General features: G+C 34.3%; 3 protein-coding genes and 1 long non-coding RNA gene across 4 annotated transcripts; 3 read left to right on the forward strand and 1 right to left on the reverse strand.

Moving 5' to 3' along the window:
* Positions 1-14,139: 14,139 nt before the first annotated feature.
* On the reverse strand, positions 14,140-15,708 carry LOC149770899 (uncharacterized). The gene has a single exon (XM_089948997.1). It carries the CDS (start codon positions 15,645-15,647, stop codon positions 14,814-14,816), a length of 834 nt encoding a protein of 277 aa, XP_089805123.1. The 5' UTR covers positions 15,648-15,708; the 3' UTR covers positions 14,140-14,813.
* A 15,484-nt stretch (positions 15,709-31,192) lies between these two features.
* Positions 31,193-39,159, forward strand: LOC149770900 (thioredoxin domain-containing protein 5-like). The gene is made up of 2 exons (XM_089949000.1): positions 31,193-31,289; positions 37,484-39,159. Exons 1-2 carry the CDS (start codon positions 31,224-31,226, stop codon positions 37,637-37,639), a joined length of 222 nt encoding a protein of 73 aa, XP_089805126.1. The 5' UTR covers positions 31,193-31,223; the 3' UTR covers positions 37,640-39,159.
* A 17,298-nt stretch (positions 39,160-56,457) lies between these two features.
* On the forward strand, positions 56,458-96,675 carry LOC149770901 (uncharacterized). The gene is made up of 7 exons (XM_089948998.1): positions 56,458-57,018; positions 59,569-59,727; positions 65,716-66,376; positions 70,463-70,498; positions 89,972-91,705; positions 91,841-93,420; positions 93,529-96,675. Exons 1-7 carry the CDS (start codon positions 56,497-56,499, stop codon positions 94,888-94,890), a joined length of 6,054 nt encoding a protein of 2,017 aa, XP_089805124.1. The 5' UTR covers positions 56,458-56,496; the 3' UTR covers positions 94,891-96,675.
* Positions 96,676-102,040: 5,365 nt separating this feature from the next.
* Positions 102,041-107,581, forward strand: LOC149770902 (uncharacterized). The gene is made up of 2 exons (XR_016418443.1): positions 102,041-103,105; positions 103,185-107,581. It is a non-coding gene; the product is annotated as an uncharacterized LOC149770902 (long non-coding RNA).
* The last annotated feature ends 36,598 nt before the right edge of the window (positions 107,582-144,179 follow it).

A 144,179-nucleotide genomic window follows, 5' to 3' on the forward strand; every position in this document is an offset into this window, starting at 1 on the left:
GCATGTGTTTGTGTGTATGTATGTGCAACAAGTTATAAAACGTATTGCAATAAATCGCTTTATTCAGGCTGAGATGAAATTTTGCCGGCACATACATACAAGAGAGAGAGAGAGAGAGAAGCCATGTTGTAAACAACTTAAGAAATTAGGTGTGACTAGTTTCTTTTCTCTTTTCATTTCACAATTAAATGCGAATGACGAACCTAGAATAGTATAAACTTAATTACTCATTATGATATATGTGTTATACTGGTTCATTGAAAAGTAACAAAAATAAAACAGCATGCGCAATCTCTGGCATGCGGCATTTTAATGCACATTCGATGAGAAATAGACATTCCCACATAACTGACAGCAACTTATTTTGATACCATTACCGTTGCTAAACTCAATAACATTGCAACTTTACAAGTCTTACATACTACTGACACACAAATCGTCCATCTACACGTCCTCCTCTAAAAATGTATGCAATTATTGAAATTAATATAACAGAAACTAAGCAAGAAGTTTTATGGAAGCTGATAGCTTTAATATGGTAAACGTAAAAGCGTGAGACATAAATTACTATATGCACAATTTGTTTTGTTTTAGTTAAACACGAAAAACACAAACAACCATTGTAGTGACATACAATTTTGGAAACATATTGACCAAGACTCGCGCCATACAAGCAGAGATAAGATGACATTGGTCGAGCGCTATCGACACTTTCTTCAACCGTTGCACACCAGTTAACAGGTTTGATCGAGGTTACAGGTACATATTAATAAAATAAATTACACGAATTTAAAAAATGATTTTGTTGCAGATTGTCAGTGGCGCGTATTTTGTAGAAACAATAGGGTATCAGCGTGAAGGTTTAACGTGTTTCAAACCTATTACGAGTCTATGTCCTACAATTTAACGAATAATTTATTTCTCTAGAATACGAAGTGAAAGATGAGAAAAAAGAACTTACGGTATTACGAATTAAATCCAAAATTAATCCAAGAATTAAAGACACAAGTCCAAGTAATAAAAAGTCCTGAATAAAACTCATTTCAAGTCTCGACGAGATCCAAAATTGAAGACGATGACGTGTCAGTTATGGTCTGCGAAGTGCTGATGTGTCAACAGTCTCTTGTTGAATCACATAACTATTATTCCAGGTCTGAATTCAGTATAAATTCCAGTGAATGTCTTTATCCAATAATTTTTATTAGAGCACTTTTGTATTTCCAGAGAATATAATTACTTGAATTCAATAATTTATAGAAAATAAAACTGGTCACAACATAATGCAACTTAAAATGCTAGATGTTAAAGCACGCCTGATAAAAAATCCTCACAGTCACAAGATCATATAGTTCTATGTTTGCCCTCAGGTCCCAATTAGCATTTTCTAAAAAAAAAAACGAAATTACAAAAATTAAATTAAAAAAAATTAGAAATTAAATATATAAAAAAATACCTAATGGAAAAAACCATCTAGAATTATCAAATGAGCCGTGTTTATTTACAACACAATAAACTACAAAATTCATTTAGGAATATCGAAAACCATGACCCTGATCAACATACTTACCTAAATAATCCTGATAATACGCTGATACACATAGAGAATAACAAAGCTATTATTAGTTGTTTACATACATGAAATAAAAATATGAAAGTCAATCAGGTCAAACAGAAATTACGTCGATTTTGGACAAGGTCAAGTCGAGTAAACAATGTTACATTAAAATAGCATGCATTAAAATAACAAAAAAATTAAAACCAACAGACAAATAATTTAAATTAAAAATGCATAACTAAAGCCCATTCTTAAATGTTATATCCGTACAAAAACGCATTATTTTGTCTTCAAGTAGATGATTTTCTATGAATACCTTGGTTTGTATAATATATATATATATATATATATATATATATATATATATATATATATATATATATATATATATATATATATATATTGATTTAACTGAGACGGGCCACTTCTGTCTCTGTGTAGATTTAACAGAGACAGGCCATATCTGTCTCAGTTCAAAAAGAGTTTTGCTTTTAGTTTCAATATGATTCAATATGAAACAATATCATGCTTACAGAAACTAAATGTAAACAGTTTGACAAAGGATGATCATTGTACAACTAATATATACACATATGGCTGTCTCCCTGCTAATCGGGTCTTTGAATCGCCCGTTTATGGCGAGCATCTCCGCATTGGCAAGCAGATCAAAGAATATGTATACATGGTCAGATATTTGTTCCTTTGAAATAACGACATGCATGATGCTGTTCTCCAAATCAAACATGGTTAATGCGCTTTATATATATATATATATATATATATATATATATATATATATATATATATATATATATATATATATATATTGCCGGTGTTGTAGTCAAATTTACCCCCTCTGAAAGTTTTTCCAGGGAAAGAATTGGCTTGCTGATTTTTTCCCCTGGGACAGAATCAGCTAGCTAATTCTTTTGCCAAGGGAAACAACTAGCTATCCAATTATATTCCCCTCCAGCTGAAAGTTACTTCCCTTGGGAAATAATTAGCTAGGTGATTATTTCCCCACTCCTCCATTACACCTTGTATACATTAGAACAATTAATTATCAAAATTAAATTTAGAAAAACAGATAATAACTGATCTGGGAAAAGAGTTCACAAACAAACTCACGGAAAACTAACAGGTACGTTGGATATAGACCACATGACTTCCTCTGCATACCATCCACAAACCAATGTGCTGAGAGAACGTGACAATAGGACCCTGATAGAAATGTTATCCAAGGTAACCAATGACCAAACATCACATTGGGATGCCTGGTTGTCCAGTACACTGTTTTCATACACGAGAAGTGTTCAAGGATCTACCAAGATCACATCTTTTGAGAATATATATGATCAGAAAGTCGATTCAATTGAATAAGAATTCCCTGATGTATTCACAGATTATGCAGTTACCAGAGCTATGACAAAGAAAGCTCTTAAGAATGATGTTGATAATGAAAGTATTCCTTTAGGTGATACACGTATTGGTCAGGCTTTTGATGAGGTCAATTTCACCCGTTGTTTGGATCAATCAGAGGGTATTTATCACAGTGATCCTCTTTAACAACTCATTCTCTTTATTCTAATCAGGGTGATAAACGAAAATCACATGTCGTCAAACACGAAAAAGATCCTGAGATCTCCTGTTTGTTTCAGAAGGCCATTAGTGAAACTGAAGCTACTGAATTTCCTGTGTGTTATTTCATTAAAAATTGAATTCTTATAAGAAAATGGAGACCTCCCGAGCCACCTGCTGATGTTGAACGGTCAGTGAACTAGCACATTGTAGTTCCAAAACCTTACAGACAGAAAATACTTAGCCTGGCCCATGAAACTCCATTGGCTGGTCATTTAAGGATCAATAAAACTTATCACAAGATCTTAACTCACTTCTATTGGCCAAAAATTAAAAGTGATGTTGCCAAATATTGTAGATCTTGGCATACTTGTCAAATGGTAGAAAAACCAAATCAGAAAATTCACAAGGCTCATCTACAACCTATCCATGCCTTTGACGAACCAGTCAGTAGAATTATAGTAGATTGTGTTGGTCCCTTACCTACGGCCAAGTCAGGTAACCAATACCTGTTGACCATTATGTGTATGTCAACAAGGTTTCCAGAGGCAATTCCCTTGAGGAATATAAAATCTAAAACAATAGTAAAAGCTTTGATAAAGATTTTTACTCAATTTGGCCTTCCTAACTCCGTACAGTGATCAAGGCTCAAATTTCATGTCTGGAATTTTCCAGCAAGTATTGTATGAATTAGGCATTCAACAATTCAAATATTCTGCCTATCACCCTGAGAGCCAAGGGGCATTAGAAAGATTCAATCAGACTCTGAAAAATATGATTCGATCATATTGTTTTGATATGGGTAAAGATTGAGATGAAAGCATTCATTTACTATTGTTTGCTGTTAGGGAATTAGTTCAAGAATCTTTATGTTTCAGTCCCTTTGAACTGTTTTTTTTTTTTTTTTTTTTTGGCCACACTGTGCATGGACCGTTGAAGTTAATGAAAGAGAAACTTCTTTCTAATGAAGATTCTAAGATTAATCTTCTTGATTATGTTTCTAATTTTAAATATAAGTTGTCAAAGGTTTGTGAGGTCGCAAGAGCAAATCTGCACTCTACTCACCATGAATAATTGTTCCAAAACCAGATAAAACTTTCCATATGTGTACTGATTATAGGAAGGTGAATAGTGTGACAAAAACAGATTCATTCCTATTTCCATTAATCGATGTATGGATAAGATCGAGAATGCAAAGTATGTCACAAATTTTACCTTCTGAAAGGATTTTGCAGATTCCACTAATGGAAAGAGCAAAGGAAATTTCGGCATTTGTGACTTCAGATGGACTTTACCAATATAAAGTAATGCTGTTTGGGATGAAAGGGTCGCCGAGTACATTGCAACGCCTCATGAATATGATTACCTCTGGTCTAGACAATTGTGATTCTTACATTGATGATGTCATCATCTATAATGACACCTGGAAAGAATATTTAGCAACAATTCAGAAATTCTTTTTGACAGACTCACATATGCATGTTTGACAATTAATTTATCTAAAAGTGAGTTCTACCATGCTAGTGTAACTTTCCTAGGACACATTGTGGGACATGGACAAGTTAAACCTATAGATGCTATAGTCGAGGCTATCTCTGAATTTCCCGTGTGTGTTAATAAAAAGCAACTGATGCAATTTTTGGGTATGGCCAGAAACTACAGAAAATGTTGTTCAAATTTTTAAATAATTGCTGAACTCGTGACAAACTTATTGAGTAAGAAAAACAAGTTCCTTTGGACTGAACAATATCAGGAGGCTTTTGACAAGTTGAAAGCAATACTTAAAAGCACACCAGTTCTTACGGCTCCAAATTTCAGCCAATCTATTAAACTGTCTGTTGATGCAAGTGATGTTGTGGTTGGAGCAGTTTTGATTCAAGAAGATGAAAGTGGTATTGATCATCCAGTGTGCTATTTTTCCAAGAAGTTAAATATGCGCCAAAAGAATTATTCAACAATCGAGAAGGAATGTTTGGCTTTGATATTGGCATTACAACATTTTGAAGTTTACCTAAGATCAGCTCCTTCCTAATTACTGTATTTAGTGACCACAGCCCCCTTACTTTCATTGGCAAGATGAAAAATAAAAATCGAAGACTACTAAGGTGGAGTCTGTTGTTACAAGAATATAATCTTGTCATCAGGCACATCAAGGAAAAAGATAACTTAATAGCATACGATCTTTCTCATGTATAACAATGTATTATTTCATGTACACTGTTTATAATTCATAAGAGTACTTCCTATGATTTTCTTAAAACTCATGTATAATTAATCTATGGTAAAAAGAAAGCTTTATCATATAAATCTTTCTGTTTTATGGGGAAGGTGTTACGTATCTGATTTAATATATATATATATATATATATATATATATATATATATATATATATATATATATATATATAATATATATAATATATATATATTTAATTTGTTTGTTTGTCAATTTTAAAAATTTTTATCTTTTTATTTTTTCTTACATGCTGTTAAAATGTAAATTCATTCACCGGAGATGATACTTTTTCAGAAAATTGTTTGACCATGACTGTTAGTTTATAAACAACAGGTGTTGATCTAAATTCTGACCTGGATTCAGAATTAGTAAAATGATTGGTTGTTGTCAAGGTCATGATGGGACTACATGGGTTAAGAAGTAAGGGGGCAGGAGCCAGTTTTTATGTACAAATTTAATACCGCAATCAACAACCTAGTATAAAAAATCATAAAAAATCAAATACACAAGTGAGGTCAAAAAGGTCCATATTTTTGGATACCTATATTAAAACAAAGCATAAGAATAGTATTCACTTGACCAGAGAAGTCAATGGCAGTTCATAGCAGAAGAAGTTTATGCACCCCAACCCCTATTTTATACATGCATTTTTCACATCCAAAGGCCATTTTTGACAGCATGTGGTGCTCACAGTGCAAATGCAAGCTCTTTCCCTGGATGAAAATTTGGAAAACATTGTCTGCTAGATAGTTTGATGCAATTCAGAATAGTTGTCATCCAAGCCGTTTTTTGAGATACTCTAGTTGCCTTGAACCCACGTGTCTACTGCTATGGGAGGCTAGCTCTTCTTCCTAGCCGACTATTGGTATTTCACTATCAACATACTGCAGAGCAACTACGGAAAGTGTACATGCCTGACATCAATTTCAAGAACAACACAAGCCCGAAACACCTAGTTCACAAATATATTCATATCTATAAATAGTAAACAATAATAGCTGAAAAAAGTCACACCATAGCCTTAAGTTAAGAAATTTGCCAGGGGCCAATTTACAAAACTGGACCCTGCCACCTTAAGAATTTGGCTGAAAATGGTTTATGTCAAAAGCTGTGTACATATCACACATTTAGACATTATCTAGTACAATGGTATAAAGGAAAACTTTTTGTGCGCAAAAATGAAAAGGGTATTAAGCTTTTAAAAAAGTTACCTCTTTGGGGCAAAAAGCACTGCATTTTTTACATTGTGAATTATGACCGACTGCATTTCTTGAAAGATTTCAAATTGTTTGCAACCTACAATGCTTTTGGTCTTTGTTTACCACCATAGCAGCAGTACAAAACCAAAATTCCTTTACAATGTTTCATGAATGTCAAGAAGTGGTCTGGAAGTTATAAATTTTAGGAGGGAATGACAGAAATGCTATATTTGTTGCCAGTGACAAAAGCGAAAAGTTTCAATAAACGTTTCTAGCAAACTTAAAGAAATCACATATTTAAGTAAATCATGTAATTTAGAAGTACTTTTAGACTGATATAAAAGAAGAAGTTCCTAACTTATAGAATTTTCTAGGAAAATAAATTATTTGTTAAATTTTAAAAAGCTTGTTGTTTTCACTTTTCTGTTTTTCTGTTTATTCGAGCCTAAACATGTAACACATATCTCAACACCACTCCAGTGGCCTAAGGGGTTAGAGCAGATGCGGAAGTTCGTGGGTTCGAACTCCGGCTGAGTCATTCCAAAGATTTACAAAACTGGTATTAACAGCTGCCTCGCTTGGCACTCAGCAATGAGAGGTTAGTGTTAGGACTTGTTGTTCTGGTGTCAGGATAATGTAACTGGATGGAACATGATCCTACATGTCTGCAGCATGATGCACCAGTGCTAGACATCACAATAAACTGACACACTGCAGACAATGTAGTGATATGACTGAAACCTTTTTTAGAGCTACATTAGAAATCCAAATCACATACACACACACACACACACACAGAGCAAATTAAATATACATAACAGTGTATTTCTCTTTTCATATCCACAATGTATGTATGTATGTATGCATGCATGCATGCATGCATGCATGCATGTATGTATGCAGCTGTGTCACTAAGGTTGGTGTCACCCAGTGCAGTAACTCATGGTGACCCCGCCCCCCAGACCTCCTTCCTGCACAAAAATTCAAAAAATGTATAGACATTCATGTGCTTTAACTCATGGTGTCACCCCCAATGGACCCCCTTCCTGCACAAAAATTCAAATTATTTTATAGACAGTCATTTTTGTGTCAGCACCTCTGATGGTGTCACCCAGTGCAGTCCGCACCCCCACCCCCAGTGATACCACTGTATGCATGCATGTTCTGTCTCATGATGTTCAGACCTTTATTTGATCATTTAACAGTTTCCAAGCTGTGACCAAGGGGAAGCATAGCTACTGGGACCAGTCCTGAGCAAGACCAAATTGTAATCCAAAAGAATAGTTTATATGCCATAGCCCTGACTCTAAAGATGACACTAACCATCCTTTAGATTTCCATCTATAATACTTAAAAATAATTAGACATTTTCAAAACAGTAGCCATCCAAGATACTGGTCCCATCCCAAAAGTCATAATTTAACATTTTGAATTCACTTTGAGTACCATCAATCATATTCCTAAGTTACCTGTCTGCATCATGGCACAGGAGATACACTCCATTACTAACGAAGGGACAGACATACATGCAGAAGGACAACTACCACCTTTCTAAAAGAAGCATGGCAATATGTCACTTTAACCTTTCAACTTAAACATTATGACTCTCAATATTAAGTAATGCAAGATTTCAAACAATATCAGAACTTCAAGAAACATTATTTTTCATCTCTCTTATTAATGATTTTCCTATTTCTTTCATTTTCCATAAAAAATTAATTTCCCATTAAATATTCACAACTATAAGGAATGGTTGTGAGGTACATACAAGTAGTGTTGGTAAAAAAAATAAACGAAACATAGCAACTTATGCACATTGCAGTTAAAGATTATTATTATTATTATTATTATTATTTCCTCTCATTTAATAACAGGAAAGAAGTTTGTAAAGTTTGTTGTTTGGGGGTGAAACTGTTGATTTCATTGTATTTGTGACAGGAGTTTCACAGATTACAAGACATTTAAAGTTTAATAATGCTGGAAAACAAGACATTTTTATTTGTCCCTTTCAGATGTGAATTTTATAATACCTTAGTTAATATTATTATTATTATTGTTATTATAATTATTATTATAATATAAATATAGTCACATTTTAGACTGGATTCTTCATAAACCTGATGATAACATTCTACGGTCCTCCATGGTATACCATGAACTAGCATCAGATCACCTCTGCATTATATCATATATGTCATCTTGACGTATCAGTCCCTAACCCTCCACCTTTATCTGCTACATAGAGAAACCTCCGTATGATAAATAGAACCAAACTAATGCATGACATCCAAGCAAACCTAACAACTTGCTTACCTCCTACAGCAGAAAAACTCAAAAACTGCCTGTGTTCATTGCTTGACAAACATGCCCTAGCTACCAAGTGCTGAGTATCAATTCAAAAGGGTTCTCCATGGTATAGCAGTGTTAGGGACGAGCTTCTCACTGCTAAAAGAGACCGCCGTAAAGCTGAGAGGCTTTGGCTTTCTATCAGACTCACTATTCATAAGTAAATCTATGAAGCCGTTACAAAGAATGACAAAGATATAGTCCATGCAGCAAAATCAGCCCACTACTACTAAGATCATGGAAAGTTCCAGCTGCAAAGAGCTCTTTGAGATTACTAACAAGCTAATGTCAAGGAACAAATCTACACGACTTACAACTACATTCTATCAAGTTGATCTTTAGGACATGTTTGCAAATTTTTTCTGTGACAAAGTACAAACCATTTGAGATAAGCTTGACACCACAATTTCAATTGACTCATCGTCACCATACATTTGGGATACAGAATTTGAGCGGTAACCATTAGCAGCATTTGAACCTGTCTCATGGATTTTGTACATACAATCCTGATGAAGAGTGCACCAAAGTCATGTGAACTTGATCCAATTCCGACATCACTGCTACTTGAGTGTTTAGATCCAGTATTGCCTTCACTAACTGATGTTATTAATACCTCTCTCTCATCAGGGGAATTCCCATCATTTTTCAAAACTGCCATTATAAAGCCTCTGCTGAAGAAACCAACACTAGACCATAACGATTTAAAGAACTACCGCCCAGTTAATGACATTCTCTCTGCTTTTGGATAGTGGAAAGATTACAGTCCTCACCCTCCTTGATTTGTTTGCAGCATTTGACACAACAGACCATGATATATTACTTCACTGTCTATAACATGTATTTAGCATTAATGATACAGCCGTACTGTGGGTTCAAGTCCTACTTGGTCAACAGGACACAAATTGTGTCTGCAAATGGAATACACTCCATCCCAGTTGATCTATGTTGTGGTGTTCCACAGGTGTCGGTTCTTGGACCTGTTCTCTTCATTCTGTACACTCAGCCACTCTCAAGTGTCATATATCATAATTCAGTGTCTCACCAATTGTACGCTGATGACACCCAAATATACAAATCTAGCCACCCAGTTGAAGTTGATGCTACCATCCAAGATGTAGAGAGGTGCATTTCTGATGTGAAATCATGGATGACATGTGACAAGCTGAAGATGAATGATGATATAACTGAGTTAAAGCTGATCACAACACAAAGACTTTCCCATTCACATCCTTTACCTCAAACAATAAATATCAGCAATGCCAAGATTAAATTCCCACAATCAGTATGACACCTAGGTGTTACTCTGGACAGTACTCTCACATTGCACCAACATGTCATGAACATATATGCAAGGTTGCATATCTTGATCTGAGACACATCAGCTCCATTCGCAAATATCTTTCAGTTGATGCCACTAAAACACTTGTGCGTTCATTAGTATTTTCAAGACTGGACTATTGTAATTCAATTATGTCTGGTTCATCTCAATATCTAATCCAGAAACTTCAAAACACAGCTGCTCAGATTATTCTTAGAGTACCATGATCAGAGCACACCTCCCCACTACTCTGTACCCTACACTGGCAATCCATTCAATCCAAAATCAAACACAAAATTTGTTCTCTGTGCTAAGTTTCACTGACGGACTCTTGTCCAATATACCTATCCAACCTCACCATGTGTATGCACCAGCAAGATACTTACGCCCCTCTTCTGACAATCGTATACTCATTATTCCCACTATGAAAACAAAGTCATATGGACAGCATTCTTTTGCATACCAGGGCCCAGCAACGTGGAATGAATTGCCCACTGAACTTAGACACAAAGACACAGTGATCCCTTTCAAGAGTGCTCTCAAAACTCACTTATTGCGACTGCTAGAACAAACTTAAAGACCTAATAATGTTTCCTACTTTAAATATTCTCTGCATGGTTTTTTATGTTTTCTAATTTCATGGTGTTTTAATTTGTAATCATATCATTATATTAAGTTTTTTATGTTACAGATGTTGTCTAATGTTGTAAAGCACATAGAGCTTCTAAAGATTAGGCGCTATACAAAGACCTCATTATTATTATCATTGTATATATATATATATATATATATATATATATATATATATATATATAACAGTATTGTATAGCAACACCGTTTTACATGCAAATATTCACTTTCTCCTTTCCAAGAATATAATTTTAAATACATGATGTAAAAAGACACTAAAATGATTGATTCTTTGGAAGCACTGTACAGAGAGTATAGCTTCACTATCCAGACATAAACCATTCCGGTGACCTAAGTTGTTAGAGCATCCACGTCGGATGCTCAAGGTTGTAGGTTTGAAGCCTGGCCAAGTCATACCAAAGACTTTTAGAAATGGAACTTGCAGCTACCTTGCTAGGTGTTCAGCATTACGAGGTTAGTGTTCGGACTGGTTGAACTGTTGTCAGGATAAAGCAACTAGGTGTGTCATGATATCACAGGTCTGCGGCATGATTCTGCAGTCCTAGAAATCACTATAAACAGCCACTACAGACAATGTAGCAATAGGTCTCAAATTGTTTATGCTACTTTAAAAATCCCAATGAAATACACACTATAAATCTACTATAATGAATAATAGTACTTGATTGAAAAGTATGCATTATATTTGATTTTATTAAAAACACTAGGGTGATTGTGTGTTTTTGACTTGGATTTTTTAATGAAGCTTTAACAATTTCTCAGGTTGTATCACTATGATGTCTGTAGTGGTGGCAGTTTATAGTGATGTCTAGTACTGGGGTATCATGCTGCAGGCATGTAGCATGATGTCCCACCCAGTCACATTATCCTGACACCAAGCCAACCAGTCCTAACACCATCCTCTTAATGCCTAGCACCTTTGTTCTACATATCTGAAAATCTAAAGAGCCATTATCTCACGACTCAAAATGAAAATCTAATGAGACAAAACTGAGTCAATAATCATAAGTTTTGACAGTGAATTCAAAGCTGGGATTATTCACAGAGCAAAATGAAATTTAAGATTTTTTTGTCTCATATTAAATAATGATACACACTTGTAAAGTATTATCAAAGAAACAGACAAGCAGACAGTGAGACAGTCATGGCCATTTTCATACGATGTTTTCATGTTTTTAATTATCTATGACTGTGAACAGTGCTAAAACAATCCAACTGCCAATATGGGGCCCCTCTTATATTCTAAGTCAGGTGCCCACCATGTTTGTCAAGAATAAGATCTAGTTTGATAAGAAAATTTAAGACCCACTGATGAATGAGGGAATTCATTTTCGATATGTTCGAAGACAAGTAAATTATTAATATTTATCACAATCTAGGCCCCATAACATTATGAAGATCTCTACTTATCATACCTCTATCAAAAGATGTAAACTTCATGTATAAAAGCAATGCATGTGATCTATGAATGTGGAACTGCTAATTGCATGGGTTACTATAACTAGTACTCACATGGCTTCAACATACACATGATTCTAAATTACCGTTTTGAAGTTTTATGTCCATGTTATGTCCTAGAAACAAGCTGGAACCAGGCTAGTGGATACCAGAACTGTTCCATCAATTGTTGTAACTGGTGGAATGATGTGTGGCCACATTAGTGATTGAGGGAAGCATGTATACATGTCAAGCTGTTAACTGATAACTTTATTGTTGTAACCTGTTGCGTTTAGGCCAAATACAGGAATTGTTTGAGGTAGTACACATAATAAAGTATCAAATATGGTCACAGTGAATTTTAAATCTTTGATGATAAAAATCAGCTGACCTTTGGCAGAGCTGAGATAAAGATAAAAGACTGACTGTTCGTTAGGACTCTATGGTCACAAAGTAAGTAACAGAAAGAAGCAATTTCAAAACCAAAAATGTAATGGTGATCCAAGAACCATGATAAATTACACTTCCATAATAATTTTAGAGTTCAAATAATGTGCAATTTCTATTTCCACTGAATAGTCCTAACAAATTCTTTTCCTCAAATAATATCTAAATACAGCTAAAAATATGTCTGCAGACTTACAACAGAAAAACAAGAAGTACAATAGGTCCCACATGTTTCACATTACAACTCAGTTTACATTGAATTTTCCTATTCATGTGACTAGCCCGACGAATGGGAACTTATTGAATTCTTCCAGAAAAGTAGTTGTTGTTGTTGTTGTGGGATTTAATGCCACTTTTCAGCAAATGAAAGGCTATACATGGCGGCCAGTATTAATGGTGGAAGAAGAACCCGTGAAAACCCCGGAAAGAACCACCAACCCAAGAGAAGCTATTGGCATGCTTTCTCACATACCTACATTGGCTGAATCTAAGACTAGAACCCACGCAGAGAGTGGTGAGATGGCAGTGATCTTTAACAGAGAGTGCTTCAGACCACTCAGCCACTCAGGGCCCCCTAGAAAAGTAAAAACCTCATCAGTCAATATAAAATTAAGCCAAAAGCACCATAAGTGAATTTTAATTCATGGTTGTTGCACAGAATATTTTTTGTCAAATTTTGCCTATGTGACCTGACTGATCAAAAGACAAATTTCATGGGCTCTATAAATAGATGTTGATGTAAATGTGACAATTATTAATAATAATCTTAATAATAAGATCCAAATAAACAGAAAAATGAATTTAATATTGTTTTTTATTTTTCCTATCTGAAGTCTTGAAATTGCAACAATATGTTAAAAATAATATTATAAAAGGGGGCAAATTTGGGCATATAGAAAATGGAGTCCTGGCTTGTAAAGTCTGAGTCAGGACTTGCAATATTTTTTAAGTCACCAACCAAATGCCTGTGTCTACAACATTCTTTGAACACTGGTGAATATTTGGTGTTATGAACAGAAAAAGGAACCATAACTCCGTGTACTATAAAGTAATCTGTCAACAGATCATGGGATTACAAGATTCCCAAAATTGGTTGTCCTATGTCCCCTGAATGTTGGCCCTGTTCATCCCACTGGGCACACATTTATTGGTCAGGAAAAACTTCTGAAAAATGGTCCTACAACATTTCTTGACTGGATGTCCAATCTGAGTATAAACACTAAAATTAAAACAGTTACAGCATGTGTATTTGACTAAAACAGTCTATATAATGTTAAAACAACTCAGCATACAATTTGGGGTCAGTTATAAACAAATAAACACACTGATAGGTAACAGGGTCATGCAAAAAAAGACAACAGGATTCAAAAAATGTTGGTGATAAGTAATTATATTTAATTGAAAAGTACTGTTTATTTTTTACAGACAGCAGAAAACTGCTGAAAATTGGATAAAATGTTATTAAGTATGGTGTTTCCCATTCTCACAGTTCATGTAACATTGGATTTAAAATTGCCTTCAAAGCAATGAATGCTTCATCCTGACCAGTCAGTGTTCAAACTAACACATTTGGACCACTGTGCCAGTCAATGATGACTCTGAAACAGTGATCCTTTCTTCTATATCATAAAACATTCAAAGCTATGAACCTTCTGACTAGAATGTAACCATGAAAGTATTATCACCAGTGTGTATTTTCAAACCATGAAGGTATTATCACCAGTGTGTATATTCAAACCATGAAGGCATTATCACCAGTGTGTATATTCAAACCATGAAGGCATTATCACCAGTGTGTATATTCAAACCATGAAGGCATTATCACCAGTGTGTATATTCAAACCATGAAGGCATTATCACCAGTGTGTATATTCAAACCATGAAGGCATTATCACCAGTGTGTATATTCAAACCATGAAGGCATTATCACCAGTGTGTATATTCAAACCATGAAGGCATTATCACCAGTGTGTATATTCAACCATGAAGGTATAATCACCAGTGTGTATATTCAAACCATGAAGGTATTATCACCAGTGTGTATATTTAAACCATGAAGGTATTATCACCAGTGTGTATGTTCAAATGTGAAGACAAACTAGAGTTCTGGCTAAATAATTTCCCACAGGTTTCACATTTGAAAGGTTTCTCACCAGTGTGGATCTTCAAATGTTCCTTCAAATTGGAGCCCTGGCTAAACAATTTCCCACACACTTCACATTTAAAGGATTTTTCACCAGTGTGCATGTTAAGGTGTCTTGACAAATGGGACCTCTGGTTAAACAATTTTCCACACATTTCACAACTGAATGGTTTGTCTCCAGTATGTATCGTCAAGTGTGTTGACAAATGAGTACTCCGTCTAAACATTTTCCCACATATTTCACACGAGTAGGGTTTGTCGCCAGTATGTACCTTTAAGTGTCTTGACAAACTAGAGCTCTGACTAAACAATTTCCCACACATGGAACAAGTGAAGGGTTTATCCCCAGTGTGTATCTTCAAGTGTTTTGTCAAATCTGAACTTTGAGCAAAACAATTCCCACATACTTCACATCTGAATGATTTGTCACCAGTGTGTATCATCATGTGTCTTGTCAAATGAGGCCTCTGGCGAAACAATTTCCCACATATTCCACATTTGAAAGGTTTGTCACCAGTGTGTATTTTCAAATGTGCTGACAAGTTAGAACCCCGTTTAAACAGTGCTCCACATATTTCACATTTGAATGGCTTTTCAACAGAGTGTATCTTCAAGTGTGATAACAAATTAAATCTCCGGCTAAACAATTTCCCGCATATTTCGCATTTTATAAGTTTGACACCAGTATCCATCTTCAAGTGTGTTGACAAATCTGAGCTCTGTTTAATCAATTTCATGTACCCTTCACAACTGTACGGTATTTCACAAGGCTATCTCTTCAGATAGGGACAGACTAATTACCGGAACAAATTAAATTAACCGGAACAAACTAAAACACCAGAGCAAAAAAGAAAATAGATAATACCGGAACAAAGGTCAAAACACTAATTCTACTTATTTGTATAGCTTGTTACACTATTATTTCAATCAATTTCAATTAATTTTAAACTCATATTGGTTATTTTTTTAATTTTATTTTTCCCCTATACTATTGATAATTTGCTGTGGGAGGGGTGATTATCCAGGGGCAATAACTCTTATGTACCATAAATGTATTAGCACTAAAATTACGCTACACTATATTATGATATGTTAATCACAAACATTGAATTCTGTAAGTAGGATATCCTGGTGAATCGAGTTGCAACTACTAGTTGCACTGTGTAAGGTTGTGACTGGCGAGAGTTAGTTACCTTGTGTTATATGGTGAGTGTACACATCCCGAATCAAGTGCCTGTGGGTATTCGACAAGGGTATATCTAGTCCGAGTAGGGTGCAGGGTCGGCGAATTCCAACTTTTCGATATGGAATGCGCTCTGACCCTACACCCCAACATAAATGTCCAAATATCAAAAAATGAGGTAGCAAGGGTCAGAGGAAACTCGGACCAGGATATCTCTTCAGATGGAGTCAGACTAATTACCGGAACAAATTAAAATTAACCGGAATAATAATATAAGGTCAGACTAATTACCGGAACCAAGTAAAATTAACCAGAATAAACTAAAATGCCGGAGCGAAACATAGATAATACTAACCGGAATAAACTAAAATGCCGGAGCAAAACATAGATAATACCGGAACAAAGGTTGAAACACTAATTCTACTTACTTTTATAGCTCGTTATACTTTTATTTCCATCAATTTCAATTAATTTTATAATGATATTGGTTATTTGTAATTTTTTCCCTTCTGCTATTGATACTTTGCTGTGGGAGGGGTGATTATTCAGGGACAATAATTCGTATGTACTGCAAATGTATTAGTACTAAAATTACACTACAAAGTTAATCACAAACATTGAACTTTGTATGTAAGATATCCCGGTGAATCGAGTTGCAGCTAATAGTCGCATTGTGTAAATTGGTATATTGTGATTTTTTGTTGTTGGTTGTAATAGTACTCATAAGCTGTTCTTTTTTTTAACAACACTGATTGTGAGTGAATGAAAACACGTCTTATAAAATAATCAGATTTGTATTTTAGTGCTCAGTATTTCAGAGTTTAAGAAAAGAATGAATATATAAGAACAGTATATACAACAAATCAAATTATAAAATAGGAAGGTAACAAATCTAAGAAAACAAATTAAGAAGGTAAAGAAACCGTGTTGACCCTCTTAAGTAAGAGATTAACTGATAATGACTACATACTGTTAGGCAAAGGGCTAAAATGTGGTCCCAAACCAAAATATCACAATAGAATTAAATTAGCTGAAGAAAGTTTGAATTTTCTGGAGGCATAAAATCAAAAGAATAATTTTTTTTTTATAAAGCGTACAATAATTCAGATGGTAAATCGGATTCTTTTCATTCTAAAGAAAAATTGGTTATTTCACCACAGATAAATCATCTTTTACAGCACCAAGTGGACGTGATACCTAGTTAGAATATAATATTGACGAAATCATAAAAGAGATATTAAATGGGAATCATCAATTGGGATATTATGGTAATATTTATAAGGACGAAATTAAGTCTTTATATAATCTAATGAGTCAAGGCAGTATTGTGATTAAAAAGGCTGATAAATCAAATACCATTATTACTATGAATCAAGATGATTATGTTAAAGAAATTGAATGTCAATTAAATGATAAAAAATGCTACAAACATTTTAACCAAATAGAAATTAAATTGAAAATTTCTACATCCATTAATGTGATTGCTAAAAAAAAGTTAATTCGTACATAAGGAAATTCATACTTTAAGTCTTAAAATAAGCACATCTCAGTTCTACATATTACCCAAAACTCATAAAAATCCTGACCATAATTTACATTTAAGTTATTCAGGACGACCCATTATATCAGGTTATAATTCATATACTGAAAACCTATCCAAATTTATTGATAGTATTTGAAACCTTTAATAATAATAATAATAATAATAATAATAATAATGAGTACTTTGTATAGCGCCTAATCTTTAGAAGCTCTAAGCGCTTAACAACATTAGACAACACCTATAAGATAACAAAACAAAAAAAAAACCCTTAATTAAATCGATTCTTTTGTAGATTAAAGATACTACTGATTTCATTAAAAAGTTGAAGTCTATTCAACAGCTATCTGATAACTCAATCATGTTATCATTAGATGTAACATTACTGTATAACAACATTCAGCATGCAGATGGTATTGAAGCGTGCAAATATTTTCTAGTAAGTATATTTGTAAATTAATAAAAATTATATTGGAAAATAATTTTGTCCAGTTTAATAATACGAATTACATCCAAATAATTGGTACGGCAAAGGGGAGTAATATGGCTCCTTCATACGCTTCCCTTTTCTTGGGTAAATTAGAACAAGATTTTCTTTAAAACGAAAAGTTTAATCCATTTGTTTGGTTTAGATTTTTAGATGACATTTTTATGATTTGAAATCATTCATCAGAAGAACTGAACAAAATTCATTGATTGCCTAAATCATTTTCACCCAAAGATTAAATTTACTTACATTGCACCTAGTACGCAAGTTTCATTTTCAATTTTAGAAACAAATATTGATAACACTATCTCTACAAATATTCATGTCAAGAAACTGATATTCACCAACATGTGGAATATTCTTCATGTCATGTAAAAACGGTATACCATATAGCCTGGCCAAAAGATGCAGTCGCATTATGTCGGATAATTGTCAATTACAATATTCATGTGAAGAAACTGATATTCACCAATATGTGGGATATTCTTCATGTCATCCCATGTCATGTAAAAACGGTATACCATACAGCCGGGCCAAAAGATGCAGTCGCATTATGTCGGATAATTGTCAATTACAATATTCATGTCAAGAAACTGATATTCACCAATATGTGGAATATTCTTCATGTCATCCCATGTCATGTAAAAACGGTATACCATATAGCCAGGCCAAAAGATGCAGTCGCATTATGTCGGATAATTGTCAATTACAATATTCATTGAATGAATTAAAAACATATTTTCTGAATGGAAATTATCCTACACATATAACTGATTCTGCGCTGAACAAAGCCCGCAATCTTACTCAACATGAAGCTTCAAACACAACAAAATGTACAATAGAGAAAAATATAATTCCTTTCACAATACAATATAATCGTTCATTACCTAATATAGGCCTTATAATTAATAAATATTGGAATCTCCTAAATTTGTCAAATAAAAACAGCGTAAAAACACTTTACAAAAATAAATAAATCCTTGCTTATAGAAGACCCAAAAACTTTTAATTATAACTAAACAGACAGACAATAAAAAAGATATGTTTTATCATCTAAATATATCAGACATCGGTGGACTCAATGTGCAAATATAAGAAAGTACTTCTTTTTATAACCCCGAAAAAAAAGAAATATTTTCTCTACATTATAACACTAACTGCGTATCAACTGATATGATTTATTTGATAACTTGTAAAAAATGCAGCATGCAATATGTTGGACAAGCACTTCAACAAGTTTCTAAGATAACGAATAATAATCGCTTTCATAATTATTTTTTTCTATAGAGATCCTCCGTTTTCCTCTAATATTTCAATACAATTTAATGCCAATAATCACTCTCTATTCGATTTTTCTTTCATGCCAATAGATATTGTGTATGGAGACACGAATAGATTCATAAAAGAAACTTATTGGATTCATAAGATAGATGCTTTGTATCCTAATAGCCTTAATACCAAGGCACTATATCCTTTATAAAAATATAATTGTATAATACTGTTTGTCTGTATTTTATTATTTTACTGATTCAGGTTTCATCAGAGACTTATATATCTTTTCGATCCTGTCACATATATACAATTGTTATGATGATGCGTATAATTTATGACTTTACGTAAATGACGTGATTGTTATTTTACAATATAAAGACGTCATCCGTTTCTTTCAAAACATTTTGTGCCTGAAGAAGCATGTAATAAACGCAAAACTTGTTGCACAGAATTATCGGCGTTTGTGTTGTTGTTTTTTAGTATCCCAACTCTAAATTGTGAAGGAATACAGCTAAACGATACTAGGCTACTAATGTATTAACATAAAAACAATATTAATAGTTGAAATTTAATATCAAATTTAGACCTTAATTCTTCGTCGGTGTCAGTGCACCTGTCTGTGTCAGCGTCAGTCTTTTTTTTTTTTTTTTTTTTGTACGTTTTGCCGTTCGTGTTCGTTCGTTCACTGTCCTTTTCCAAGGGTTTCTTTCCCCTGCTCTTAGGTGCCACAATTGTAGTTGCCCCGTCAGATGAAATCGCCATTTTCGGATCTTTTTGGTTGAATTGTCGAAACTTTGCATAATATTTTTCACGTTCAGCATTTGTTTTGGCTGCCCACACTACTTTAAATAGGAAATGTATGTGATTGTCTGCTATTCTATATTGTCCGGTATTTACGACAGCCCTACGTAGTGCTTTAAACTGAGCGTATGTCCATTTCATTCATGTCATATATAAAGTCCAGTAAATCTCTATTTCCAGTTTCCTATCTGTTTCAACACATGATTGACAGATTCACAGTTATTTTTAGACCATACATCTTCAATACGTCCCTCTCGATAGGGTTCGTTGACCTTTAATTTAATTTGATCTTTGATCGAAATGATTTCGAAATTTATCAGAAACTTCTGTAATTTTGTTTTCTTCCGTCATAACGTTAAAATAGATGCCGTCTTCGGCATTTGCAAGTCCGTTATCTCCAGAGAGCTTAATCAAAATCATGTCTCTATCTGTCTTGTCAATTGCATCATCTGTTTTGCATTTGATCGTAAATGACAAGATCACAAAATTTGAGTGGCAGATGGAAGTGCGATTTTTATGGCCTTGGCCCATCGCTTTCTCGTCAGGACCGGTCCGGTCGCCAAGTAGTTAGAAGGTCCGCCCCGGATGCTTGGGTCGTGGGTTTGATCCCCAGCCGAGTCATACCGAAGACTTACAAAAATAGTACAGTTGCCTCGCTTGGCGCTCAGTATTAAGAAGTTAGTGTTAGGACTGGTCAGCCTGATGTCAGGATAATGCGACTGGGTGGGACATCATGCTATATAATAAACAAATGGTTAACAAACTAAATAATAGTTTGAAGTTTTGAAAATTATCTGACTTTGACGTTCTAATATGTGTTTGATGTTCGAATATGTGTCTGGTGTTCTAATATGTCTTTGGTGTTCTAATATGTGTTTGATGTTCTAATATGTGTTTGGTATTCTAATATGTGTTTGGTGTTAAAATATGTGTGTGGTGTTCTAATATATGTTTGATGTTGTAATATGTGCTTGGTGTTCTAATATATGTTGACGTTCTAATATGTGTTTGGTGTTCTAATATTGATGTTCCAATATGTGTTTGATGTTTAACTTGTGTTTGTGTTCTAATATATGTTTGGTGTTCTAATATGTGTTTGGTGTTCTAATATATGTTTGGTGTTCTAGTATTGATGTTAAAATATGTGTTTGATGTTGCAATATGTGTCTGACGTTGCAATATGTGTTTGATGTTCTAATATGTTTTTGGTGTTATAATATGTGTTTGATGTTCTAATATGTGCTTGGTGTTCAAATATATGTTTGACGTTCTAATATGTGTTTGGTGTTCTAATATGTGTTTGATAAATGTGTTTGGTGTGATAATGTGTTTGGTGTTATAATATGTGTTTGATGTTGTAGTATTGATGTTCTACTATGTCTTTGATGCTCTGATATATGTTTGGTGTTCTCATATTGATGATGTAATATGTGTTTGGTGTTCTAATGTTGATGTTGTAATATATGTTTCGTGTTCTAATATATGATTGATGTTCCAGCATGTGTTTGGTGTTCTAATATGTGTTCGATGTTGCAATATGTGTTTGGTGTTCTAATATGTGCTTGGTGTTAAAATATGTGTTTGGTATTCTAATATGTGTTTGGTGTTGCAATATGTGTTTGGTGTTCTAATATGTGTTTGGTGTTCTAATATGCGTTTGATATTGTAATATGTGTTTGGTGTTCTAATATGTGTTTGATGTTGTAATATGTGTTTGGTGTTCTACTATGTGTTGGATGTTGTAATATGTGTTTGGTGTTCTAATATGTGTTTGATGTTGTAATATATGTTTGGTGTTCTAATTTATGCTTGATGTTCCAATATGTGTTTGTTTTTCTAATATGTGCTTGGTGTTATACTGTGTTTGGTGTTCTAATATGTGTTTGGTGTTCTAATATGTTTTTGGTGTTCTAGTATTGATGTTCTAATATGTGTTTGATGTTCTAGTATTGGTGTTCTAATATGTGTTTGGTATTCTAGTATTGGTGTTCTAATATGTGTTTGGTATTCTAGTATTGATGTTCTAATATGTGTTTGATGTTCTAGTATTGGTGTTCTAATATGTGTTTGATGTTCTAGTATTGATGTTCTAATATGTGTTTGGTATTCTAGTATTGATGTTCTAATATGTGTTTGGTATTCTAGTATTGATGTTCTAATATGTGTTTGATGCTCTGATATATGTTTGTTGTCCTAATATGTGTTTGTTGTTCTAATAGTTATGTTCTAATATGTGTTTGATGTTGTAATATGTGTTTCATGTTGTAATATGTGTTTGGGGTTGTAATATGTGTTTGGTGTTCTAACTGTGTTCTAACGAATATGTTTGTCAACCGATGCAACTGCAATTATTGTTGATTGATAGATATATTAAACAGAAACATTGTCACTCTGTAACCTTGAAAATATACAAATGCCATGAGAATTCATTCATGTTTAATAGGAATTTAATTTAATTTTTAATTTTAATAATAGTGTCATAATGAATCAGTGTCAGAGCCAAATGTTGCTGCAATTAAGCTGATTAAAACACAAATATAACTGTGCAAAACTATATCGCAGCTTGTGGAAAATGTTATTGAAAAGCAATGATTTCAACATTTCTATGGATGTGTATGTTCCGGTGCAGACATCTGGACACAATCATTCCATTTAGGAAGAAGACACAGATAATGGACGTACGTAAACTCCACCTCGTAGAACAGACTTTTTATCAATAGTTTCGGGATTAAATGTCACTAGTATTTACACTGAAGGTTGTAAATTTGCATTGATGTAAAATTGATGAAGAGATGGAATGTTGACACAGAAATATATGGATGTTCAGCTGTTCCGGGTTGAATGGTGGCAATCTCTGCCATTTAGCAGTATTTTAGCAATTATATTCCTTGTAAAGGATGTTTTATTTTGCATTTATTTTCCTAAATATTTTTTAATTTTTTTTAATGTATTTACAGAAGGCATCACGGGTTGGCAATTAGATTTTTATGGAATTCAGAAATCAAGCTAACTTACGAGCAAAACTGTTCTTTCTGGTACTAATTAAATGTTTCTATAAATTTGTATAATGCAATGACATTAGATGTTGTACAAATTATAACTGAAAATTTGTTGTTTGTGGGGTTTAACGCCATATTTCAGCACACGATAGGCTATGCATGGCGGACAGTATTAATGGTGGAGGAAGAACCCGGGAAAAGCCCGGGAAGAACCACCGACCCACGAGAAGCTACTGGCAAGCTTTCTCACATACCCACGTTAGCTGAATCCTAGACTCGAACCCACGCAGACAGAGGTGAGATCGCAATGATCCGTAACGGAGAGCGCTTTAGACGACTCGGCCACTCGGAGCCACCTGAAAATTTGTTAGAGCCCACTCAAGCTAAGAAATCCAGGTGCTTGTTAAAATATTTTACGAGTTAAAGCTCCGTGACTTACAGATGTGATCAAGGCAAACAAAAATCTCGAACATTTTATTTGAAGTTTTAAAAAATAAATTACTAGATTTGTCTATTTCGTTTGATCATTAATCGCCATGGAAGGCTGGAAAAAAGAAAATGAAACTATTATATATTGTGCACTTACGGTTCTGATAAATATATCCTTACAATTGTATTGCTGCATCAAAGAGGGCCTAAGTTACCATTTCCACCATCTCAATGTTAATTATTATCGAAAGAGGCGCGATTGTATTTGAATGTATGAATGCATATGTGAATCGGATTTAGTACTATGTCAGACTGCATACCATAATCATTTGAGAGATCAAGGGTTTTATGAAAATGATGACTTTTTTCTTCTTCTTCTAGAACACGTTTAAGCATAACATATATTAAAACCTTTGTTTATATATATATATATATATATATATATATATATATATATATATATATATATATATATATATATATGTGTGTGTGTGTGTGTGTGTGTGTGTGTGTGTGTGTGGTTACCACATATTTATTGTCCTGACCTATCTTCATGAAAGTACACGTATTAATTCAGTCGCTTATATAATCATTTAAAGCTTTCTTTTAATTTTGTCATTATTGATTATAATCGTCAAGGGTTCAAACTCATCTACCAGAACATTCAGCCTTGGATACGTGGTATAAAATGGTTATGCACTGGGTTTTGAAAGCTGGTAGAAACAGCATGGAATCAATAACTATGATCATGTCTCCCACGTAATTGTAACAGTATTTGGTAATTAAAATTAAACGAAGCAGGTATGGTTTCGTACAAATAAGTATTATGAAATTTACAATAACTACAGTAACATAAGTATTCATACATGTGCCTCTGTCATGAAGCTTTGCGCTTCATTTTGAGGATTCGATGTTACCATCGAGTTATAAATCTTAGCATATTTGGTCTAAATATTAATTTATATAAAGCTTAAGTGATTTGGATAGGTTCAGAAGATTTTTTGGGAAAGATTATGCAAAATGTAAAAATTTGTAGGACAGAAGACAAATTTGAATTATAGGATCAGTCAGAAAATGAAAAATAACTTGAGTCAAGTACAATGACAGTAATCAAAAACATTAGTGATCCCAACATTAAATCAGTTACTGAACTATACTGAACCCTACATAGAAATACTTGTCTAACTTGCAGACTATTTTTAAAATTAACATGGGACTCGTATGAAGTTTTGAAAAGGGGGGTACTTGAGGATGGCGATTGTGTATTTTTATGCATGCTTTGAAAATCACATGGATGCATAGAATGTAAATGCGAAATGTTATTTGGAAATCTGTTTTCAGGATGCAAATTAGACGTTGTTTTATAGAAGGGCCATTCATAAGGTAGACATGTAGTTAAAAGTAATTTGAACAAAATGACCTATATGATGGTCTGCATTTAGGACAGGATAAGAGTGTACCGTATGATGAAGTGGCAGCCTGTAAGAATACTGTATGATGAAATGGCAGCCTGTAAGAATACTTTATAATGAAATGGAACCTTGTGAGAATACTGCATGATGAAATGGCAGCCAGTAAAAATGCTGTATGATAAAATGGTAACCTTGTGAGAATACTGTATGATGAAATGGCAACCTGTAAAAATACTGTATGATGAAATGCTAGCCAGTAAGAATACTGTATGATAAAATGGTAACCTTGTGAGAATACTGTATGATGAAATGGCAGCCAGTAAGAATACTGCATGATGAAATGCTAACCAGTAAGAATACTTTATGATGATGTGATTTAATTTGGATTTTTAACGTAGCTTTAACAATTTTTCAGTCATATCGCTACGATGTCTGCAGTGTGGCAGTTTATAGTGATGTCTAGCACTGGGGCATCATGCCACAGACACAGACATGTAGCATGATGTCCCACCCAGTCACATTATCCTGACACCGGGCCGACCAGTCCTAACACTAACCTCTTAATGCTTAGCGCCAAGCGAGGCAGCTGTTAGTACCATTTTTGTAAGTCTCTGGTATGACTCAGTCTGGGATCGAACCCATGACCTCCCGCATCTGAGGCAGACGCTCTAACCACTAGGCCACCGGAGCGGTCTCTATGATGAAATGGTAACCTTGTGAGAATACTGTATGAGGAAATGGCAGCCAGTAAGAATACTGTATGATGAAATGCTAGCCAGTAAGAATACTCTATGATGAAATGGCAACCTTGTGAGAATACTGTGTGATGAAAGGGCAGCCAGTAAGAATGCTGTATGATGAATTGCTAGCCAGTAAGAATATTATATGATGAAATGCTAGCCAGTAAGAATACTGTATGATGAAATGGCAGCCAGTGAGAATACTGTATGATGAAATGGCAGCCAGTAAGAATACTGTATGATGAAATGGTAACCTTGTGAGAATACTGTATGATGAAATGGCAGCTAGTAAGAATACTGTATGATGAAATGGCAGCCTGTAAGAATGCTGTATGATGAAATGGCAGCCGGTGAGAATACTGTATGATGAAATAGCAGCCAGTAAGAATACTGTATGATGAAATGGTAACCTTGTGAGAATACTGTATGATAAAATGGCAGCCAGTAAAAATACTGTATGATAAAATGGCAGCCAGTAAGAATACTGCATGATGAAATGGCAGCCAGTAAGAATACTGTATGATGAAATGGCAGCCAGTGAGAATACTGTATGATGAAATGGCAGCCTGTAAGAATACTGTATGATGAAATGGCAGCCAGTAAGAATGCAGTATGATGAAATGTAAGCCAGTAAGAATGCTGTATGATGAAATGTAAGCCAGTAAGAATGATATCAACCATATTGATAAGTTGATTCACATTTACTTATCTCCAGAACAGGATTATAGTGAAGGAATATTGTGTGATTAAATGGCAGTTAGTAAGAATGTAACTTACAGTATCCACCTAAAATGTGGTCCACTTTCATGGTTCTCATGAATGGGATTATATCGAGGGTGTACTGTATGATTGTTCTTGTTTTGGGTTTAACACCATTCCTACGTATTGTATAAACTATACATGGTGGCTTAGTATAATATGTGGAGGATGACCCCAGAAAAACTCTTGTGAGAACCACTGACCTATGGAAAGATACTAGCAAGTTTTCTCACTTAACCACATTGGTTGACCTGAGACATGAACCCACGCAGAAAGAGATGAGCTGGCAGTGATCAGTAAAGTCAAATACTGTAGACCAGTGGTTGGAAGCCTATAGCACACATGCCACAAGGTGGCATTTCAAGAGGTTTTGTGTAGCACATGAAGAGAAGCCAAAAATCTTGATTTTAACAGTGTTACTCTCTTACTGGTTGCATGTGCCATTCATTTTGTAATTAATCCAGAAAAAAATGTCACACTAAGTAAAATAGGTTGCCAACCCCTGCTGTAGACCATTCAGCCACCAAGTGCCCCACTGTAAGGAAGTGTTGTATGATTAAATAGCATTATAGTAGGGAAATAATGTATGATTAAATGGCATTATAGTGAGGGAGTACATGTGATTAAATGGCATTATAGCAAGGGAGTACTGTATGTACACTATTTGTATTTTTCAGACTGTGTTGTCCTTGAATAAAGATAATTTTGATGAAATCATATCTGAGGATCTTACATTTATCAAGTTTTTTGCTCCATGGTGAATTTTTTGACTTTATATCAAATTCCTGTTTTCTTTTATTATCTTTGTAACAATCATAAAGTTCAGCTGTATATTTATAAGTAACTATACTTTGTTTCTTGGATACCCAGGTTCATGCAGGGACATATCATTTTTACATGGCCACAAATATTCCCCACTGTTTCATGTAGGTTATTTAAGAAAATATAGTGATAGTGTAATTAAATAATCATACCTATTTCAGAGATGGAGACTCCACACAGTGCAATTAAATGATGGCATGTTTTTGAGAGAAAACCTCAATACAGTATAATTAAGTATTGGTACATATTACTGAGATGGAGACAAAATGTACTGTAATTAAATGATGGTACATATTACTGAAACAGAGACACTATCAGTGTAAGTAAGTGATGGTACATGTAACTGAGACAGAGACTCCATGCAGTGTAATTTAATAATACTACATATTATTGAAATAGTGTGTGTGTGTGTGTGTGTGTGTGTGTGTGTGTGTGTGATTTGGACTTTTAACGTAGCTTTAACAATTTTTCAGTCATAGAGTTACGATGTGTGCAGTATGGCAGTTTCGAGAAATGTCTAGCACTGGGACATCATGCTGCAAAAAATGTAGCATGATGTCCTATCTTAAACCAGGCTGAGTCTGAACACTAACCTTTATTTGCTGAGTGCCTAGCAAGGCAGCTGTTAGTACCATTCTTGTAAGTCTTTGATATGACTCAGTCGGAGTTTGAGCCCCTGAGGTCTCAGAAATGCTTAATCACATGTGTTTGATGCCAAAAAAATGTCTGGGACGTAGAAAATCACTTAATCAGGAGTTCTCTCTATGCATGCAATAGCTGAGGGCAAATTCAAAAGGTTACCAGTCCTGCTTCGACCACCTGCTGAGTGGGAAAATGTGTTGATCAATTGAAAACTTTAGTTGTACTGATATTTATGACAGAATTCAGTGGCTGAAAGGCCCTTAGATAGATATACATGTTGTCATTATAAGAGTACATCAAAAGAACATGACGCAATAGCTGGGTGGCAAGTTTAAAGCCTTCGACTAGTTGCTGAGAGGTGGGAAAATGTGCTGATATTTACAATGACTGAATTCAGAGGCAGAAAGAACCAGATATGTACATGTGATCATTATAAGAGTACATCAAATGAACAAACTTAGCTGTCATTATTATGTTCCTTTCCTAGTGTATCTAGATACATAGCTGCCAACCCTCACGATTTTTGGTGTGAATTTCATGATTTTTTCAGTGATTCACGGATTCACATCGCAAGGCAAAAATTCACCAATTTTTCAATTCTCAATTATTTTAAATCTTTAATAAAATAACCGATTTCCCGTTAAGCGCTAGTCTGATATTGGCAGTTGCCGAAACAGTCCGGTACTGCTGGTCGCTATTTTAGTAGAACTACAGCCGATTGGTACAGTTGGCCCAGTAGCAAGAATTTAGCCTATTTTAATCAATGTTTAACAGTAGTTTTACAAATGCTTTTGAGAGAAACTGGGGCCTAACCGGAATTTTGCTTCGCACGTGCGTCACCAACACTGCTTTGAATTACCATTTGATGCCACATGTAAGATATTGAAAAGGGCTTCACCACCAATGAAAAAGAAATGTATTGCTCAAAAAGTGAAGTTTAATTTGGAATGTGCCAAAAATTGGCTGTGCATTCTGCCATTAAACATTGATATACATCATGCTTTTTGCACACAGTGTGCCACAAATTTTAGTATTGGGCATGGTGGCAGAGACGATGCGAGGAAGCACATCGGTTGCAAAAAACACGTAGAAGTTGCAAAAATTAATAATTTGCAGATTTCAACTCTGGAATATTTTGAGCCATCGATGGGAGACCTGCAAACTACCAACGCTGAAGCATTATTTGTGAGTTTTCTTGTTGAACACAATCTACCTTTATCAGCTGGAGACCATCCTAAACATTTGTTCCGACAAATGTTCCCGGACTCTAAGATCGCTTTCAAATTTTCCTGTGGAAGAACCAAAAGTACTGCAGCTCCTGTGCATTCCTCACAGCAACAGTGACGGTGAAAGAGTATTTTCTCTTGTGAGGAAAAATAAGACACTTTAGGGCCTCCTTAGGTGCAGAAAGTTTGTCAGCAATTTTAGTCACAAAGATCAACCAACAGGCAAGAAGCCTGGCCTGTTTTGAGAACAAATTTACGATCAAGCAATTGAGGAAGTTCAAGTCTGCCACAATATCATGTCTTGATAAATAACCACAAGAACAAGTGAAGTTGGGGCCCCGAGTGGCCGAGTGGTCTAAAGTGCTGACCGTTCCGGATCACTGCCATCTCACCTCTGTCTGCGTGGGTTCGAGTCCAAGGCTCGGCTAGCGTGGGTACGTGGGAAAGCTGCCAGTAGCTTCTCGTGGGTCGGTGGTTCTTCGCTGGGTTTTCCAGGGTTCTTCCTCCACCAGTTATACTGGCCGCCATGTATGGCCTATCTTGTGCTGAAAAATGGCGTTAAACCCTACAACAACAACAACAAGTAAAGTTTATGAATACCATAATAAAAACAAATGCAGATATATATCTGCATATATGTAGTGTTTTCAGTTTTATATTGCGATCTTGATATAGTGTAGTATTGACTGTCAGAGTTGATGGAGTTATTGTCATGGTATTTTTCACTAATTTTTATCCCTATTTTCATAATTGCTAGTCTGGAAGGTTGGCAGCTATGCAGATATGTAACCTTGAAATATAGGTATGCCGAGACTTGGACAAAAATGAATGCCATTTGTAAATTTGGATAAATATTTTGGGGTTAAATGGCAAATTGACGAAGATTGTTATGAGTTTCAGAAGATTTCTGAAGTTACTAGAACTGATAGTTAGGATGGAACAGTAGCCAAGAGCAGGAAAGTGTTTGATGCTTGGAATAAGGTCTTTCCTTGAATTGACAAAATTCAGTCTCACTCTAATAGACAAAAAAGAGCTATATGTCATTGGTGTAAAGAATTTGGTAAATTAAGCTCAGTGACAACTACTGGTTCTTCTCATCTGGACAGTTAGCCACCATGCATGCCTAATATGCTTATGGGGACTGAAACTTTTGCTGATGGGACTCCTATTTTTACCAAAGTAGGAGTCATGGACTCCTAGTTTTAAAATCCTAGGAAGACCTCTTAACCCACGGATTCTCTAGCCACTAGGCCACCGGAGCATCTTATTACTGAGATAAAAGACACAACACCGTTAAAAATATGTATATATAGATAGTAAAATAGTTATAGAAATGTGATCAGGCACTGGTTTTGAAAATTAAGCTTCACTCACGTCTATGCTTATGTTGTTTGTCCAAATCTCTGTCTCGTGGATCAATTGCCTAGGGCTTAAACTAAATTTGGGGGCCAATATTAGTTGATATATGACTTTGTCTTTGTGTGCCCAGTTAAGGTGATAACCTTAATAGTTCAAAGTTAAGACCCAAGGACCATAGCGTTATACCCCTTGTGATAACCTTGTGAACACCACATCTGCAATAGGTTGATGTTAGTGGCAGTAATCACATACCACACTAATTTGCAGGCACATTAGTCTCATTCATTGGTAGTTATTTTATATTTATGCTAAACCACTTCCACCTGTGTAGCTCCAGCAACACTGCAAGGCAATGTATTAGAATTCTAAAACCATTCCTTACATTTATAGACTCCATCTCAGTTGTATCACAGGGTTTGAAATCTTGAATAATGCAAGAGTTGCATAAGACTATGGACTCAAGGACACACATGGGCAGTTTCTTATGTAGGAATGTATAAAAAATTTCTCATTACTTAAATGCATGATATCAAAGATGTCAGCTACTCAGAGATTGTTTTGTTGAATTATCAGGTGTGGTCACTGTAAAAGGCTTGCTCCAACTTGGGATGAGCTTGGTAAAACTTAAAAAAGTATGCTCATATGGAGGAAATCAAGATTGCCAAAGTGGACTGCACCCAAGAGCCTGATCTGTGTTCTAAGTATGAGGTAGGTATAACAGCCTGTATTACTGTTGGAGAGTGTTTCAGTACATTAGTAAGAGTCTGTATTAATGCAGTAGTGTGTTTCAGCATGTGTTTTAACAGCCTCTGTATTAGTGTAGACTTGTCTCACTATATATCAGTAAGAGTCTGTATTAATGCAAGAGAGTGTTTCAGCATGTGTTTTAACAGCCTCTTTATTAGTGTAGACGTGTCTCACTATATATCAGTAAGTCTGTATTAATGCAGTAGTGTGTTTCAGCATGTGTTTTAACAGCCTGTATTAGTGTAGATGTGTCTCACTATATATCAGTAAGTCTGTATTAATGCAGTAGTGTGTTTCAGCATGTGTTTTAACAGCCTGTATTAGTGTAGACTTGTCTCACTATATATCAGTAAGAGTCTGTATTAATGCAGTATTGTGTTTCAGCATGTGTTTTAACAGCCTGTATTAGTGTAGACGTGTCTCACTATATATCAGTAAGAGTCTGTATTAATGCAGTAGTGTGTTTCAGCATGTGTTTTAACAGCCTGTATTAGTGTAGACTTGTCTCACTATATATCAGTAAGAGTCTGTATTAATGCAGTAGTGTGTTTCAGCATGTGTTTTAACAGCCTGTATTAGTGTAGACGTGTCTCACTATATATCAGTAAGTCTGTATTAATGCAGTAGTGTGTTTCAGCATGTGTTTTAACAGCCTGTATTAGTGTAGACTTGTCTCACTATATATCAGTAAGAGTCTGTATTAATGCAGTAGTGTGTTTCAGCATGTGTTTTAACAGCCTGTATTAGTGTAGATGTGTCTCACTATATATCAGTAAGTCTGTATTAATGCAGAAGTGTGTTTCAGCATGTGTTTTAACAGCCTGTATTAGTGTAGACTTGTCTCACTATATATCAGTAAGAGTCTGTATTAATGCAGTAGTGTGTTTCAGCATGTGTTTTAACAGCCTGTATTAGTGTAGACGTGTCTCACTATATATCAGTAAGAGTCTGTATTAATGCAGTAGTGTGCTTCAGCATGTGTTTTAACAGCCTGTATTAGGGTAGACTTGTCTCACTATATATCAGTAAGAGTCTGTATTAATGCAAGAGTGCTTCAGCATGTGTTTTAACAGCCTGTATTAGTGTAGACGTGTCTCACTATATATCAGTAAGCCTGTATTAATGCAGTAGTGTGTTTCAGCATGTTTTTTAACAGACTGTATTAGTGTAGACTTGTCTCACTATATATCAGTAAGAGTCTGTATTAATGCAGTAGTGTGTTTCAGCATGTGTTTTAACAGCCTGTATTAGTGTAGACTTGTCTCACCATATATCAGTAAGAGTCTGTATTAATGCAGTAGTGTGTTTCAGCATGTGTTTTAACAGCCTGTATTAGTGTAGACGTGCCTCACTATATATCAGTAAGAGTCTGTATGAATGCAAGAGAGTTTCAGTATGTGTTTTAACAGCCTGTATTAGTGTAGACGTGTCTCACTATATATCAGTAAGAGTCTGTATTAATGCAGTAGTGTGTTTCAGCATGTGTTTTAACAGCCTGTATTAGTGTAGACATGCCTCACTATATATCAGTAAGAGTCTGTATGAATGCAGTAGTGTGTTTCAGCATGTGTTTTAACAGCCTGTATTAGTGTAGACATGCCTCACTATATATCAGTAAGAGTCTGTATGAATGCAAGAGAGTGTTTCAGTATGTTTTAACAGCCTGTATTACTGTAGGTGAGTGTTACAGTACATGTCAGTAAGAGTCTGTATTAATGCAGTAGTTTGTTTCAATTTTTTGTTTTAACAGCCTGTAGTAGTGTAGAAGACAAAGTGATCACATTCAAGAGGGCTCTCAAAACTCATTTCAACTCCAAGAACAAACTTAAAGACATAATAATGTTTCCTACCTTAAATATTCTCACCATGTTTTTTTAATGTTTGTTTTTGTAATCATATCATTGTTTTTTTATCTTATAGGTGTTGTCTAATATTGTAAAGTGCTTAGAGCTTCTAAAGATTAGGTGCTATGCCAAGTCCTCATTATTATTATTATTATGTTAGTAAGAGTTTGTATGAATGCAGGAGAGTGTTTCAGTATGTGTCTTAACAGCCTGTATTAGTGTAGGAGAGTGTTTCAGGGTATGTCACTATGAGTCAGAATAAATGCAAGAGATTGTTTCAGCATGTGCCTGGCATACTGCATGCAGTTTTAAATATTGCCTTAGATTTTAAGAGCTTACACAGTTGTAGAAGAGTGTTTCATGGTGTATTTCAATGCTTGTGGATGTAGTTTTAAATATTGCCAGAGTGGAACTCACAAGAACATATGTTGTAGCTTGCACTGTTGTAGATGAGTGTTTCAGGGTGTATTTCAGTGCTTGTGGTTGCAGTTTTAAATACTGCCAGAGTGGGACACTTATAAGTACATGGGCTGTGTACCAGATATGATAAAAGCTTGCATTGTTTGCAAATGAGTGGGACACTTATAAGTACATGGGCTGTGTACCAGATATGATAAAAGCTTGCATTGTTTGCAAATGAGTGGGACACTTATAAGTACATGGGCTGTGTACCAGATATGATAAAAGCTTGCATTGTTTGCAAATGAGTGGGACACTTATAAGTACACGGGCTGTGTACCAGATATGATAAAAGCTTGCATTGTTTGCAAATCAGAGTTTCAAAGCTTGAGGAGGTCATACTTGCCAGAGTGTATTTCATCCAAGACAAGTACTTTGTATTAAGTGTGAGTATGAGGAGAGGTGTGGAGTACATGGTTTGATTGCTTGGTTTCATGTTATGAGCACTGTTCTGTGTTCGTGTAACTGAATTAAACTTAAAGAATGTACTAGGTGAGTGGATGAGGCTGCATTACATTCTACATCTCAGCATAGGCAGACCTTCTTTTATATGGTGTTCATTGTGTTATACTCATGCTAATTGCAAGTGTTATTTAATGTTTGTTGTTGTTATAGGGTTTAATGCCATTTTTCAGCACACGATAGGCGACACATGGTGGCCAGTATTAATGGTGGAGGAAGAACCCGGGAAAACACCGGAAAGAACCACCGACCCACGAGAAGCTACTGGCAAGCTTTCTCACATACCCACATTAGCTAAATCCGAGACTCGAACCCACGCAGACAGAGGTGAGATGGCAGTGATCTGTAACGGACGGCGCTTTAGACCATTCGGCCTCTCGGGGCCCCTTTTATGTTTGTAGTTGATTCTGTTAATAATCCCATCATGTCAATCAGCTGTACTAGGGACTGTTCCATTTAAACATAATTGGGACCCAGGGAAGGCGCTTTCAGTATGGAACAGTCACTCATAGAAGCAGTTTAGATTTTTACACAATGGTCATTTAGTTAAGACTCTATGGTTTTAAATTAAGTAATGAAAGAGAGAGAAAACCAACAAACTTGGTAAAATTGAAAATAATTTTATTTTCCCTAAAATACAAAGTGAAAAATTAAAAATAACTTACACTATGGTGAATGAAATCCTAAATATACCTCATTGTTCTGTCAAGTCCAAAGTACTACATAATTTGAATGAGTTCCAGTGATATTTTGAGTAATATTCACTATTGTACTGATCTACCATTAGTACTAATGAATCACGATGATATTTTCCAAGTGTCTTTAAATGAATTCATAATTTCTGAAATAGCTGTATATTTCCAAGTAATCCAGATAGCCCAAGCACTTTATTATTCCCATGAATGTTTGAATTAAGTAAATTAATCATCACAATGAAAAACAACTAAATATCCTTCCAAGACTAATATTAATACTATTAATTCCTACATCTAAAGGGTGGCAGAGTGGTCTAAAGTGGTCACCATTCCAGGTCACTGCCATCTCACCTCTGTCTGCGTGGGTTCGAGTCTCAGACTCAGCTGACATCGGTATGTGAGAAAGACTGCCAGTAGCTTTTCATGGGTCAGTGGTTCTTCCTGGGGTTTTCCAGGATTCTTCCTCCACCAGTTATACTAGCTGCCATGTGTAGCCTATCTTGTGCTGAAAATTGGCATTAAACTCTACAACAAAAACAACCTAAGTCTTAAATAAACATTTCTTTAACAGATAACTAAGTCATAATACAACTGAAAGATTTATATTCATTCCAGAATGATTTGAACTCTTAAATGATGTCACATGCTTTACACTTATCAATCAGGAATTAAGTCATACTGTTCTTTCAGAAACTACTGTCCTGAAGTGAAATCATGTGATGTTTACCTGTATTAATAGTACAACTTGGCCCTGAAACTTGTGAATGAAGTTTACACACTTCATAAAAGAATGACTCATCTTTAAAGTGCCAACTACAATCATATAGTAAATTGGTGCTTAAAAATGTTATTAACTAAATTACCCTTTCAGATTAGAATTATGAAAATAAAACAGATATACATAAGAATATAAATTCTTTGAGTGATCAGAACACTTAAACATCATTTTTTTTAAAAAACTGAACATCCCTCTGATTATTTCTGATTATGTTCCATACTAGAAAAAGCTAAATATCTTGAACTGAATACTGACTGTTGTGTCTGTCCATCAACTTCTGCATTAAAAGTATTCGCATAAGGATTAAATGTCGATGGACAAATGTTAAATGTTATCAAACAAATTGGATATTTTGTGAAGCTTTGGTATATACCATTAGGACTGCCTGCCTGCATGCTGTGCTTTTATTTTACTGCATCCATCCATCAGTACACAAGTCCTTGAACTTTGCAGACTTCTTCATACTACTGTAACGATTTTTGGGGGATTTTTTTTTTTCATTATCTTTACTTTCACTAATTATAATGTCCCTGCCTAACAGTAATTAGCAATCTTTGAAAAGTGAGTTTATTTTTTTGCATTATAAACAGTAATTAGGAATAATTCACCATAATTCTTACACCCTACCTATTATAAAACATTATGTACTATAGTAATTATAGTACAGGTCATTATTACATAATATTTCATATTACATGAATTAATTTTCCATGGGACATTTTTGAAAATTACACATAGTATGGCCTTAATTTTCAGTATAGATATAACGTGCTTAGCTTATATTCAAACTTAAATTTTTTCTTATGTTTTAGAAAATGGAATTGCTGTCTAGAAATGTTATGTGCAATTGACATTGCAAGAATTTGAAAATATTATGTACCAAAAAGTATATGCCATGATTATTTCGAATAATGATGGTATTATTTTTATCAGATTAAAAAAATCAATGTTATTAAATAGAATTTGTTTTATCATTTTGCACCACAAGCATTTTTATTTTTGTTTGTTATTTAAGCATATTTTATCTCAATTAGCTGTTTTCTTTCAATCCAGGTGGAATCTAGACATAGGAAACACATTTGTGCCAATGTGCAGGTCAATCTGTATGTCTGTCAACACCTTAGATTAACATCAGTGTTAAAATTTAGATTAACCTTGATGTTACAGTTTAGATTAACCTCCATGTTAAAGTTAGATTAACCTCAGTGTTAAAGTCTATGTTAATCTCTGTTTAAGTTTAGATTAACCTCCATGTTAAAGTCTATGTTAATCTCAGTGTTAAAGTTTAGATTAACCTCATTGTTAAAGTTTAGATTAACCTCAATGTTAACGTTTAAATTAAACCCTATGTTAAAGCTTATGTTCACCTCCATGTTAAAGATTAGATTAACCTCAGTGTTAAAATCTACATTAATCTCAATGTTGAAGTTTAGATTAACCTCAGTGTTAAAGTTTAGATTAACCTCCATGTTAAAGTTTAGATTAACCTCCATGTTAAGGTTTAGATTAAATTCAATGTTAAACTTTAAATTAACCTCATTGTTAAAGTTTGGTTTAACCTCAGTGTTAAAGTTTGGTTTAACCTCAGTGTTAAAGTTTAGGTTAACCTCAATGTTAAACTTTAGATTGACCTCAGTGTTAAGGTTTCGATTAACCTCAATGTTAAAGTTTATATTAACAACAATGTTAAAATGTAGGTTAACCTCAACATTCATATTTGTTAACTAAGGTGATAAAAGCTGGGTTCAACAAAAAACATACTTAGCTTATGTATATATGTAAAGTACAGAATACATGTTCATATATCACACTGCCTTAACATCAGTGATGATCTCAGTGTTGGTGATAATGTATTGATGATGCTGGAATGATCATTTTGATAATGACTGATAGTAATAAAGAAATTTATTCAAACAGGTGACAGTCTATCATACTCTGCTACTGTTCCGTAATGGTGTTAAGATAGAGGACTATTTGGAGGGACGTGACTTAGATGCTTTAAGTCGATTTGTGGAGAGATACTTTGAGGTGATGGAAGAAGAAAAAATGGAGTCGGAGCATGATGAACTGTAAATTTGGGACCAGTGGCAGATTTAATCTTAAGTAATCATCAGCCAGTGTGATTGCTTGCTTTGATGTTTAGATGCAGTGTTAGTCAGGACCTTAAGTACTAAAAACTGTTGGAAAGGGCACCTTCTTATAAAAGATGATCATAAAACCCATACATAATTGGTAAATAGTAACATCTAACATAAAAAGACGGCACCTCTTTTTATCGCAAACATCTAATCTCAGTAAACATGATGGAAATGATAAATTATTACAAAATGATAATTACATCCTTTCCCAGTGAAACTGTTGAGTGCACTGTATACTTGTTTGTATTGTACATATATAGGAATTTAGTTCAGATTAGTACATAAGAGATTTTATAGTACACATATTTTGGGTTAATCCAAGACTCCTTTGGTTATTACTTACAAGAAATAATTTTGATCAGTGGCTTAACTTGAGATTTAGCAGTGGAGGATGTAGTTGTGTCCTGATATTGATGTATCTATGTCAAAGCATCTGGATGACATGGAAGTTACATTACACAACAAAGTGCCCAGTCCTGTGCTGTACTTTATGGCATTATTTCACTGAATAATGGGTGCACTTTTCATTCTAGATCTTAATGAAGTTATCTTGCCAATGCAAGCATTCAAAATGCATTTACTTCACTTTTAACTTTATTTAAACCTGATTATGCACCCACCTGCTTACAAGTGCCACATATCAATAAAAACCAAGCTACATAGCATCTGTATTTAAGTGCCATGTTTTTTTTAATAAAACCAAGGTATATGAGTGCCATGTCTATATAAAATCCAAGCCACATAGCTCCTTTATACAAGTGCCATGTATGTATAAAACCTGGTCACATAGCTTATGTATGTAAGTACCATGTGTGTATAAGAAACAGGCTACTTAGTTCCTGTATAAGTGTCATGTGTGTATAAAAACCAGGCTACATAGCTCCTGTACAAGTGCCATGTGTGTATAAAAACCAGGCTACATAGCTCCTGTACAAGTGCCATGTGTGTATAAAAACCAAGCTACATAGCTCCCGTAAAAGTGCCATGTGTGTATAAAAACCAAGCAAGATGGCTCTTATTTATACATTGATCAATACATGCCAATTTCAGTATCAGGACAATATGCTCATCAATATCTACTTGTACATAGCACCCTGAATGGTCATTATACACAAGTCTGTATTTGCAAAAATGGTAATAGGCTGTTAAGTTTTTAAAAGTTTAATATCAATCATCTGGTCACTTAATTTTTTTATACTGTAAACCTGTACTTCTGACAGATAAAGTTCATCATATCAGAATGTTTGTACTTCTGACTGCTATCAAGTTCATAACCTAAAATATACATGCTTCTTACTGTCAGATATAAAGTTGATCATTAAGAAAACCCATACTTTTGACAGGGATAAAATTCATCATTCAGAATACCTGTACTTCTGACAGGGATAAAATTCATCATTCAGAATACTTTTACTTTGGACTGAGATAAAGTTCATCATTCAGAATGCCTGTACTTCTGACAGGGATAAAGTTCATCATTCAGAATACCTGCGACAGGGATAAAATTCATCATTCAGAATACCTGTACTTCTGACAGGGATAAAATTCATCATTCAGAATACCTTTACTTTGGACTGAGATAAAGTTCATCATTCAGAATACCCGTACTTCTGACAGGGATAAAATTCATCATTCAGAATACTTTTACTTTGGACTGAGATAAAGTTCATCATTCAGAATACCTGTACTTTTGATTGATATAAAGTTCATCATTCAGAATACCTTTACTTTTGACTGAGATAAAGTTTATCATTCAGAATACCTTTACTTTTGACTGAGATAAAGTTCATCATTCAGAATACCTGTACTTTTGATTGATATAAAGTTCATCATTCAGAATACCTTTACTTTTGACTGAGATAAAGTTCATCATTCAGAATACCTGTACTTTTGATTGATATAAAGTTCATCATTCAGAATACCTTTACTTTTGACTGAGATAAAGTTCATCATTCAGAATACCTGTACTTTTGATTGATATAAAGTTCATCATTCAGAATTCCTTTACTTTTGACTGAGATAAAGTTCATCATTCAGAATACCTTTACTTTTGACTGAGATAAAGTTCATCATTCAGAATACCTGTACTTTTGATTGATATAAAGTTCATCATTCAGAATACCTTTACTTTTGACTGAGATAAAGTTCATCATTCAGAATACCTTTACTTTTGATTGATATAAAGTTCATCATTCAGAATACCTTTACTTTTGACTGAGATAAAGTTCATCATTCAGAATAACTGTACTTTTGATTGATATAAAGTTCATCATTCAGAATACCTTTACTTTTGACTGAGATAAAGTTCATCATTCAGAATACCTGTACTTTTGATTGATATAAAGTTCATCATTCAGAATACCTTTACTTTTGACTGAGATAAAGTTCATCATTCAGAATACCTGTACTTCTGACAGGGATAAAATTCATCATTCAGAATACCTTTACTTTTGATTGATATAAAGTTCATCATTCAGAATACCTTTACTTTTGACTGAGATAAAGTTCATCATTCAGAATACCTGTACTTTTGATTGATATAAAGTTCATCATTCAGAATACCTTTACTTTTGACTGAGATAAAGTTCATCATTCAGAATACCTGTACTTCTGACAGGGATAAAATTCATCATTCAGAATACTTTTACTTTTGACTGAGATAAAGTTCATACATTCAGAATACCTGTACTTTTAGCTGTGATAATGTTCATCATTCAGAATACCTGTACTTTTGATTGATATAAAATTCATCATTCAGAATACCTTTACTTTGGACTGAGATAAAGTTCATCATTCAGAATACCTTTACTTTTGACTGAGATAAAGTTCATCATTCAGAATACCTGTACTTCTGACAGGGATAAAATTCATCATTCAGAATACTTTTACTTTTGACTGAGATAAAGTTCATACATTCAGAATACCTGTACTTTTAGCTGTGATAATGTTCATCATTCAGAATACCTGTACTTTTGATTGATATAAAGTTCATCATTCAGAATACATTTACTTTTGATTGATATAAAGTTCATCATTCAGAATACCTTTACTTTTGACTGAGATAAAGTTCATCATTCAGAATAACTGTACTTTTGATTGATATAAAGTTCATCATTCAGAATACCTTTACTTTTGACTGAGATAAAGTTCATCATTCAGAATACCTGTACTTCTGACAGGGATAAAATTCACCATTCAGAATACTTTTACTTTTGACTGAGATAAAGTTCATCATTCAGAATATCTGTACTTTTAGCTGTGATAATGTTCATCATTCAGAATACCTGTACTTTTGATTGATATAAAATTCATCATTCAGAATACCTTTACTTTTAGCTGTGATAATGTTCATCATCATGAATATCGGTACTTCTAAAGGGGATAAAATTCATTATTCAAAATACCTTTTACTTTTGATTGATATAAAGTTCATCATTCAAAATACCTGTACTTTTGATTGATATAAAGTTCATCATTCAGAATACCTGTACTTTTGATTGATATAAAGTTCATCATTCAGAATACCTGTACTTTTGATTGATATAAAGTTCATCATTCAGGATACCTGTACTTTTAGCTGTGATAATGTTCATCATCATGAATATCAATACTTCTAAAGGGGATAAAATTCATTATTCAGAAAACCTTTACTTTTGATTGATATAAAGTTCATCATTCAGAATACCTTTACTTTTGACTGATATAAAGTTCATCATTCAGAATACCTGTACTTTTGGCTGTGATAATGTTCATCATCAAGACTATCTGTACTTCTGTCTGAGATAAAATTCATCATTCAAAATACCTGTACTTTTGACTGTGATGAAGTTCATCATTCAGCAGTGATCATGGTTAGGCGGTCATATAGAATCAGGAAGATATAAATTGGAATGATACTATTCTGGATTAATGTTTTGCAAATTGTTAAAAATGAGATCTTCCATTGCAAATGCATGTAATTTGGCTTACACATATGAAAAGTGAGAGATTACTTAATATCTTGTGTTGCTAAACAACAACTTAAAATACATTTTTTGTTGTAGTTCTTGTTGGTTGGACAAATAAACTTTGCAAACTTGCTTTCCTGAATAATATCTGACAAATTTATTACTTAAAGTTTATCTGCACTAAGAAATTTCATTAGTATTAAAAATTTCATTGCCTTTGTTTTATCTAAACATTGTATTGTTAATGTTTAATGTGCAAGTCATGATCACATGTTGTGAATTGTAAAACGTTCATGTATGGTTAATTTGTTTGTGTAGTGTGGTAGATTTAGAATGTATATTAGAATTAATATGTACAGAAATATTTTTGGAGTTTGAATAATGAAAGAAATCCACATCCAAATGAAATGCTTTGAAAAATTTAGTGGCTGTGTCTGTAACTGTAGAAAGGAGAAATTGTTTTTTTTTTTCTGTCATATTATGTAAAGTATACTTGGAACTATTCTATATACTTTAGTTGTATCTCCACATTTGTGTGGTGAGATATTGTGATATCCTTTGTCAATCCATCTTTCCTTTTGTAGGAGAGTGATGACACGTGAAATATATGTAACATGTTTGGGGTTAAAACTTCTAGGTTGCCATCCAGTATGTAAGAGTATTGGGACATGTAATACATAATGGGTTTGGGGCTAATAAATCCCAAAGTCACTGTCCAGTTGAGCAGAGTGATGGGACAAGTAATATATGTAATGGATTTGGGGTTACAACTTTTGAGTCACTGTCCAGTGTGGGAGTGTGTAAAACATGTAATATGCATAACAAATTTGGGGTTACAGTTTCTGGGTCACTATCTAGTGTGTGAAGTGGTGTGACATATAATAAAAAGTGGAGTGTGTGAAGTGGTGTGACATATAATAAAAAGTGGAGTGATCTGAGTTGAAATCCTATGATTAAAGCTAAGATCTTAACATATAATCATGTTATATATTTAATTTAGTACAAATATTTATGAAATCATCTTAACGGGGAAAGTGAGTAAGGTCACAAAATGATGTGATAGCTTTGTTGTACATTTCGTTTCCTACCTAAAATGTTTTTATGGTCTCGATATTATACAGAGCTTATTGTGTTAATGTAAAAATCACACTACTGTAATGCACTTAATATTTCACAAAACTAGTAAGACAATCAATCATGGTCAGCTTTTTTTTATTTTTTAGATGTCCTCAGTTAGAAGGCCATTTGGAACTTCTTGGTTCTTTATGTTGAAAGTTTAAATTTGAGGACAATCAGAAATTAGTGCCAAGTAATTTTGAAAACTTCATGTATTTTGTTGACATTTTACAAATGTTAAAAACTATATATATTCTACAAGAGGAATACCAGCTTTATAATTCTGGATTGGACTTTGGGAAATAATTAGATGTCAGATATTTGCCAGTGAATTACACAATCACAGATTGGTGAAATTCAAGAAACTAAGAAATTATTTCCTCAGAAATGACTAAATATTTAAATTTATTATTTTATAAAAATATTTTGTTATTTTATTTTATGCCTGCATATGAGATTTTTCTAGTCAATTTGAATTTAAGAGGGTGTTGTTTTTACGTTTCTAAAGCCATTGTTAAGGATATGATAAGGGAAGATAATCTCTACAATTGGCCATTCAGATTTGTTAATATATGTGTGCATGATTGTCAGGCACACAGAAGTTTCCCCCATTTGTCTTACTTTTATTTTCTCACCAGATTCAAAAGTGTCTTTATTTTCAAAGATACTGATCTTGAGGATGTTGTCAGAAATCAAGACTTTCCCCACTGACTACTTTTTGCCAAACTTTTTCCAAACTAAAATAGTTACCATCTGCACCTATGTAAATATGCACTTAACTTTAAACTGGATATACCCTGACATACAGCACATGCTGTGATGGCAAAAGTCTGTGCTGTTTGAAGTTGGATACACTTGATACATGCCTAAATATGGTAGTAACATGATTTCCAATTTCCCTATGAACAAACTTTAAATGTTTTTGTTAAATATCATGTATATACTTCATCTGTAAATATTAAACAATTCTACAATATTATGAATAGGTGATAAATAAAGTATGGCAGGAAACATAAGATAATTATGTAACTTTATAAATTAACTGTAACTTAAAATTGGGCACAAAATTTATGATTTATTGATTGGTCTAGTTTTTTTCCATCTTTTCATATTGCATGAATTTTCATTTCAATTTTGTGATATTGTTGCCAGATGATGAAATACACTTTGCATGTACTTGTATATTTAAAAATAAAGTAATTATAAGTTGATACTGAATTATAATGATAAAGTGTTATACTCTTTACATCAAATAAGTGCAAGATATATCTCATATTTTGATCTAGGAGTATTGTATTGTGACATTATTACACACCTGTCTTTATTGTTTACTTGCACCTGTTAGAAAGTTTACAATGCCATATGTATTTGCTTACATGTTGGAAGAAACTGTAAAGAACATAGACCTAGATCTACCATTGTGTTTTGTGCTGGCAGATTATGATCTATATATTTGTTCAGCTAGCAAATTATATAGACCTAGATCTGCCGATTCATTATGCCTTGGCAGATCTGGGTCTGTGCAGATTATACTTGGATCTTTCTTGCAAGTGATGTTATATGGTATGTAATTAAAATATTGCACATAATAGTTTAGTCATATTTGGAGATCAAGTTAATCAACACTGTTACTCGATCAGTGTCATTGTCCTGGTTGTTATCACAATTACGTATCTGTTGTATAAAGGATGTTCAGGAGTACAATGTGCTTTTCAGTATCGATGATAATATCTTGTTTGTAGTGTCTCATAAATGAATACATGTTGTCACAGACCTGCCAACCCTTTTGATTTAACTTTAAGTTTTACTACAGTCACTATAAATTATGGACTTTAGGGAATAATATCAAAATTTACACATTGTATCAAATCGGGATACTGGCTTGTCCATGTTTGATCTTTATCCGGATTTCATATTAGATTCAATGGAGTTCATCAGGGAACCAGTCTGATTTTAGAGGAGTACCTCAGATGCTTTAAACTGCCCATATTTTTCATGCCAGATGAATGTATCCTCAAGCTGTTGAATATATAGCATTTTCTAACATGGCATCCAACAAACAAAAACTTTTTACTTTTTTTTTTACCTCTGGCGACAATGAGATTAGATATTGTAAACGGAAGAATGATATTATAATGTTTTATAAATTTTTCATATCCTTGATTTTTTAAATCAAAGAGGGAATTATGAACAAACGGGACGGTATGCGAATATTATATAGTATCACTAAGGCATGTGAATACTATAGTATCCTTAAAGCACATAGTACACCTAAAGTTTCCTTCATTTTCATAACATTTTCAACAATAATGTGTTTAATATTTTGCCAGTACGAAGTGATGCAAATATGGTGCAGGTGCGAAGAAAACAGGTCTATTCCTGACGGATGAATGCTCTGAAAGCTTCATTGGCAACCAGTGAATCGTTATAGATACATTCAATAGATGCAAAACTTTTATTTTATAACCTTTTTGCTCAAATAGACAAACATATTGTCTGTTGTAATGCTTCTATGTTTCTTCAAAATTTGACCATCAACGCGGCTTAATTGGACGCTATTTATCTTCTTTCCTATTGGATTCACCGCTGTCCAAGGAATGTTTAAGTCTCGCAAAATACGAAACAAAACGAGAATTCAATTTGGACTGGTTTTCATTTTCATCTAATTTTTTATAAATTTTGAAAATAGAATGAATGACCAAGCTAGATTTGGCAAGTGTACTTAATACCTCAACCCGTGTATAAGCCCGATGTTCTTTTATATTATATGGAAATCATACTACTTAAAAATATTATGAAAATATTCATCTTTTCACAAGTGATGTTTATAAATTTGTTGTTAATATAAAATTATTTTATCACCAATGTTATGAATACATTGTAGACATGAAACCCATACGCATTATTTATGCTAACTTGTTTAATATACAACTGAGATAAAACAAGCCATAAGGTAGACCAGCAAGTTGTTCTCTGCCATTTTTTTTTTTTTTTGTTGTTGTTTTTTTGTTTGACTGTCGCCAGTCAAACAAAAAAAAAAAAGGTGGAGAACAACTTGCTGGTCTAGCCATAAGGCAGATCAATAATAATACGGAGATAAATTTTACAAAAATATATCTTTGCTGGTACATTCTTGATAAGAAAGACCGTCACACACACAAAACAATCCTCAAGTGTAACATTACAATTTACTCAAGCAAAATCGCATACTGTAAAATGTTGTCCTTTCCTATTAACTGTCTATTTTTAGTGTTTGAATATGGAATTATACAATAGAAAAGGGATGTTACAAAACTTTTGCATTACGTTTTGGAGTTTTTATAGACATGAGGACAGACTCCTTATGTATTATATAATTAATATATGAACAAACGGGGGATGTTTTTAAAATTTGTCATCATTCTGTATATAGCTTATCTTTTAGGAAAAAAATTTGTGTGCACTAGTGAAAACCGTGAATTCTAAAATGTTCAACCTCTCCTGCCTTAAGGGCAAATCTGCCAATATCCAACGTATAAGTTTATTCCCTATAAAACAAACAAAATGAAAGAATTAGAAATAACTAACAGGATAGTATGAATTCCAAGAATTTACAAGTATCAGTTTCACAGTAATCCGTAAACGCTCCAAAAGAATTATGAATGAAATTTCTAATATGCTCATGCGCAAAAGTAACACTGTTCTAATATCCCAAAATTTTTACATCAAGCTAAATCCAATGAACATTGAATGTCCTTAAATGCTTCTCGGTAATCCAATGACATTTATAAATATCCAAATCCTTGAATATTTTCTCACTAATCCCGTAAAATAGTGTATGTTTAGAATAAATGTTTCCGCTCTGCAAGTTCGGTGAACAATAAATAAATAAATCGAGGTCCCCTTTTAATTCTTACAAGACTGAAGTATAACTGTCGAATTAAATGCTGCTTATCTATGTACTTTCACGTAATACGCAATAAATAAACAAAATCTGAATCGTTAGAAAAGATTCCGAAACGTTTAAAGTATCATACATATTGAAATACCCTTTAAAATACCCTTAACAGTCAACGTGACTTTTTAAAAAAAATAATTTATCCAATCACCAACTAAGGCAGTCATGATATCTCTATAGTTCAAACGTGATTAGACCTAACGTCTATTAGACGATCATATGTTCGTGAATCGTTTCGTGTTAATAACAAATTTCTGCATTTTCTTTTGTAGGAAAATTATTGTTTTAGATGTGTAAAGTTCGCTGCCAAATAAAAGTTGACCAGTACCAATATTAATATTCATTCATGATAATCTGTAATAAATTCCTTTTCTTGTGTTATTATGCAGTCTCCGTTCGAAAAGACAATAATGGTCGTTTTCTATTGGGAATTCAAATGCACAGGAAGGATGGACGGTATACTTGTATGCAGTGATCTGACATTTAAGCGTACAATGAGCGAATTATGAGAATGGTTGTGAAAAAAGACTCCAAATATTCACTTAATTCATTAGTGAATTGACGTTTCAAGAGAATGACTGCATTAAAGGTTGCAAAACATTATCTACAAATTTTAATTGGTTCTTCGAATATAAATTACAACCGGATGTAATTTGTCGTCCTAGATAAATTCAATGTAGGGTGGTCAGGACGTTTAGGAGTTTTGTGCAGTGTGTGTACAAATGTTGACGGGAAAGTATAAAAATCTTAATGTAAGTAACTAGATTTCATCAGTGTACGTAACATTTTTTAAATTAACATCAAATTAAATTAATTTAATTTTATTGGCGTTCAACTTAATTTATATCTTCTTGATTCATAACACTAATATTGACAAAGTTTGACTTATCAGAGTATTAGAGTATGTAATATGTCCATTTCTACCTTAGAAATAACACTTTGATGTCACTTTTATATTATATTTTCTTCGTGATGGCTTCGATGCAAAAATTAATGTGTGAGTCAGGTCCATTTGGTGGGTTTAAAGAAGATTTATTTTCGTTGAAATATCCCAAATTCGTTGATTTAAATAAATTGATTCATATTCAGAATTTTTTGTTTTATTTAAAAAATAATAAATGCAGATCGTTTAATGAACTATTCTTTGGCTAGTTTAAGTTTATGATGAGATTTTAGTTTGGGACAAAAGTGTAGTCCTTTACCTTTTCAGTTCCCCTCTGTTTCAACGGATTTTAATAAAACAAATAGTCACTCTTTACATGATTTTTCTTTATGACACTCGATATTGTGCATGGAGAGATGAAGAACATTACTGAATTCATATGTTAGATAATTTGTGTTCCAATGTCCCTAATACTAAGAAATTCTATAAAATTGTATATAATTTTAATTTCAGAATTATTATGTTTTAAAGATACATATGAATTATAAATATATAATTGTATGTTTAACCGTTTGTCTCTAGATAGAAGGTGATTTCGCTGACTCCGTTTTCATTAGAGACACTATCTTTATGGTACTCTTTACACAATAGATTGCTATGAAAACGAGTATCATTTAGTGACGTTAATTCCGTGTTTCCCACGTGGTGCAAGATTGAGAGTAAAGATCCCCTTGGTGTCAGAACTGATGGTTAGGTTGAATTAAAAAAAAAAAAAAAAAAAAAAAAAAAAAAATTAATATAGGTGTCAGAATACAAAAGTGGAGATCTTTGACTAACAAAAGACGGTAAAGGGAAACAACCAATGTGTAAATGAGGTAAGTGTTCATATAAAGATGTCATACGTCTCTTTCATAATATTTTGTGCCAGAAGAATCATATGGTAAATGCGAAACTAGCTGCAAAAGTTGTATGCGTTTGTGTAGTTTTCTGTTTACATACCCCGTAACCTCGACGATTTAAAACCATAATGTTAAATGTCCATCATGTTTGCTGGGCATATAATTTGAAAATATTACTTATTCCTAACGAAAAAGAGTTTTTAAAAGAAATGGTTTCCAATGCCATATTAACAAAAATAAAGACAATATTATTAACAATAATACAGTTGATATTAAAAATAGAAATCATTGTAATTGCATTCTAGATTTCAGTAAAATAGCACATGTCATGATGGTTTATGGCTTTAGAAATATAGACTGAATAGGATGAAGGGAAGCATGCAAGACACTTTTATTTAAAGAGAAATCCAAGTCTGTATGTAATTGCTACGACAGTCGACCTAAATTTTAATATTTAATGGAATGAAACAAAACAACAGTCAACATCAAAAACAAGAACAAACATAATATCAAATACTACTAGAAAATAAATAATAATAATAAAAGTAGAACATGGTGGATCCAACTGTTAGCATAGTAACTAAGGTGTCTTGTACGGACAAATAACTCGTAATTTGTTGTGAATAATCTCGCGAGATGCGTGATTATGAGGTGGTGCTGATTATGTAAGTAACGTAGGAGCCTATGATCCAGGTAATTTCTATTGTTCTATTTTTAACTTTAGGTTCAAAAAATAATAATAACTGTATTATTGGGGGTTTGCCTATAAATTGTTGATGGGTTTACTAAATGGGTGGCAAATCTAACGCATGAAGATTTTATTTGAATTTTTTTAAATTTAAAATTTAAAAAAAACATTATCTTAACGAGTGACCCGTTAGCTGTAAGGCAACAGGAAGCAAAATGTTTGCTCGTCTATTCGTGTCTATTTTAGGCTCCGTCTTGGTTTTCCCCCACTGTCAATTTTTAGACCCTAGGTCTCGAAATGTTAGTATCTGCAATTTTCAACTGTGTATGCATTTATAATTATTCTAAATTTCCTAATTGCACAAACCAGCCAAATATCGTAATATTTCAGGTAATTATTGCATTTCTTTTCTTTTTATTGACATATATATCAACTGTATTCGCAAAATAGCAGCGTCTTCGCAAAATAGCAGCGTCAAGGTCTTACATGTATGATTAAGGATACGCTCACAGAATCCGTGTGGCTTAACTCAACAGACGACAACTCCAAAACATAAATATCAGGGTCGACATATGGCTTTACTGTTGGCGGAGAACTACTTGTTGTTCACCAGTAATGTCAGGCTTGGAATTTTTCATTTCCTGGGTATATCGGGTACCTTTACTAGCACATGTGAAAAAGTGAAAAGATCCCTGTACAATATTGGAATATATTCTAATAACTATGTCTTTATATTGATGTACAGAAAAAAAAACCTAGAGCTTTTGTAGCAAACAGTATTGTAACAACAAATTCTTGATTCGAACAGTTTAAGCTAGTCTCTTTTAAATATGCAAACTGACCTATTTGCATATTATATTTTTTGAAAATACATAACTGACATTTATATTACAGGGCCCCGGGAGGCTGAGTGGTCTAAAGTGCTTGATGTTTCCAATCACTGCCATCTCACCTCTGTCAGTGTGGGTTTGAGTCTCAGACTCGGCCAATGTGGATATTTAAGAGAGCTGTCATAAGCTTCCTGTGGGTCAGTGGTTCTTTCTGGGGTTTTCCCCAGCTCTTCCTCCACCACAGTTGCTGGTCACTATATATATATAGCATATCCTGCACTGAGAAATGGCATTAAACCCCAAAACAACAACCAAAATAACATTTTCTTGGTAGGATCCTGCACATGTATTTCATGGTTTAAATAGAGAAATAACTGGACAGTCAAACAACAATAGTCGATAATAAATTTTAATGATGAAAATAAAGTTGTTTTTAGAAAAGATGATATTTTATAGGAAATGATATATTGTATTTATAGCATATCCTGCACTGAGAAATGGCATCAAACCCCAAAAACAATAATCAAAACAACATTTTCATAACTGATTTTGAAGAAGAAAAAAAGAAATGGATAATACCAAATTGTCAGCATATTGGTCATTCAGAAACTGCTTAATGGTTTCAAAACTTTAAAGAAAGACAAAATGCTGAACTAACTTGCACTTAACTTTAAACAGTAAGAAGATCATGGTGGCAAATGGTTATGGTTAGTATAATGATTAGAAATGTCAATGTAGGAATTAAGCAATGTAACTATTCAGAATGCAGACATTATGATTACATTATTTCAAGTCATTTAGCTGCAGGTTCAAAGTTGTTTCCTTGGGAACAAATAAAAATAGACTCGAACCCACACAGACAGTGGTGAAATGGCAGTGATCCGTAATGGTGAGTGCTTTAGATCACTCGGCCACTTGGGGCCCCAGAGATGTACTGCAAGAAAGCAGACAATGGTATCTTAGTTGGATCCTGCACACCTATTTCATTGTTTAAATAGAGAAATAACTGGACTGTCAAACACCAATAGTCAATAATAAATTTAGTGATGAAAATAAAGTTGTTTTTAGAAAAGATTAAATGTTTATGTTTAGAGAAAGCCCAAAGAAAGAATGTCAGCCAGAGCATCAGGGATATCATGTCATATGCTAATGGCTTTTATGTCTGTCAGCAGTTGTCCATCCCTTTTATTGGTGTAATGGGTATTTTTCCTACAAAACAAGAAAGTTGGAATGAGATTTTTAATAAAGTTTTAAATCTGTAGTGACCTTTGCCCTTAAGGTCATTGAGTTTGATATACATGTACCTAGTTTAATCCCCTTTTGGTGTGGGGTGTGTGCATTTGTTGTCAATGTTTCATATTATTTGAGCTGTTGCTATTTTTTTCATGGAAAAAGAAGGAAAAGAAAAAGACTACCGGTAAGTGCAGTTTGTTATTGTTCCTGTGTCTGCAGTTTGTTTCTTCTTTTCTGTTGTCAGTAACAAAGCTTCAGGGCAACTGAAACATTGATCAGAATCTAACTAGAATCAACAAATTGACAATCCATCATACATTTCTCTTCTCCACCTTCAAATTTTATCCCAATTAGTCTGGCATTTCTGCAGTGACATGAACACTACTAAACTTGACAAAATATAAGAGCATGCTCTCAGATTTGTACTTTTGGCAAAAATGCTACCCATTTATCATATACAACTTGCTTCATTAGTGGAGTTTATCTTGACATGAACACTACTAAACTTGACACTGACAGAATATAAGAGCATGCTCTCAGATTTGTACTTATGGCAAAAATATGACCCACGAAGGTGTTTTGAAGGGTTACAGCTCTTGAGACTCAAAATTCTGAATTATATTTTCCCAAATGTTGGTATGTTGTTGTTGTTGTGGGGTTTAACGCCATTTTTCAGCACACGATAGGCTATGTATGGCGGCCAGTATTAATGGATGAGGAAGAACTCGGGAAAACCCTGGGAAGAACCACCAACCCACGAGAAGCTACTGGCAAGCTTTCTCACATACCCACATTGGTCGAATCCGAGACTTGAACCCACGTAGACAGAGGTGAGATGGCAGTGATCCGTAACAGAGAGCATTTTAGACCACTCAGCCACTCGGGGCCCCAATGTTGGTATGATTTAATGTTTTAAACACAATACATATAATTTTAGATATTCAAAGATTTTAGATGTCCCAAGAATTAAGACCTCAATATTTGGGCATAAAATCTTAAGATACATGTATGAATCTGCCATTATATGGAATTATGTACCAAATCACTTTAAAGAGCAGTATAATTTTAATTCATATAGATTCTATAATTCTGCCCTTGAATAGTAAGGACTGTAAATGTAATATCTGCTAAAAATACCCCCCAGCACCGCCATGTTGACCTCCGCTATGTTTATTTCTCCTTGTGCCATTTTTTTAAGTGCTTCTGCATTCAGTTTAAATTGCAATGTTTGCCCAAAAATATTTTGAGGTTGAAATTATCCAAATTTATGGTTTTGATTTATCCAGATAACTAAATTTTCTTTTAATCACTGCTTTTTATAATGTTTTGCCTGTTCATTTTTCAAGTTCTCCACTGGGTGTTTTGTCCAAATGCATATATGTATCATAATATATAACTTGCTTCAGTAGTGGAGTTTATCACGTTAGTTTCTTTAGTACTATGTTACACTCATTTATAACAAGTTCAAATTGTTTATTCATACATATATACAGAGAAGCCTTGTTAAACTGGACCCCTGTCTTAATTTCCCATGTCTACTGTATGAAAGCCTCATTGTGTAGGGGAGGTAACTGCTTCATACAACTCTTGAAGTCCTTGTATAAGAACAGAGTTGCAAATTTGGGCTTAATTTGCTAATTATGATGAAATAATCTGGGTTTTAATGCCTTTTATGTCAAACCTTATACACTATTGGTAATGAAAATGTGTCATTTGTCAGTTAAAAAAACATACAAACATTATCATCCTTTTATTTACTGCATCAGATACATTTTAGTCAAATTGTTTGTAAACACACTGTTATAAATAGTGAATGTCACCAATGGAACACTATTAAATTAGCAATGATATGTAAACACACTGTTTTAAATAGTGAATGTCACCAATGGAACACTATTAAATTGAATATGGCATCTTCCAGACCTTTTCTTCAGAGGGAAAGAATCATTTCTAACAAACAATCCTACTTTTTACTAGTGATGTAAGAATATATTGGTACACTGCCATATTGCAGTTCATATCAGTGTAATGGTATTTAAACCCTGTTCATTAGTTAGACTGGTTGTGGGACTATATTCATTTACTGATGGTATTAATTTGTATATGTATTATGAATGAAGACTTGCAACTTGAAAAGCATTGTCATGTTGTCAGTTATTATTGAAAGTGAATCAGTATCACTTGGCTTTCTTTTTGCAGGTCTCAATTTGCATGGCCCAGTGTGAATCAGTCATACTGGTAAAAGCACAAGCTTAAACCACTTTTTGATCTGAATGCACATGAGACTGACTTTAGTGGACTCACTTAACTTCATCAAGAGTTGTGATTTGTGGCATACTTCACCACATTCTTAATATTTCTGACACTGTGGTGAAGTGGAATAGGCAGGTTTAAAGGTCAGTATTGATAAAAATTGAAATTAATCCACAAGGCAGGACATGATATTTTATATGAAATGATATATTGTACAGTATATACTCATGTATAAGCGCATTCACTTATAAGCCGACCCACCAAACTGAATAAGAATAAACACTGAAAAGTACATGACCCACATATAAGCTGACCCACAAATCTGAGATGATATCAAAAGATGCATGCGGCAAGTTCCAAATGCATTTATTTAGACAAATTTATATTAGCAAAATATTATGCATATACCTCTCTTGGGCTTAGCATGTGTGATTATTACATAGAAATATAAGTTCATAAATTTGTTTAAAAGTCAATAAATTTATTTAATTTTCTAATTTCTTATTGTTTCTAATTCAGATTTGTGGTGGTTGTTCTAGGGTTTAATGCCATTTTTCAGCAAACGATAGGCTATACATGGCAGCCAGTATTAATGGTGGAGGAAAAACCTGGGCAAACCGCATAAAGACCCACTGACCCACGAGAAGCTACTGGCAAGCTTTCTCACATACCCACAATTGCCGAATGTGAGACTTGAACCCATGCAAACAGAGGCAAGAAGGCTGTGATCCAATACAGAGAGTGCTTTAGACCACTCGGCCACTCTGGGCCCCTCAGGTTTGTGTATAACTTGATTGGACAATGGCAAGAATTGAGCATTCATGGGTTGCCATAGCAATACCTCTCCCCTTTGACTTGAGTTAATGATTGTTTGTTTATGCATTGTTTCATTAGACTTTTTATGCAATGCACCAGTAATTATGTTTTTATTTTACCTTGAAATTGTAAATACCTAACTCATTAAAATGTGATTGTGGTATGATAGCAATGAACAACAATCAGGTTTTATTCAGGGCTGGCATTTAGGCTAGTGAGTGTATTTACATAATGGCACCACCACACGTACATTGTAGGTTTCTACATGTGCTGAATGAAGTACATTCTGCTGAATGAAGCAGATCCCTTGGATTAGAATCACAGGCACCACTGCACTAAACTTTTATGATATCTCCAAAATACAATAATGAAATTTCAGAAATAATGCTTCTACCTTAAAAACTGAGTTGTACTTTGCTTTTGATGTAAGTGACCTCACTCCCCATTTTACAAAACTACGGTAATCATTCTAATATTATATAGTGAAAGGCAATTATGCATCAAAGTACCAGTATAGTTGCCAGTCAAAATTCCCTCTTAACCCAAGCCATTTTCAGGGTTTTAAAGATTAACTGGCCTCTGTTACTGTGGGAAACAAAAGACAAATCTGCCAATCATAAACAAAGAGATGCTAAAACATCTAGCTTTCCATTGTGTGGAGAATTATAATTTTGTTTAGACAAAACTCGAAGTAAAATAGATTGCTGATGATCTCAGTTGATCTGTGTTCAGAATTTTAGCCTTTACTTTACCATTCTTTCATGAACATGTAACAGTTATGCTGGTTATGTGCCCTATACAAATAAACTCGTGTACCTTTTCTTGAAGATTGCCTCAAATTGTTAGATTGATTATATCATTGAAGAAGTAGTGTGTGGGTGTTTCAGGGTCATTGTAAATGAAACAGCTACGTACATATAATTAATATTATCTGGAAGAATTCAATTTTGTCAAACAATGAATTAAACAAAATCTGCATCTGATATGTTTGGGAATAAACAAGGATTTAAGTGACACTAATCATGATTTGCACTGTGTAAGTATTGTGCAGTAAAGTACATCCTGGTCAGCCAGGCTAACTTGAACTGGTCTGTGAATTATGAAGTCTTTACTTACCTTTATTTAATTTCATGTAGGAGAAATCAGAAAATAAGTACATGCAAACTAATAACACAATCAAACATAGTAGTTTATAACAGTTTAATTAAGTGTTGGGACACTCAAAATGTATTTTTTTGTTCACATACGTATAAGTCTTAGGACATGGAAAAAATTATTTTTTTGTGTCCCAAGATTGACAGTCATTTCAGTAGTCAACAAAAAGAACTTAAATAGTTTCAAGTTTAGACCTTGGCGTGGATAAGCCGACACCCGCCTTTTTCCAGGCCTTTATTTTTTCTAAATTCTTCAGCTTATACTCGAGTATATACGGTAGTTAATTTTAGAAACTTGAAAAAATACATCAGAATTTCACGAAATGTGTGAGATAGAAGTATTATTAAGTGAACTGCATGAAGAAACTGTATGATGATGTACCACCTGAGAAAATCTTGGTTTGCAGTTCATATAGCAAATTTTAACAAAATTTACATGTTTCATTTTGCAGAATTTTAACACTGTATGTTTTATATCTTAAGGTTTTGTTTTTCATCTATACTTTTTATGATCAATTTTGAATTTTTTCAATTTTATCTCACTGTTGTGCTGAGTTTGATCTAAAATGTTGCCCACTTACCTAAGCTAGCTACCTACCTATCCATCCATACAGCATTGTGAGAGACTGAAATTTAGTAGCTCTAAAATATGAAGTAAAACACAAAAGTTTTTATCAAAAAATAAATATGAATCCTGGGGAATGTTTCATTCTGAGAAAGTAACTCATCTGCACCTTTAGATAATGAGTTTTAAAGGTACACAGAGGTGGAGTTAGAGAAGGATGACCACTCATTAGGGACAGAATGATAAACTGTTCGGATTTTGTTATAGACCCGATGGTCTTGGGGTGGAGGGAAGTTTCATAGGGACATGTCCCACCAGATGTGCCACTGTGATATGACATGCACGGTATATTTTGACAACAGCAATTTCTACCATTCAGTATATGTGGGAGCATATTCTAATTTATTGATGTTTCATCTTCTTTAGGTAAAGGACCTGTTTATGTCTGTTAAGTAACATCCACTGGAGAAAATGGCAGCAAGTTCTCCTGGTCAGGATGTTAAAGATCCAGGCTACAGAAATTGGCTGAAGGTGGGAATGGCCCTCTGTTACATGAAGAGAGGTCTCCACTCCTTTGTCAGAAATGAGGTCAACCTGATGCACAAGTACCTGATAAATACAATATATAGTGGTACAACTGTTCAACACACTCAATGCACAAGCTGTAAGGCTAGTGATATTAAACAACATAAACGCACAAAAGCCTGGGGATTCTATATGGTCCCTTGCCCAGCACTTTGTCATGATTGGTTGACAGAGTTGCTTAATCTATTTGTTAATCCCCGTTCAGATAGAATCTTCTGGAGCAACTGTGATGTGACCTCCTGGGCCTACAATGCTTGGGAGTGTGCTAAAGCCTTTATGCCCAGGGGCCAGAAACCAACCAACACAGACCCCAGTGAGAGTGATGCCCAGGCACTGCTAACGCTGATGGCAAATTGTAAACACTTTCATAGATTTTTCTCAACTGCAGGAATTCCACAGACACACAAGGTAAGTTTTGAAATTTGAAAATTTGTGTCTAACTAGCTTAATAACACATTGTTATTTAAGCTGTCCAGTTAAATCCAGCAGCCATCTTGCTTATCAAATTAAAAAATCTGAGATCTGAATTAGATGTCAGTGATGTGTAAAGGCAAACAACTTAAACCACTTGGTCACATGAGGCCCAGTAGAAAATTTGCTAAATGTAAATTAAGGGTTGGCACTTATTTTGTGAGAAGTCAAATTACATTTGAAAGAATATGCATTGGTGATATCAGACTTGTATATATAAGAAAACTCTGGTACACATTGCATTTAACATTTTTGAAAGATTATTATCAAGTATTTTATGGTGTGTTGCATGATATTTGTCAAAATATCCACATAAAGTACATGGCAGAGATTTCACATATTTCATCCAAGATGAGGAATTTGTTACGTATGATAACTTTTGAAATGGAAATTACCATCCCTGGGTATTAGTGGAGATGTTTCATTCCATACAACTGTTGGGTAGCAAAGATGTCATGATGCTGCCAGAACCTGTTGAATGAATTCAGATTGCCAGTATCCGCCATTTTGACTTGGGCTTACAACCATACAAGTAGTACCTGACCTATTGATGCATTTCAGGTTTTAGGATACTTTCTCTCTTTTGTTGGATGCACAATTTTACACACAGTTTGTTTAGTGTTGCTGATATATACATGTTGAAATGTCTGTTCAGTGTGTAACTTGACTATTTTCAGTTTCTTTTTACAGTAAGCATCTTTTTCTTGAAGTAGATCTCATCATGTTTTTATTCATAGTCTGCCTGATATATAAGCATGTAGAAATTGTTGTGATAGAAACTAATAGTATATTGACCAGCATGATTTAAAAAAAAATGTTAGTCCAGTAAACAAAAATGAATGTCTCTTCCATGGGTCAACAGTAGCTTGACTATTTTCAATTTCTTTTTACAGTAAGCATCTTTTTTTTTCAAAGGAGATCTTATAATTTTCATTCGTTAGTATTATTATATGGTCACCATAATGACTAGTGTGTTGTATGATTTTGTCCATCCATCTTCTTGTCTGTTCCCAATTTTGTTTATACAGAATAGTTCTATTAGTCCAAGATGTACAGTTACCAATTTTTCTGGATGGTTTGTACTTATGGTGGGTGTGTGTGTGATTTGGATTTTTAAGGTAGCTTTAACAATTTTTCAGCCATATTTGCTATGATGACAGCAGTGTGGCAGTTTATGTCTAGCACTGGAGCATCATGCCGTAGACATGTTGCATGATGTCCCACCCAGTCACATCCTGACACCAGGCCGACCATTCCTAACACTAACCTTTTAATGCTGAGTGCCTTATGAGGTGTGAGGCAGCTGTTAGTACCATTCTTAGAAGTCTTTGGTCTGATCCAGGCAGAGTTTGAACCCGTGACCTCCTGCATCTGAGGTGGATGCTCTGACCAGTAGGCCACCAGAGTGGTCTTAATCATTGTAGAAAGAAACCAATTCATTTTGGGGTCCAAATATCAAAGGTCAAAGTTGCTGTGAGTGAAAGAAACATTAACTCTAGTTGTTCCATCATCTACAATGAATATATTGTCTGGGTGTCTTGCACCTGGGTAAGAATGAGACCTATAAATTTTGGATTCAGAGGCTTGAAGGCCAAGGTCACTGAAATTAAAAGAGAAAAAATGTCTTTGGCACAATAACTGAAGATTTCTACTTGGTATAGTTAAAATAATTTGTGTATAGCATGCAGTTGGGGTCTGGAAAAAGACTAACAGTTTGGGGTCAGAGATCAAGGTCATTGATTGAGATAAATTTGGTGAAAAAAAAATGGTTTCCACACAACATTAGTTCTTTTTCATATACCTTGTACCAAACATTGCTGATGGTCTGCACTTTGGTTAAGGAAGATTGAACTGACTTCCTGTATGAAAAAAAAAAATAGTTTCTTCATACAAAATTTAGTTATATATAATACCCTCACCAAAGTTTCTGGATGCCTTGCATATAATTGGTGAGAAAGAAGCATATTAATTTATAAAAGGTAAACATCACAGTGACTGAAGCAAGAAAAGTTCCTTTTGATAATAATTTAGTGCTACATCATGTACCTTTACATAAAATGTGGTGGGCTCATACCAAAGGGATGGGGGAGGTCTATCAATTTAGGTCAGATTATTGAATGTTGAGGTCATTGTGATACAAAGTAAAATATGTTTTGCATAATTATTTTTGTTCTAGAGTAAGTTCCTTGACCTTTTGGGCCTTTTCTGCTCTTATGGTAATAAATAAAACCTACATATTCAGAGGTAATGGTCATGCAAAGTCAATAAAAAAAATAATAGTTTCTGCACATTAAATTTAATTCAAAACCACATATCTTGTCCAAAGGTCAAGGCCATTGAGATCCATTGGTCAATAATCTGCATCTAGTACCTGCTTAGGGAGAATCAAATATGTAGTAAGGATGTACTATTTCCAATACACAAGTTTTTATTCATTTTTTATATCGATTACATTTATGATTGAAGGACAGTTATTTTTACAATTAGGTATCAGATGTGAGGAACACCATTATGCATGCTCCCCAGATGAAGCTGACTGATACAGAAATGAGGAAATGCATACAGGAAATCATAGATTTACTTGAAGATCCTGTCCATCTTCATTCTTTACCAGACTGTATAGCTGCTGTTTCTGACATCAAAAAGGTATGGTACCTTACTTATGGATGGAAAAAGCACTTTCATATTATTATCTCCCTTGATTACTCTTTGATTTGAAAGAGTTGGGTTTTTTCACTGTAGAGAAATTATGCATTGGTGGCACTCACCAGTTATTATGTACTTTTGAGAGAGTGATGTATGTAAGGTGAAGTTGTTTGCATTTTAAACATGTACAATGGAGAGAATAGTGGCATACCTCTATGCTACATTAATGTAATATGGACGATATTTCTTTGGATATTGTACTTTTGGAAATTGTACATGATTTAAACACTGCTAACTAAAATGAATGCTCCCTTGTGCTAAAAAAATCATCCTGAATTAAAGTACACTATCCATAGCAGCTAATAAAATAGGGAAAATGAATTTTGCCAGACTAAACAATGCCAGCTTCTGAAAGTGCAATGAATGAATTACCAAATATATAAAATGTAAAAAAAGTTATCAGCTCATTTTTATACAATTTACCTCTGAAGTTCAGGAAGTGAAAATGACCAAGTGGAGCTAGCACTTTTTTGAAAGGTGCACATCTGGAGTAAGGCCAAGCTGTATACTCTATAACCCATATTATACCCATCAATCATATACCAAAATAAAGGGAATTAAAGGTTCTTTGAATTATACCTAAGATATACAAGGTCTTTTTTAAATAGCCAGTATAACCAGTGAGGAAAGCCGGGGAAATTCTCTTTCTTTAAAATACTAACCCTATGCAAAATACGAAACTGTAGAGCGCCACCTTATGTCCCAGATTACACATTGTGAAAGAAGAAATGTATATTGCATTTAACCAGGGATTGTTCAGGTGAATCCATTGAGTAAGCAAGTGAAGTGTTTTGTACCAAAGAGTAACTTGTCTTGTACAGAAGAATTTTTATTTAGAAAATGTAAACAAACTTACAGTGAAATAAAGAAAATGTTAGTGGTGTAAGCAATGTTATATTATTTGCTGATTTCTTTGGATTACTTTTAAAAATGTATGGATTGTATGCTTTCACTTGCATTGATTTTTAGCTTATTGGATGACTTGCTGTCCATTGTCCATAGTCCTATCCATCAGAACAAGACTGTTGTCATACCTTGTCCTAAACTAGACTATTTGGATGATTGCGATGAAACTATACACAAACATTCACACTTCGGTGCTGCTTGGACTTCTAATATGGCCAACACAGTGACCATCTTGAAAGAAATGTTGTTATAACTACTCCTCATCAAATATTCATCATATAAAATGGGCATCCACTAATGACATCTTATGATGTCTATCTGGACCTAAATTATCTGATGTCCAGTATGGCCATCTCAGTGGCCATATGGAAAATCATGGTATGATGTATTATCTACTTAGCACTGAATTTTCAGTGTCTAAGCCCACATTTGTGCATGAATAGCTGCAGGTCATGAGTCTTGACAAATTTGTTGAAATCACTATCTTGTTTGACCACTGTCCTTTTCCCTCCTGTTTATATGACAAGCATCTTCTGGAGGATCTGCTGGATTTCCTGCTCTACAGGCACCTGTTTTACCTAGGCCACATTTGCCAGTGGCACAGTGACACCCTTGAGTTCAGACATTGTTATTGATATTTAATTTGTATTGTTTGTTGGCTTAAATGAGTATACGTCATGTTTATCTGTATTTTCTGACTGACCTTAGTCCAAAATCAAGTTAATAGTTTACCTAACCGGTTACATTTATTTTGTAAACAACATGATACATAGCTAATATTTCTGTATGATTATATAATAAATATTTAGATCACTATTAATTGTAAACATGTTTACTTCAGTTTGAGTTAAAGATAGTCATGATTCAGATATTAGAAAGTTCTAGATTTTTTTTCTTTCATTAAGTTGACAGATTATTTCCAGAAAAAGGTAATAGCATCCTAGGTCAAATGGACTGTTATATAAACTTGTTTACTTAAGGATTATTCATTTTTGCCTTACTATCTAAAGTGAAATCAGTCTTATTGTTCTGATCATTTTTTAAATATGGATCTATTTATTTATTGAAATTCTTATTCACTGGAATTACAAAGTGTTCAGTAATATTCTTGGACTAAAACATTTGGCTGCTTGTGGAGATTTGGCTCAGCAGCTTTCAATTAGATTGTGAGTTTTTTAATTTAATTTTTCTCTAGTTTATTACTTTTTTTATCATAAGTTTTGGAACTTCATGCATAATTTTAGACTGTAAACTGTTATTTAAAATGTATTCAGTACAAAAAAATGTTTCTTTAAAGAACATATTTCATGGTTTTTTCTCTTCCAAATTATATGAATTCTATATTCTGTTAAGATGTCTTTCAGTGACATGCAGAATCTCACAATAAATATCAGGCGTTTCACTCAGGGCTTGTATAGAATCTCATCGACTCCTGGTACAAAACCTAAGTCCTGTCATCACCATCCTCGTCACTTCTTGTAGCAGAAAATTGGGCACTTCCCAGCAATTACTAATTTCACAAATGCTATCTTCAATTTTTGGTATAGCACATGTGACAATGTCACAGTCAGAATTAGCATAATCCAAAAAATCAACATCCTTGTTACCACACCCAAGCAGGTGCAGTGTACCATGCACCATATCAAAGGAAACATCACCATCAGCTTGCTCACTAAACCCAGTCTTATCAAAACAGTTTGCACCAGATGCTGTTGAAACATCATGACATACACAAGCACTCATATTGATTACAGACATATATATATTTCATCCTCAATAATTTTGGTCAGCCTCACATATGTTTGGATGAATGTTTAAAACACAAGAGAGATGGGCTTCAAAATGTATTGCAGTGTGCTTGCATAGAATGATAGCCAAAGGACATTTTTAAATTATTTGATCAAAAGCTACAAGAATTTTTTTTTTTGTCATGCTTTAATTGCATTGAATAGTAAAACATGATTCTGAATTACTGATTTGTAAATGAAATGTAATTATGACACTTTTATTAACTTACACCTTTGTTGTTTAGAGATTACTAATTAGCTGTGATTATCACGTCTTTCTTTACCTGGTATCTTTGGTATACCTTTTTAATTTAAATGAGTGCCACTCTTTACTTGGCTCTGGCACATCCTATGATATAAACTGTTATAATCGAGCTAATTTTCTCTGACCTTTAACACAAATAAACTCAAATTAAAACTTATAACAAAGAAAGATTATAACAAAGCCTTTGTAATACATTGTAATTAGGAATTCAGCAGAAGAAATGTTTTATCCAAAAATGTAATAAACAATATTTACTGTATCCTTTTTTTATGGTTGTGTATTTATTTTGGAAAATATCATCAATTCAGTTACATGTACTTTATAGTGTACTTTTTATAATTAAGCCTTAGGTTGAATAAGAAAATGAGTATATAATAAAAAGGTTATTGCATTTCTGTGTGAAAATATGAACTAGTTTTCTCTGATGAATACAACACTCCTGCAGTATTAATCCAAAAAAATTTGTTCATATTTTCCCATAAAAATGCAGTAATCTATGCAGGTCACCATTTCCATAAGGTTGGATTGTTTTACATCATAATAATTCCTCATCTTTTATATGACCATCATAAAGCAAAATATATGTATATGCTGAATAATTCATGAAAAATAAAAACCTGGAAGAAGGGGGTGGGCTTATCCACAAGCCAAGGTCTGAGTGTGAAAGTTTTTAAGATAATTTTTTTAAACCATAAATGCCGTAAATCTTGTGACAATTTTTTTTTTACATGTCCTAAGATGTATATGTTTGTAAAAAAATACATTCTTGGTGTCCCAACACTTACTAAACTGTTTTAAACTACTATAATGTTATTATTATTGTTATTATTTTGCATGTGCATATTTTCTGATTTCTCCAACACAAAATAAAATAAAGGTAAATAAAGACTTCATATTTTGCTGGCTGGTTTGAGTTTACCTAGGAGACCAGGCTGTACTATAATGTACAGTGCTTACAAATCGTGCTTTGAGCATTACTTTAATCTTGTTTATTCCCAAACTTAGTGCTTTATTCATTGCAAATCGCATTCTTCCAGATAACACTTCCACTAGTCGGTAATCGCTGTTTCATTTATGTTGATCCACATGCTCATGAGTTACTTTTTTCAGTGATATAAGTCATGGTACAAATTGAGGTAATCTTTATGAAAAGAAACACACATTCAATTGTGCAAGGCACATAACCAGCATAAATGTGACATGTTCATGAAATAATGGTAATAGTAAAGGCTAAAATTCTGAATATGGATCAACTGAGATCATCGTCAGTATATCTTACTTTTGTGTTTTGGCCTAACAAAATTATAATTTTCCATACAGTGGAAAGCTGGATGTTTCTGCACCTGATTCGTTTAGAATTGGCAGATTTGTCTATTGTTTCCAACAGCAATAGGGGCCAGTTAATGATTAAAACCCTGAAACTGCTTTGGGTTACGAGGGAATTTTGACTGGCAACTAAACCAGAATTTTAATGTATAATACCTTTTCTATAGTAATATTAGCACAATTACATTAGTTTTGTAAAACGGAGTGTAAGGTCACATATATCAAAGCAGACTGCAACTCAGTTTTTATGGTATTAGCATAATTTGCAAAACTTATTTCTGAAACTTCATTATTGTATTTGGGAGATCTCATTAAATGTAGAGCACTGGTACCCATGATATAAATCCAATGATGTACTTCATTTAGCGCATGTAAAAACCTACAATGTACATGCAATGGTGCCATTATGTACATATGCTCACTAGCTTATTGCGAGCATTTAATCAAACCATATTATTGTTTGTTATTGTCATACTGGGATCACATTTTAATGCATTTGGTATTTACAATTTCAGGGTAAAATAAAAATGAAATTACTGGTGGACTGATATAAAAAGTCTAATGCAATAATGCAAGAACAAACAATAATCGAGACAAACGAGAGCTAGTGTTGCTTTAACCCATGCTCAATTCTTGTCCTTGTCTCATTAAGTTATACACAAATCTGAATTAGGTAGAAACAATAAGAAAACATAAAATAAATACATTTCTTTACTTTTCAATTTTTTTTATACCATTGCTATGTAATTTTCATGCCAGCCCCAAGAAGGGTATTTATGTAATTTTTGCTATTATAAGCTTGGCAAAATAAATGCATTTAGAACTTACCGCATGTATCTTTTAATATCATCTCATACTTGTGGTTCAGCTTATATGCGGGTCATGCATTTTTTATTGTTTATATTTATTCACTTTGGGGGGGAGGTCAGTTTATACGCAAATGAGCTTATATGTGAGTATATATTGCATGTCGTGATATTGTCCATTTCTGCTTCAATTTTTTTCTGCACAGTAGCTCTAGTTTGTCCAGCTACAGTTATCAAACTCCATAGATGTCTTGCACTCTGGGCAATGAAGAAGACTATCAATTATTGGGGGAAATATCCCAAGGTCAAAGTCACTGTCAGAAAGACAAAAAAGGGCTGAATACAATAACTAAACATCTCTACCATCTATATGTACCATTATTGTGAATGGCTTGCACATAGGTAAGATAAAGATTGTTGATTTTGGAGTCCAAATGTCAAAGGTCAAAGGTCACTGTGGCTGAAAGAAGAAGATGGTTTCTGTGCAATAATTTGAATTCTCCAAACTCTGTGGTTACCAAACTTTGCTGACAGCTTTCACTTGAGGTACAAAATAACTTTTGAGTTCAGGTCAAAGGCCAGGTCCCTGTGACTTAAAGGAGAAAATGGTTTCCACACAACTAGAATTCTATGCTATCAACAGTTACATGTATCATACTTTGTAGATAGACACTATTGATTTTGGGGCCAAGAAATCCAAGATAAAAGGTCCTTAAACTGAAAGAATATCTTAGGTTTACTGGGTACTATTATTTCATCTATGTTTGTGGCTGTGTTTCTTCAGTCATCAATAAATATACCATACTGATACAAAACATTTTTCCTTGATAAATTATAGATACGTGATGCCTCAGTAGATGTTTTTCTTGATTTGGAATCGGATATAAAAGCTCTGAGGAAACTTCATGAAGAAGCCATAGAGAACTTACAGAATGACTTACAGGAACTTCATCAAGACATGGACTCAAATAAGTCCGACTTGAGGGGTCTTCACCAAGAAATGGACTCTCAGAAGTCAGACTTAAAGGGACTTCATCAAGATATGGACCTGCAGAAGTCAGAGGTACAGGGACTTCATCAAGATATGGACCTGCAGAAGTCAGAGTTCAAGGAATTTCAACAAGATATGGACCTGCAGAAGTCAGACTTACAGGGACTTCATCAAGATATGGACCTGCAGAAGTCAGAGGTACAGGGACTTCATCAAGATATGGACCTGCAGAAGTCAGAGTTCCAGGAATTTCAACAAGATATGGACCTGCAGAAGTCAGAGTTACATGGACTTCGTCAAGAAATGTCAGAAGTGAAGGGTATTCATCAAGATGTGTACTCACAAAAGTTAGACTTGGAGGTTATTCACAAAGATATTGACTCCCAAAATATTAGGATTGGTCTTTCAGAGGGACAGATTAGATTAGGCAAAAGAAAATGTGACATAAGACATAGACAGTTGGATTCAAAAGTGAGAAAACTCTCTAAGCAAATTGTGGTCTCTCAAGGTAAGAAAAAACCAGATAAATATACACATTGTTTTTTACCTGCATCACAACTTTGCTCATCTCTTGCATTTGGGGCATGATATCTTCAACTGGTCCCATCCATGTGTCCTTCCATATGTCTGTACATATGTATATTATATTTATAACCAGGGATACATATTAGAAGATTGCTCATGCTCAATTTAAAACATTATAGAAATGTTTTTTATTTCAATGTAGATAGCTTCATTAGATTTTCATGCAATTATATTGATTTTTCTGCTTTCATACATTTTAAAATTTTTGTACTTAGGCATGCTCCATAAGGACCTTGCTAATACAAATGGGGAAAACTAACATAATGTCAACAATTAGCATTAAACATTTTTATGTTTTTGAAGATAAATTAATTAGATTTTCATGCCACTAAATTAATTTATTTTCCTATTTCTATAAATACATTGGAACTTTATAGTTCCTTCTTTTTATAATATGAATTTTGTTGTCATGATCTTGAAAAAAGGATCATATAGAAACAAGCTTTTATGAAAATGTTGATGAGCTGATTAGGCTTGTATACAACTAAAGCAGTTATCCATTTTTTAAACAAATTCTGAACATTTTGGACCTTGACATCTTGAACATATTTGAGTAGTGGAGCCAGACATATTATCTCAACATAGTTCTGTTTTTATTTTAATTTTATGCAAATGACAATGGTCTGCTTATGATTAACTTCAGGGTCTTAATGACCTAATTTTAATGAGTGTCTTATATTAAGACCTTTAAAATTTTAACAAATATTATAGATGTTTGATGAAATGTGGCTGTTATTAACAATATTTACCATTTATTTGCCAAAACTATTTGGCAACTTTTAATCTGATGTAAAACATTGCATATTAGTCAACAAAGATTTATTATCATAAAACAGCATACATTAACAGTACTGTAAAAGCAAAGTAACAGCTTGGTACATGGGAGGTAACTCCTGATTCATTGGATTTCCTACAAAATTAGTTTTTTAAATTTTAGGCCTTGACTGCTCCAATTTATTAAGGATGCATACCAGTAGTGCTCTCATTCAAAAAATTTCAATTTCAAACATACTTGAATTTGAATGAGTGAGGTTCAAAATAAAATGTATATACTTTGTTAAATGTAAAGATATAATGTAGTTTGGTGATCATGTTGTAGCTTTGCTTATTTGTTGATAATTGTAATCTTCAAAGTGGCAAACAATCTTTTTGTTTTAAATTGCAGGTGAAAAGACAAATATTGAATGTGAGCTATTGGTTGTTATGTAGATTTATCAGTGATCTTGACACCATGCCTGTAGAAACTGTTGTTCCTCTTTTCATTGCTCTATTTTAAGGTTTCTTTAAAAGAAGATCTATGTCTGAAAAAAGGGTATGACGTTCACCTATCAGACAACATTATAAATAACTGAAGATCTCAAATCTCTAGCTATATGTGCAAAAGAGGCAAGGATCTGTTCAAGTTAGTTTTGGAAAATGCAAACAACCAATAAGTACAATTGCATAAAAAATAATTTTATGAACTATTTGTACATTGGTTTTTTTCTGTATATGATTAAAACATTTAATCTCTTTTCAACTCAGCCTTGGAAATTTCAGCTTTGAATCAGGAACTCACTTGACAAGTCCAGATTGCATTAAAATAAGCAAAATTCTGTTACTGCCGCTAGACTACCCACCAGCTTATTGATACCTGGTGAGTTACATGTACTGCTATAACACCACCAGGCAACTTACTGATACCTGGTGAGTTACATGTACTGCAATAACACCACCTGGCAGCTTGCTGATACCCGGTGAGTTACATGTACTGCGATAACACCACCTGGCAGCTTACTGATACCTGGTGAGTTATATGTACTGTGATAACACCACCTGGCAGCTTACTAATACCTGGTGAGTTACATGTACTGCAATAACACCACCTGGCAGCTTGCTGATACCCGGTGAGTTACATGTACTGCGATAACACCACCTGGCAGCTTACTGATACCTGGTGAGTTATATGTACTGTGATAACACCACCTGGCAGCTTACTGATACCTGGTGAATCATCATGTACTGTGATAACACCACCTGGCAGCTTACTGATACCTGGTGAGTTACATGTATGGCGATATCAACACCTGGCAGTGTACTGATACCTTTTTGTGGCATGTACATGATGCAAATAACGCTAATTGATAGTAGAATGTCACATTAACATCTTTGTCTCTATAGAAACTGTACAGTATACATAGCACATGACACACTTGATATAACTTTAGAGAAATGGCTTTTTATAAAAGCAATCTTTATTGGGATGTTTGGGTGCAGTTTCTGAAAATAGAGAAATGCTATTAATGTATCATCTCCTAATGTTATTAAAAATGTAAATAAATTGGAGAGAGAGAGAGAGAATTCAGATTGCTTCAATTTATTGAAAAGAAAAATCTTTAAAATGTTCCAAAATTTTGACCAAGTATTTGTTTAAATTTTCCTTTTATCAGAATTTTGTCTTGGAAAAGATTATTTAATACCAATCTGCAATACAATTTGATTGCCATAAATAGAGAAACCTAAGGTTTCAATGCCTTGATCAACTTCACTCAAATTTGATAGGGTATTAGTTCCTTCTAACTCATTCCACAACCAACATTGATTACATTTGATATTTTAGTGCAATGTAGAATGTAGGTGAGCAACATCAGGTCAACTTGGGCCTCATGATAAATTATGCTGTCATGTGCATTATAGCATGGCATAAATTTGTGTGCATGTGTGTGTGTGTGTGTGTATGTGCTGTTGTTGTTGTTGTTGTGGGGTTTAACGTCATTTTTCAGCACACGATAAGCTATACATGGCAGCCAGTATTAATGGTGGAGGAAGAAACTGGGAAAACCCCGGAAAGAACCACTGACCCACGAGAAGCTACTGGCAAGCTTTCTCACATACCCACATTGGCTGAATCCGAGACTCAAACCATCGCAGACAGAGGTGAGATGGCAGTGATCCGTAACGAAGAGCGCTTTAGACCACTTGGCCACTCGGGGCCCCCGTGTGTATGTGTGTATCTGTGTATATGCATGTCTGTGTGTGTGTGTGTGTTTGTGTCTGAGTGTGTGTTTGTTCCATCTCCAATATGTTACCTTTCAATCAACAATGCCACCAGTTTATAGCTAAACACAGTGATGTCATTGATGTAATGGGAATCATCGGAAAGATACATCCCCTTATTCAAGAGCTATATTAGAAATGTGAACAATTTTCAAATCATTAATGTATAAATTGGGATTCATACTTTTTAGCTCTATTGATCATAGACCAGAAGAGCTTATGAGATGGCCAATTGTCCATTGTCTTTGTCTAGTTGTTTTATGCTCAAGATACTAAGGCCTGTATGGATTGCATTTCTGATTTTTTTAAATTTTATTCCCTGGACTGTGAGGGATGTTTAATGGTTTTCATCAGTTTTGCAAATGTGTTTTTATATAAAAGTATTATATGTTGCATATATATATACCTGAAGAGTATACATAATCATGACATGAAAAGTGCTTGAAGAATAAAGTTTCCTGTTGACTTAATAAATGTTTTTGTAAGTGAACCATAATCAAATCACTGTATAATGACACCACTAATTATTCTATTCTTTTCAGAATAATTTCATTCTTTGTGGTAGATGAATAGTCATAGTAAAATAAAATGCCAGAGTTATTATGGTGTATTCACTTTGCTGTGTGATATCATTCTTAACAAGTATCCACTTTGCTGCATGATAGCATTGTTAACAAGTATCCACTTTGCTGTGTGATATCATTGTTAACGAGTATCCACTTTGCTGTCAGATGTCATTGTTATGGAGAATCCATTTAGATGTCAGGTATCATTCTTAGAAATAATATTGCACAGCATAATACTTTAATGTCAAAATTTTACACAACTTTTGAGATTTCTGAATGTGATTGTCAATATTTAAGCAACTCACATAAACTGGATTTTACTTGATTACAGTTTGCCTTATTTGGTTAACTAAAGTCATATTGAAAAAAAACAAATTCATGGGACCATCTTTTCTTTGTTATTGTAGGTAAAAGAAAAGGTTCAAGGCAACCAACGGAGAAAGGTAATGACATTGTAAATTCTATAATAGTATTATCTTAATTAATGTTCACTTTCAAACTTAAAGTTTTAAACAATATTTAACTATCTTTGAACCTAGGCATAGGTTTTTGTGTGAGTAATAAAAGGAAATTTATAAAGATTCCAATTAATAGAAGAATCCTTTGTGCTGTCATATAGGATGATGTCCAATAATACCTTCAACTGGTTGCACTTTTCAGGCTCTGCTGACCACCATCTCACATTGTTTTATGAGGAATGGTAGCACAGGAATACTGAATTTGGTTGAATGCATGGTTAAATTCTTCTTCAAATGCATTTCTTGATGATAATACCTTATGAGTTCAAGCAAATCCTCACAAATCCAGTGCTCCCAAGCTAAATTTTGGCTTTTAAAAAAACAAAAGATTTTCTGTCCACATAGGTGATAGTCAGACAAGAGTGATCTCCCATGTATATAGGGATTCATTCCATATCCACTCTATACCTCACTTACTAATTACTGTGTCAGGTGGCATTTCCACACTAATCCAGTTGGAATTTCTCATTTAAGGAAGGCATACACAATCTAATCTACATTTTTTCACTATTGCTTGCTCTTTTCTTTCCAAGATGAAGTTTTGTAGCTCTTTTAGACTAAAAACTTTGTCATAAGAGATGCATGTTGATGCCCTCTTTTTGTACCTGTCCTGGTCACTAGTACATTCAGTAATGTGTACTTGACCTATTTATGGTCACTGACTGATTACTGTACTAACAAAAACAAGATAAACATGGATATCATTTGCATAGACATTTATGTGGTGTCCACTATATTTTAAGCTTATGGGACACTTTTCAGTCACTGACTAATTACAGACCAGAAGGTATTGCATGTAATTTCTATATTCATTTTTATTGCGCACTAGCATCAATTGCATAGTAACTTTAAACAGCACTTGACAAATGCCTCAATAAGCAATTTTCTTAAGGCAGAGAGTAAAGCAGAGAGCTCTCTGGTATGAAAGAAACATTGCCAAATCATCCCACCCAAGGCATCGCATACAACTCCAGGTCTAATTGCACCTCATCAACAGCAAAGTGTATTTTATTTTACCCATCACTATCACTGCTAACCTTTCCATAATGTAAATTACCCAGATCCATTTATAAAACTTATATTCTCCCATTAGATGGAAAGTTGTAGAAAGCTTAGAACTGGAAAAAAAAAAACACCAGTTTGCTCAGTCACTGTATTCATTCCCATTTTCAAGGATGACATTATGAATTGATTGTAAATTTCATGCTATACAGAAATTTTGCCTTGCTTGTCATATTTGGCATCGAAATGCTGCTTTCCATATTGTTTATGTGTTATTCCCTCAATTCCATTGCATATATGATTGTATTTGTTGCTTTCTAGTAAGCTTTTAGGACAACTGTGTTCCAGTTGTCAGCAGTGCCCTTTGTAATAATTCCCCTACCAGTGATCGGGACCATATTCTATAATTGTGTCTCTTTTATCCTAATCCAGTTACAGTTGTTTTCTCAGATTTGTAAATGCTGACAACTATTAGTTTGTATTTAATCTGATTAATGATGATTCATTGACTTTTGCTATATGTTCATTTTAGTGTCGTTTTAGCAGGTCATATACCAGCATAATCATCTTTATCATGTTCTAGTGATCATACCCTGTTTATTTATAACTATTATGTGTTTCTTTGGCTTTGAAGCATTCATTGCATCTGACTAAGGGTGACCTGCCATTCATTTATATTATCATCAGTTTTTGATATTACTGTTAGTTGTTTCCAGATTTTCCAGTTTGCATCTATGTTAAGGCAGGGATGGGGAAAATGTGGACTTAAAAAATTCCATTGTGATACACATTCCACCTGCCTTGCAAGTACTAATTGCCATTGGACAGATGTGAGTCCTTTCTGGTGTTTATTGTCAGAAGTGGTCAGAGACATTACAAAAAGTAGACACATATATACACTAAGAAGGAAAGAACATCTCCAGAACATACTGGATCCTTATCTGAGTCCCTCAGGCCTCATGAAAAGATTAGCTCTTCAGTGGTGAAGGTCACTCCCCAATCTCAGGAGAATATGGAGTCTGTCTCTTTGCAGACATACAAGACCCATGGACCCATAAGTCAGTGCCTGTTGTGGTTAGGACCAAGGGAGAAATATTTAAGTTAGAGGATGAGTCACACCCCTATGAGGGAAGAGATAAAAATCCTCTCAAAGTCCACAGTACTGTGATGATGGGGGCAAGTTGCCCATCTGTGAAGAGCAGCACACTCTCAGATTCCGTAGCCTTGAATGGGGACAGGTAGGTCAACCCACTCTTGTAGGAGGGAGCCAAGATCTAGATCTGTAAAATCTGAGAGGTCTTCATACAGATCTGAGTAATGTGACATAGTTATTGACTGGTTAACGGTCAGTGAAAAATGAATGAGCACCAGTCAGAGCATTCTTTGGTCACTAGACAATGTTCACTGATGTGTGAATATCAGCCATTGCTCATCAGATCTCCTTTGTTATTGGGACAAGATTGGTTTAAGACAAGGTTATTACAGATGCGTACATTTATAAATGCCACACAAGATAAAGATCAGATTGGTAGCCACTGCTTCCTTATAATTCCTCTTAATCCATATGGGATCGGTGACATTCATTTTATGGAAGTTGCAAACTGTTCTTCCTGTTTATGTCACCATGGATATCAGGGCTTTGGTCCTATAGTAGAGTCAATGTTGTTGGTTGCAGCCCAAATCATCTGTTGTCTAACAAAGAGGTAGGATTGCCAGTCTTCTTCCCACAGATGCCCAAAGAAGCCATTCTTGGGATATAGCAGGGATGATCAGGATTCACTCTTATACTTAGTTAGGGCATATTACATTTCTATGTGGCCTTTTCTCAAGTAAGCCGAAATGGTAGGCAGCGGATTGTCCTGATGATCGAGAGAGGGATCTTTTGTTCATGGGCCGTTACTACCTCATGGGGCCATTTAACTTGTCATGGAGAATGCTACAAAAGTCACAAACATAATTCATTTTCCTTCTACCTTCATCCTTTGGCACACCATAGTGAAGGCCTATTTTCATTAGGGCTCATAGTTGCAGCACAAAAAGTGCCCCAGACAAATGCCAGCTTACATTATTGGATATTCCTACAATGAGGGTGGGTATATGTTTCTGTACCAGTATTGTAATGCTATCAGCACATTTCTGGCAACACAATAACAACAGGTAAGTATTACATCATTAAGATTAATTGTATTCCCAAACACACCTATACAGCTACATTTTATGTAGTATCATTGACTATAACCCCATATATGTAATGACCATCCTGATACAATTTCTTTAGTCAGTACTTACAATGATCCAATATCACATATCCCTTCCTGGAAGCATACCAGGAACAATCAAAGAAACCAGAAGCCCACCCATTATAGTACCATGGCCATTTTGGTGCCATTTAGAGATTTCAAATGTTTATGAAGAGTCAACGGTGTACTTGTCGATCTTAATGATCAGTTACCCAGTTACCTGATCAAAGGGAAGTTATTGAATGCAAACCTGAACTGTTTCGTTGCAAATTCATGCATGTCAACCTTCCGAGGGGTATAAGCATCATTATTACTAATATGAGTCAGAAAAAATCTGAACAGAAAAAGAGTAATTTGTATATTACATGCCATAATACAGAAAACCATATGAAAATGTACATTTATTTTTGCTACTTATCTGGATCTGCAGTTTGTTAAAGTTCTTGTCACAAATCCTAACAATCCATAAGGAATAGTACGAGGATAAAGAAAAAAATAAAATGATACATTATTATATGCTCATTTTTTTCCCCGTTAACTTTACATTGACAGAATCGTTCAATATTACCCGATACTGAACGCGCGCGACAATACACATATAGCATTCACGTGAATAAAGGAACTGCTTTCTTTTGTAAATAAACAATGGACTCAGACGCCAGCACTTTTGATTTGTAAACAAATCATGTACACTCGCGTAAGAGGCTCTTTACGTTGTGGTTGTTTATTTGTTTCTTAATGAACTAAAACATGTTTCGTGGACTGCAAAAAACCCCAGCTGTCTTGACATTTTGCGTTGATACAATGTTACGGATTTAGGCTAGCTACCTTATATAAATGACGGATTAGGTCCTTATAAATAACAAGGCGTATACTGTTTTCTTTAGCTGGTGATCAGAATGGCAAAATAAAATATACTTACTTTTACATCCTGAATTTCCTCAAAATGTTTTTTCTTAATTCTCCAAATCCGAATTACATGAGTCATGTCATAGGTTTTCAATCTGGATTACACATTTCGAAAGTGTGCTGTAATTTCGATGATAAGTGCAATTGCATCCTCCTTACTGCACTCAAAATGAAATACACATTAAATTCCACAGCGTCTTTTTGAAAATTGCAATTGAAAGACTTCATATTTTCCCCACGTTATGATTTCAAACATTCAGTGACAGAAACAAAAAGACATTTGCAGACATAAACACGCTTCTCCCACGCCACTTCAATCCGATGTATTTCATGTATAATTTGCGCAGATGAATCCAGTCCAAAATCACAAACTTTCGTCAATCAAAACAAAACACCAAAATATATTCACTCCAGATCAAATGGAAAAGTCGTGCAATGCCCAGTCATTCACAATATGACTGCAAATTTCAATTTTAACTAGACACGCCATTTTCTTTCGAAAGTTATGTCGACTGCGTGACTAAGTTCAAATTTGTCTGGGCGGAGCTATGTGCGCATTAATAATGATGTCATTTTGTAATGCCAAATCTGCGCTTGTGTATTTAGTTTGGAATACGGCATTCATTCATTTACGTTGTTTCTTGTAGTGTATTTTGTTCATATAATTAAACCTTAGGTTGAATAAAAAAATGAGCATATAATAAAAAGGTTACTGCATTTGTATGGGAAAATATGAACTTGTTTTGTCGGAAGGATATACTGCACTCACAAGTTCGTGCAGTATTCATTCCGAAAAACTCGTTCCTACTTTCCCATACAAATGCAGTAACCTATAATTATTTATGCACAATATTCACTTGATCTAGTCAATATCGCATATGTTTAATTTTTGCTGAAAGGCCAGAAAGTCCTCAAATTCTGAATCCTGTATTACATCAATGTAGAATTATTCTTTCAGACTTTGTAAATCGCTATTGATATGTCCTTTTCCTGAAGCAACTCATTCTGCAGTTTAACAGAATCCCTCTCCTTGAACATTTTTAGTCGTATAACATCTACCAGAGTACCTGGGTAACTATTGGCACATTTACTGCCATTGTACCCAGTTTCTATTATGGACCTAGGACAGTATATTACCATAACACATTCTATAAATATTATGTGATGTGATGTGATTTTGATTTTTAACGTAGCTTTAACAATTTTTCAGTCATATCGCTATGAAGTCTGCAATGTGGCAGTTTATAGTGATGTCTAGCACTGGGACATCATGCCGCAGACATGTAGCATGATGTCCCACCCAGTCACATTATCCTGACACCAGGCCGACCAGTCCTAACACTAACCTCTTAATGCTGAACGCCAAGTGAGGCAGCTGTTAGTACCATTTTTGTAAGTCTCTGGTATGACTCGGCCGGGGATCGAACCCACGACCTCCCGCATCCGAGGTGGACGCTCTAACCACTAGGCCACCGGAGCGGTTCTGTAAATATTATAGATCCAATTAGGCTTGGTACCTTTATGAATATAGCTCAGCTTAATGCCATTGCCAACCAGTGTTAAATAAGTACAGGATGGCCTGTAACAACTTACTACTGTGGTACTGGCTAAAGTGATGTGTCAGAGCCAGGTGCCCCAAACGATTGCCTGGACCACAGGCAACAGACAATGATCATCTTCAAGTTATCATATATAAAAAATTGGACAGATTACCAGTATGGTTCACAGCTGGCATTGTTAACCTTCAACAAAACCATAACAAATATTGCAGGAGGCATTTTCATCACCCCATTATTCGCTTGCTCGCAAGTTTCAGTGTCTTTACTTGTCCTCAGAATGACAGCTAATTAAATCATTTGTTTGCTCCTGTCTGAATTTTGTGTACCTCCTCCTGTTCCACTTGGCAAAGAAACACCAGCCTACATTTAAGCAACTGATGAAGTTTTATGAGTTGGCAGACTTTGTACACTCTTCAGAGTGGCAGATACAAGACTCACATGTTGACAGAACTCTCCATTCAAATTTAATAAAGTGTACTATAAAAGACACATATTTTGTGCAGTAGTCCCATCCTTTGACTGATGTATTAGGCCTGTAAATATCATAACCTTCTTCAGTATGGATGAAGCATGCACATTTCAATGCCATGCAACAATTAGTCTTGAATGTCCTTACAATATGTGCTCTTTGCTTGACCTGGTATCCATGTCTGTCATCCAGCAAGCAGTTCTGTCTTCCTCAAAGAGCATCATAAGGCCACACTCAGATTACATCCATTGTCACAGAAGCTACTATTTCATGGGTATGTGGTGGAAGTTCAAAAGCGGGTAAATCTCACACAGGCCCAGTTTCAAAGACCTCAGTAGCCTTTTCAGAGCAGGGAGGAGAGAAGCAGGACAGCTATAGGGCACAGAAGACAAAGACCTGATTTACAGGCCAAGTACACATTTGAAAATGAAGTGCTCAAGGGCAAATGATGACATACTCTAAAATTACCAGTTGAGTTATATTATAAGTTCAGACATGAATTCAATTGTTTAACTTCTAGCCTGCCTTGGATTCCTTGTCAAAAAGTACAAATCTGGTATAATCCCATCCCATCATCTCATCCATTTTGGGGCAGAGTTCAAAATGCACATGAACAGGGTCCAGGACCTGTGTTCCTCAGGACCGTGGTTTGAAGATAATCTCAATGGTGTCTTCTATTTGCTCAAAGAATCACATCTCATCTCAAAACTTCTTTCACTATTGTTGCAATGGATTTCATAGTTCTTGGTCACCTGTTACTGAGACCATTGTAAATGATTATATTGTCCCAATGGTTATGGAAGCATTGCACATGGGACCAAACAGTTTTAGAAACTGATATTTGGTCACAACTCAGTAAATTGGACATCCTCACTTAGCTTACAGTAGATGTTCCTTTATAGGTCAAGCCTCCAGGAACCACAATTCATATGGATGCCAGCACAGCAGGTTGGGGTGCCCACCTCCTGCTATTATTTTGGGAAGCCAGCAAGTTGTGGTTTCCTTGGGTTTGACTTTGGCAAATAACTTACAGTGAGGTGAATGAAATCCTAAATAGTTCTAAATGTTCTATGAAGTCCAGAAGTATCAAGTATTCTGATATATCTATCAATAGTGCTAATTAATCATGATGATATAATCCAAACATGTCTTTATATGAATTCACAATAATTCCAGACAGCTAAATTTCTAAGTAAACCAAACACTTTTTAATTCCAATGAATGATTGAATTAAATAAACAAGTTCTCTCAGTTAAACACAATTAAATAAAATTCATCCAAGATTGATGATTATTGATGGGAATACTTAAATTCTTAAGTGAAGATCTCTTATATGGATAACTAATGCACAATACAAATGAAAGATGCATATTCATTGTAGAAGTCCAAACCCATAAACATAAATAAATAAATGAATGTTCACATTACCATTACAAGGTGGTGAAAAAGTGAGATCTCATATTTATTCTCTAATCAGGCAACTAACTCAAGATGAAATGAAATAACAGTCAACATGTGGTAGCTTACCTCTGAGATCTGATTGTTTATCACAAGGTGTGAGTTTGACCAGGAGAAAAATTTAACAGCATTTCAACAGGCTGCCTTTCCGTATGATTTAATGTCTTCTCAGAGACACAGCCTTGGGAATTTATGGCATATGGCATCACTACTTCAGCTTGTATATATCTCAAGATTTGAAGCTGTCTCACATACCTTAGGAGACTGGTGTTGGGCCTTCTCATGGGTAAGAGGATTGACTCCCTCCACTACTTACCTATTCTACTAAGTTATTATCATGTATTTGAAGAATAGGCCAAGTTTTAGAGCAAAATATATTTCTTCAATAATACTTACCCAGTCATAATCAGAATGCACTCTCCCAACCTCCTCGAAGTTACATCCTACTGGCGGTGTTTATTCTGCGTAAGTAATAGCCAAAGTATAGATGGCATGATTTAATCCATTCAGGTGAATGTGATTAGACATTTTGTTTCATTAAGAAAATGCATCCCTCAGTCAACCTCAGCATTCCTCAGCTACCACCAATTTGAATGGCAGTCAATAGAATTTGAAAAATGCATCCACTTGCGTGTGCCTGGATTTACTTCAGTATGGAAAAAGTCATAGTATGTAATTACACTAAAAGCTGTACAACGGTCTTAATATGGAGCAGAGCTACATGGCACTTAATGTTATGGCAGTAAGATGTATGATCCCCCACCCCGCCACCCAAAATCATATATATCAGGGTCAATGTCTTGCATTGTAAAACTATGGGCCTAGTGTAAATACCTTCAATGATGAAGAATTACATGTCATTGCAGAAAATTGCAAATTTGAATTGTTTAAGTCTCTTGGTCTTTTTCATATTATGGATTTTTATCTGTGCCTCAGCATTTTATGGTCAAGGATCAATTGCTGTACCTTTTAAGATGTACTTTAGACTGTACCAACAACGTAGGTGGCACTTTACAGTTTCGTATTTTACATTAGAATTTTAAAGAAAAAGAATTTCCCTGGCTTTCCTCACTGGTTATACTGGCTATTTAAAAAAGACCTTGTATATCTTTGGTATAATTCAAAGAATCTTTTATTCTCTTTATTTTGGTGTATGATTGATGGGTGTAATATGGTTTATAGAGTATACAGCTTGGCCTTACTCCAGATGTGCACCTTTCAAAACAAAAGTGCTAGCTCCACTTTGTCATTTTCACTTCCTGAACTTCAGAGGTAAATTGTATAAAAAAGAGCTGATACATTTTTTTACATTTTATATATTTAGTAATTCATTCATTGCACTTTGCCCCGAGTGGCCGAGTGGTCTAAAACGCTCTCCGTCACGGATCACTGCCATCTCACCTCTGTCTGCGTGGGTTCGAGTCTCGGGCTCGGCCAATGTGGATATGTGAGAAAGCTTGCCAGTAGCTTCTCGTGGGTCGGTGGTTCTTTCCGGGGTTTTCCCGAGTTCTTCCTCCACCATTAAAACTGGCTGCCATGTATAGCCTATCTTGTGCTGAAAAATGGCGTTAAACCCTATACTAACAATAACAATAACATAAGCACTTTCAGAAGCTGATATTGTCTAGTCTTGCAAAATTCATTTTCCCTATTTTAATAGCTGTTGTGGATAGTGTACTTTAGACTAGAGTCATTTTAGTTAGCTGTGTGCTTAGATCATGTACAATTTCCAAAAGTATAATATCCAGAGAAATATCATCCACATTACATTAATGTAGCATAGAGGTATGTCAACATTCTCTATACTGTGCATGTTTTAAATGCAAACAACTTCACCTTACATAAGTCACTCTCTCAAAAGTACATAATAACTGGTGAGCGCCCCCATATACTGTATGCTACTCTGGAAACCTAGATATACTGGTGATGTGATATCTGATTGGTCTGTTTGGCACCAAAGGTTCACTGTCATTGGAAGACGTTCAGCATGTGGTACATAATTGTTCTATTCAATTCTTATAATGGCAGTGATCACAGGGACCAGTGTAAAATCCTTCATGTGCAATATCATATATTTTATCTCATCTGACCTGAAGGCCAAGTAAGTATACAGACTGGTGTTTCATCAATTGCTTATCATTTTTTAACACAGTATAGACTATATAATGACTCAAAATAATTTGTATTTGATTTAATTTGCTGTATATTATATATGATCAAGAAGAAATGTGGTCTGGTCATAACATTTAGAAAAATTTGGAAGTTCTCAATTATTTTTTGTTCCATGGTCAGACTATTTCCCAGATTGTCATTTGGACAAAAGGTGGATCCATATCTAAAGCTTTGGAAATGGTTCAGAAGAAAATTACACTGGACAACAAATTTTTACAAAAGTCATGTTACTGAAATAAAATTAGTCAATTCTTATCAATTTTTATGTGCTGAACACGAATATGACAGTCAAATTGCAAAATTGGCTCTAGTTTTTTTGTAATCTGCAAGAAATTAATGTTTACATAACGAAATGCATTCCAATAGTAAAAGGTCAACTGTAATAGCCTACCTATAAAAAATCAAGTCATTGACTACATCTTAGATTTCTTCGCCTGTCTCTTGTACAGCTGTTCGGGAGCATCTCTGAGGAGTGTCCAGCAGTAGTCAGCCAGCATTGTAGTGGACCATTTTCCCTGGTATCTTTCTTCCATTGTTGCGATATCTTGATGAAAACGTTCGCCGTGTTCATCACTAACAATACCACAGTTGCTAGGAAAGAAATCCAAATGGGAATGAAGGAAGTGAATCTTTAGAGACATATTGCAGCCAAGTTTCTTATACTTCATCAACATGTCTTCTACTAGTTCCTTATAGTTTTCTGCCCTAACATTTCCGAGGAAGTTTGTAGAAACTAGGCGAAAAGCATTCCATGCTTGTTTCGCGTCACCTTCCAGCAAGTTGTTGAACCGGTCATCTTTGAAAAGCTCTCGAATCTGAGGACCCACAAAAACTCCCTCTTTAATCTTTGCTTCGCTGAGTCGAGGGAATTTTTCATGCAGGTATCGGAATGCTGGCAAAGTCCGGTCAATGGCTTTCACGAAGTTCTTCATCAAACCTAGTTTGATGTGAAGGGGTGGTAGCAAGATTTTCTGAGCCTCAACCAGAGCTGGGTGTTGGATATTCTTCTCTCCAATGGCTACATTCTGCCTGTGAGTCCATTCCTTCCTCATGTAGTGCATTTCCCTTGCTCGGCTATCCCACTCGCATAAGAAACACATGTATTTTGTATATCCTTGCTGCAGTCCCATTAAAAGGGCAACTACCTTCAAATCACCACAGAGGTGCCAGCTGTACTTGTTATACTCAATGGAATTCAGTAGCTGCCTTAAGTTATCGTATGTCTCTTTCATGTGGACAGCATACGCTACTGGAATAGATGGAAGAATGTTTCCATTGTGCAAAAGCACAGCCTTGAGACTCAGTTTCGAAGAGTCCACAAATAGTCTCCATTCTTGTGGGTCATGAGTGATTTTTAAAGCATTCATGAGGCCCTCATTATCGGAACAGAATATCAGATTACTTTCCTTTCTGAAGAAAGGCTCCAATTGCTGGTGGCGCTTTCGATATGCAGTAATTGTGACATCTTCTTCTAGAAGATTCCATTGTTGGAGTCTTGATCCTAGCAATTCTGCCTTGTTCTTTGATAAGTCCAAATCACGAATCAGGTCATTTAGTTCTTCCTGTGTTATTCTGTGTGGGGTTGATGATGCACCACAGTGAAAATCTGGATCACTGCATGCTGATGGACCAGGAGAAGAACAGGTCGACTCACCTTTGTCTTCGTCAGATGAATCAAGAGAATATTCTGCTGGAGGTTCTGGAATAGGAAGTCCCTCACCATGTGGAACTGGTCTCAATGCAGACGGAATGTTTGGGTAGACTATTCTCGACTTCTTTCGCTTCGTTATTCCGCCGGAAAGAGGAGGAACCAAGCAGAAGTAACAGTCATTTAGGTGGTTGCTTGGCTCTCTCCACACCATTGGGACTGCAAACGGCATTGATGACCTTTTGCAATTCAACCACTGTGAAAGCTGTGTTGTACATGTAGCACAGCATATATGCGGAGCCCAAGGCTTGTCTTGGTCACCAACCTTGCATCCGAAGTAAAGATGATATGCCTTCTTCACTTGAGAATTGATACTTTTCTTCTGGTTGGCAAATGTCACTTCCCCACAAATATAGCAAAAATTGTCCGCGGTATTAACACACTTTCGAGGCATTACTGTTCTTTATTGTACGTAAATGGATAAAATAATAAGTTTTATGTAACAGTAGCTTGAACTGTCTCGCACAACGTCTAAAATATTTTAAATGCTGAACCTATCTGATTGGGCTTTATATAGTACACTGCTTACGTCAGCTTCAGCAGCCGCCTGGCATTAGTATAATAGGCCTACACATGTATAGTACACTGCTGACGTCAACTTACTTCAGCAGCCGCATGGCATTAGTATTGCATTGCATCAGAAAATGATGCAATCAACTGTGGATGATGTGAGCATGATGGTATTATGCAATGTTACATCATTATTCCGGATGTTGCTGCAGTCCTACTGGAGAAATTTACACAGTGAAACATAGAAAATGAGGTATATGAATATCTTCAAAACGAGAGCCAATACAAATTTTTCACGGTTATATTCGTGTTCGGCACACCAAAATACTACAGATTAGGGCCTTTTCAAGTCAGTAATGATTTCACTGTTGACCAGTGTTATTTTAACTTATTGTTTGTTTAATTTATTCATTTATTTTTGTCTTTATTTTAACACAGGCCAAAAATACCAAATATAATTATCGAATAATGTGTGACTAGTAAAATTTAACATCTGAATTGTCATGGAATAATGAATATACATGTAAGGATGTAAATCAACAAAATATGTCAGGTGTTTTTAATAGGACAATACCAGGGTGTTTAGTAAACTTTAAGCTTAGTTGGGCAATGACATTCATAGAGTGTATCAGAAATCCACAAACCATACCTACATTGTTATTAATCAGAACACAGCAAATGCATTCCCAACATTGCATGTAAAATATTTAAAATAGTTAAGAGCTTTTATTTATTTATTTAAATATTTTATTTGTATTTGATATATTTCCTGATTTTTCAATTTACATCTTAAGGTGTATTGTTTTGTTAATTTATATAACTTATTCTATTAAAATTCATGAATCCTGTATTGTAAAATTATTGTTTTAAAATTATAACAGAGTTTTCCAAATCACAGAGGTAATTCACAGTAGATCTTGAGGAAAATGTTGTCCCTTTCTTGAAAGCCTCCCACCCACTTCTGACCAGCATCCCCCACTTTATATGGACAGAATATCATAGTAACACTTATTTGTGTTCAGAAGTACACTTCTATTATAGCTAGTGGCTCGTATATTAGTGCAAAATTTGCCAGAATGACCCTTCATGAATGACCTTCATGAATGACCTGATAATGGAGTTTATTAAAATAAATCTTGAATATTGTTGATTTTCTCAGTTTAATTCTTTGACATTTGTTCAAACATACTGTAACTTTAATTCAGTCTAAGAGTAAGTAACCCAGTTATCGTCGCTACAGTTCAGTTCCAAACAGCTTGACAACAGTTGCCAGACTGGTAAGCTGGCCATTGTGACATCTCCTTAATAAATTACAAAATGTACTTGAGGTTGTACCAGACTTAAACCAGTCCATCTCATGACAAGCTCACTTCCTTTGTAAAGACTGAGCATATTGCATAATAACTACAGATTGCCAATGAAGGAATGAGTTCTTGCAAAATGTCAGAAATTCTCAACTTAAAAGAAAAAGTGAAAGCAGTTCGACTAAAAAAATAAAAGGTGGAGTTTTTTGATAACTTCTGAAAATTTGATTTCATCGAGATTCCAATAAGCATCATCAGGTATACATTCCACTTCAGTGGGAAAATGGAAGGGATGAACAATGCTAGTTGGAACCAAATGTTTGTAACCTGACTTTATTGACAAGTTGCAACCAAATGTATGTACCCAGACTTTACTGACTATTTGCAACCAAATGTATGTACCCAGACTTTATTGACAAGTTGCAACCAAATGTATGTACCCAGACTTTACTGACTATTTGCAACCAAATGCATGTACCCAGACTTTATTGACAAGTTGCAACCAAATGTATGTGCCCAGAATTTACTGACTATTTGCAGCCAAATGTATGTACCCAGACTTTACTGACTATTTGCAACCAAATGCATGTACCCAGACTTTATTGACAAGTTGCAACCAAATGTATGTACCCAGAATTTACTGACTATTTGCAACCAAATGTATGTACCCAGACTTATTGACAAGTTGCAACCAAATGTATGTACCCAGACTTTATTGACAAGTTGCCACCAAATGTATGTACCCAGACTTTATTGACAAATTTCAACTAGACAAGTTGGTTTGTACCAGGATGAATGATTATCTGATTATTTACAATTATTTAAAATAACATGCATACAAATTTTGTATTGCCTTGATTCCATAACATCTCTTAATGATTTATAAGTGAAAATATTAAATATTGAACCTTTTTAATGCCTGGTATACTTTTATACTTGTTGTTCACATATGTCTTGCTCCCCATCTAGAATGGCAATCACTTTTCATACTACAGATGGGTACCTTAACAGGGCAAGAACTGTATAAACTCATACTTATAGTGTCATCAAAAACAGAGTAGAAATTAGGTTTTCAGAATGATAACAAGCACAGCCAATCAGATGCAAGATCACCTAATTAATAAGCATGGATCTCACTCACTATCAAACTCATTCAAGAGCTTGATGATATAAGCATAAATTCCAAGATTGATCAAGATTGGATCAGAAATGTGTCCCATATTCTGCTAAGAAGCTAAGCCAATCAGAGGCATGATTACCTCATTATTATGCATGGATATCTCTCATTATCTAACTCATTTGAGACCTTAATGATGCAAGCATATATTCCAAATTTGAGTAAAATATGGCCTCCAGAACAGCAGTGCAATTAACCAATCAGACATAAAAAATCTTTGTCATGATGTATGGATTTCACTCATTATCGAACTTGTCTAAGAGTTTTGATTACATACACTCATGTTCAAGTTTGATTTGAATCAGTTTAGAAATATGAACTCTAGAATTGCAACAAGCAGGATGGATGCATGCATGAGACAAGAGATGATGGATAAAGGGCCATACTATAAGCTCACTTGGTCTTATGCCCAGGTAAGCTAAAACTACTCAACAGCAGATATTCAAATTTGACAGAAAGCATTTTGCACTGAATGTCTGTCATATTTATCAAATTATGCCAATTCACTTTCAAATATGGCCAACATTCCTAAAAGATATAACTTTCAGATAACTCTTTTCAAAAGCTGCTCAACAAAATTTGACCAAATGTTGCAGAAGGCATCATGACTTAGATGGGTTTCAGTTTTGTAAAAATTATGCCAATTTGCCATCAGTTGTGGTCATTGTTACTAGAACATAAACATCTAAAACTGACCACTCAAAATCCCTCAGTAGAATTTGACCAGACTTGGCAGAAAACACTATAAGCTCCAACTTTCATTAAAGTGATGTCAATCTGTCCTTCCCTCCAACATTCATTAAAACAGCGTTAATCTGGCATTCCCTCCAACATTCATTAAAATGATGTCAACTCTCCTTCCCTCCAATATTTATTAAAATGATGTCAATCAGTTCTTCCCTCCAACATTCATTAAAATTAAGTCAATCTGTCCTTCCCTCCAACATTCATTAAAATGATGTCGACTCTCCTTCCCTCCAATATTCATTAAAATGATGTCAACTCTCCTTCCCTCCAATATTCATTAAAATGATGCCACTCTGCCATTCCCTTCAACATTCATTAAAATGGTGTTAGTCTGACATTCTCTCCAACATTCATTAAAATAATACCAATCTGTCCTTCCCTCCAACATTCATTAAAATGATGCTAATCTGTCCTTCCCTCCAACATTCATTAAAATGATGCCACTCTGCCATTCCCTCCAAAATTCGTTAAAATGATACAAATTTGCCATTCCCTCCAACATTCGTTGAAATGATACCAATTTGCCATTCCCTCCAACATTCATTAAAATGATACCAATCTGCCATTCCCTCCAACATTTGTTAAAATGATACAAATTTGCCATTCCCTCCAACATTCGTTAAAATGATACCAATTTGCCATTCCCTCCAACGTTCATTACAGTGATGCCACTCTGCCATTCCCTTCAACATCATTAAAATGATACCAATCTGTTCTTCCCTCCAACATTCATTAAAATGTTAATTTGTCATTTCCTCCAACATTAATTAAAATGTCAATTTGTCATTTCCTCCAACATTAATTAAAATGTCAATTTGTCATTTCCTCCATCATTCATTAAAATGTCAATTTGTCATTTCCTCCAGCATTCATTAAAATGAATTCATTCTGCTATTGAGTATGGTCACCATTACTAACAATAGAAAAGTCTTTGAAAGACTTCTCGAAATTAGCTTCATGAAATTTGGTCAAATTTGGCAGATAACATCCTGGTCTAAACACCTTCCAGTTTGGTCAAAATGATGCTGATCCACAGTCTGCCTTGGACATATTGTGTGATTGTTCAGCTAGGAAGGCTTTGGGGTTATTATTTAACAGTTTATATAAAATATATGACATTCTTTTTTTTTAATTTGGCATTTTTAATTTGTTTTATGTTCTCTTTAGGAAGTACCTAAATTTACATGGCACTGCATAGCTAGGATTGTTTTACTGTGGCATTGAGGGGTTTTGGGTGGCCAAGTGGTCAAAAGCACTTGCCATTTTAAGTGACCACTGCCATTTCAACTTCTGTCTGCATGGGTTCAAAGCTCAGGCTTAGCCAGTGTGCGTATGTGAGAAACCTGTGAGTAGCTTCCCAGGGTTGGTTGTGCTTACTGGGGTTTTCCTGGGTTCTTCCTGAATCATTTATACTGGCCACCATATATAGCCTATCTTGCACTGAGAAATGGCATTAAACCCCAAAACAGCAACATCTTTGGCACTGTATACTGGGTATCCAGGACTGTGTTAATGTGGCAGTGTATAGCTAGGATTATGCAGATGTGGCACTGTATAGCTAGGGTTGTGCTTATGTGGCACTGTACAGTTTCATTGTGTTAATGTAGCACTGTATAGCTAGGATTGAGCCATTGTGGTTCCACATAGCTAGGACTATCTTAATGCAGCACTGTTTTGTTGGATTGTGCTAATGTGGCATTTTATAGCTAGAATTGTATTAATGTCGCACTGATGGCTAGGATTATGCTCATGTGGTAGTGTATAGCTAGAATTGTGTTATGTGGTACTGTATAGCTAGGACTGTGTTAATGTCGCACTGTATAGCTAGGGTTGTATTAAATGGTGGCACTGTATAGCTAGGGTATAGCTAACGTAGCACTATATAAATAGGACTTGACAGTTGCTAACATCACATTATTAAACAATATTCTGGTCAGAAATGCCATGTCTTAGCCACTGAGCCACCTAAGCTCCTTTGTGTAGCAATCATAGTGGCTTTCAATTTATTTCTTCAGGGAGTAGGGATAGACATAGGAATCCATGCTGACTGCATGTGATCCAAGCTTTTTTTCCTCTCTGCAGTTTTGTTGTGAATTTGAAAATCCCACCCGGTTATCTTGTTACAGGCACTGTATAGCTAGGATTATGCAAATGTGGTACTGTATAGCTAGAATTGTGTTATGTGGTACTGTATAGCTAGAATTGTGTTATGTGGTACTGTATAGCTAGAATTGTGTTATGTGGTACTGTATAGCTAGGGTTGTGTTAATATGGCACTGTATAGCTAGGGTTGTGTTAGTGTAGCACTGTAATATAAAAAATATGAAACTGTAGATACTATAGGGAAACTATACCAACTATGTGATAAAATGCCAATATGTTAAATGTGATCATATTTTCCAATGTTATCTTGAAATTTACACACAATACATGTTAATTTTTCTTAAAAGTTAAATAAATACTTTCAGTACCATTGTCATAAATAGAAACTATTTTATCTATTTCATGTGTAAAATGTAACAGCAAACACAGGTGACCAGTTGTTGGCTTTTGATGTACAAGGACGGTTGATTGTTTGGATTCTTCTTAGGTTTACTTTAAACAGATTATTGGTTATACTATTTTAAGGAAATAGCTAAGTAACTTTCTCAATGACATATAGAGGTAATAAACCCAGAGTGGCCTGGATTAATATTGAAATATAAATCCTTCCAGTATCAGGCTATACAAAATTTTTGGTTTCATTTGTAATTATTTCTCTTAATAAATTTTTTGATAATTACTACAGATTACAAACTGAATACATGTAATTGGGATTTTAGAAGGGTAGGTAAGATTACAAAATAAACTTTTTTTCACTTGATGTCACCTCCATTTTTTAAAAATACAATCTTGTGCAAGTTAATAAAATTTGAGTTGCCTAAAAAAATTATCCACCTTTTCAGCATGCTCTGGGTATATCATTTTTGCCTCTTCCCAAGAGCTGCAATTAGTTAGTTTGGTAAATATTTCCTCCAATTTAGACTTCCACTTCAATTTTTATAAGTAGAAACATTAATAATATTTTTATACATTACTGTCAATGGCTACTTTAGATTACTTTTTAAGTTTTCAAACTGAACAGCTTTCATTTCATTTTAATTATCAAAAATAAAATAAATGATATTGAGGAAAATAAACTGTATATAAACATATTAATAGTAATTTTTAAACAAATTAAGATATATTGAAACATTCATAATATTGGTACTTTAATAAATTTAACAATTAATATATAACTAATTGGACTTACTTGCACAGGAAAACATTTCGCCAGACTATTTACTTTTTTGTAAGTGTTAAGATTTGTATCACTGCCACAAAACATTCCTCTGACATGTTTCCAATATTAGCAGTTGTTGTCGCACTTGTTGCAGGAACATCCTATTAATATATTTAATATATATATATATATATATATATATATATATATATATATATATATATATATATATTCTTTACTTTTAGGATCTGATTTGCAGTTTAATTCATGATATAATTTCCTTCAAGAAATTATGAGTCATTGTCTGTTGTGCTAAATATATTTCAGGAATCAATTTAAATTAAGTAGAATTAAAAAAGAAACTATTAGTGTAAAATCATGAATATTGTGAATGTATTTGAGCAATACCCTGGTTAATGGAGCTGCTTTTTAAAGTCTCTTCCATTTTACCAAATGGATCAGTCTTTTCAAACAAGCAATACATTATCAAAAATTATTTCATTTAATTGAAAATCCCTGAAATTCATATTGGGGAGGGGGCTTTATCATGGCTTGGACTGATGCAGTTGCTGCAATTATTATTGTTATAGTTATTATTATCCAGTAAGAGAACCATGCTATAGTATTAACCTGTCTCCCACTTGTTCATAACACTGGCAAGGCAAGTGCCCTGGGGTTATCATATAAGTTCTGTACTCCTTTGATGATTTTGACTAACACAGTTATTATTATTATTATTATTATTGTTATTATTATTATTATTGTTGTTGTTCTTGTTGCTGATGCTATTCATCTTGATGATGATAATATTAATTCTTCACTTTAGCTGTTGTTACTTGTGTTGTTAAATCTATTGATCACAAATTTAATTTTCTTTTTAGATGTTCAAGAGATACAACGGTTGCTAATTAAGGCCTATGAACATGTCCAGGTGATTTCAATGAGCCCAGTATTTGAAAGTGCTGTCAACTTGAAAAACCTTGAAGATTTCTACACAGACTTAGTCATAGAAGAAGAAATAGAAGAGTCTGTTCAACAGAGGAAGAATGAGAAAAAAGATAATAAGAAGAAGGTCACAAGTTTTAGACAGATTTTTTATAAAGATGGCAAGAATGTAACACGTATTATTGTTAAAGCTCCTGCTGGTCAAGGAAAATCTACTTTTTGTAGGAAACTTGTGCATACTTGGTGTTCTGTCCAAAAGAAAAAATTAAATCTTAATGATGTTACAGTCTCTGACGAATCTGAAACAAATGGTCTGGAACATGAAGATGAGATGCTCAGGTTTGATGTTTTATTGTATGTCTGTCTTAGAGACATCTCAGATGAGAAAACATTGATGGATGTGGTACACACACAATTCCCACTTCATGAATCACAAGGTATGTCGCACAGGTCTCATATTGAAGCATTAATTGGGCAAGCAGAGAACAACAAGGTTTTACTTATTATGGATGGCCTCGATGAAATGGGATATTCATCATCCTTCATTCAAAAAATAATGCAAAGGAGCCTGTATCCGCACCTTACAGTTCTAGCCACAACTCGACCATGGAAGATTGGTCAGTTAAATCTAATCAGATCTGCTGATATTGACTTGTTGCTGGATCTCCAGGGTTTCAGCTATGAAAACAGTATGTTGTTTGCCAAGAGGATCTTTGATAAGTACTACAGTGATGAGTCTGCCATAACACAGTTTAAAATGGATATTGGGTCAAATGATTTGATTGCTAGTCTCGTCCATGTACCACTTCTCCTGCTGTTTATTGTCCATGTTTGGTATGAGAAGAAGTCCTTCCCACAAACAATTCATGAACTGTACTTGGACATTTTTAATGTAATGGTCAAAAGGTACATGGATGTTATGAGGAGGAAGCAAGAAAGTAAGGAAAAAGAAGATGATAAGAAAAATGTTTTGCTGAAAACATGGCCACTAGAAAGCACAACTTTCAGTTTAACTCATAAGCTAAGAAATCAGTCACTTGTTCGGCAATTTGGTGAGGAGTTTCTGGCTGCTCTGTGTGAAGTTGCAAGTCAGTTTTTGACCACAAATACAGAAGAAACTTCCTTGGTTTTTGAAAACAAGGCTCTTGTGAAATTACTTGGAAACGATGGGTTATCAAAGTTTCAGACAGCCCTAGGCTTGGGTATTCTTTCAAATTCAGACTCACCTGGAATATTTAGGAAGAAAATATGTCTGACATTTCTTCACAAAACGGTACAAGAGTTTCTTGCAGCCATAAACATATGTTGTAGAGAGAACAGATGCAACATTTTTCTAGACTCATTAAATACACTTGATGATGTATTTAAAAATGAGAATATCATAATATTTGTGGCAGGCATTTCCACAATTCATTGTCAAAAGATATATGAGAAGATATATGAAATATGTGATGAAGATATGGATCTGGTTAGAAAATATCTAATGGACTATTTTATTACATGGGATGATCAGAATTATGCCAGAAGATATCAATTGAAGAATCTATGTAGACTTTATAGCAACTGTATCAGGGAAGCCTGTGAAGAGACTCTTAGTCTGAAATTGCACTCTCTTTATCACAAGGGAGAGGATTTCATCAAGTATATGATTCAGGATGATTTTTACCAAGGTGACATTATGTTGGATTTGCAAAGTCTTAGAAATGTGACCATGGAACTTAAACTATTGCTATCAAAGTGTACTCAGCTCAAGTGTCTGGATCTGGTTAGCTGTAAGTTAGATGATCCTGCATTGGATTTGTCAGAGTTTACCAGTCTGACTAATCTCAGTCTTGAAGATGTGACCATGAAAGGTAAACTATTGCTATCAAAGTGTACTCAGCTCAGTTGTCTAAAACTGGTTAGGTGTGAGTTAGATGATGATGCAACATTGGATTTGTCAGAGTGTACCAGTCTGACTGAGCTCAGTCTTGAAGATGTGACCATGAAAGGTAAACTATTGCTATCAAAGTGTACTCAGCTTGAGTATCTGAATCTGAATGGTAGTAACTTTGATGATGCAACATTGGATTTGTCAGAGTGTACCAGTCTGACTGATCTCAGTCTTGAAAATGTGACCATGAAAGGTAAACTATTGCTATCAAAGTGTACTCAGCTCAGTTGTCTAAAACTGGTTAGTTGGGAGTTAGATGATCCTACATTGGATTTGTCAGAGTTTACCAGTCTGACTGAGCTCAGTCTTGAAGATGTGACCATGAAAGGTAAACTATTGCTATCAAAGTGTACTCAGCTCAAGTGTCTGAATCTGAATGATAGTAACTTTGATGATGCAACATTGGATTTGTCAGAGTGTACCAGTCTGACTGATCTCAGTCTTGAAAATGTGACCATGAAAGGTAAACTATTGCTATCAAAGTGTACTCAGTTCAGGTATCTGAATCTGAATGGTAGTAACTTTGATGATGCAGCATTGGATTTGTCAGAGTGTACCAGTCTGACTAATCTCAGTCTTAGAGATGTGACCATGAAAGGTACATTATTGCTATCAAAGTGTACTCAGCTCAAGTGTCTGAATCTGAATGGTAGTAACTTTGATGATGCAACATTGGATTTGTCGGAGTGTACCAGTCTGACTGATCTCACTCTTAGAGATGTGACCATGAAAGGTAAACTATTGCTATCAAAGTGTACTCAGCTCAGGTGTCTGAATCTGGATGGTAGTAACTTTGATGATGCAACATTGGATTTGTCAGAGTGTACCAGTCTGACTGATCTCAGTCTTGCAGATGTGACCATGAAAGGTAAACTATTGCTATCAAAGTGTACTCAGTTCAGGTATCTGAATCTGAATGGTAGTAACTTTGATGATGCAGCATTGGATTTGTCAGAGTGTACCAGTCTGACTAATCTCAGTCTTAGAGATGTGACCATGAAAGGTACATTATTGCTATCAAAGTGTACTCAGCTCAAGTGTCTGAATCTGAATGGTAGTAACTTTGATGATGCAACATTGGATTTGTCGGAGTGTACCAGTCTGACTGATCTCACTCTTAGAGATGTGACCATGAAAGGTAAACTATTGCTATCAAAGTGTACTCAGCTCAAGTGTCTGAATCTGTATGGTAGTAACTTTGATGATGCAACACTGGATTTGTCAGAGTGTACCAGTCTGACTGAGCTCAGTCTTGAAGATGTGACCATGAAAGCTAAACTATTGCTATCAAAGTGTACTCATCTCGAGTATCTGAATGTGAATGGTAACATTGATGATGCAACATTGGAATTGTCAGAGTGTACCAGTCTGACTAATCTCAGTCTTGAAGATGTGACCGTGAAAGGTAAACTATTGCTGTCAAAGTGTACTCAGCTCAGTTGTCTAAAACTGGTTAGGTGTAAGTTAGATGATGCTACATTGGATTTGTCAGAGTGTACCAGTCTGACTGAGGTAAGTCTTGAAGAAGAAACCATGACATGTAAGCCATTGCTGTGAAAGTATATTCGTCTCAATTGTCCTAATCTGGATTATTATTTTGACTTATGTGCTGTATTGGATCAGACTGATGAACTGCATGAACTTTATAGCATGGACAGACTGATTTGTATCATCCATGATAATGTAGAAATGTGTAAGATCAGTAAAGTATTGATGTGTAACAGTCTGTCCCAGTGTACACAGCTACAGAAATTATCATTAAAGAATATGGATCTGGATATGGGTCAGCTTGATTTGCACAATATGGACAGACTGACTTGTATCACCCTTGATAATGTAGAAATGTGTAAGATCAATAAGGTATTGATGTGTAACAGTCTGTCCCAGTGTACACAGCTACAGAAATTATCAATGAAGAATATGGATCTGGGTATTGGACAGCTTGAATTGCACAACATGGACAGACTGACTTGTATCACCCTTGATAATGTAGAAATGTGTAAGACCAGTAAAGTATTGATGTGTAACAGTCTGTCCCAGTGTACACAGCTACAGAAATTATCAATGAAGAATATGGATCTGGGTGATGGACTAATCAACCTTAATAGCTTGATCATGAATCAGCTTGTTGTACTCACCCTCAATAATATAATTATAAGCACAGACAGTATGGAGATTTTGTGTAACAGACTGTCTTGGTGTAAAGGACTAAGGACATTATCACTGAAGAATCTGGATCTGGGTGATGGACGACTTAGCTTTAAAAGCCTGAATGTGCTTGTTGAACTCACCTTTGATAATGTAACTATGCACAAATATAGCATGAATATGTTGTGTAACAGCCTGTCCTGGTGTATACAACTAGAGAAATTATCACTGAAGAATCTTGATCTTGGTGATGGACTACTCAACCTTGAAAGCCTGAATCAGCTTGAAGAACTCACTCTTGATAATATAACTATGTGCAAAGACAGTATGGAGTTGTTGTGTAACAGTCTGTCTCATTGTAAAGGACTAACAACATTATCACTGAAGAATCTGGATCTGGGTGATGGACTACTCAGGTTGGACAACATGGAGGAACTGTATTTTCTCATCATTGATAGTGTGACCATGTGTAAATATGGAAATGTTAGACTCTGTACCAGCCTGTCTCTGTGTAAAGGACTAAGGACATTATCACTAAAGAATCTGGATCTGGAGAATGCACTACTCATCTTGGACAAGATGACGGAACTTTATGATTTTGAGGTTACTAATGTGACCATGTGTAAAGATGGATATATGATGCTGAGTAACAGCATGTCCAAATGTACAAAACTTAAACACTTATATCTGAGTAAGCAATGTTGGACAACCTGTGTGACAACGCCTGGTGAATACAGCCAAGTCATCGTGGCAACATCGTTAGCTTTGCTATGATTACTCTTATGCACACATAGGCCAGATGATGAAAGAGAAGGCTGGTGATAGTTGTGGGAAATGTGCTATAAATAGTTGCAAGAAATATATACCTAATATCAGTATTATGAATGTTACAAGGAGATTAGTCTTTGATGATGATGTTGATATCAATCCAAGTAGGTGAAAGACATGTAATAATACTGTATATTAATATTATCTACAAAATGACAGTTGAATAGCAAACAAGCTTTCCCTGTATCTGCACCATCTTTCAGAATTGTTTCTTAACCCCAGAGTGGAACTAAAGGCATTATTGTGTTGATATGAAACTAGCATTGCTCCATAACCCCAGAGTGGAATTAAAGACATTATTATGTGGACATAAAACTGGCATTGCTCCATAACCCCAGAGTGGAACTAAAGGCAAGATTATGTGGATACGAAACTCGATGGGTCTAAAAATGCAAGGCTATAACTCTACAGACATATGATCTTGAAAATTGACAATGACAGTCAACTTTGGCATCATTGATATCAAACTGCCTTCTGACTTTTGAATAATAATTAGGGAGTTAATATGTGAAACAAATATTTAGGTGGGTCTGACAATAATGGGCATGAACTCCACCAAGTGATGTTGTAAAATACTAAACAGTGGGAATCAACCAAGTTTCATTGATAAAAGTATCCATTGCTTTTTACTGCTCATCTTTGTTAACTAATTTTTTTACCTGAAAACTTTTAGTTTAGTCTAGTAGCAGGGATGACAAAATCTTCAATCTGAAATTTTAAGTTAGAAAATATTCTTTTCTTTGAATGATTATTATTGTAATATAACAAATAAGAAATAGACATGTCAAACATAAATGCATCTAGCAGTTGCTGATTTACCCTATAAGTATTATACTTAGAAAAATATCCATTTGTAATATATGTTCCCAGAAATTTATTCAGAAATGAGAAAGAAAAACTTAAATACTTGCTGCACATATACATAGCATCAACAAATTATTCAGCATCTTAGGAAAAGTATCAATAAGAAGCCTTATATCTGTGCATGTTAATGAACCAATCTGACCTGTATGTAATAGATGTGCATGTTAATGAGCCAGTCTGACATGTATGTAATGTGCATGTTAATGAACCAGTCTCACATGTATGTAATAGATGTGCATGTTAATGAACCAGTCTGACATGTATGTAATATATGTGCATGTTAATGAACCAGTCTGACATGTATGTAATAGCTGTGCATGTTAATGAGCCAGTCTGACATGTATGTAATGTGCATGTTAATGAACCAGTCTGACATGTATGTAATAGATGTGCATGTTAATGAACCAGTCTGACATGTATGTAATATATGTGCATGTTAATGAACCAGTCTGACATGTAATAGATGTGCATGTTAATGAACCAGTCTGACATGTATGTAATATATGTGAATATTAATGAGCCAGTCTGACATGTATGTAATAGATGTGCATGCTAATGAACGAGTCTGACATGTATGTAATAGATGTGCATGCTAATGAACCAGTCTGACATGTATGTAATAGATGTGCATGCTAATGAACCAGTCTGACATGTATGTAATAGCTGTGCATGTTAATGAGCCAGTCTGACATGTATGTAATGTGCATGTTAATGAACCAGTCTGACATGTATGTAATAGATGTGCATGTTAATGAACCAATCTGACATGTATGTAATAGATGTGCATGCTAATGAACCAGTCTGACACATATGTAATAGATGTGCATGCTAATGAACCAGTCTGACATGTATGTAATAGCTGTGCATGTTAATGTACCAGTCTGACATGTATGTAATGTGCATGTTAATGAACCAGTCTGACATGTATGTAATAGATGTGCATGTTAATGAACCAGTCTGACATGGATGTAATAGATGTGCATGCTAATGAACCAGTCTGACATGAATGTAATAGATGTGCATGCTAATGAGCCAGTCTGACATGTATGTAATAGATGTGCATGTTAATGAACCAGTCTGACATGTATGTAATAGATGTGCATGTTAATGAACCAGTCTGACATGTATGTAATAGATGTGCATGTTAATGAACCAGTCTGACATTTATGTAATAGATGTGCATGTTAATGAGCCAGTCTGACATGTATGTAATAGATGTGCATGTTAATGAGCCATACTGACATGCATGAGTGATCTACAGTATATGCATGTTAATGAACCATTCTGACATGCAAACATGATATATGTGCATGTTAATTTGCCAGTCTGACATGTATACATGATATCTATGCCTGTTAATTAACCAGTCTGACTTATATTTAGCTGTGTTGATTTGCAAGCTACATGCAGTATTTTGATTACAATTTCTGCTCACATGTTGTACAAACTTAATACACTAAGAACTTGGATGATTTTTTGAGCCACATCTCATTATCTAAATATTCCATTTCGGATCAGATTCTGACTTTACTCTTTAATCTGTATCATCAATAACAGAGATAAGTCTAGCTATGGATGACACTTGGGACTATTTTTTAACTATTTTGTGAATGCATCTAAGGCTTATGCACGAAATCTGATTACTGATTTGATGAGTACTACACCCTCATTACAAAAGTAGGTCACTGTATATGAAAGGTATGTGTGACACTAATTCAGTACATTAACTCAGTGTATGAAAGTGGGTACCTATTACCCACTATTGCACCAATACATTAAAATTATTATTACATTTACTGCATATGCACAACAGTGCTGATGGGTTTTACAGTATAGTCGGTGTAATTTTTAGACATAATGAAAACAAAAGAAAAATAAATGAACAGAACATGTTGGTAATAATCGTAGATACCGTTATCAGACTCTCTCACAGTGTTGCTCTATCAAAATCACAGTAAACTATGGTTGAATGAGAATAGATTTTTCATTTGTTTATTTTGTTTATTTTGTACATAATTTCTCTCCTTCATTTGTATTGTAAAGTTTTTAAAATCTGTAGATAATAATATTGTAATATGTGGATGGTACTATTCTATTGTTTGACTATAATATATCAGAGTTATTGCCCCTTGATGACCTGTACATAGTATAGGAATTTGTTGTTGCTTTCCTACCATAATTTGTCAGATGTATTGCTCATTTTTGAGTTGTACATAGTGCAGGAATTATTTTATGATTGCCTATAATATATCAGAGTTATTACCCTGACTTGTTGGAACTTATTTTTTTCTTTTCTTATAATTTGTCAGATGTACTGCCCATCAATGACTTGTACATACTGTAGGAATTTTTTATTCAGAATTATTGCCCTTCATGTGTAGAAATTTATTGTTTTCACACAATATGTCAGATTTATTTCCCTTTACTAACTTGCATATAGTGTAGAAATTATTGTTGATTGCCTATAGCATGTCCAAGTTATTGTCCTGACCTGTGGGAAATGATTGGTGTTTTTATTTTATGTCAATGATTTGTATATAGTGTTTTAATTATTGTTGATTGCCTATAATGTACCATATATATCATATATCAGAGTTATTGCCACTCATTGACGTGTTCATAGTGTAGGAATTATTGTGATTTTATTGCCACTCATTGACTTGTTCATAGCGTAGGAATTATTTTTCTATTCCCACTAATTGACTTGTAGATAGTGTTGGAATTATTGTTATTTTGTTGCCACTCATTTACTTCTTCATAGTGTAGCAATTAGTTTAGTTTGGCTTGAAGTTATTACCTGTTACTGATTTTTACATTGAGAGTATATTTGCAGAAATGGACTTTAATACTGTTATGGTTAATTAGTTGATTGATTTAAAATAATAAGCTAATTATATTTGTCTTATATACTGTGAATTTTGGAATAGTGAGGCATAGTAATCACAAATTCTGTTTTGCAGCATAAGTTTTATGTTATCAGTTCTTAAAGTACACCTGGCAACAGAGTGTTGTTATTTTGTTGTGATAGATATGTCTTTGATGTTTTCAGAGTCAATTTACCAAAATCATGGTAGCAGTCTCGATATACAGGCTCTGGATAGCTTCTTCATTTTTTGTGTGTGGATGCTGCTTGATTCTGGTGAGATTTTAGATGAGTTTGATTGTCATTGTTTTGCATCATTGTTTATTATAGTTATATCCTATGTACTTGACACTGATGAGATTTTGGATGAGTTCAGTTGTCGGTATTGCTCATCATCATTATTTAGCATCGTTATATCCTATGTACTTGACACTGATGAGATTTTGGATGAGTTCAGTTGTCGGTATTGCTCATCATCATTATTTAGCATCGTTATATCCTATGTACTTGACACTGATGAGATTTTGGATGAGTTCAATTGTGGGTATTGCTCATCATCATTATTTAGCATCGTTATATCCTACGATCGACAGACCCAGCTTATTCTGTTTCCACAGAATAACTCCATCATTGCGTTGAAAATGAATGTGGAATGGATATAGTGTTTTGCCTGTTTGTTTGTTATGCCCTTTAATATCTTAGGTTCTCTTTTACCTAGAGTTAAAATGATTTTTATTTTGATGTGCCTAAGGAAGCCACCTGGAAAAATGTATTAGAATTTTATGCTTGTGCAATTTTTTGTTTAAAATTCAGTGCCATTTCTTTGTTGCACTATCAAAATATTATATCATGTTTAGCATTTCCAGCAAATGGTACCGTATATACATGACATTTCAGTGGAGTTTGATGGTCAGTACTGTATATCATAATTCAGTGGAGTTTGATTGTCAGTACTGTATATCATAATTCAGTGGAGTTTGATTGTCAGTACTGTGTATCATAATTCAGTGGAGTTTGATTGTCAGTACTGTGTATCATAATTCAGTGGAGTTTGATTGTCAGTACTGTGTAAGATAATTCAGTGGAGTTTGATTGTCAGTACTGTATATCATAATTCAGTGGAGTTTGATTGTCAGTACTGTACATCATAATTCAGTGGAGTTTGATTGTCAGTACTATGTATCATAATTCAGTGGAGTTTGATTGTCAGTACTATGTATCATAATTCAGTGGAGTTTGATTGTCAGTACTGTATAAGATAATTCAGTGGAGTTTGATTGTCAGTACTGTACATCATAATTCAGTGGAGTTTGATTGTCAGTACTGTACATCATAATTCAGTGGAGTTTGATTGTCAGTACTGTGTATCATAATTCAGTGGAGTTTGATTGTCAGTACTATGTATCATAATTCAGTGGAGTTTGATTGTCAGTACTGTTTAAGATAATTCAGTGGAGTTTGATTGTCAGTACTGTGTATCATAATTCAGTGAAGTTTGATTGTCAGCACTGTATACACATGACACTTCAGTGGAGTTTGATTGTCAGTACTGTACATCATAATTCAGTGGAGTTTGATTGTCAGTACTGTGTATCATAATTCAGTGGAGTTTGATTGTCAGTACTGTACATCATAATTCAGTGGAGTTTGATTGTCAGTAATGTATATCATAATTCAGTGGAGTTTGATTGTCAGTACTGTGTATCATAATTCAGTGGAGTTTGATTGTCAGTACTGTGTATCATAATTCAGTGGAGTTTGATTGTCAGTACTGTGTATCATAATTCAGTGGAGTTTGATTGTCAGTACTGTACATCATAATTCAGTGGAGTTTGATTGTCAGTACTGTGTATCATAATTCAGTGGAGTTTGATTGTCAGTACTGTACATCATAATTCAGTGGAGTTTGATTGTCAGTACTGTGTATCATAATTCAGTGGAGTTTGATTGTCAGTACTATGTATCATAATTCAGTGGAGTTTGATTGTCAGTACTGTGTATCATAATTCAGTGGAGTTTGATTGTCAGTACTGTATATCATAATTCAGTGGAGTTTGATTGTCAGTACTGTATAAGATAATTCAGTGGAGTTTGATTGTCAGTACTATGTATCATAATTCAGTGGAGTTTGATTGTCAGTACTGTATATCATAATTCAGTCGAGTTTGATTGTCAGTACTGTGTATCATAATTCAGTGGAGTTTGATTGTCAGTACTGTGTAAGATAATTCAGTGGAGTTTGATTGTCAGTACTGTATATCATAATTCAGTGGAGTTTGATTGTCAGTACTGTACATAATAATTCAGTGGAGTTTGATTGTCAGTACTATGTATCATAATTCAGTGGAGTTTGATTGTCAGTACTATGTATCATAATTCAGTGGAGTTTGATTGTCAGTACTGTATAAGATAATTCAGTGGAGTTTGATTGTCAGTACTGTACATCATAATTCAGTGGAGTTTGATTGTCAGTACTGTACATCATAATTCAGTGGAGTTTGATTGTCAGTACTGTGTATCATAATTCAGTGGAGTTTGATTCTCAGTACTATGTATCATAATTCAGTGGAGTTTGATTGTCAGTACTGTTTAAGATAATTCAGTGGAGTTTGATTGTCAGTACTGTGTATCATAATTCAGTGAAGTTTGATTGTCAGCACTGTATACACATGACACTTCAGTGGAGTTTGATTGTCAGTACTGTACATCATAATTCAGTGGAGTTTGATTGTCAGTACTGTGTATCATAATTCAGTGGAGTTTGATTGTCAGTACTGTACATCATAATTCAGTGGAGTTTGATTGTCAGTACTGTGTATCATAATTCAGTGGAGTTTGATTGTCAGTACTGTACATCATAATTCAGTGGAGTTTGATTGTCAGTACTGTGTATCATAATTCAGTGGAGTTTGATTGTCAGTACTATGTATCATAATTCAGTGGAGTTTGATTGTCAGTACTGTTTAAGATAATTCAGTGGAGTTTGATTGTCAGTACTGTGTATCATAATTCAGTGGAGTTTGATTGTCAGTACTGTATAAGATAATTCAGTGGAGTTTGATTGTCAGTACTGTACATCATAATTCAGTGAAGTCTGATTGTCAGCACTGTATACACATGACACTTCAGTGGAGTTTGATTGTCAGTACTGTACATCATAATTCAGTGGAGTTTGATTGTCAGTACTGTGTATCATAATTCAGTGGAGTTTGATTGTCAGTACTGTACATCATAATTCAGTGGAGTTTGATTGTCAGTACTGTGTATCATAATTCAGTGGAGTTTGATTGTCAGTACTGTACATCATAATTCAGTGGAGTTTGATTGTCAGTACTGTACATCATAATTCAGTGGAGTTTGATTGTCAGTACTGTGTATCATAATTCAGTGGAGTTTGATTGTCAGTACTGTATAAGATAATTCAGTGGAGTTTGATTGTCAGTACTGTACATCATAATTCAGTGAAGTTTGATTGTCAGCACTGTATACACATGACACTTCAGTGGAGTTTGATTGTCAGTACTGTACATCATAATTCAGTGGAGTTTGATTGTCAGTACTGTACATCATAATTCAGTGGAGTTTGATTGTCAGTACTGTGTATCATAATTCAGTGGAGTTTGATTGTCAGTACTATGTGTCATAATTCAGTGGAGTTTGATTGTCAGTACTGTATATCATAATTCAGTGGAGTTTGATTGTCAGTACTGTATATCATAATTCAGTGGAGTTTGATTGTCAGTACTGTATATCATAATTCAGTGGAGTTTGATTGTCAGTACTTTATAAGATAATTCAGCAGAGTTGCATAACCTGATTGATGACACACATTTTTATTTCCGCACAACTAATCTATTCATTATTGGATATAGTTATAGATCCATTTTTAAGATAGATTCACATTCATTTATCATGATAACCTATTTATGTTTTATTGGATTTAATTAATTATCCACTTGTCAGATTTAACAATTTTAGTTATATTGCTACGATGTCTGCAGTGTGGCAGTTTATAGTGACGTCTAGCACTGGGGCATCGTGCTGCAGACATATAACATGATGTCCCACCCAGTCACATTATCCTGACACCAGGCTGACCAGTCCTAACACTAACCTCATAATGTTGAGTGCCAAGTGAGGCAGCTGCTAATACCATTTTTATAAGTCTTGATATGACTCGGCGGGTTTCGAACCTGTGACCTGCATCTGAGGTGGATGCTCTCTAATCACTTAGGCCACCAGAGTGGTCTGGCCATTAAGTAACATGTAACCATGTTAGATGTTACATGTTCATTCAGTATCATGTTACCAGGTTATATGTTACATGGCTATTCAGTAAATAACATATAACCAGGTTATATGTTACATGGCCACTATGTAACTACCATGTTACCAGTTTAGATGTTACATGGACATTTAGTAATATGTTACCAGGTTATATGTTACATGGCCACATGTAACTACCATGTTACCAGTTTAGATGTTACATGGACATTTAGTAATATGTTACCAGGTTATGTTGCATGGCTACTCAGAAAGTAACCTGTCAGATTATGTATCTAGGACATATCTCTTTGCATGTCATATAGACAGATTTGAAGTGTAATAGTGTAGAATGAGGCTTAAAGCAATTCTTATTGTATATTGTGGAGATTACAATATCAGGGAAAAGTTATGAAGTGACAACAGTTCTCCAGAATGCAGACAAATCAGTAAATTAACCTGTGCCATGGTTGACTGGCACATTCATTTTATAGAGAATTTATTGATGAAATTATTGTGAGAAAACTTTGATTGGATTTCATATAAGCAAGATTGCCAATGAAATCTGCAATTTTTAATGTCTTTTGTGGGCTGTTACTTGCTTTTCATTGTAGATCCTGTAGATTCTGTCACTGAATAATGAAATGCTTGATGTGGGTTAAGATCAACAAGGTTTTGAGACAATTAGTTAATTTTGTCCATGTTATTGAGTTAGTTTTGTATGATTGGCAAACTCAGTCTTTGTAATTTTTACTCAGCAATAAGGAATTTGCTGGGATCTGTCTTACCAAAATTAACATTTGAGAATTTACATGTTTTCATAATTTTTTCTTAAATAGCTGAGCATATTTATTATATATAATGACAATAAACTATGTGTGTATTGTCTTTTTTGTGTATAAATAATGAAGAATTATAAATAGTATACACCTAGTGTGTCATATTTTTTTGGTATTCACTAAAACATTCATAAGATTTGTTGTTTACTATGTTTTAATAATTGAATACACTGGATATATTTGCTGATTCTTTGTGAATACATTATTGACCTAGTGTATCAGGGTTTTTGTCATTCACTTACCAAACAAATCACATACACTTGTATATACATGTATAAATAATGAGTCAAAGATCAAGGTCACATTTCCTTAAAGAAGAAACACTATTTTCTGCACTAAAATTCAAGTTCTCTTTGATCTATAGTTGTCAAAATTTGCGGATAATTTATACTTGAGCTCAGGACTTGAGTCAGCTTATTAACCTTTATGATAGTTCTGAATGATTTGTATAACCATTTTTTGTTTTTAGTTGTTATTTATATTATTCATCTCCATAAATGTTATAAAAATGATCTAATAGCCAATTTGTTCTGAAATTTTGTAAATATTGAAATCCTAAATGTTTCTTTATATGCCTGCCCAAAAGCGAAGAATACCCTGTTCTGATATTTCTATCACTCTGTTACCAATTTCATTTCTCCAGAGTAAATGGAGTTGTCCACCATCTACTGTTTCCAGAATTTATTGGATGGCTTGCACATGGAATAACCAGCTTGATTTCTGAATCAAATTCTCAATGGTGAGAGTCACAGCAACTGAAAAAAAAATTGTTTACATAGAATTATTCATGTTCTTTATACCATCCATAGTTACCAAATTTTACAGATGGCTTGTTTCTGAGGAAAGGAAAGATCCTGTTGATTTTGGAGTCAAGGGTAAAGGTCATTGTGACTGAAAAAATGGTTTCTGTACAATAACTCGAGTTCACAACCAGACTTTGTAAATGGCTTGCACTAGGGATTTTCATGAAGCCTGACAATTACTGAAGAAAACAAAGGTCAGCGGTCATGGTAACTATGACAGAGCATAGAAAAATGGTTTCCACACAATAATTTAATTTCTCCATCATCTCTGGTTAGCAGATATTTTGGATGGATGGCATGTGGGTTAAGGAAGAATCCTGTTGATTTTAAAGTTAATGAAAGAGTTGCCACACATTCATTCTACTTCCAGTATGTAGACTCACTATTCAGTTTTTCAGCTGGTCAAAAATCAAGGTCACTGTGACTAAAGCATAATAATGGCTTCTACACCAAATACCAAATTTAGTTTTTGGGGATGGCTTGCACTTGGGGTAAGGTAGATACCTATTGATTCAGTAGTCAAAAGGCCAGAGGTCAAGGTCATTGTGACTGAATGAGGAAAACACTTGGTTTGCACAAAAGTTTTAGATATAAGACTTTTAACACAGGGTTTACTATCAGATAAGCCTGAATTATATACTCTAAACTGACTTGACTCTTAAAAGCCTTTATATTGACAAAACCTCAGAACAAAACCTGCCTTACTTTAAAAAAATTTGGTACAGGGTGTAAAGTATTGTAATTAATAGAAATCATTTCATTTTATCATCGTGTGTGTGTGTGTGTGTCAAAGTTTTAAATTGGTACAGAATGACATGAACCCATTAACTGAATAATTTTAGATCAGTTTATTTAAAAAATATAATTCGTTTTATAAATTTTTCATATAAAAATGTCTGATAATGTTTTTATTAAAATTTGCATTCGGTGATAGTAACATCAAATGGAAACAATTTTCTGAGTAATTAAAAAATCATGATTGATAATTTGTAAAAGAGGAGTCAAAATAGAGTCAAGACAGCTTTTTCAATTATGGTCTGTTTTAGGACTCGCCTAATATGAAACATTCATCAGTGTTAGGTGTATGCTGGGTATGATTAAGGAAATATCAAATCTAGTAATATTTGTCTAAAGTCAGTGCATAAGCTTAAGACATGAAAATGAGGTTGTGTTATATCCTTGCATCCATGATCTATATCAGATGCCTTTAGCAGACGGTCAATTGGTAGTGTCTTAAAGCCCCTTTTTTGTAAATCGATTTTACTGAAATTTAATCTCTAAGATTATGTCATCATAATTTCAAATGATTCAATAATGAGCATTATTATATGCTTATTTTTTTCCCCGTTAATTTTACATTGACAGAATCGTTCAATATTCCCCGATACTGAATGCGTGCGACAATACACATATAGCATTCACATGAATAAAAGAACTACTTTCTTTTGTAAATAAACAATGGACTCAGACGCCAGCACTTTTGATTTGTAAACAAATCATGTACACTCGCGAAAGAGGCTCTTTATGTTGTGGTTGTTTATTTGTTTCTGAATGAACTTAAACATGTTTCATGGACTGCAAAAAAAACCCCAGCTGTCTTACATTTTGCATTGATACAATGTTACGGATTTAGGCTAGCTACCTTGTATAAATGACGGATAAGGTCCTTACAAATAACAAGGCATATACTGTTTTCTTTAGCTGGTGATAAGAATGGCAAAATAAAATATACTTACAGTTTTACATCCTGAATTTCCTCAAAATGTTTTTTCTTAATTCTGCAAATCCGAATTACATGAGCCATGTCATAGGTTTTCAATCTGGATTACACATTTCGAAAGTGTGCTGTAATTTCGATGATAAATGCAGTTGCATCCTCATTACTGCACTCAAAATGAAATACACATTAAATTCCTTTGCATCTTTTTGAAAATTGCAATTGAAAGACTTCATATTTTCCCCACGTTATGATTTCAAACATTCAGTGACAGAAACAGAAACACATTTGCAGACGTAAACACGCTTCTCCCGCGCCACTTCAATCCGATGTATTTCATGTATATTTGTACATGTTAATGAGCCATTGTGACATCCATAAGCAATATCTGTGTATGTTAATGAGCCATTGTGACATCTATAAGCAATATCTGTGTATGTTAATGAGCCATTGTGACATCCATAAGTGATATCTGTGTATGTTAATGAGCCATTGTGACATCTATAAGCAATATCTGTACATGTTAATGAGCCCATGTGACATCCATAAGCAATATCTGTACATGTTAATGAGCCATTGTGACATCCATAAGCAATATCTGTATATGTTAATGAGCCAATGTGACATCCATAAGCAATATCTGTGTATGTTAATGAGCCAATGTGACATCCATAAGCAATATCTGTACATGTTAATGAGCCATTGTGACATCCATAAGCAATATCTGTGTATGTTAATGAGCCAGTGTGACATCCATAAGCAATATCGGTGTATGTTAATGAGCCATTGTGACATCCATAAGCAATATCTGTACGAGTTAATGAGCCAATGTGACATCCATAAGCAATATCTGTATATGTTAATGAGCCAATGTGACATCCATAAGCAATATCTGTATATGTTAATGAGCCATTGTGACATCTATAGGCAATATATGTGCATGCTAATGAGCCATTGTGACATGTATAAGTGATATCTGTGCATGCTAATGAGCAATTCTGACATGTATGAGTGATATATCTGCATGTTAATGAGCCGGTCTGACCTGCATGTGATATACATAAATGTTAGTGAGCCAACCTGATATATATAAGCAGTATCTGTGCATTATGAGCCAATCTGAGATGCATAAGTGATATATGTGAATGTTAATAAATCTATTTAGCTGTTATGATTTCCAAGCTACATGTAATATTTTGATCACAATTTCTGCAAAAAATGTTTTATATTACATTAAGATCTTGAATGCATTTCTGAACCACATCTCATTAAATATTTCATTTCTGAACAGATTTTTAGTTTACTCTGTAGTCACTATTGTCAATAAGTTAGACAACTCTCGCTATAAATGACACCTGACTTTATATTTTAAAACTATTTTGGGCAAGCATCCAGAGCTTATGCAGAAAGTCTGTAAATCTGATTACTGTAGCTTTACATGAAAGGAAGATACAATGATAAAACTTTAAGGATCTTCTTTGATCCCTCAACCAATCTGTTGAATTTCAACTATATGGGCATACTGCAATTATCACATCTGTTCTGGATGTGATTAGAGTTTGACCTTGAAGTTCATGCTCAAAACATTTTAAGGATACCGTTTAACAGTATAGTTGATACAGAATACAGAGTCACAGTATTACTGACACAGAATACATTGTTGCATCATGGTTGTTACAAAATACAGCATCACACTATGGTTGGTAGAAGATAGTGTCACTTATTGAAGATAGTGTCACTTACTCTTTTAAGCAATGCATAGTGACTCATAACATGAAGTAGTTGTTTCTGAACCAACCGTAGGAATGGCAGATTTTACATAAACCTGAAGTCATTTATTTATCTGTAACATTGATGACCATGATGCAATGGTAGATCCTGATCCTGAGGATATCATCCTGATCTGGTTGAGAAGATCCTTATACAGAGAGTATATCTTAATCCTGATGAGTTAAGATCCTGATTGTGATGAGTAGACTGTGATCATATCGAGTAGATCCTAAACTGAGTAGTACATCCTGATGAGTATAATCTTATCCTGATGAGTAAATCCTATTCATGATGATCCTGATCCTGATGAGTAAAACCTGATCCTGATGAGCTGATCCTGATCCTAATGGGTAGATCCAAATCCTGATGAATAGGGCCTGATGAGTATGTCCTAATCCTAATGAGCAGATCCTGATCCTGATGAGTAGATCCTGATTCTGACACTCAGATCATAATACTGCTGATTAGATCTGAATGCTGATGTCTAGATCTGAATCCTAATGAGTAGAACCTAATCAAGATGAGTAGATCCTGATTCTGATTGGTAGAACTTATCCTGATGAATGGATCCTAATCCCAATGAATAGAAATTAATCCTGCTGAATAAAGCATGGTCTTCGTGAGTTGATCATAATCTTGATTAGAACATCTTGATCCTGGTGAATAGATGCTGATGCTGACAAGTGGATTCTAAACCAGACAAGTAGTTCCTAATCAAAATGAACAGATCCTAATCCTGCTGACTAGATCCTGATGAGTAGATCCTGATCATTGTGAGTAGATCCTAATAATGATTAGTTGTTGTTGTTGTAGGGTTTAATGCAATTTTTCAGCACACAATAGGCTATACATGGTGGCTAGTATTAATGATAGAGGAAGAACCAGGGAAATCCCCGGAAAGAACCACCTACCCTCGAGAAGCTAAATAATGATTGGTAGATCCCAATTCTGATAGAAGACTCTGATCCTGAGTAAATCCAGGCCTATTGAGTAGATCCTAATCCAGATGAGTAGATCCTGATCCTGATGGACAGATCCTAATCCTGATGAGTAGAGCATACTCACGATGAGCAGATCCTGATTGTGATCATGAGCTATGGTTTTAAGAGTAAAGTTTCTTACTCAATATCAGTCATTTGTGGAAACAAATTTAGCACAATAAAATAATTGAAAGAATGGTCAAATAAAGAGTCTACATAAACATCAAACAAACAAATAAGATAAAGATATCCACACAGGTGTCTAATAGTCTTGTGAATATTCCACTGCAACCAGACATCGTTTACAAGACATACAGTTATACGAACAACTATATAACAGTTGATGCAACTACACCTCGACAGGTAAAGATATCTTCTCAACATTCGCTTGCACTGAAAAAGTGTACACTAAAATATGTGTTAACGTATGTGATACCAATATATAAATCTTTGAAGGAGGAAAATAAAAAAAAAATGATACAATTTAAAGATTTAGTGCAAATCGAACAAATCTAAGTATCATTCAACTTACTCTGACCAAAAGATGCACACGTCATGGAAAGGTTTAACAGAATGCTAAAGACTTGATTATAAAAGTATTTAACTCAAAGTGAATGGTTTGGGTTGTTTTTTTTACAGAACAAAAAAAATGCAAGCAGACTATTTAGTGCTAAATCAATTGAAACAAAGTGTTTTTCCCCTGAATGCAGTATGCTGGCCGACTCGGGCTAATCCGAGGTAGGTTGTAATCCTACACATATTGTTCATGAATCCAGCATGCTGACCACTGATCCTCTTTGGCCTCTGCTCACAAATTAACCCAATTCAATTGATAATACCATAGCTAATCAGTAGACAAATTTCCGGTTAAAGCAAGCAATGATAGAGAACGATCAAAATATTTGTCGAAACAGTCTGACTTAAGAAATATAAAACAATATTTGGAATATGATACATTCCTACCTTTACCAGGTAAATATTTTAAAATAAGGAAGTAATATCGGGTGATGAGGTTGCTTTACAAAAGGGTGCCCTTGAAGATAGAGTCTATAAAGGGCATATCTGACGCAAACAAGATGACAAATATGAAGTTTGAAGAAAAGAATGTATAGTATAACCTATGTACTAGTGTAATGGAAAGGATAATGTTGTTGTTGTTCTAGGGTTTAACGCCATTTTTCAGCACAAGATAGGCCATATATGGCGGCCAGTATAACCGGTGGAGGAAGAACCCTGGAAAACCCAGGAAAGAACCACCGACCCACGAGAAGCTACTGGCAGGCTTTCCCACGTACCCACACTAGGAAAGGATAAGATGAACTGTTTAACAGATGGGTACCAAGCATAAAATATCATTCCATTAAAATATATGACGCTATAAAAGCTATCAGTATTTGGTAGCTTGGAAACTTTAAGATTTTAGTACACGAGCATCTTAAGTAATAAAATATTTGCGACAGTTTAAGTTGTATTGACGAACAAAATCATATGAAATAGGTACACCCAACATTTTCGTTGTCAGGGAAGAAAATGGTAAACAAGAAAAACAAGATGGGGTGACCACATTACATGCAATATCCTAGCATAGTCTCACGCTTGTTAATGGTAGGAAAACCCAATCAGATTATACCTACGGCTCATATGCAGCCTGTTCCTGCATTTTGACAAACCATTTAGCAGAATAATGGTAGATTGTGTCGGCCCCTTACCTAAGACCAAGTCAGGCAACCAAAACTTGTTGACCATAATGTGTGCATCTACAACGTTCCCAGAGGCAATTCCTTTGAGGAATATTAAAACTAAAACAATAGTAAAAGCTTTGATAAAGTTTTTCACTCAGTTTAGCCTTCCCAAATATGCCCAATCTGATCAAGGGTCTTATTTTATGTATAGAATTTTCCAGCAATTATGCATGAATTAGGCATCCAACAATTCAAGTCTTTGGCCTATCTTTATGAAAGCCATGGAGCTTTAGAAAGATTTAATTAAACCTTGAAAAATATTTTCGGTCATATTTGTTTTATACTGGAAAAATATTGGGACGAATGTGTTCATTTACTGTTGCTTGCAGTTAAGGAACCAGTTCAATAATCTTTAGGATTCAGTTGAACTAGTTTTGGGACATACTGTGTGTAGGCCAATGAAATTGTTAAAAGAGAAACTTCTCTGAAATGAAGATACAGAAATTAATCTTTTTGATTATGTTTCCAATTTTAAATGCACGTTTTCAATGGGTTGTGGTGTTACAAGAACTAATCTGCCCTACTTAGTAAAAATTGAAATTAGGCTATGACAAAATTGCAAAGGAAAGGGGTTTTCCGCCTGGTGATAGAGTTTTGGCTCTCTTGCTCATACCACAAAATCCTCCTCAGGCTGAGTACAATAGTCCTTACATAGTTGAAAGGAAAGTAAGTGATTTAAATTTTATCATCAATACTCCTGGAAGGTGAAAACTCAAACAACTTTGCCATATAAATATGTTGATAGAGATAGCCAGGTCAATCATGCAGCAATTTAGTTGTAACTGTCCCACACAGTGAGGATTTAGGCAATGGTATGCAATCATACTGTAGTGACTTTGGAGTGAGCAGTTGTAACTGTCCCACACAGTGAGGATTTAAGCTAAGGAATGCAATCATACTCTAGTGACTTTATGGTGACCAGTTGTAACTGTCTCACAGTGAGGATTTAAGCTAAGGAATGCAATCATACTGTAGTGACTTTAGAGTGACCAGTTGTAACTGTCCCATACAGTGAGGATTTAAGCGAAGGAATGCAATCATACTGTAGTGACTTTAGAGTGACCAGTTGTAACTGTCCCACACAGTGAGGATTTAAGCTAAGGAATGCAATCAGACTGTAGTGACTTTGTAATGACCAGTTTTTGGAATTTAGAAATTATGAATAATCTGGACCAGAAACATTCACATCTACAGTTTAAGTGATTTTGTGAAATAAAGGGTTTGCAACAGATAAATTTCAACTGAAAACCTAAGAAAAGAAAAAAGACTTGCATTAAGTTGTGGCTCCCACGTAATTAAAACCAAGAAGAGCAAATACAGTCACATTAAAAGTATTTAAACATTGAAACAGGTAGAAATAATATTTTGATGTTTCTTATAGCAAGAACATTGAAAGAGTAAATACAAAAAAAAAAAAAAAAAAAAGCCGAGAAGAAAAATTCACTTGTTCCAGGATGTATTTTGTATTGTTATTTGTGCATTTCTCCATGTCATGAGTACCCATACAGAACTATTGGCATAGAATATCATGAAGGCGATATTGCAATAATTAAACAAGAAAATGAATTTGATATAAATTAAAACGGTTGTTGGATATTGTTGAAGCTGAAACTTCATCACATGCATCGTATAGCAGCCACTGGCTCAACAATCAAAATTCGCGTTCTGCTGATTAAAAGTTACAATATATTCTTTGCAATAACTTTTAAGAAAATGAGGACTAAATACTATGATCCTTTAAGGACCGCTTCAAAAGAATCAGAAGAATAGAATTTATTATGTAAAATAAACACCTGCATGCTATCTCAAAGTTAACAATTGTTTAGTAAATTGCATGAAATTAAAAATAGGACCCAATAAATAATTTTACTTTAGCATATAAAAGAAAAGTTTATAAATTTTGCCAGAACATAGATTTACTTGTGCTGCAAACAAACCATTAAGTCGGGACAGAAGAAGTTCTAATTGGAGGAGCAACGGCATTTCCAAGTAACAAGTATATGTTAGAGTTGTTTGTCCCCACGTGTATTTATAAAGAGAGAATTGGACAAGTCAAGGAGTTCCAGAGAACATCTGCTGAACACAACGAAAACAGATCAAAGGCACTTGACTGCTCGAAAGAAAGACAGAGAGAACAGAGGTTGGTGACTCAATACATAAACTACCTTGAATATACTTTTCTCGACATGCTTTAACTTCTGCTCACGCACTTAATGATGATGTAAAACATAAGAAAACACAGAATTCAACAACTCAGTAGCTTCTACCATCCTTATCATGATCAGATAAAATACGAACAAATATTGATTGTACCTGCGATTGGTGATTGTGTACTTTATGCTGCTTACAAATGTTGGCTACAGGCAACGAAGTTTATGTTATATATAAGTGATGAAGATGTTTATATACGGTAAATGCATAACTCATCATTAGCAGGTAAAGATAAATGCCTCAGTCCAACTCATCACTGTATAGCTGGGCCTTAATTCAGAACAATAAACATTGTACGTGAGCCAATTAGAGCCATACACAAAAGAGCAAGGGCAATGCATGCAGACATATGGTGGATGTATGTCCATGCCATATTGTAATTTTATTTGGCCTTAATACACAATACACCTTACAGCCATACACAATAGCACAAGGACACTACATGATGAACACATGAAGGATGTAGGCGGACGATGCCATAATGTAATTTTATTTGGCTTTAATACACAATACACCTTACAGCCATACACAACAGCATCTTACAGCCAAACACAACAGCATAAGGACAATGCATGCTGACACATGGTGGATGTAGGTCCATGCCATAATGTAATTTTGGTTGGCCTTAATACACAATACACCTTATAACCATACACAATAGCATAAGGACAATGCACGATGAATACATTGTGGATGTAGGTCCATGCCATAATGTAAGTTTGGTTGGCCTTAAGACACAATACACCTTACAACCATACACAATATCATAAGGACAGTGCATGATGAACACAGGGTGGATGTAGGTCCATGTCATAATGTAATTGATGTGGCCTTACAGCCATACACAACAGTACAAGGATATTTCTAATTATAGAATGACAGTCACAGAGTCCAAGTGACATAATCCCATTAACCATCGCCCCAGACATTCTCATAGTCAAGGTGGCATAACTTCATTACCTATGGCACCAAGCAAGGTTACAGTCTACACAGCATAACCCCATTATCCAAAGTCCCAACCAGCGACATGGTCCAATGGTTGAAATGACACCAAAATAAAGAGAATTATATAGTGATTTTACTATTTTTTCTAAATAGCGAAACATTTGATTGCTTCCAAAGATTAACAAGAAAAATTCAAATTCTTTTTTTTTCTAATGACACCTCTCAAGTGTATATAATCCAAGAATTGGAGTGGTATAAGGTGAAACATAACACTGTAAGGTCATATTGAAAATGTGCATTTATTTATTGACCTCATTGTCCCATCCAAGGACATAACCACAGACAAATGTATTATCTAATATGTCAACTATTTAGTGAACTGAGTAAGAGCTGGATATTGTCAGCATATGGTTTGTTAATGCTCATTTAACACAGTATTAGTTTGCAAGTGTAGTTTTAACAGTATATTTCCTGCCACCATGCAGATATGTGCACATATTTCCCACTCTCAATATTCATATAAATATTTTTAAAAAGATTTCACAAAGCATAAAGTTCATGATATGGCCATACCTGTTAAACGTACTTGAGACTCATGGTAGTTCACCTTCAATGTATAGCCACCCATAAATATAATTTTTCATTTGTGATCATTATCTGTGAGCAATCAGAGCACCCTGGCATTCGTGTTTTAAAAGATGTCTTCCCAGGGTATCATTTATTTTTGTTTATAACAAGCCTTAGATAATATGACATGTTATTTGATGTTTATTTGATATTTCTTAACTTGCGTATTATTCAAATATTTAAGAGGAATAAAGAATCAAAATATAACTTAGGCATAATAACAAAGACTTACGACAGCCTAAGGCCCCCGAGTGGCCGAGTGGTCTAAAGCGTTCACCGTTACGGATCACTGCCATCTCACATCTGTCTGCGTCGGTTCGAGTCTAGGATTCGGCTAATGTGGTTATGTGAGAAAGCTTGCCAGTAGCTTCTCGTGGGTCGGTGTTTTTTTCCGGGTTCTTCCTCCACCATTAATACTGGCCGCCATGTATAGCCTATCTTGTGCTGAAAAATGGCGTTAAGTCCTACAACAACAGCAACAACAACGACAGCCTTATATCTAGCATAACTTTATTAATGACCCCAAACTGGTAATGTCTATTGTAAAGAACGAATCTAATGATTGAGAATTGGTAGAGGGGATTTACCCATTAGGTGCGTATTTAAATGTTTGTGCATACATTTATCAATCAGTGAATCTATTTTATGTTGTCTCCAGTATTTCATTTTTGGACTGGAAATCTCTTTTCCTCAAATTATTGAATTCAAGTGATTGTTTTATCTGGAAATACAAAAGTGCTCTGATAACATTCTTGGATAGAGACATTAACTGGAATTTAACGTTAATTCAAACCTGAAAATATTTTACTGTGATTACACAGGAGACTGTTGGCACTTCCACACTCTACAAGCTACCAAAGTCACATCATTGTCATCAGTTTTGGTATTCTGGACTTTCACTGAATTTTACTCAGGACTTTAAATTATTAGGACTTGTGTCTGTAATTATTGGATTATTTTGGGATTCAATTCGCAATACCGTAAGTTCTTTTTTCTCCATTTTGCTTTGTATTCTAGGGAAATAAATTACTTTTTGAATTTTACAAAGGATGTTGCCTTTCACTCTTTTCTGTTACTTATTTAAAGTGCATAGACTCGTATGAATTTGTATTGGAAACTGGGAACAGTACGAGTTGGCAAGCATCGTCTGGAATGAAGAATCACCTGGTGAAAAACGTCTGGCGTGGGTTCCACTTCCATGTAGTTTTTGCTCAGATTGATGACCATAGTCTCAATTAACTTCCCTACAGCCATGGTCACTGACTGTATTTTTCTTCATGAGACACAGAATTCAAATTAGGTACACTTAGTTGGCATATCATCTTCACTGTTCGTATAAAAATTGGCATGCTACCTCCACAATGAAGGCATCAGTGAATGTTCATTGCATCCAATGACATTCTCTTTCACAAAATCTCCATACGCTCTGGTTCAACCGTAATGCACTCTTTCAGCACCTAACATTCATATCTCTGCGTGGCATCAGGTAGGAAGACAGGTGTGTGATCTCTCACTTCTAATGGTGTTTGCTTATCGTTATCTAGGAGATGATTGACCACGGTACCTGTGTTATTATCCGGATCGATAAACAATAAAATGAAATGTGAAATTAACGAATGGAACAACAGAGATCTGAGAATAAATATAGAATAGGACAAAACGAGCACCCTTATGTAAAAAGAAGAAAGAATTTAATCAATTACATAAACAAAACTAAATCGAAGATGACATTTGAATGATTGTCTTTCCCTTAGAAATAGAGTTTAAAAATTTATGCGAAATTCAGTTAGCCGTTCTGTTAAACCGATATAACAAATTTCATCATATAACCTAGTGACGAATCAAACTCGAATTCCGGGTATGTCAGCATCACCTGGTTGCTTCTTGCTCAAATCACTGCTCGTGATAGGATGTTGTTTCAGTATCTCTCTCTCTCTCTCTTACCCTTTTTGATCATTAACCATCTTGGCTGTAGACTGCGCTCTTTTTCACTGTGCCATAAAGTATGGAGCTATTTTTCCCTGTACGAAAACTTCCGCCCTGACTTTAACCAGATTCCAGGTGGAATTTTAAAGCGGATTTCACTTAAAGCCTAGATTCCACTTATTATAAATTTTAGGTGGGTTCAGGGTGGAATACAGCCCTAAATATGCAAATTAGTCCGTCTATTACTAGGCGGAATTAGTTTATTCCGCCTACTAGGTGGAATTTGTTTATTCCGTCTACTAGGCGGAATCTGTTTATTCCGCTTATTTAGCCTAGATTCCCCTTATTATCACTTTCATGCAGATTCAGGGTGGAATATAGCTCGAAATATGCAAATTACTGTTACTAGGCGGAATCTTTACTTATGCCTAATTAGATGGAACTACCTGCAGAAACCCCATCCAATAATGAAAATGTCAAGGCGGATTTCAGACGTTTTTTTTTTTTTAAAGCAATTTCTGCCTAAACCATAAAAATGTACTTCAGATTTCTATTGAACTGCCTAATGATTTTTAGGCATTATTGGGAATCAATGATTCACAGTAATTTTTAAAATGGATCATAAATTTTATTTTGACAGACATTATCAAATAAGATTTAGGTTTTTCTTGTCCTAAGGGGCAACACCATTTTCATTTTTGCATACAAAATCTAATCCAACATGGCATCACTTAAGTATTTTTCATTTCACTTTAAAGTTTGGTGAGATTTCACACATATTTTGACCAAAACTTTCACTGAAATTATGTTGAGGTCTCACTCAAATTTCTTTGAAATATTTGTGAGGTTTCACAAAAAAATTGACTAAAACCTTTGTAAGATTTCACTAAAATTTAAAATTTTGATCATTAAATAGTATTTTACTTAAGTTTTTTTTAGTGTTTCAGACATTTCAGCAGGTTTCAAAGAAATAATGGATATGAATTAAACAGAACCAAGGTGATATTTAAGCGTTCATGAAAATAATTATACTGATGTTGTAATTATATGACATCCAAGGCAAGAGAAATGGCAGTTAATAATAATAATGACTTTATTTTGAGAAGGTAATTCAATTCGTTACAGAACTAATCAACCCTGAGGTCCTCCATCTATGATGAACAACAGATACAGTATATACAACATGATATGAAGTATCTGACACTAAATAATTAAGTGGTTTTAAAAATCAAAGTATCAAGCCTGGAACATAAGCACAGGCATCTGTGAACACATAAACATATATAAAATATAAAATATTTATCTGCATTGAAAAATTCTTCCGTGAAAATAATGCAAAATTACAGAAAAGCATCCATTTGAAACAATTTGATTACGAGGAAGAAAAGCTATAAGCCTGCCTTAAGTCACTTGTACTGTGGACTGGATTTTTGAGTGTACAAACTTTGATGCTGTTGTGGTCTCTCGAATTAGTCCTTGTTCCATAAGCAGCCATGACAAACGTTTATCATGATATAATTACTCTTATTTTACACTGAATTCCAACACACCAAGAATATTTTGATAATATACACAATAATGCCTCACGAGATTGAAAGTATATTCTACTTTTCAGCCAAGAAAATTCCGCAAAGATATGACTATCTTTGATAGACATGGATATCTGGCAACAATTCCCACCAGTGATCTACACGTTGTCCCTCCTTAAATTCTTAAGTTAATCAGTTTGGAGTTGTATAACTTCGAAATCATCCTGATTCAATTCCTTGTCCTATTTAGCACGTTAACCGCTACTGTAAAGCTCTTTATGGCACAACAAAAAGAGCAAAATGCTTGTCCTGGCGTTCAATTTTCATACAGACTGACCAATTATGTTCCCATCAAATTTGTGTTCGGGGTATTCTCACTGCCGCACATTTTTCAAATTGTTATTCAATCTCTCGTCCCGCTCGAAAACTCGAATCGTCATGTTTAGCAAACATACTCTTTCCCGTCAGTTTCTGTTACACGAAGATTCATTGGGCAATTCCAAAATGTTGACCAATCAGAAAGCTTTATACAACGATCGTCTGTTAAACAATAAACGGAACAAATTCTTATTTGAAAGCTCGTTGCGGAATGGGACCGGATAGAGCATTAGTTTTAAAAAAGTTTCGGAGACGATATTAAAAAATGGGTCCATATCAGGAAATTCAGGTCAGGAGAAAAGCGAAATTATGTTTTAAAACGGAAAACAAGATGAAAACTTGTTCGAGGGCAGTTAAATCCAATTGAAGTTAAACAAAAATACAACAACAACAAATTTGAAAAAGAAATTTAACAAGGAAAGCTGTGGAAAGAAGTTATAAATTGTGCCCAAAATAAACAATAAAATTACAGCTATCAGAAACAGGAAATATAAATGCTGCTGAAAATCATTCAAATTGTACAAGAAACAATAAATGTTATTATATCTTATTGATATTTTTATTGAACTGTCAGTGATATTACAATCACAAAATATCACTATATTTTCAGTCAACTTTACAGACACACAAAAGCCAAGTCCTAATTATGCCTTATTTAACTGATGTAAATGACTAAGTTCTTCATTCCGCCTAGATGTTGGTTAAAAAATAAACTAAGTCCAGATTCCTCCTTTCATATAATAGATGTCAGCGACTAAGTTCCTAATTCCACCTAGATGGTGAGTGGAAAATCAACCAAGTCCAAAATTATGCCTAAAGATGTATTTCTAGCAGGAATTTGACTAAAGTCCATCTTAGAGTTAGACGGACTCTAGATGGATTCATCTTTGACTTCTCAAATTTTCCATGTCCGCCTTTGTATTAACCAGATTTTTAATATTTTAGGCAGATTCCGCCTGGAGTCTGCTTAAGTTCCAGGTGGAATCCGCCTAATTATTTCGTACGGGTCCCTTCAAAGAAATATATGATACCCAACCTAAATATGTGTCAGGATTTTCTTCTCCTGGGATCAAACAATAATCTCACTCTCATCTACGTCAGATATCGTCTGTCGTAATTCAACAGAACTAATCTATCTTTAGTTCACAATTTAAAAAACACTCAAAATCCTCTTACCATAAATGTCTTTTCTAACTGATTCTTGCATTCCTCTCGAAATTGACGTGATTAGACCTCTTTATAACTATTACTGCGCCCCTGTTGGCTGGCAGTCACTAGCTGATGACGTCGCTGGACATACGTCGCTAATGCTAACACCATCGATTCTCGATTGAAAAGAATTCACAACTTAATTACACAAAATAATTAATGGATTCCATTCCTTATCCTAACTACATTACGTTGCTAATATGAGATTCATTGACATTCATTTCCAGACTCACAAACATTAATTCTCTGCATACATGATCATCTAAGAAGGATAATTCACTTATGACTATTCGCACCAGAAGAAATGAATTGAATTACTGCGATACGCGATTTATATTCCATACATAATCACTGAATCTGAAAACATGCATATCAATGAAATATTGTATGATATTCATACAATACATGAATAATATAACGTAGGAGATGGAATGCATGTAACAATCAAAGTCTGCATTCAAGGAAAACATGCATGGTTCAAGCGGAATAAATTCAACAAATAATTAGACTTACATCAATGAACATATTGCAAATGAGACAATACATCTGTGCATCGCTTATCATCAGATAATTACCGCTCTCTTTTCTCTGGTTTCAGGACTCTTAACTTTTCAGACCATTGTCCCTTGGACGATTTATTTAACAAGAAAAGTGCTCTCTTGATCTTGGAGCCCCTCACACATCCATTTCGACAGAATCACTTGGACTGACTAATATCGCGAGTGAGATTACTTTAAAACCTTGCATTTCGTCTGGGAAACTCAACCCGTTTAGTGTACCAAATCAGGATTACTTTCTCTAACCACTAACAAACTTTAACACTCCTATCGAATTCAGAATTATTCTTTCTTCTCCTCCTTCATTAATAATTATTCTGGAAAATATTATTGTATAACACCTTGTCAAATATATCAAGGTTTCCCGAACGTTTGCTCTCTCTCAACCATGTCATCTATCGCTACTTGACCTTACGTTAACTTCTAATTTTTATCTCTAACCATTAACCGAGTGTGTCTTAATTAAAATCCACTCATGGTTCCAAACAAGAGAGGTTAACCATCGATACCTACCAAATTAACTGTAAGACAAACCTATATATCAACCTTAATGTTTACGTGTCACACTGACCATGCCAGAATGTAGTGCTAAATTATCCCCCAAGAAATTGCATCATTACACTATTCTTTTCTAATTATACAAAAGGTTCGAAAGCATTGCTAAGGTCATGTGTAAATGGAACAACTCAAATGTAAATTTGTTTGCAGAACCATTACCTAATCCTCTCAATCTATTGGCACCAGAAAAGCTTTAGCAGGTGAGCTGACCACCTCCCATGTGCACATTTGCTCTGGCATCCAGATTCGTTCCTGCTGTGATGTGCACATCTTGGACCACTATTGATAGTAATCTAATATGTACACAAGATTAACAGATTTTGCTCATTCTTGCGAAAGAATGATAAAAGAATCACCACATTGTCTTTAGATACTAGTCGGTTATTCTGTTGGCCCATACTTATGTTAGGTACCAAAGGCTTCAGATTTTCAAATTCTTTTATATTTTATACCAGGATTCTTATCATGAATACTTCATAGTCCTTCTTTAGAAAAGAATAATTATCATGGGGAATGAATTCCTGGGTGAGAGCAGCTTTTATACAACTCAGGAACATCTGGAGCTCCAAAGAAATTTCCTTGACTGCCAAGATCAACTGTTCAACTCCAGCGTAAAGTCAGTCTTACTCTATGGAGCAGAGACCTGGAGAACCACCAAGTCGACCGTAAAGAGAGTTCAGACCTTCATCAACAGCTGCCTAAGAAGAATTATCCAGATCCGCTATCCAGACACCATCAGCAACACCAACATGTGGCAGAGAACCTCCCAGCTTACGGCAGATGACGAGATCAAGAAGAAAAGGTGGGGTTGGATAGGACACGCTCTGTGTAAGCCGCCAACCAACATTACCAGACAGGCATTGAGGTGGAACCCTCAAGGCAAGCAGAGAGGGGCGAACCAAGAAACACCTGGCGACGAGACCATGAGGCGGACATCACTAAGATGGGTCACACCTATAATCAGTTCAAGGGGATGGCACAGGACAGAAGCCTCTGGCGATCTTTTGTGGGCCGCCTATACCCCGGCATGGGTGACGGGCAAAAGTGACGGACTGGAATGAATTCCTCAAATGCCATGTTGATGATGCCTTGCTGAGTTGAAACGGCAGTAAGAAAATCAAAGTTAATTTCTATAATGACGGCAGCTGATGCAAACCAGTGCTGCATATTCATTATACTGTCACTGAATTTTCTTAGATGACATTCATTCATTAACACTAAAATTAAGATTGTCGCCAACAAGTCTAAGGTTTAGTTCTTTTTAAATTAATCTATTACTTTATCTTAAAAATGTCCACTTGTCTGTCTGATCAATGATGTACTGGATGTCACCATATGATAAACAAATTCCATTTGAAATCGTTCATATCCCTAATACTAACAGGAAATATATATATATATATATATATATATATATATATATATATATATATATATATGCACGCGCGCGCGTTTTAAATAACGCATCATTTACTGCATTGTGGTAAGCACAAGTCAACCATAAACTTAAAAGGTATTTTTTTAGTTATACAAAATATTATTATTATTATTAATATTATTATTAGTAGTAGTAGTAGTAGTAATAATAATAGCAGTAATAGTAGTAGTAGTAGTAATAGTAGAAATATTTATGAAAAGACCATACATTAACCATAAGTCAGTAACATGAAAAATATAGTTTTGGGGGAATTAAGGTACTAAATAGAAACATTGATATCTCAGTTGCTGCTGTATAGGTAAGTTCAGGGGTACAACTTGAAACAAAACAAAGATGAATAAAATGGAGAAGAGGGATTTAATGTTGGGATTGTAAAGAAAAAATGAAATCAATTAGTAAATTAACTCTGAATATGCAAGTTATTACCATATTTATTATAATTATTTTACATATAGTAATATGTAGATAGTATGCATGTACTTTTTTTCTTTTGTACATCAACAAAACTTAACTTACTTACATAGAAATTCTAGTACATTTTGTGCCACCCTAAAATATTGGCTGAAGTCAATAATATTTCATGCCTCCAGTGAGTCGGAGTTGGCTGGGCCGTCTTCTCAAAAGATCTTCCGTATAGAACGGTCGGTGACGACTGGTGACGGCTGGTCGGCCGGTAACGATACGGTTGTGACGTGGTCTTAAAAAAACAAAGTCCCTAAAGGTGATCAAGCACTCACATTTGGCAGAACTTGTAAACAGAATCCATACAACCTGCAACAGAATTAATAATCAACACAATAAATCCAAAAGTAGCGTTGGATAAGTCATTTATTAAAAAATGGTTTAAATTGTCGGGGGATAAACTGGACGTTATTATTCAGTACAGCAATGAAGCTATAAATCTAGCGACATCTGGCGGTGCCAGGGGATAGGTAATGGGCAAGAGTATTAGCTCTTTATCTACTGAAATAGACAGAGAAGACTAGTTTGGTCTTTTTTAGAAAGGCTGGATTTGCAAGGCAGCAGGCTAATATTCCTAACATAATGCGATTGGGGAAATATTTAAATAAGAAATGTTGTTTCTCCATGCATGCCCTATTAAATGTTTCGGATAAGAAACATCTATTACTCATCCTCAGTCGTACAGTTATGAGTTGTACGATTATTTATCAGGTCATACAATCTGTGAAGTTTCTGTATAGCATTAGATTCATGCAAACAAGTTCAGTGTATTCTCTCTCTCTCTCATGGAATTAGCTTCCTAAGATATAATGGTATTGGAAATTTTCGGTATTTTCTCTGTATAGTGCCACCAACCGTGTACTAACTTATATACGTTTATCTGACGTGAAAGGTATCAAGGAATTAATTACAAATGTTTTTTTTTTTTTTTTTTTTTTACAAACATGATGGAGTCGGAATGTACAATTTTGTACTAAATATCGTCACGTTCACCCCCCTCGAGGAATAGGGTTGCTATTTCGATCCTTATGTGTGGCAATGTATGAGTTGTCATGTACAACGAGATATCAATATCGATGTAAAATTGATCAAGGACTTTATTCCAATTTGAGTATTTTAGATGACATAGTGTGAAGTGTGCTATATTTGCAAAACAATCGGTACCCTCACCCCCTCGTAAAAGAGGGTTGATAATTTCGTCTTAATATCTGGCTATGTTTAAGCTATCATACATCACCTCATATCAATTTCGACGTAATATGTATCATGGAATCGATTGGAGAAGATATTTATGAGATGACGTGGTTTAAAATGTGCAATATTAGCAAAATATCGTTGTGTGTACCCTTTTCCTTCATTTTCGCCTATTAGTTAAAATATTTGTAAAACTATTATATGAGTCAATTAAGTTTGAACACAATATAACGATTGCTATAGTTCAAATCGAAAGTGTTAGTAAAGTTCACGTTATGTCACCAACAAACATAATATTAAAGGAATACAAATGCCGCGGTTAGATCTCTCCATACCATATGTAGGTATTTGTTTTGATCACGTTACAATATTGCATCGGTGTTCACCTGACTTCGTATAGCAGAATGCAAAGCAGGAGCATAAGAGGCATGGGACCAGACTATCAACATCATTAAAGGACACTATTTAAAAAAAAAAAAATAAAGCTTATGTCTGTAGCGTTTTGTACTATTCTGTGCAAAGAGAAAACAATATCCTTGTTAGAACATTAGTGTATCTGAATACCGCGTTTAGAATAATATTGTGAGATGCGTGATTATGAGGTGTTGCTGGGAAATATACCAATACTGATACTGTCAAGTGTTCTATTTTAACATACGTTTATAACAAAATAGTTCTTGATATTAAGTAGCCTGGGTACATATAAATTGTTGCTCGAATTTAATTAATAACGGCTGACTAAATTACCAGATCATCAGTTGAGTTTTCCAACAAGCGGATGGTCAGTTTGTAAGGCAATATCAATTATCCCTTTACCTCATACAACCGTCTTTGGACGCCTCTACAAAAGTCGCATCGAAGCTACTTTTGACGCTTCTACAAAAGTCCCATAGAAGCGCCTTTTGCGGTCTGCTGTAAACATCAGCCATTTTAAGCCGGTTTTCGTAGCGCCACCTTCGGGGAAAACCCCTTATTAGATACTACATTCATTTCTGTGAATGACAATTACGTCAGATCACGTGGTCACTGTTTATGTTCTGGTCGATATCTGCTATTTGGAATTACATCACAATTAATACTTCCAGTTCAGTACCCCACGAATGTAGTTCTAGTCTATTTTTAGAACATTTTTTCCTCTCTCATTTTGTGGTGATAGAAGAGTTTTATTTATGCATTTTTGGTAGGGATTTAAAGGTAACTGTTTATTCTTGATAATATGAGCTCAGGGTGTTGTTGTCTGTATGCATTTTGGCGACAGTGCACAGTGAGTAATAAGGCCTTGGTGATGATCCGGAAGTGAAATATGTGTTCTCTTTACATGCTGTTATGTTGACAGTCAATCATCTAAAAAAAGAGCAGGTCAACCTTTGACAAGAACTTCACCGTGAAGTCATCTTTGAAGGTATTTTAGACTAACATATGATTTGCATTGATTGTCACACAGCGGAAAGGTCAGTACTGAGAAATAAATGTAGATAACATATAGTAAAATTAATTGTGTACTATGTCCATTTAAAGTAACTGGGTCGTAATCTCCACTCTCCAAAATGGCGGTCGCGGATTTCATTCAGTACTTACGAAGTTTTCATGATTAGAATCACAACTATGAAAGATTCAATAACCTAGGTAAAGGCTCTGATATTGATATAGGCTGCAATTAGTTTTTATAAATTATCAAATTTAGATGACTTAGTGATGTAGACACAGATGAAAAACTTCTAAATTTCGAGTATGAGAAATGGCAGCTCTACGGTTGGTCACACGGCCTCACTGACATGACGGTGAACGAATTCTCTCCAGATTTTAAAGCACATAACAAATTCTTCCGTGATAAATAATTACACAGCTATAACAATCGGTCTTTACTGTTAAAATGTTCCACATGTAATAGATGTGTACCAAAAATGTAAAATGGTTAAAATTGCTGTTAAACGTAACATATCACTACATTGCTTAATAGTTCACAGGCAAGCTATGCGTATGCGGTCGACTAGGTAACCTGTATTCTATGTATAGCGAGCTGCACTTTGTCACTATGCTCTATGAGGTAAAGGGTTATCATATCAAGTGTTATTGTTACGCGACTATTTAAAGATTTCTGGGGTTCCCACCGTTACTTTTATTAGACATAGACACATTTGCTTGAATAATTTAAGTTAAGGTTCTCATATCTCTCTAAATCTGTAATATTAGACTATGTATGCATTTAGAATTATATGCATCATACAGTTCTGATTGTACAAATACTCCAAATTGTGGTAGATTTAAGGCAAATAACATGTTTCTTTTCAATTTTAAGGTCGGCATACAAGGGACCGGCCATTTACAATGTATGGGAAGTGGGGCTATTTTTTTTATATATATATTTTTTTGGTTTGTATTTTCATCCCGCAAATAGGTAAGAAAAAATATTATTACATCCTAATTTTGTTTTTTCAGTTAACTTTACAGTGTCAGAATTGTGCAATATTTTACGATATTGAACTCGCGACAGTTCATATTTCATATTGTAAACAATAAATGGACACAGGCGCCAGCACTTTTGATTTGTAAACAGATCATATACACTCGCGTAAGAGGCGCCTTACGTTTTGGTTGGTGAAATTTGTTTCTGAATGAACTAAAGCAGATGTTTCGTGGACTGCCACATACCAGCTGCTTTGGCACATTCCATATTAACATTTTTGATACAATGGTTCGGATTTAGGCAACGCCAGACAGACAGGGGCCTTACAAATAACATGCTAGTCCTACAATGTAAAACGTTGCACATGTAGGTATTAGTGCTTGACGCCCAAAACATAAATATCAGCGTAAAGGTCTTACATGTAGGACTAACATTAAGGCATAAACTTGTTTTCTTTAGCTGGTAATAATAATGGCCAAAAATATACTTAGTTTTACATCATGTATTTCCTCTTAATGTACTTTTTTAGTTCTGCAAATCAGAATTATATGAGCCATGTCATAATCCGAATTACATGAGCCATGTCATAGGTTCTCAATCTTGATTACACATTTCGAAATTGTACTGTAATATTCCAAGTGCAGTTACAGCCTCCTTACTGCACTCAAATTAAAATAAGCATTAAATTCCATAGCATATTTTTGAGAATTGCAGTTGAAAGACTTCATATTTTTCCCACATTATGATTTCAAACATTCAATGATAGAAACAGAAACACATGCAGATGTCAACACGCTTTTCCCTCGCTTCTTCAATCCAGTGTATTTCATGTGGAATTGTCACATGCATGTACATCCATCCATAATCACAACATTTCATAGAATCCAAACAAAAAAAATACCAAATTCATTCCAGATCAAATGGGAAAGTTGTTGCAAATTCAATGCACATTCATTCAAAATATGACTCCAAAGTTAAATTTTAACTAGACATGCCATTTTCTTTTGAAAGTTATGTCTAGCACGCGACTAAGTTCAAATTTATCTGGGCGGAGTTATGTGTACGTTAATAATGTTGTTGTGTAATGATGAATCTGCGGTTATGTATTTAGTTGGAATACGGCATACATTCAGTTACATTGTTTCTTGTAATGTATATTTGTTTATATAAGTAAGCCTTAGGTAGAATAAGAAAATGAGCATATAATAAAAGGGTTACTGAATTTATATGGGAAAGTATGAACTCATTTTGTCACAGGGGATTGTTACAAAGAAAATTTGGAGTATCTGTCCATGAATTAAAGGATTGTGGTTTTATTGTTACAGGTTAGAACCCCCGTCCCTGGATTAATGGATGGATACTCCAAATTTTCTTTGTAATGAACCCTTGTGCATTTTGCTGGATGGAATATATTATACTGCACTCCAAAGGTCGTGCAGTATTTCCATCCAAAAAACTTTTTCATATTTTCCCATACAAATGCTGTAACCTATAAGTGTTAATCAGATTTGAAGAAATAAGTATCCATTTTATTATTTGGGGAAAAGATCATCTTGAGGTAAAATAATAAAAAAGACCACGGTGATTGAATAATAAGGAATCATATAATCAATATAAATTTATTCGCTGATGCATGGTACATAGCAAATTAAAATACAACATATAAAAGAAACATCCAAGTATAAATACAAACAAGAATTACAATAGAGACAATACAAATTTCATACGCGAAGCAAATCCCATTTAAATATCATCCCTAGTTATATATTATCTGCAGTCTTTACAAGAAGTAATACTTCAGTGAAATAACTTGTTTATATTTCTTGTAAAAGAAATATCTATGCAGATAAAGATGTATATTCTACAAAAACTATCACATACTAAAACAATCTTCACTACTGCTATCAAATCAATGAGGGCTTCTGATAGACTGTGCAGAGAGAAAGGAGAATAGAGCCGGGTTAGTAATGTGCACCAAAATGCAATGCACATGCTATTATGGTGAACTTTTATTCTTTCACTAACTCCACTGATCTACCTACTTACATATACATGCTACAGGGTGTTTTTAGACATCTGTGAAAACATATTCTATTGCACACAGTAATGCACAGTCTGGCAGGCTGGACACTATAAACATATATAGGCAGACAATACATACAACATAGATAACATTTATGTCCAGTGTAATACTGGCTACATAATTTTAGACTTTGTAAATTTATAATTATATGCTGCATACTGTAACTGTTCTAACTCCACAAACGTTTTGAAATTCGGTAGATTTCAGGTAACTCACATGTTTCTTTTCAATGTTAAGGTCAGCATACAAGGGGCTGGCCATTTATAATGTATGGAGAGGAGGGCCATTTGTTGTTAATTTCTTTGCGTATCATGCAAACAGCTTGAAAAATATTATTAGTCCAGTTTGAAAAATACAGAAACTTGGGATCCGTTACATAAATTGGGAAAAAAACATCTTGAGTTGTAAGAAAATAAAATAGTTTAACCACCCCCACAACTGCAAAAAAATGTTTGAAACTTGGCCTCTATTAGAAATAGAAGGGAACTGCAGACAAAAAAAGAAAACTAAAGTGTTTTTAATATATCAGTCACCTAGTAACTTTCATGTTTTTTTATTTTTGCAATTAGAAAGTAAAAGCCAAATTTAGCATGATGTTTTGGGGTTGGAGTTTCCTCAGACCCATCCCACTCAAATTAACATATTTTGACATTAATGTTACACCCCAGTTTCAACGTGCACATATCTAAAAATGGGGTGGGAAATGTCAGGAAAACTGAACTAGGTTTAGTGCAGCAGATTGCCTGATATCTTCTAGACAAGTCTTGTCTGTGTACATGTATGCTTTTCTGCAATAGTCTATCCTCTTTAAGAATATCTGTTAAAGTGTTAGTCCCATAACAGATTTCTAGAGCATAAAATGTAATATGATATATATGGATATGCTAATGTGCCAATGGCATGGAATGTGGTGATATATCACAACAACATAATCCAAAATGTTGTTGACTGGATTCACTATAGTTCCAAATTAATGATTCAGTCCAATAATTGTTAATGAGCGTTTGTAGTTCTTCTGAATAAGGTAAATAATTAAATCCATCCAAACTGAAAACTGAACACAGCAATAATCCAGATTCCACTCTGTGTTTTATGATAGGGATAAGTAGCTTTTCAAGTAAACAAAATTGATGTAAAAATTAAGAGCCTGGATGTAGATCAGCCAACTTTCTTAAACAATCAAAGTTGTAAACAAATTTAGGAATTTCCAAGTGAAGAAACAGTGTTCTAGACTCAGATTCAAATAGACATATTTACCTTCATTAATAATAATCCCAATATTTAATCTATACTCAAAGAAATATTACCTATGTATTATGTTGTTTACAAAATAAATGTCACTATTCAGGTAGTCCATGATCATGATTAGGGACTATGGTCAATTACAAAATACAAATATAAGTGACATATAAACATGGAGAGAAAAGCCAACAAACAATACAAATTAAATGTACTTAACAAGACAACCTAGCTATAAAGATCAAACTGAATTGAACATTGAACTTGCCCTTGAGAAACTTGAGTTTGCCTAAAACATAATATCCCAGCATGAGTAAAAAAATATAAGAACAAATGTGGGATATTGTTAGGAAATTGAATATTTTGTGCAGATAAGATAGCAGACTCGTCTCATCAACTATATTAACAATAATGAAAGCTAGACTGTTTGTAATGGTTGATATATACTAACAAATGAATGGTCTTTTTTATCCATTTACTTAACAGTTATCATCTAGTCACATTGAAATCAGTGACATGTATCAAAATATATGACAGGCAATGTTTTAAGATTGAGAACACTTATTTATATCCATTCCAAAGTTTGCCTCACAGTGTATATCAGTGTTGTATAATTAACAAATAAACATTAGATCATACATACAGCATGTTCTGTACAAACTTTTCAGCACATCAGTCACACTTTGAACACTAAAAAACAACTTTTTTATTTCCAAACACACCTGTCGTAGAAATCCTATATGTCATATTAGTAAAAATGAATAAGTATTTGCCATCAAATTTATGACATGCATCAAAACAATTGCTGACAAGCTGATTGTTGGCAAGGTTGGCCTGGATCTAACTGACTAAACTTGTGAGCACTGTACAGGCCATATTTCGGAACAGAATTTGATCACATTTGCCAAGTAAGCTTGTATATCAAGTTATCAGATAACATCAGCTGAGACATTGCAGCTCTCTTTGGTGTGGATCTCTGGTTACAGAGTCATGACACCAGGGGTGGAAACCCATGAAATATGGACAGACCCTGGAATCCAGGCTGACTGCACAGATTAACTCTCCTTATACTGCCAAGTAATATTGTGTTTTTCCAAGTTTTTAAAAACCAGCAACATTTTGCAGTGTAAGAAACGCATGATCCAATCTTTTCTTCCCTTCTACATTTTCTTTACCTGCATTAATTTATATTCAATATCAGCTACCCACTTCAGTAATGTCAGGCACATTTGGGCCACTTCCACAATGAACAAAGTTTCAATCTCTGAAATTACACAAAAAGTTTGAGATTTGTCAATGTATGATAGTGGGTTCAATGCATATATAGTCACAGTGTGTGTGTGTTTATGTGTGTGCAATGCAGCAGAGATACCATTAACACAGAGTCTGTACACATTACATATTAACAGTTTAATAATTTTTAATATGATGCATGTGTGTGTGTGTGATTTGGATTTTTAAGGTAACTTTAAAATTTTTTCAGTCATATTGTTATATTTTGATGTGTGCAGTTTGGCAGTTTGTAGTATTGTTCTGCACTGAGGAATAATGCCACATACATGTACCATGATGTCCCACCCAGTTAAATTATCCTGACACCAGCTCAACCAGTCCTAACACTAACTTCTTAATGCTGAGTACCTAGTGAGGCAGCTGCTAGTACCAGTTTTATAAGGCTTTGTTATGACTTGGCTGGGGTTTGAACCCGTGACCTCCTGCATCCAAGGCAGATGTTCTAACCACTAGGTTACCCGAGCAGTCTATATGACAACATGTCAGCATAGCACTATGTGATTCTGCAGGGCTCCAAATAGATCTACTGTATTGTATTTAAAAATAAAGTAGCCATTTGCTAACGTTTGGTTTCCTATTATGAAAAACTGGTTGACAAAAACAAAATTCAATGTGTGAGACTTTACAAGCATTTTAATGATGTATCCTAACCACTGCTGTTACTGATATAAAATAATTCAACATATTTTAGTGTTAGGTGAATTGTAGCATGAAATATTAAAGTTGATTCTTAAATTGTCAAATGAGAAGTGTTCTCCTTTATTATTTTATTGTACATGTAGGTAAATAGTAAGCAATGATATGACTGATAGGTAAATAGTAAGCAATGATATGACTGATAGGTAAATAGTAAGCATTGACATGACTGATAGGTAAATAGTAAGCATTGACATGACTGATAGGTAAATAGTAAGCATTGACATGACTGATAGGTAAATAGTAAGCATTGACATGACTGATAGGTAAATTGTAAGCAATGATATGACTGATAGATAAATAGTAAGCAATGACATGACTGATAGGTAAATAGTAAGCAATGATATGACTGATAGGTAAATAGTAAGCAAGGATATGACTGATAGGTAAATAGTAAGCATTGACATGACTGATAGGTAAATAGTAAGCAATGACATGACTGATAGGTAAATAGTAAGCAATGACATGACTGATAGGTAAATAGTAAGCAATGACATGACTGATAGGTGAATAGTAAGCATTGACATGACTGATAGGTAAATAGTAAGCATTGACATGACTGATAGGTAAATAGTAAACATTGACGTGACTGATAGGTAAATAGTGAGCATTGACATGACTGATAGGTAAATAGTAAGCAAGGATATGACTGATAGGTAAATAGTAAGCATTGACATGACTGATAGGTAAATAGTAAGCATTGACATGACTGATAGGTAAATAGTAAGCATTGACATGACTGATAGGTAAATAGTAAGCATTGACATGACTGATAGGTAAATAGTAAGCATTGACATGACTGATAGGTAAATTGTAAGCAATGATATGACTGATAGGTAAATAGTAAGCAATGACATGACTGATAGGTAAATAGTAAGCAATGATATGACTGAGGTAAATAGTAAGCAAGGATATGACTGATAGGTAAATAGTAAGCATTGACATGACTGATAGGTAAATAGTAAGCATTGACATGACTGATAGGTAAATAGTAAGCAATGACATGACTGATAGGTAAATAGTAAGCAATGACATGACTGATAGGTGAATAGTAAGCATTGACATGACTGATAGGTAAATAGTAAGCATTGACATGACTGATAGGTAAATAGTAAACATTGACGTGACTGATAGGTAAATAGTGAGCATTGACATGACTGATAGGTAAATAGTAAGCAAGGATATGACTGATAGGTAAATAGTAAGCATTGACATGACTGATAGGTAAATAGTAAGCATTGACATGACTGATAGGTAAATAGTAAGCATTGACATGACTGATAGGTAAATAGTAAGCATTGACATGACTGATAGGTAATTAGTAAGCAATGATATGACTGATAGGCAATGATATGAGCCCCAATGATTGATATCAGTGAGCTTGAGCCTTATTTCTTTTATTAATTTCCTTTTTTTTATCTGCCACTATTATGCAAACTCTACTAATTAGAACTTTTGGTGAAAAGTTTGTGTAATTTACTCACAACTTCAAGCATTGTTCCGATTGGTCCAAATAAACCTATGAAATTCTTGTGCAGTATTCTCTTCAATGATTGGCTGCAGTTGTGTGAAAATTTTCCTTACCCTGCCTTCTGGGACGTTTTGTTTTCTCTATTACTATAAATATTTTGGCAGCCATTTGTCAAATTGATTGCCCAAACAGAATTGGGAGAAAAGGTCATGTCTGTCAGAATATGGCCAATTTTCCCCCCAGAGGCCTGTCGTGCCATGTATTGTTAATTTAGGGTGTTATACCCCAAACATAAGCAGCAACAGTAAGTAAGACAATGGATATTAGTCAACTGAAAGCAGGCATGGGCAATAAATCTATATGATAAACAGAATCACAAATGGGTAATGATTTTTTAATATTAAATTTAAGAAACTCATTGCATCTAGTTTGTGCTTGCCAAGGCTCACAAAAGTTGGACATTATTCAACTGGTTCCATAAATTCAATATTAAATCATTAGTCATTTCAGATTCTATTTTTCTAATTTTGTGTATGCTTAAATGCCAATCTAACTCATGATCATGCTTGTTTGAGAGTATATCATGTCAGCTGACCATGCTATATTATTGCTATCATGTGAAGGGAGGTAACTTAAACATGGCAAATTTGAGATTTAAATTTGTCCATAGCTTGTAACGAAGATTAAAGTCAGAGGACATGAACTGGAAACAGTGGGTCAGTTCAAATATCTTGGTTCCATAATCACTGAAGAGGGATCAAGAGCAGAAATTTTGTCAAGAGCAGCACAAACAATGACAGCTATGTCAAAGCTAAGACCCATCTGGAGAGACAAGAATATCTGTCTGAAAACTAAAATCAGACTATTGCGAGCTCTAGTCATCTCAGTCTTTTTGTACTCACGTGAGGCCTGGACCCTGACAGCAGAATTACAACGAAGAATCCAGTCACTTGAAATGAGATGCTACAGAACCATCCTTGACATTTCTTACATGGACCACATCACAAATGAAGAAGTGCGTAACACCATCAGGCGCGAAGTAGGCCAGTATGAGGATCTCCTCACCACTGTCAAAAAGAGAAAGCTGAAATGGTATGGCCATGTCACTAGAGCCAACAGTCTATCTACAACAGTCCTGCAGGGCAGTGTCCAGGGTGGCAGAAGGAGAGGTAGACAGAGAAAAAATTGGTCTGACAACATCACAGAATGGACCAGGAAAAGTTTTGCGGAGACACAGACATTGGCACATGATCGAGACAAGTGGAGGGAACTGGTCAGATGTTCAGCAGCACAGTGCCTCAACGACCACGCTAGGTCATGAGACTGATGATGATGATGATGATGATGATGATAGCTTGTAACTTAATCATTCACTAGAATGTGAACCAGACCATCATTTATGTAATTAAGGTTCAAAAGTTTGGAACACACATATTATATAGTCATGGAAACACCGCTCCTGTAACCTAGTGGTTAGAGCATCCACCTCGGATGTAGGAGGTCATGGATTTGATCCCCGGCTGAGTCATACCAAAGACTTACAAAAATCATACTAACAGCTGCCTCGCTTGGTGCTCAGCATTATGAGGTTAGTGTTAGGACTGGTCAGCCTGGTGTCAGGATAATGTGACTGGGTGGGACATCATGCTACATGTCTGCGGCATGATGCAGACATTGTAGCGATATGAAAAATTGTTAAAGCCATGTTAAAAGTCCACATCACACACACACTCCTCATGGAAACAGGCCATTTTATATACAGTAGCCTTTCAGATTTTCTTCTGATCGAACTTTAAAATTTGACTTGTTTGCTATTAGGTTGCTGAATATATGTAAAATGTGAGTTAAAGTCATGCATTTACATGTACAATGTGAGTTAAAATAATATGCATATACATGTACCATATGAGTTAAAGTGATATGCACATATGCGTACAGTGTGAGTTAAAGTAAGATGTATATACATGTACAATGTGAGTTAAAGTCATATGCATATGCATGTACAATGTGAGTTAAAGTCATTTGCATATACATGTACAATGTGAGTTACAGTCATATGCATATACGTGTAAAATGTGAAGTTAAAGTCATATGCACATATACAGTGTAAGTTAGTCATATGCATATACATGTACCATATGATTTAAAGTCATATGCATGTACATGTACAATAGGTGTTAAAGTGATATGCATATACATTTCCAACATGAGTTGGTCATTTGCATCTTTTCATGTGCAATACAAGTTAAAAATTGTGTGCATATACATGTACAGTATGATTTAAAGTCATATACAAGTCTAATTATGGAAAAATTTGGAAGAAAATGAGAAAAATAACACTATATTTAGTTCTGTTTATTTTAGGTACGTAGAAGTAACAGAAAGCATGTTGGGCAAAAGCCAGTTTAGGTCGTGTATGTAATTCATCAAGATGGAACCTTGAAGTCTTCACATTCCTTAGTGATAATGAGGTAGTAATTATCTATGATATGTTTTAGGTATTAGACTTTATTTTCAGTTTATTTATTGATGTTAGATTGTGTCAAAAGTCATTTAAGATGGTAATCCTATACCTATATTTTATTACTGGACTTTGTTATAAACCGATCTATTACTGGGTAAGATTAGATTATGTCAAAAACCCATGAAGGTAGTAATTTTATATTTTGGTATTGGACCTTGTTATAATCAGGTCTATTAATGTTAGATTATGCCAAAATCTCGTTTAGGTAGGATTCTATATTTAGTTTTGGACTTTGGTGTAATTAGATTTATTAATATTATGCCAAAATCTCATTAAGGTAGGATTCTGTATTTTGGTATTGGACTTTGTTATAATCAGAGTTGTTAATTTTAGATTGTATTAAAAGCCTTTTAAGGTAGTAATTCTGTACCACTATTTTGTTATTGGACTTTATTATAAAATGAATTAATAATATTAGATTATGTCAGAAGTCTTATCAGATATTAATTCTGTACACCATATTTTACATAATACATGTAGATTGTTATAGATTTATTTATTGCTATTAGATTGTGCTGCATACCTTATAGAGTACTATTAATGTTTAGTATTGGGCTGTTATGAGTTGACTTATTAATATTAGATTGGTTAAAAGTCCAATAAAGTAATAATTGTATACACTATATATTAGGTATTAGACTTTGTTATGTATGAATTTATTAATATTAGATTGGTTAAAAAGTCCAATAAAATAATAATTGTATACACTATATATTAGGTATTGGACTTTGTTATGTATTAATTTATTAATATAATTTCGGTTAAAAAGTCCAATAAAGTAATAATTGTATACACTATATATTAGGTATTGGACTTTGTTATGTATGAATTTATTACTATTAGATTGGTAAAAAAGTCCAATAAAATAATAATTGTATACACTACATATTAGGTATTAGACTTTGTTATGTATGAAATTATTAATATTAGATTGGTTAAAAAGTCCAGTAAAGTAATAATTGTATACACTATATATTAAGTATTAGACTTTGTTATGTATGAATTTATTGTTATTAGATTGGTTAAAAGTCCAATAAACTAATAATTGTATACATTATATATTAGCTATTAGACTTTGTTATGTATGAATTTATTAATATTAGATTGGTTAAAAAGTCCAATACAGTAATAATTGTATACACTATATATTAGGTATTGGACTTTGTTATGTTAGAATTTATTAATATTAGATTGTTTTAGAAACTCAGTAAACTAATAATTGTATACATTATATGTTTGGGATTTTTTTATATAAATTAATTTATATCAATTATCTTAAAAGCTATAAGCTAATAATTGTACACATTATATGTTTGGGATTTTTTATATAAATTAATTTATATCAATTATCTTAAAAGCTATAAGCTAATAATTGTACACATTATATGTTTGGGATTTTTTTTAATATAAATTAATTTATATCAATTATCTTAAAAGCTATAAGCTAATAATTGTATATCTTATATGTTTGGGATTTTTTATATAAATTAATTTATTCAATTATCTTAAAAGCTATTAGCTAATAATTGTATACATTATATGTTTGGGATTTTTTTATATAAATTAATTTATTCAATTATCTTAAAAGCTATTAGCTAATAATTGTATACACATTATACCTGGTATGATTGGACTTTGTTACAAGTTGATATATTAATAGTAGATTGGGTCAAAAGCCCAAAAAGGTCATATGTCTATACACTATTTTAGGTATACTATTAGACCAAGTTTGAAAAAAACTATAAAATCATTTAATCATTTTGGGTGGGTTTGGGGATGGAATCCAAAATATGGAATGATTTGACATTTTGATGGCTGTATTATACCAATACCAGTTTTATTCTGTTGATAAAAGTTGCAGTATATATATACATATGTATATATGTCTTCTAGACAGGGTTGTTTGATTCACATCAGATGATTTAAATCAGTCCAAAAGAAATTATTTTAAAAAGATCATCAGAATAGTTTTAATTTTTTTATATATATACATATACTGATAAATTGGACAGATTTTGTGACCTAAATCACTTGTAAATATCATTAAAATGTCATGCATACACAATGTAAATGAAAAAACACACATTGAATCTGCTGAACTAATAGTAATTATGTTTGGATATTATATTAAGTCTAATTTTAAATAAACACATGTCAGGATCTGCTCAACTCATCGAAATTGTCAGGTGTGTAACTTTGAGCACTGCAGTATTAAGTACACTCAGATGTGTGTAACTTTGAGCACTGCAGTATTAAGTACAATCAGATGTGCGTAACTTTGAGCACTGCAGTATTAAGTACAATCAGATGTGTGTAACTTTGAGCACTGCAGTATTAAGTACAATCAGATGTGTGTAACTTTGAGCACTGCAGTATTAAGTACAATCAGATGTGTGTAACTTTGAGCACTGCAGTATTAAGTACAATCAGATGTGCGTAACTTTGAGCACTGAGAAACCAGCGATTTATGTTACTTCTGTATTATCAGGAAAACATGAGGCTTTTCAGTCAGTTTAATTTATTTAAAATACAACATCATAACTATCCATATATTTTGTAAATAAATTGAAAACCTAAAATCTATTCTTATATTCACTATATGATCATATACTGTGGCCTGATAAGTTTCATTAAAATAAAAAAATCTGATTTAAATTTTAAACATTTTATTTAAATGAAAAGATCTGAGTTTTACAAATTTAAAAAAAATGATATTTTTTCAACCTCGATTCTTGATGAACTAAATTAGAAAGCAACCCATCCTGCCCCTAAACTGGTCTGCCCCCACTGCACACCTCTGCTCCTTTCACTGTGTCCCTCCACATTCTTGAATTGTAAAATCAGCGTGTGTGTGTGTGATATGGATTTTTAACGTAGCTTTAACAATTTTTTAGTCATATCGCTACAATGTCTGCAGTGTGACAGTTTATAGTGATGTCTAGCACTGGGACATCATGCTGCAGACATGTAGCATGATGTCTCACCCAGTCACATTATCCTGACACCAGGCTGACCAGTCCTAACACTAACCTCTTAATGCTGAGCACCAAGCGAATCAGCTGTTAGTTCCATTTTTGAAAGTCTTTGGTATGACTCGGCTGGGGATCAAACCCACGACATCCCGCATCTGAGGCAGACGCTGTAACCACGTGGCCACTGGAGTGGTCTGTAAAATCAGCAACTTTGTAAATGTTACGTCATTTTCAAGATGCTTCATTGCTTTAATTGGTTGTTTTAGTTGTTTCTCAAACTTGATTCACTTGTCCAATTGAGGATTAAAGGCAGTTAGTGTCAGATGCAAATCCTTACGTGAGATTAAGATCAAAAGGGTTTATGGCAAGGAGTTTGGCTTAGAAGTTTGTATCTCACTGATGTTCATTGACCCAAAGATGATTTAAATTTTTCTTTCTGCCACATTAAGAAACAAGTATCAGACTCTAACTATTTTGGGCATAAGCCATTTTAAAAAAAAATAACATTAAATTGCAACTGTGAACCATACCATTTCTCAATTGTTGTTTGAGGAATTTACATCTATGGGACAAAAATGACAACATAAAAAGATCAATTTCCCCAGCTTGAAATTCACAAAAGTTGGAAGCAGGCTTATTTGGGAAAGCAATTTTATTTTTTGTTTTATTTCTTTATTTATGTTTATCTATACCTGGCATATTATCTGATAGATATTCCTATGGCTAATCTTGTTTTGACATGAATAATTAATGAGAAGATTTTGTGTGTACTTGGTGAGACTGATAGAAAATATTGTATCAGTAAAATAAGATAGAACAGCTGTCAATATTACTTAAGCTGCTGTGAAACATGGAGATTAAATAATAATAGTATATTTGCAGCATTATTTCATGCAGCGAGTGGAGAATACTTCCTGTGTGATGTGATTGCCTATTATTACATTATACAGTGTTCCTAGTTTGCCATAAACAAAAATGTTGCTTCGATCACCATTCCTTTTTAATATCCACTGGTCCAATATGGCCACAACAGTAGCTATCTTGAAATTCATTGGATTGCTGCTCCTTGTAAGTGTATGCTCATATAATCATTGAGTTTCACTAAAAACTTTTTATGATGTCTAACTGCCACAGTGGCCATCTTGAAGATCTTGTTATTGCTACATCACCTGAATAGTTGAACATGTAATCATGGTGTTTTTACTGAAATACGTTTTATTATAATCTAGTTGGTCCTAAATGAAAATGGTGTTGATCTGATATCTATTAAGGTCACCTTAACAGCCATCTCAAAAATCTTTTGGCTTCTCCTCCAGAATGGAAAGCTGTGAGCATTTGTTTGCCTCAGGAAGACTTCTTATGGTGTCTAGATGTTCTTAAACATTTTGTCTGATGTTCTGTATGGCTATCTCAGCTGATATCTTGTAAGTTTTATTGATATACCTCTTTGATGGAAAGTGATATCAGCATTGGGTTTTCACTAGAAAACAAATTTAATGAGGTCTAGTTCATTGGTGCTAATATGGCCACCATGGTAGCCATCTTAAGATTTTTCTTGTTGCTTCTCCTCCTAAATAGAGATGAGTTCATATGCAAATTAGATGAATGATATGAAGGCCTTAGTGTGGTAGTTACCATAGTCCATGACATTCCTTTTTTGGGGAAAGCAAGGGTAGAACATAATAGAAAGCTAATGGCTGTCTTACAGAGGTCACTTCCAAAGGTCATTCAGTTCAACAATGAGAAATTGGAAGTAATAGTCAAGATATATATATACAGTGTATACTTTGAACACCTGCTGACTGCCATAGGTCTCAAAGCTGACAAAGACAAGGTCACAGCTGTCAAGGATATACCATGCCCTGTAAACAAAGCAGAGTTACAGACCATATTCAGCATGATAACATGTTTATCTAGGTTTGCTCCAGTCTGGCAAAGGTAATATGTCCCATGAGACAGTTGCTTTAGAAAAATGTTGAATTTACTGGGAAAAGCCCTAATATGATGAATGCATGAACGTCCAGGAGATTTTTACACAGCCAGGTCAAATATGGGCATACTTGGATCCCAGGAAGCCATTGACTGTCCAAGTTGCAGCACGAGCAAACTTGGATTAGGTGCATCCATTATGCAGAATGATAAACCCATATCATTCACATCCAAATATCTGACATGGTCACTTGGAAATAAATTTTTATATAGCCACAAAGCACATGTGCAAACTGATCACCTGCCACTTGTGCCAGTTTTTAAGATACCTCTCTGTGCAGCCTATGCACATCTACGGTGCATAATGTTAAGACTACAAAAGATATGACCTTGAAATTTAGCAATGCCATGACAGGAAGTACCTTTTGTTGATATATTAAGTAGAAAGTTTTTAAATGACACATATGCAGAATTGTTGAATGGAATAGACTTACAGGTCCATATTGTAATGTCAGATTTGCCTGTAAGTGACACAAAAATGCAGGAAATAATTTCTCTGATCAAGATAAACTATTGAGCACACTTAAGAAGATAATACTTCAAGGTTGGCCCAAGTTGAAAAATGAATGAAAGCCAAATAATCCCTTTGGAACTCGAACGTTAAGTTACTTGTTGTGGGTGGCATCATAATGAAAGGTCATAAGATTGCAATACCCCTAGCCTAAAGGCCAGGGTTGCTGGAAATAGTACATGCAGGTCACATAGCTATTGAAAAATGCCTGAAGAGAGCGTGTGATGTTATGTTCTTGTCAGGAATCTCTGCAGACATAATGAACAAGGTGCTAAATTGCCCCATTTGTCTGAAACACATTAACTCAAATTAAAAGAAACCATTGGTTCCCATGAATTCCCTGATTATTCTTGGCTAGTTAAAGCTACTGACTTGTTAAATTGGGATTACAAAATTACCTTTTTGTAGTAGAATAATTACAAAGATCTCTTGGATCTCAAGAATACTAAAGTTGTAAATTGCACGAAGAGGATTTTGTGAGAAGAAAATTTCAGACAGTGTTCTTTGTTACATCCCTCAAGAGTATGCATTGCAAAGGATTGGGATTTTGTTCCCTGTGACATTCAGTCCTCATTAGCACCAGTCAAACAGCCTTGCAAAAAAGTATGTTCAGGTGTCTTAAAGAATTATCACTAAGGCCAAAGTTGACAGAAGTGATCCCTTGATAGGTTTTTATGGAGAATAGGACAACCCCTTTGAACATTGGATACTCACCAGCACAATTATTTATTGGTAGGCTATTATGTACAGTACTGATAACAACAAAGGAAAACCTTCTTCCTTCAACCTAAGGAAAAGTTTGGCTTAACAAACAAAGGCAATAATAGTATTATGGTAGACAGGCAAAGCACCAAGAGCCTCTAAATATAGGTGATTCAGCTAGAGTACAACAGCCAAAGAAAAGATGGATAGAAGCTGTTGTCACAGATAAACATAGTGATAGGTCTTATTCAGTACAAACGCCAGATGGTAATAAATATATATGTAATTGAATCATTTATTGAAAACAAACAAACCTATTCAAAGCCAAGATTCTGAGATTCAAATATTGATTGAAGGCCAGGATTGTACTCATGTAAACTATCTGGCTAATTAGCAAGTAAACAAAATGATATTCCAAATGTGTACATCACCAGATATGGAAGAGTAGTGAAGCTAAAAATATTAATGTCCATGTGACAATAACAGACTGTGTGAATAACAGCTGACATTTACCAGGATAGAAATTGAAAATCACCAGCTGCAAGGATCAGTGTTATTACTGGAAATAATTTGTCAATAGTTTGTTTTCATTTTCTGACAAGCTTCAGTAATTATTATGGAGGTGAAATTTACTGTGTTCAAGTCATGGGAATTGGTTAGAATTTTACAACTGATAATCAGTTCCACTTAACCAACTGATAATGGGTTATAAATGGTTACCAGGAGCAAATTTAATTTTTATTTGTTTTACAGTTATATTTTTGCTCAAGAAATCAAAATGTTAATTGTAACCGAGTAGTCTCTTTTTATGACATGTATACTTTAACCTGATTAAATATATTACATTTTTTTTATTGTGTTGTGTTATTTTTGTTTTTAAACTTTGTTAAATGAAAGCAACTTTTTATGGCTGATCAGTCTTATGTAGCTGAAATACTGTAAGTTGCAGTCCTCCAAATCCCTTTCATTCATATGTGATGTGTCAGTAATTTAAAGTATAGGAGGACATTGTTTTCTTGTTTGTTGTTATTTACAAAAATACTACAAAGGATTTTACGTTTAAACTAAAACAAATCATCAAAATGTGTTTAAATTTATTAACTCAACATCATGTAATCATGACTATATATTATTAATTTTGAAAGTTTGCAGACTGCTTTTGTGGCCTAAGTGGTCGAGTGTCTGCCTTGGATGCAGGAGGTTGCAGGTTTGAACCCCGGCAGAGTCATACCAAAGATGTACAGTATAAAAATGATATTAGTAGCTGCCTTGCTTGGTGCTCAGCATTAAGAGATTAGTGTTAGGACTGGTCGGCCTGGTATCAGGATAATGTCACTGGGTGGGACATCATGCTATATGTCCGCAGCATGATGCCCCAGTGCTACACATCACTATAAACTGCCACACTGCAGACATCATAGCAATAAGACTGAAAAATTATTAAAGGTACATTAAAAACCTCAAATCACACACGCACGCACACACACACACACACACGCGCACACATGAAAGTTTGCACTGAACGAATATGGTATATGGTTTTACTTTTCTAAGTTGTGAAGGGAATAAATAATTCATATCAACTTTAGTGGATTGGAAGCCTCACTTAGCTTACCAGTCACACAGGAGTTTTACTAACCTTTGTGTTTTGCATACCACTTAAAAGAAGTTGTCTCCCTTTTCACATAATTGATTATGGAGTTTCACAACTGAGAATTTTATTGGTTTGCTCAACCAACTGATGATTGATTATAATCATTAATAGGAACAACACTACTATGTACAATGAATTAAGTACATGAAGTGAACTTGATTATAACATGTTCTCATTCCATTGAAGTAGGCTTCATTTTTAGAAGAACAGTTACTTTAACAATTATTGATTTTATATAAAATAAACATCAACAGTAGAATGTGTGACTGGTTTTGCTTTATTGCTTAATCAGACTGAATTTAAACTGAATTCAATATCATTGTTTATGTCATTAAATATATTCTGTTTCTAAGTGATCAATGAAATAAACAGTATGATGTAAACAAGATGATGTCGTAGCTTACATTTTTAACCTAATTCTTTTATTTTGTAACGAATAATTGACATGGAAATATGCATGCAGAGTACAGATAAATGATATTTTAATACATAAAAGTGGATCTGAAAGATACATTTATCTCTTTTGATAACTATATAATATATATTATACCTTGAAATTTTATTGACGAATGTACAATATTTCATCAGAACTCAAATTATATAATAAAAGTGTATGGTCTGCATAATACTGATAATCATAATAAATAAGCATTTTATAAATAATTAGCCATAATATATTGAGAATTAATTTTAAAATACCCTTTCATTTTTAAAGAATTAGTAAACTTTTTTTTATAGTAATTTATAATTTTACCAATTAAGTTATTCTGTAAATTAGAATAATAAAAAATATTCCTAACTAATTGTAAACAGGGGACA

This window comes from Sinohyriopsis cumingii, unplaced genomic scaffold (genome assembly GCF_028554795.1).
Source record: "Sinohyriopsis cumingii isolate HCF-2022 unplaced genomic scaffold, ASM2855479v2 utg002228l, whole genome shotgun sequence".
Lineage (NCBI taxonomy): Eukaryota > Metazoa > Mollusca > Bivalvia > Unionida > Unionidae > Sinohyriopsis > Sinohyriopsis cumingii.

What these genes read in the sequence shown, in the direction of transcription:
- LOC149770900 (XM_089949000.1), top strand. Translation starts at nt 31,224, where the DNA reads ATGGAGGAAATCAAGATTGCCAAAGTGGACTGCACCCAAGAGCCTGAT. An exon ending in ATCTGTGTTCTAAGTATGAG is followed by an intron (nt 31,290 to 37,483) that starts GTAGGTATAACA and finishes TTATTCAAACAG; the next exon opens with GTGACAGTCTATCATACTCT.
- LOC149770901 (XM_089948998.1), top strand. Translation starts at nt 56,497, where the DNA reads ATGGCAGCAAGTTCTCCTGGTCAGGATGTTAAAGATCCAGGCTACAGA. An exon ending in CTGTTTCTGACATCAAAAAG is followed by an intron (nt 59,728 to 65,715) that starts GTATGGTACCTT and finishes GATAAATTATAG; the next exon opens with ATACGTGATGCCTCAGTAGA. An exon ending in AGCTCAGTTGTCTAAAACTG is followed by an intron (nt 93,421 to 93,528) that starts GTTAGGTGTAAG and finishes TTGCTGTGAAAG; the next exon opens with TATATTCGTCTCAATTGTCC.
- LOC149770899 (XM_089948997.1), bottom strand. Translation starts at nt 15,647, where the DNA reads ATGAAATTGATTAAACAGAGCTCAGATTTGTCAACACACTTGAAGATG.